The 119,837-nt window shown below is 50.5% G+C and overlaps 1 protein-coding gene across 1 annotated transcript; it reads right to left on the reverse strand.

Annotated features, from left to right (window-relative positions):
* Positions 1 to 9,858: 9,858 nt before the first annotated feature.
* LOC123355764 (antigen WC1.1-like) lies at positions 9,859 to 79,120 on the reverse strand. Its single transcript, XM_044998420.1, has 15 exons — positions 78,910 to 79,120; positions 44,213 to 44,516; positions 43,663 to 43,979; positions 38,126 to 38,443; positions 37,732 to 38,046; positions 28,328 to 28,642; positions 27,785 to 27,847; positions 27,384 to 27,698; positions 27,021 to 27,051; positions 26,502 to 26,644; positions 20,107 to 20,202; positions 18,361 to 18,444; positions 14,069 to 14,158; positions 12,623 to 12,760; positions 9,859 to 10,340 (listed from the first exon to the last, which is right to left on the reverse strand). The coding sequence occupies exons 1-15, from the start codon at positions 79,118 to 79,120 to the stop codon at positions 10,213 to 10,215; spliced, it is 2,868 nt and encodes a 955-aa protein (XP_044854355.1). The 3' UTR covers positions 9,859 to 10,212.
* Positions 79,121 to 119,837: the final 40,717 nt, after the last annotated feature.

Below are 119,837 nucleotides of genomic sequence, written 5' to 3' on the forward strand. Positions count from 1 at the left end.
GAGGAAAGTGATTAGGAACAGTCAGCCTGGAATCACAATGGGTAAGTCATGCCTGACTAACCTAATTGCCTATATGATGAAATAATTGGCTCTGTGGATGAGGGGAAAGCAGTGGACATGTTATTCCTTGACTTAAACAAAGCTTTTGAAACGGTCTCCCACAGTATTCTTGCCAGCAAGTTTAAGAACTATGGGCTGGATGAATGGACTATAAGGTGGATAGAAAGCTGGCTAGATCATCGGGCTCAAGGGGTAGTGATCATGGCTCCATGTCTAGTTGGCAGCTGGTATCAACGGGAGTGCCCCAAGGGTCGGTCTTGGGCCAGTTTTGTTCAGTATCTCCATTAATGATCTGGAGGATGGCGTGGATTGCACCCTCAGCAAGTTTGCAGATGCCACTAAACTGAGAGGAGTGGTAGATACACTGGAAGGTAGGGATAGGATACAGAGGGACCTAGACAAATTAGAGGATTGGTCCAAAAGAAATCTGATGATGTTCAACAAGGACAAGTGTAGAGTTCTTCACTTAGGAAGGAAGAATCCCATTCACTGTTACAGACTAGGGATCGAATGGCTGGGCAGCAGTTCTGCAGAAAAAGACCTAGGTGTTATGGTAGATGCGAAGCTGCATATGAGTCAACAGTGTGTCCTTGTTGCCAAGAAGGCTAATGACATTTTGGGCTGTATAAGTAGGAGCATTGCCAGCAGATCAAGGGATGTGATCATTCCCCTCGATTCAACATTGGTGAGGCCTCATCTGAAGTACTGTGTCCAGTTTTGGGCCCCACACTACAAGAAAGATGTGGAAAAATTGGAAAGAGTCCAGCGGAGGGCAACGAAAATGATTGGGGGGCTGGAGCACATGACTTATGAGGAGAGGCTGAGGGAACTGGGATTGTTTAGTCTGCAGAAGAGAAGAATGAGGGGGGATTTGATAGCTGCATTCAACTACCTGAAAGGGAGTTCCAAAGAGGATGGATCTAGACTTTTGTCAGTGGTACCTGAATGACAGAACAAGGAGTAATGGTCTCAAGTTGCAGTGGGGGAGGTTTAGGTTGGATATTAGGAAAAACTTTTTCACTGGGAGGGTGGTGAAGCACTTGAATGGGTTACCTAGGGAGGTGGTGGAATCTCCTTCCTTAGAGGTTTTTAAGGTCAGGCTTGACAAAGCCCTGGCTGGGATGATTTAGTTGGGGATTAGGTCCTGCTTTGAGCAGGGGGTTGGACTAGATGACCTCCTGAGGTCCCTTCCAACCCTTTATTATTCCTTTTCATATAATCATAGATCATTAGGGTTGGAAGGGAACCTCAAGAGATCATCTAGTCCAACCCCCTGCTCAAAGCAGGACCCATCCCCAAATGGCCCCCCTCAAGCATTGAGCTCACAAACCTAAGTTTAGCAGGCCAATGCTCAAACCACTGAGCTATCCCTCCCCCTCCTCTAGTTCTTTGGGTTGTTGTTCCATGGTTCTTCGGTGTGCAGCTTCTTGTCCAGCATTCTCTGTCTCAATTTCCAGTTGTTTTAATTCCATAAGTTTCACGTGTTCTTTCTCCCTCTTTTCTGCCTGCAATTTGCACAGCTGCAGCTTCTTACTAGTTTCACTTTCATTCATTTTCCTGCTTTTCTGTCCCTACTTCTTGTGCCCAAGATAAGGAAACAGAAAATAACAAACTGGTAACCTCTTTGACTGATTTCCAGCCACCTCACTTAAATCTCACTTAAAATCATCTCCAGTGTATCAAGTGCAAATCTTACTCAGTAGAAAGGATTTACCATCAGTACCATTAGCAACAAACTTTGCATCATGAGAATCAACAATACCAGCAAATCTTTTATTACAGGTGTAGTAGGAAGTGAGCCTAAGACATAAGCCCTTGTATCAGAGGCCTGGTTTGAGACCTGAGGCCTCGGCTAAAGTAGTAGTCAAAGCTTTACTCATAGAAAGGAAAGACAAGCTGTGAGCAAGAGTCAGGAGCTGCTCACAGAATCTGCCAAGAAAAAGGTCTGATATTGCAGAAATACAAATTTCTCAGAAGTGCCAGGCACAGAGTACTCACGCAAACACATCCCAATATCAAGCGGTAGCAGAACATCCTGATATCAAGGATAGTATAAAAACATTTTGCAAGGATAACAGGAACACACTGACTCCTCCTAAAAGATAAGGTCAGGATTGCAGTACGTAATAAAGATGTTTTAATCAAACCAACATGTACAAGGTGATGAGTAGCAACGAGCCACATCAGGCGGCAGTAACTAAGTATGCCAGAGGCAGTACATAACTGGTTTGTAATAGGGTATAGAAATGTATCTCACAGGGAGTATCTTTTTCTAGCTTAGGGAGGAATGGAAAGTCCCGCCATTCACTGATCTGGTCCATTGTTACAGGCATACATGTATTAGTGGTCCGGTAGAGTCTGTGGGATACTAGTACCGTGCTTGGTCAACAATAAACCTCGCTGGGTGCCTTCATCCCTTAACGGAACTTGTGATCCTGTGATCCGTTAAGGGGTCAGTCCTGTGGCCAGTTTTGTTCAACATCTTTATTAATGATCTGGATGGTGAGATGGATTGCACCCACAGCAAGTTCACAGATGACACTAAGCTGAGTGGAGAGGTAGCTATGCTGCAGGGTAGGGATAGGGTCCAGAGTGACCTAGACAAATTGGAGGATTAGGCCAAAAGAAATCTGATGATGTTCAACAAGGACAAGTGCAGAGTCCTGCACTAGGGATGGAAGAATCCCATGCACCGCTGCAAGCTGGGGACCGACTGGCTAAGCAGCACTTCTGCAGAAAAGGATCTGTGGATTACAGTGGATGAGAAGCTGTATATGAGTCAGCAGTGTGCCCTTGTTGCCAAGAAGGCTAACGGCATATTGGGCTGCATTAGTAGGGGCATTGCCAGCAGATCTGGGGAAGTGATTATTCCCTTCTAGTCGGCACTGGTGAGGCCACATCTCGAATACTGTGTCAAGTTTTGGGCCCCCCACTACAGAAAGGATGTGGACAATTTGGAGACAGTCCAGTGGAGGGCAATGAAAATGATCAGGGGCTTGGGACACACGACTTATGAGGAGAGGCTGAGAGAACTGGGCTTGTTTAGTCTGCAGAAGGGAAGAGTGAGGGGGGATTTGATAGCAGTCTTCAACTAGCTGAAGGGGGGTTCCAACGAGGGTGGAGCTCAGCTGTTTTCAGTGGTGGCAAATGACAGAACAAGGAGTAATGGTCTCAAGTTGCAGTGAGGGAGGTTTAGGTTGGATATTAAGAAACACTATTTCACTAGGAGGGTGGTGAAGCACTGAAATAGGCTACCTAGGGAGGTGGTGAAGTCTCCATCCTTAGAGGTTTTTAAGGCCTGGCTTGACAAAGCCCTGGCTGGGATGATTTTGTTGGTGTTAGTCCTGCTTTGAGTAGAGGTTTGGACTAGATGCCCTCCTGAGTTCTCTTGCAACCCTAATCTTCTATGAGTCTATGATCATTGGACAGTTTGCTCGAGGTCTGTCATGGCAGCTGTCTGCACAGGGGTGGGGCGGCACATGGAAAGGACAAACAGATGCAGCCAAACATAGATCAACCTCTAACCACACCAGTGACCCATGACCGTTGATCTGGTAAGTAAGTGAGCTGTCCTATGTAGGAATTGCAATCTAACAGAAAACCATGAGCTAGGGAACTCCCTTCATAGAATTGGAAGGGACCTCAGGAGGTCATCTAATCCAACCCCCTGCTCAAAGCAGGACCAAACCCAACTAAATCATCCCAGCCAGGGCTTATGCCAGTTCCCTAAATGGCCCCCTCAAGGATAGAGCTCACAACCCTGGGTTTAGCAGGCCAATGCTCAAACCACTGAGCTATCCCTCCCTTATTCCCTCAATGCAAATCCCCGCAGAGTTTGATGAAATTTGAACCCACTGAATTGCCAGCAAGCAGTGGCAGAGTATATGAATTTAAAAAAGAAAGTGGAGAAACATGGAGAGATGTGTCATTCTGGTGGGAGTGCTCCTCTTTTTGCCTGTGAGTGACGTGACCCCCTGGATAGACTGGCCAAACCCAGGAACATTTGCCAGGATTCCTTCAGCCTGAAAGAAGAGAGAAGCCTTCTTCCGCTCTCTCTATAAGGCTCCAATCCCAGGCCCTAGGCAGCGTCAGCAGCCTGGGTTCCCTGCCAAAGCACAAACACCCACAATGGGCCCACTTCCTCTCTCTCTGGTCATTTCCTTTGTCCCACAAATCTGTCTGGAGGACACAACCCTTAGAACAGGTGGGTACAGCCTCTCAGCCCCGGTCTACACTACAAGTTTAGGTCGAATTTAACAGTGTTAGATCAATTTAACCCTACATCCGTCCAAATGATGAAGCCATTTTTGTCAACATAAAGGGCTCTTAAAATCGATTTCTGTACTCCTCCCCGATGAGGGGATTAGCTCTGAAATCGACCTTGCTGGGTTGAATTTGGTGTAGTGTGGATGCAATTTGATGGTATTGACCTCTGGGAGTTTTGTGTTCCATTGTGACCGCTCTGCGCTCTCAACTCAGATGCACTGGTCAGGTAGACAGAAAAAGCCCCGGGAACTTTTGAATTTCATTTCCTGTTTGACCAGCATGGCAAGTTGATCAACACAGGTGACTATGCAGAGCTCATCAGCACAGGTGACCATGGATATTTAGGTTGGATATTAGGAAAAACTTTTTCACTCAGATAGTGGTGAAGCACTGGAATGGGTTACCTAGGGAGGTGGTGGAATCTCCTTCCTTAGAGATTTTTAAGGTCAGGCTTCACAAAGCCCCGGCTGGGATGATTTAGTTGGGAATTGGTCCTGCTTTGAGCAGGGAGTTGGACTAGATGACCTCCTGAGGTCCCTTCCAACCCTGATATTCTATGATTCTATGGAGTCCCAGAATCGCAAAAGAGCTCCAGCATGGACCAAATGGGAGGTACCAGATCTGATCGCTGTTTGGGGAGAGGAATCCGTGCTATCAGAACACCGTTCCAAAAGATGAAATGCCCAAATATTTGAAAAAATCTCCAAGGGCATGAAGGACAGAGGCTATAACAGGGACCCACAGCAGTGCCGTATGAAATTTAAGGAGCTCAGGCAAGTTTACCAAAGAACCAGAGAGGCAAACAGCTGCTCCAGGTCAGAGCCCCAGACATGCCGCTTCTATGATGAGCTGCATGCAATTCTAGGGGTGCCCCTATAAATATCCCACCCCTGTGTGTGGACTCCGTCAATGGATTCTCATGCCACAGGGATGCCGATTTTGGAGACGAGGAAGATGATGATAAAAAGGAGGCTGAAGATAGCACAGAGCAAGCAAATGGAGAAACCGTTTTCCCCGACAGCCAGGAACTCTTTATCAACTTGGAGCCAGTACCCTCCCAACCCACCCAAGGCAGGCTCATGGACCTTGAAGGCGGAGAAGGAACCTCTGGTGAGTGTACCTTTGTAAATATTGTACATGGTTTAAAAGCAAGCGTGTTTAATGATTAATTTGCCCTGAAGTCCTGGAATGCATTTGGGGCCAGAATAGTTCATAGAATCATAGAATCTCAGGGTTGGAAGGGACCTCAGGAGGTCATCTAGTCCTGCTCAAAGCAGGACCAAACCCAACTAAATCATCCCAGCCAGGGCTTTGTCAAGCCTGACCTTAAAATCCTCTAAGGAAGGAGATTCCACTACCTCCCTAGGTAACCCATTCCAGTTCTTCGCCACCCTACTAGTGAAAAAGTTTTTCCTAATGTCCAACCTAAACCTCCCCCTCTGCAACTTGAGACCATTACTCCTTGTTCTGTCATCTTCTACCACTGAGAACAGTCTAGATCCATCCTTTTTGGAACCCCCTTTTAGTTACTAGAAAAGTCTGTAAACATGTATGGGGATGGAACAGAAATCCTCTAGGGACATCTCAGTGAAGCTCTCCTGGATGTACTCCCAAAGCCTTTGCAAAAGGTTTCTTGGGAGGGCAGCCTTATTTCGTCCTCCATGGTAGGACACTTTACCATGCCAGGCCAGTAGAATGTAGTCTAGCATCACTGCACAACAAAGCATGGCAGCGTATGGTCCCAGTGTTTGCTGACATTCAAGCAATGTCCGTTCTTTATCTCTCTGTGTTATCCTCAGGAGAGTGATATCATTCTCTCCTGGTTGAAATAGGGGAATTTTATTAAGGAGACATTCACAGGTGTCCGTTCCTGCTGAGCTGTTTGCCTGCGGCCGAACAGAAATCATCCCTGCAGTTAGCCACACGGTGGAGGGAGGGGTGAAGCGATCATCCCAGATAATTGGGTGTGTGTGTGGGGGGGGGTTAGTTGGGTTTGTGCTGCACGTTAACCTGAAAACCACAGCTCCTCTTTTTAAATGGCCAACCCAATATGTGCTTGGTATGGGAAATTAGGGCACTGCTCTTTGAAACCATTCCCACATGTTATGAAGTTTAAAGAAGCCAAAAGACTGTGGGTTACTGTGTATGCCTGCAAGCCAAATTCTGTTGCCTCCCAGCAGTATGGCTGTGATCTCTCACACCAAATTGGCAGGCTCTAATATAAGAGGCAAAATGCAACCTTGTAAAGAAAGCAACATGCTAAGTAATCTTAACAGCTTAGTTCACCATGAAAGAGTCTACCCATTGTTCTCTAAAATGTTTCCTTTTAAATACTACTCTCCCTTTTTTTCCTCCCGCAGCTGCAAATGTTTCAATGTTCCCCCAACATCTCCATCCCAGAGGTTAGCGCAGATAAGGTGAAAAAACCACTCTCACAATGAAATGTTCTCTGAGCTCATGCAGTCATCCCACACTGAAAAAGCCCAGCAGAATGCATGGAGACAGACAATGTCAGAGTGCAGGAAAGCAGAAAATGAATGCAAGGACAGGAGGGACGCACGAGAGGACATGTGGAGGGAGCAAGAAGAGAGGTGGTGTCAGTGTGATGAGAGGAGGCAGGATGCAATGCTGAGGCTACTGGAGGATCAAACTGATATGCTCCGGCGTATGGTTGAGGTACAGGAAAGGCAGCAGGCACACAGACTGCCGCTGCAGCCCCTGTGTAACCAATCACCCTCCTCGCCATGTTCCATAGCCTCCTCACCCAGACACCCAAGATCGCAGTGTGGGGGCCTCCGCACCCAATCACTCCACCCCAGAGTACTGCCCAAGCAACAGAAAGCTGGCATTCAATAAGGTTGAAGTGCAGTGTGGCCTTGTCCTTCCCTCTTCCCCTCCTCCACCACCCCACCCAGTCCTTCTCTCCTCCCCACTCCTCCCGGGTTATCTTCCCATTTGTGTGACGAATTAATAAAGAATGCATGAATTTGAAACGACTTTATTGCCTCCGCAAGAGGTGATCAAAGGGGGGAGGGGAGGGCGGTTTGCTTACAGGGAAATAGAATGAATCAAGAGGGTGGGTTTTCATAAAGGAGAAACAAACAGAACTGTCACACCGTAACCTGGGCAGGCATGAAACTGGTTTTCAAAGCTTCTCTGATGCACAGCGCACCCTGCTGTGCTCTTCTAACTGCTCTGGTGTCTTGCTGCACATAATCAGTGGCCAGGCAATTTGTCTCAACCTTCCACCCTGCCATAAATGTCCCCGCCCTTGCTCTCACAGATATTGTGGAGCACACAGCAAGCAGTAATAATGATGAAAATATTGGTTTTGCTGAGGTCTAACTGAGTCAGTAAACTGCGCCAGCGTGCTTTTAAACATCCAAAGGCACATCCTACAACCTTTCTGCACTTGCTCAGCCTATAGTTGAACAGCTCCTGACTACTGTCCAGAGTGCCTGTATATGGCTTCATGAGCCATGGCATTAAGGAGTAGGCTGGGACCCCAAGGATAACTATAGGCATTTGAACATCCCCAATGGTTATTTTCTGGTCTGGAAAGTAAGTCCCTTGCTCCAGCCGTTCACACAGTCCGGAGTTCCTAAAGTTGCAAGGGTCATGTACCTTTCCCGGCCATTCCATGTTGATGTTGGTGAAACATCCCTTGTGATCCACCAGTGCTTGCAGCACTATTGAAAAGTACCCCTTTCGGTTTAGGTACTGGCAGCCTTGGTGCTCTGGTTCCAAGTTAGGGATATGTGTTCCGTCTATTGCCCCACCACAGTTAGGGAATCCCATTGCAGTAAAGCCATCCACTATGACCTGCACATTTTTCAGAGTCACTACCCTTGATATCAGCAGCTCTTTGATTGCTTGGCTACTTGGATGACAGCAGCCCCCACAGTAGATTTGCCCACTCCAAATTGATTCCTGACTGACTGGTAGCTGTCTGGCATTGCAAGCTTCAACAGGGCTATCACCACTCGTTTGTGAACTGTGAGGGCTGTTCTCATCTTGGTAGTCTTGCACTTCAGGGCAGGGGAAAGCAAGTCACAAAGTTCCATGAAAGTGCCCTTATGCATGTGAAAGTTTCACAGCCACTGAGAATCATCCCAGACCTGCAACACTATGTGGTCCCACCAGTCTGTGCTTGTTTCCCGGGCCCAGAATCAGTGTTCCACGGCATGAACCTGCCCCATTAGCGCCATGATGTCCAAATTGCCAGGGCCCGTGCTTTGAGAGAACTCTGCGTCCATGGCCTCATCACTCTCGTCACCGCGCTGCTGTCGCCTCCTCGCCTGCTTTTGAAGTTTCTGGTGCTGCACATACTGCAGGATAATGTGAGTGGTGTTTACAGTGCTCATAACTGCTGTAGTGATCTGAGCGGGCTCCATGCTTGCCGTGGTATGTCGTCTGCACGGGTAACCGAGGAAAAAAGGCAAGAAACGATTGTTTGCTGTTGTTTTATGGAGGAAGGGGGGCCTGACGACATGTACCCAAAACCAGCCACAACAATGTTTTTGCCCCATCAGGCACTGGGAGCTCAACAAAGAATTCCAATGAGCGGTGGAGACTGCGGGAATGTGGGATAGCTACCCAAAGTTGACACTAGCCCCGGTACTGTGGCCGCACTCTGCCAACTTAATGCTTTTAGTGGTGACACACACAATTAACTGTATAAAATCGATTTCTAAAAAATCGACTTCTATAAAGTCGACATACTCTTATCCCCCTTCAGTCTCCTAAGATCACTATGCCATATTAAAAAGACATTAGGAAGATTGTATTTTTCTCCTTTCAAAAGTAAATTTTTGTATTTCTGTCTCTTTATATGACTCCTGGCCCTGCTGAATGCAGATGATTGGAAGCGCCTTCTCTCACCATTTGTATTTCTAATCTATCCTTCTACAGATGAAGTGACCCAACTGAATGCAGGATTTGTGATAAAGGAAAGACAGACATTTCTGTAAAATAGCGATGTCCTCTGGATGCGTTCTGGTATTGATTTCACTGAGGGTTCATCAAGAGAACATTTCTGTCTTTTCCCACTGGTCAGTTCTCAGCTCAGCATCGATTTTAAACTACATTTGTAGATTGTCATGGAAATAAACATGTGAACATGATCAGTTTTACTGGAGTTTTACGTAACAACTCAGTGATTTGTTACTTGTTGTAGCTTTATTGGTTCAGTGGAAATCCAGATTCTTATTAACCGTCCTCTTGTCATTATTTTCTATAGAATTAATTTCTAGTCCTAGCAGAAATATTCATCCTCTGCATTTATTGCTAATCTTGAAATCTTTTCACAGTTTGTTTAATTTCAGGTATGAATTACTCAGGGATAATTTTTGCATTTATCTCCTTGGACTCAATAAAAGTTTCAAATCTGAATTCACTTCAGGAACAACAATGTTGCTCATCTCTGAATGTCTCTACTTGGTTTCTCACTTTTACCACATGCCTGATGTGTAAACCCACCCAGCTATACCCAAAGGTGGCCTTCCCTTGTCTCTTGGTTTGTTTAATCTCAGCCTCTCCTTGTGGTGAGCCCTGGAAACTGCACAAATCATCTGGCAAGAAAACCATCCACTAAGGGGAAGACTTTCAGAAAGTATTTAATATGAAAAAGTCACAAAGTCAAGCAGAAGAAATTATAGACATAAAAAAGCAGGAAACTTCCACCCCCTCCAAACAATGGGAAATTATACAAAGAAAGCTTATGAACCTTTTCCCACTCACTCTTGTATTTCCTGCAACTTCACACAAATCCTACAAAAACACCTGCTTTGTCTATCTACCAGGCAGAAACTTTCTCTGGGCATCATTTCTGAGAGAAAGAGTTGAAGCGTTTGCATCTTCACAGGGTTATTTTGTCCAGTCAAATTGTTATGATATTGAACCCCCAGAGTCACCATGTCCCACATCATCATAACTTGTGTCTCCAGGAGGCAGGGACGGGGTTTCCTTCTCCATACCAGAGACAACTTCACTCCTTAGCGAATGCCGACTCCAACCTGAAAACAGCAAGGGGGAGACGTACAGTCAGTGGATCCATTCTATGGTTATGTGTGGCTGCAGAGCAAGGTGGAGTGCACTTTACAGCAGTGGTTCTCAAACTTCTTTGATTGTGGCCCCTTTCCATGTATCCGTAGTAGCTGACACCTCCCCTCCCCGCCACACAAGTAAATGTACCAATTTAAAAAAAAAATCAACATGCAACTTTCACTAAATATGAAAAGCAGTAGGGCATAGAGTCAAAAGAGCCATTTAAGTATATAGCTCTCCAGCCACCCAGCTCAAAGGCAGCACTGCCGCCAGCAGCAGCGGAGACGTAACAGCAGCAACACCGGACCATGACATCCTTACTTCTGTGCGGCTGCCGGTGGCAGTGCTGCTGTCAAGGTGTCACCCCCACTCTGAATTTTACTGTACAGATGTGGGGACCTGCATGAGATAACCCCTAAGATCATTTACCAGCTTAGGTTAAAACCTGGTACTCCTCTGCCACCACCAAATGATTTAAACAATAAACAGGGAAAGGACCATTTGGAGTTTCTCTTCCCCCAAAATATCTCCATCCCAAGTTCCTAGACTGGAGAGATTTCTTCACCAATTCTCTGGTGAACACCAATCCAAAAACCCTTGGATCTTAAAACAAGGAAAAATTAATCAGGTTTTAAAAAGAAAACTTTTAATTAAAGAAAAAGGGTGAAAGGGATACCTCTGTGAGATTAGCATGCAAGGAAATGTCACAGACAACAAATTTAAAACACAGAGGATGTCCCTCTGGCAGGGGCGGCTCTAGACATTTCGCCGCCTCAAGCACGGCGGCATGCCGCGGGGGGCGCTCTGCCGGTCGCCGGGAAGGCTGCCTGCCTGCGGAGGGTCTGCTGGTCCCGCGGCTCTGGTGGACCTCCCGCAGGCATGCCTGCGGAGGGTCCGCTGGTCCCGCGACTCCACCGAAGCCACAGGACCAGCGGACCCTCCGCAGGCATGCCGCCGAAGGCAGCCTGCCTGCCGCCCTCCTGGCGACCGGCAGAGCGCCCCCCACGGCATGCCGCCCCAAGCACACGCTTGGTGTGCTGAGGCCTGGAGCCGCCCCTGCCCTCTGGGCAAAACCTTACTTACACAAATTTGATTCTCCCTCTTATGCAAAAAGAAGTCACAAAAGAAAAGAAAAGAAATCTAAGAGAATTCTTCTCTAATACTCACTACTTTTAAGAAATATTAGCTGGTGGAATCCTGGATCTTTCCACATCGGCACAAACTTACTGAACAGACAAAAGACTGATTTCCCTCCTCCCTCTTTTTTATATTTTATCTTTTTATTGGTCCTTTTGGTCAGGTGTCAGCTAGGTTATGTCAGCTTCTTAACCCTTTAGAGGTAAAAGAAGAGTTAACCCTTAACTGTCTGTTTATGACAGCTGCTTTCAAAACTGGGTACCCGGACAGAGCCAACGCTCTCTGCTCTGGTTTCTCATGTTGCCCCAGAAAATATTCTGTGCTGCCCAATCTGAGAACCTCTGTTCTACAGTACAGATGGGAATCGTTCCCCCTTCAGTCTTGGGTCTATGACAACTTCTAATCCGTCATCTCTATACATAGTCTGGAGAGTAAAACCTTTGGTTTCCAGACCAGGTAAAGATGCCAAGTTCCAGCTGTAGCTACTTGTCACTCCATGTACAAAACCCAAGCACTTACCAGCAAGGAGTGCTTGGTTAAGAACATCATAACTTTCACTCTGCCCAGCAATGAACATTAGCACGTTATTCTTATCAGTACTAATCAATGCACATTTCATCACCACTGAACCTCCTCTGGGGTGGCTGATGTTGTCTCTGCTCATGACACAATGGGGAAGAGAGGATTGGCCAAGGACAATGGGCAAAGCCAATTCCAGATTTTACAAGATGTGTAATGGGCTCTTTAACACCGGTGCAGCAGTAACAGGACATTGGTGTATAAGATTCTGCCCAAAAGATACATGCACAGTGAATGGGTGGGAATCGAGCACATCCAGGGTGTGGCAGCAACACAAGATTTGGAACCTAGAGGCAGAAGGATCCCAGGTACCTTGCTGGTTTGACCACGAAGTACCACCCAGCAGGGACCCTGTTGTTCCTCTCTCCATGGCAGGCACTGAAGCCTCTGCTTTGAGGGAATGGAGAGATGAGGGAAGGAGAGATTGCCTCACAGGCATTGGCTTGGCCAGGGCTATTCTCTTGCTGCGTACTCCACATTTCCAGCCCTCCCATTCTGCAGAAACAGTGTGAAGTGCAAAAAGATCTCCACGCACCTGTCTGTGAATCCCTGTCATTCGCTCCAGTGCCTTTCTCATTATTCTGCCCCAAATGAGGGTCACCTTCAGTGTCAGACACTTCTCTGGCATCATCATAGCCATCCCCTGGGACATCTCCAGGCAGGGCAGAGGCATCTGACGTGAAGATGTGAAGTAATTAAGAGAATATTCACAGCGAAGATAGAAATAAACTACAAGCTGCAGATGCGCCAGACTCATTGGTCCCTGGGGCTCTCTCAGCCCTTCCACTCTCAGGGATGTAAGACAAGCCCTGCTCTGGAACCCTGAGACTGAGGGGATTTACAGATCAGATTGATTTGATACATTTCAGTACCTGGTTGAGTGGATCCTAGAGCTCCTAGATGACGAGGGGAAGGGGGAGTTCTGGAAAGAGGTGACTGGAATCTAGTTCAGAGGGATCGTTCCACAAGGCATTTGGTTACAATAATTACAAATGTAAATGACTTGGAATTGTCCAGAGGTTGTCTCCGGCTTCCTAAACTTGACATTATTTTTAAAATGTCTTTTCAATGCGTTCTCCTGATAAAGTATAAGAGGGGTAGCCATGTTAGTCTGGATCTGTAAAAGCAGCCATGTTAGTCTGGATCTGTGGCACCTTATAGACTAACAGACGTATTGGAGCATGAGCCTTAGCGGGTGAATACCCACTTCGTGGGGTGCATGTTGTGGAAATTTCCAGGGGCATTTCCATACCTGCCCCTGGAAATTTCCACTACATGCATCCGACGAAGTGCCCCTGGAAATTTCCACTACATGCATCCGACGAAGTGGGTATTCACCCGCTAAGGCTCATGCTCCAATACGTCTGTTAGTCTATAAGGTGCCACAGGACTCTTTTTTGCTTTCTCCTGGTAAAGTTTACCCCATAAACTGCCATCAGTCTCCAATGTACTAACACCAATGGGAGCTGAGCCAGCTAATAAGGGTGGGACATGGGCCCTCGGGTGTAAAATCTCTATGTCCCGCCCACCCCCCTTTCACAGTGTGTCTGACACAGCTGTATATAAGCTGCCATAGTTGCATGCCAGGAAAGGCTGGCAGGGAACATTACTGCTATGTAAAGGTCTCTGCTTTGATGCATTATGTTTACAAATAGTGAGTAACCCTAGTGCTCATGGCAGTGTGGGTCACAGGTCAGTGACCTGAGCCAAGTACAGCATGGACAGCTCATGAGCAAACTGCTCCTTCAGTCTCTGCAATGGGCCTCTGTCATGGCCTAGGACATCACACGCTTCCCTACCCCTGGGCCTCCACAGAGCTCTTGTAATGCACCTGGTCAGTGCCCCCAGCGTTACGCCAATAGACAATACTGGTGGGTGAACTTTGTGGTATTCTTAACAAACCACTATTGTTCCTACTGGGAAATACAATTAGTTTTTCGTCAGGGTGATGTTACTTCCAGGAGTCGGAGTCACTACTCACCTCGGCCGTCTGGAGTCTGGGGGACGTCGTTCAAGGCAGGCTCCTCCACGTTATCATAATCCAACTGAGACCCCCTTGGGGAAGCTCCCTCTGGAACAGCAAACACCACACTCAGCCCCTGGCACCAGCAGTGTCTCTTCAGCGCAGGTGGTGCTTATAACTAGAGTTGTTTATCATGGCACATGAGAGGGAAGTCGCAGGGGGCCCATGGTGAGAGGGCACAAGTTAGAGAACTACAGTAAAACAGGAGTCCCAGAAATAACTAGGGGCCAGTCCTGTCCCTGCAGAATCCAACAGCAGCTCTTGTATGTGTTTCAGTGGGAGCAGGATCTGGGCTTGTGCTGAGATAACAGGTTGGGACACAGGCCTGGCAAGGCCAGAGATGGTCTCTGAATCCAGCTGATCTCCTGTCTCACTGGGGAGGAGAAACCTCCCCGCTGCAGGAATTAAAGCTCATGCTGGGAGGTCACTGTTCTGATCCTTTGTGAGCTCCTGCTCTCCACTAGCCTCTCAGGCAGCCCAGGGCTCAGCTTGGCAGCACTCCATCTTCTCAGCAGAACTGGCTCATCTGCTCAGTGTCTCCTCCCCCAGCCACAGGCTAAACTCCCAAAGGGCCCAAATTCATGGACTCCCTTGAGAGCATCTGGGGTAGAAAGGCTGCCCTGTTTACAGTTAGGCCAGGTCTACACTACGCGTTTAAACCAGTTTTAGGAGCGTTAAACCGATTCAATGCCACACCCGTCCACACTAAGAGGCCCTTTATATCGATATAAAGGGCTCTTTAAACCGGTTTCTGTACTCCTCCCCAACGAGAGGAGTAGCACTAATATCGGTATTGCCATATCGGATTAGGGTTAATGTGGCCGCAAATTGACGGTATTGGCCTCCGGGAGCTATCCCACAGTGCACCACTGACCGCTCTGGACAGCAATCAGAACTCGGATGCAGTGGCCAGGTAGACAGGAAAAGCCCCGCGAACTTTTGAATATCATTTCCTGTTTGCCCAGCGTGGAGCTCCGATCAGCACGGGTGGCGATGCAGTCCCAAATCCAAATCCAAAAAGAGCTCCAGCATGGACCGTAGGGATGTGATCGCTGTATGGGCAGGCAAATCTGTTCTATCAGAGCTCCGTTACAGAAGACAAAATTCCAAAGCATTTTTAAAAAATCTCCAGACAGAGGCCACAGCAGGGACTCAGCAAGCTGCTGCGTGACAAACGTAACGGAAAGCCGAAGAATCAAATGGACGCTCATGGAGAGAGGGAGGGGGGACTGAGGACTCAAGCTATCCCACAGTTCCTGCAGTCTCCGAAAAGCATTTGCATTCTTGGCTGAGCTCCAAATGGCTGTAGTGTCAAATACATTGTCCGTGGTGGTTCAGGGCACAGCTTGTCAATTTACCTCCCCCCCACCCACCCCCAGAAGGAAAAGGGAAAAAAATCCTCTCTTGACTCTTTTAAATGTCACCCTATGTTTACTGAATGCTGCTGATAGACGCGATGCTGCAGCAGTCAATGGCCGCATCCTTGCCCCCACTCATGGGTGGCTGATGGTACAATATGGCTGATATCCATCCTCATCATCAGCCTTATGGCAGATGGTGCAGTGCAAAAGGACTGGTATCTGTCATCATCAGCCCGAGAGTGCTCCTGGCTGGCCTCCGGTGAGGTCGGCCGGGGGCGCCTGGGTAAAAAACTCCTGATCATTCCTGGTAGATGGTGTAGTATGACTGGTAACCGTCTTCATCATAGCAACAGGGGGCTGAGCTCCATCAGCCCCCGCCCTTCATGTGTAAAGAAAAGATTCTGTTCTGCCTGGACTATCATAGCAGCGGGATGCTGGGCTCCTCTCCCCCACACTGCTTAATGTCCTGTCTGGACTATCATAGCAGCTGGAGGCTGCCTTCCCCTCATATCTCACTAACAAGTCACTGTTTCTTATTCCTGCATTCTTTATTACTTCATCACACAAATGGGGGGACACTGCAACAGTAGCCCAGGAAGGCTGGGGGAGGAGGAAATCAACAGGTGGGGTTGTTGCAGGGGCACCCCCTGTGAATGGCATACAGCTCATCATTTCTGTGGGATCTGACACGGAGCGGTTGTGCTCTCTGGTTCTCTGATACACTGGTTCTCTAGTACACTAGCCCCATATTCTAGGCAGGACTGATTCTATTTTTAGATACCGTAAAGGAGGAATTGACTCAAGGAATCATTCCCATTTTTGTTTTTTGTGCCCCCGGCCAATCTCAGCCAGGGGCACCTATGACAGCAGCAGATGGTGCAGCACAAAAGGACTGGTAACCGTCATTTCATTTACAATGGCATGGTAGATGGTAGATGGTATAGTACGGCTGATAACCATCTCTGCTATCATGCAAAAGCAAATGAATGCTGCTGTGTAGTGCTGCTGAATCGCCTCTGTCAGCGGCATCTAGTACACATACGGTGACAGTGACAAGAGGCAAAAAAGGCTCCATGGTTGCCATGATATGGCGTCTGCCAGGGCAATCCAGGCAAAAAGGGCGTGAAATGATTGTCTGCCGTTGCTTCCCCGGAGGAAGAAATGACTGACGACATTTAGCCAGAACCACCCGCGACAATGATTTTTGCCCCATCAGGCACTGTTGCCCCATCAGGCACTGGGATTTCAACCCAGAATTCCAAGGGGCGGGGGAGACTGCGGGAACTATGGGATAGCTACGGAATAGCTACCCACAGCGCAACGCTCCAGAAATCGACGCTAGCCACGGACCGTGGACGCACACCACCGATTTAATGTGCTTAGTGTGGCCGCGTGCACTCGATTTTATACAATCTGTTTTACAAAACCGGTTTATGTAAATTCGGAATAATCCTGTAGTGTAGACGTACCCTTAGAGATGGGCCCAAGCCAGGAAGTTCAGATCCAGGATTTTGCTTTAGACTGTTATAGTGACAGGTGCCAGCCCCAAAACTGAAATCCAGAGTTAGGGTCAGAATCTGCAAATTCCCTTCCCCTAAAATTCTGGTGGGTTCAGATCAGTGAGTTGGGCTGAGCCCATCTGTAATTATAATATAGGATAATATTCCCCCCACCTCTCAGAGATGAGAGAGGAGCCCTGCTGGGCACTGATGCCTTCCACCCAAAGACACTGACCCATCTCCGCCAGCTCTTCACCTGGGGAGGTCACTGGGAGCCACTCCCAGGGGTGTGTACTCAGGAGATGGGCACATGTTCCCATCCTGAGATTCTGGCAGAAATCCTGTTCAATGGGATTAGAATCATAGAATCATAGAATCTCAGGGTTGGAAGGGACCTCAGGAGGTCATCTAGTCCAACCCCCTGCTCAAAGCAGGACCAAACCCAACTAAATCATCCCAGCCAGGGCTTTGTCAAGCCTGACCTTAAAAACCTCTAAGGAAGGAGATTCCACCACCTCCCTAGGTAACCCATTCCAGTTCTTCACCACCCTACTAGTGAAAAAGTTTTTCCTAATATCCAGCCTAAACCTCCCCCTCTGCAACTTGAGACCATTACTCCTTGTTCTGTCATCTTCTACCACTGAGAACAGTCTAGATCCATCCACTTTGGAACCCCCTTTCAGGTAGTTGAAAGCAGCTATCAAATCCCCCCTCAATCTTCTCTTCTGCAGACTAGACAATCCCAGTTCCCTCAGCCTCTCCTCATAAATCATGTGCTCTAGCCCCCTAATCATTTTTGTTGCCCTCCGCTGGACTCTCTCCAATTTATCCACATCCTTCTTGTAGGGTGGGGCCCAAAACTGGACACAGTACTCCAAATGAGGCCTCACCAGTGCTGAGTAGAGGTGAATGATCACATCCCTCGATCTGCTGGAAATGCCCCTACTTATACAACCCAAAATGCCATTAGCCTTCTTGGCAACAAGGGCACACTGTTGACTCATATTCAGCTTTTCGTCCACCGTAACCCCTAGGTCCTTTTCTGCAGAACTGCTGCCCAGCCATTCGGTCCCTAGTCTGTAGCAGTGCATGGGATTCTTCCGTCCTAAGTGTAGGACTCTGCACTTGTCCTTGTTGAACCTCATCATATTTCTTTTGGCCCAATCCTCTAATTTGTCTAGGTCCCTCTGTATCCTATCCCTACCCTCCAGCCTATCAACCACTCCTCCCAGTTTAGTGTCATCTGCAAACTTGCTAAGGGTGCAGTCCTGACTGTGTAAAATGGGAACCATGTGATGGGAAATGGCTGCGATTGCAGAAAGTGTCATAGAAATTCTGTTCTCTGCCCAGATTTGGGTCTCTTGGCCTGAGTCTGCCCCTCCCCCATTACCTTGTTCTGATCCAGGATCATTTTCCCCCTCGCTGTCCCCGGTGTAATAATGCAGCTTCGCCACTGAGTCATCTGAATAGGAGACTGGAGAGACGAGAACCAGAAATTCATCAGTGAGAACAGCAGAACTGTGGGACTGGGAACACATTTGGGGCCTGGAGCGGGATTTCTGGTCTCAGTCTATTCCTTCTTCTGCAGGACATGGTGACTCACAGCAACTCTGAGCAGTGAGAGGCTGACACAGACTCCCCAAGAGAAATCTCCATGTCACTCTGGTAAATGTGACTGAGGGGATGCTACAATCTGACCTGAAATATTCTTGGGTGAGTGAAGGGCACGTCTCTGGCTGCTGGTCCAGGGAAGTTCCATAATGGTCCTGGCCTCCTCAGCCACATAGGGGACTCCTCCTTCTTCAGGGATATACCCACCTCCCCCATGAATCAGTCAATCAGCTCTCCATGGTGTTTCCCGATTAGGCCAAGATAGGCCCAGAGCAGAGTCTGTGATTCACTGTAACCATTTTGTCAGTGGTGTTGGGGGATGCCCTGAGCATGTTCCCAGAGCCCCACCACAGCACAGCCCTTGGGCAGGATGTTCCCATCAGACATTGAGACAAAAAAGCAGAATGGATAAAAGGGCCATGACTCAAACTCATGAGGCTCTCCTGGGCTGATCTCTCTGCTGAGGGGCAGGAGGGAGCCAACCCAGCTGACCAGTGGCTATGGTGGGAGGTGGGCACAGAACATCCCCTGCTCAAAAGCTCCAGAGAATTTTCAAATGATAGTTTAGCCTGGCCCCAGTTATTCGCTTTCTTGACCCCTCGTTACAGTCCAAAGCTGAAAGACGGACATAGTGACATTAACTGTTCCTAGAACAGGGACACTCAGTGTATGGTGGGAAGGAAGCCCATCTCCCTCAGTCTACATGAGTAACTGCTGCTCTCACCACAGACCCAGTTCCCACAGCTAGAGCTTGGAAAAAAACAAACAAACCCCAAACCCAAACAAAAACAAACAAACAAACAAAAAACAGATGGTTTGGTTCTCGGCTATTGGGGAAGGGGAAAGCAAAAAACCAACAACAAAACCCAACAACATTGTTTTGAGTTGAGCCAAAAATTACTTTTTTTTTCTTTTTTTTGGCAAATTGAAAAGTAAAATAAATAGTTTAATATTCAATGAAAAGATTTGGTGTTCTTTTGGGCATTAGTCAATTTTTGTTTGTTTGTTTTTATAGATAAAATTAAAGGAAATTTCTAATGGAAAAATACTATTAAATTGAAAAAAAAACAAAATGTTTTCTTTAGAAACTGTTGAAATGAAATGAATTGTTCTGCGCGTATTTGGAACAAATGGGTGAAATTAACAGGAATTTGTGAAATGTTTTGGTGTGTCTGAACCCGCATTTTTCATCAAACATTTTGTAATGAAGACTTGTGCCCAGCGCCAATGAGAAGCTCACAGGGCTGAAGCTGCAGTGATTTCACTCTGGGCCAGGACCTCATAGGGAAAGAGCATTAGATAGCTGCTCCCTGTTAAGAGTGACAGGTTTCAGAGTAGCAGCCGTGTTAGTCTGTATCAGCAAAAAGAACAGGAGTACTTGTGGCACCTTAGAGACTAACAAATTTATTTGGGCATCTGATGAAGTGGGTTTTAGCCCACAAAAGCTTATGCCCAAGTAAATTTGTTAGTCTCTAAGGAGCTACAAGTACTCCTGTTCTTTTTGTTAAGAGTGAGACACACAGACCTGAGCGACTGAACATCTCCTGCTTCTCTCTCATCAGGTTATAATCAATCTCCTCGTACACGGCGTCAGAGAAGGGATCCAAGGGTCTTCTGGAGCCTGAAAACAAAGGGCAGGGTTTGCACAGGGTCATTGAAACCAGAGATGGGAAACACTATGGGATCATCCAGCCCCTCCTCCTGGGCCCAGTGTGAGCCTGAAGCTACAGCACATTCCCAGTGCTGGAATTGAAATGAGCCAGGGGACAAGCTTTCTTTGCACAACAGCCCTTTGATGATGGTTCCCAGGGCTAGTTCGCTGTCCGGAAGCTTCCTCACATTCATCTTAAATGTTCCCTTTTTAATCTCATCCCATTATTCCTGGCTATTGACCTTTGGAGCAGCTTAAATAATTCTTCCCCCACACTGGTGTTTATCTGCAAAATGATTATAACACTTTTTTTCCCATTGAGTTAAAGGCCAGATGGGACCATTAGAACATCTAGTCTGATCTCCTGTATAACACGGGCCACTGCATTTCACCCACATACCCCTAGGTTTGAGCCCAAAGATGCATTTAGACTAAAGCATTTCAGTCCTCAGAAGAATAAGCTCTTGTGTGCCACAGGCAGAAGACAGGAATGACTAAGGTACCACCAATATCCCAGGCCCCAGCAATGGCAGGGAACTGATGAGATGAGAGATGCCTAGATAATACTGGCAGGTGATTCATGGTCCATGGTTCAGAGGAAAATGAAAATCCCCCAAGGTCCCTTTTTGCCAATCTGACCTGGGGGAAAATTCCTTCCTGACCCCAAATCTGCCAATTGGCGTGACCCTGAGCATGTGGAAAAGACAAACCAGCCAGATATCTTAGAAACAGGTTTCTCTATAGCACCTCAGAGGACTGGTCCAGCCCATCCAGTGTCACAGCTCCATTTGTAGCTGATGCCTGATGCTTCAGAGGAGGGCAAGAAACAAAACACAAATATGGGGACTTCCCAGAATTCCTTCCTGACCCCTGTGGGTGACCGGCTGAAGCCCTGAAGCATGAGATCCGACTATGGGCATTGTCTTACTGGAAAGTTGTGAATGTTACATGTATGTTGATGGCAATCCCATTCTCCATCTTCTTGCCAAGGAGCTGGTAGCTAATGTTTGTATCGTGTGCTATAAATGTAAAATCCCCTACTAGTGCTAGGTTTGAGTATAATACAGTATAATGCTCCTTTCCCGCATTTCTCCCTCCTAAGATTGTCTTTTCTACTGTATCACTCTCTTCAAAACTATTTACCAGAACTCAATTTTTATATACTTTTTTCCTGACAATATTTCCAATTTCTCTAGGTGCCTTTTCCATGATGTCTCTCCTTGTGATATTCGGAACCCCTCCATGGGATAGATTTAGGGTGACCAGATGTCCTGATTGTATAGGGACAGTCCCGATTTTGGGGTCTTTTTCTTATATAGGCTCCTATTACCACCCACCCCCTGTCCCGATTTTTCACATTTGCTGTCTGGTCACCCTAGATAGATTGTGCAACCCCAGGCAGGGGCGACTCTAGGCACCAGCAAAGCAAGCAGCTGCTTGGGGAAGACCATTTGCAGGGGCGGCAGCTGGCAGGGATCCAGCCTGGGAGCTGAGAACCAACAGAGGGCCCTGGGAACTGTAGTTCCTTGGTTAGCTCCCTGCCTATAGAGCCAGCCCCGGAGCAGGGAAAGAACTACATTTCCCAGCATTCCCTTGGCCACTATCAACAGGAAGGGAGGGGGAGGGAGTATGGTAGCTAAAACTTCATGATGCAGCTTGCTGTGAATGGAGAGCTCACTGCTAGAGCAGGGTGACCCTGTGAATGGGGAACAAGTGTGCCCAAGGAGTAGAAGGCTTTGGCCCAGATATCCCCTTCAGAAAACATCCCCAGACTGGATTAGGGATACTGGTGTGACCTCACCTTGCAGCCCCCAAAGAAGGAATTCGGTGGACTAAATGGACAATGCACCTCTCTATCTGAATCATAGAATCATAGAATATCAGGGTTGGAAGGGACCTCAGGAGGTCATCTAGTCCAACCCCCTGCTCAAAGCAGGACCAATTCCCAACTAAATCATCCCAGCCAGGGCTTTGTCAAGCCTGACCTTAAAAACCTCTAAGGAAGGAGATTCCACCACCTCCCTAGGTAACCCATTCCAGTGCTTCACCACCCTCTTAGTGAAAAAGTTTTTCCTAATATCCAACCTAAACCTCCCCCACTGCAACTTGAGACCATTACTCCTTGTTCTGTCATCTTCTACCACTGAGAACAGTCTAGATCCATCCACTTTGGAACCCCCTTTCAGGTAGTTGAAAGCAGCTATCAAATCCCCCCTCAATCTTCTCTTCTGCAGACTAGACAATCCCAGTTCCCTCAGCCTCTCCTCATAAATCATGTGCTCTAGCCCCCTAATCATTTTTGTTGCCCTCCGCTGGACTCTCTCCAATTTATCCACATCCTTCTTGTAGTGTGGGGCCCAAAACTGGACACAGTACTCCAGATGAGGCCTCACCAATGTCGAATAGAGGGGAATGATCACGTCCCTCGATCTGCTGGCAATGCCCCTACTTATACAGTCCAAAATGCCATTAGCCTTCTTGGCAACAAGGGCACACTGTTGACTCATATTCAGCTTTTTGTCCACCGTAACCCCTAGGTCTTTTTCTGCAGAACTGCTGCCCAGCCATTCGGTCCCTAGTCTGTAACAGTGAATGGGATTCTTCTGTCCTCAGTGCAGGACTCTGCACTTGTCCTTGTTGAACCTCATCAGGTTTTTTTTGGCCCAGTCCTCTAATTTGTCTACGTCCCTCTGTATCCTATCCCTACCCTCCAGCGTATCTACCACTCCTCCCAGTTTAGTGTCATCTGCAAACTTGCTGAGAGTGCAGTCCACACCACCCTCCAGATCATTAATGAAGATATTGAACAAAACTGGCCCCAGGACCAATCCTTGGGGCACTCTGCTTGATGGAGCCATTGATCACTACCCGTTGAGCCTGACGATCTAGCCAGCTTTCTATCCACCTTATAGTCCATTCATCCAGCCCATACTTCCTTAACTTGCTGGCAAGAATACTGTGGGAGACCGTATCAAAAGCTTTGCTAAAGTCAAGGAATAACACATCCACTGCTTTCCCCTCATCCACAGACCCAGTTATCTCCTCATAGAAAGCAATTAGGTTAGTCAGGCATGACTTTCCCTTGCTGAATCCATGCTGACTGTTCTGATCACTTTCCTCTCCTCTAAGTGCTTCAGAATTGATTCTCTGAGGACCTGCTTCATGATTTTTCCAGGGACTGAGGTGAGACTGACTGGCCTGTAATTCCCCAGATCCTCCTTCTTCCCTTTTTTAAAGATGGGCACTACAGTAGCCTTTTTCCAATCATCCAGGACCTCCCCGTTCACCATGAGTTTTCAAAGATAATGGTCAATGGCTCTGCAATCACATCCGCCAACTCTTTTAGCACCCTTGGATGCAGCACATCCCTCCCCATGGACTTGTTCTTGTCCAGTTTTCCTAAATAGTCCCGAAACACTTCTTTCTCCACAGAGGGCTGGTCACTTCCTCCCCATACTGTGCTGCCCAGTGCAGCAGTATGGAAGCTGATCTTGTTTGTGAAGACAGAGGCAAAAAAAGCACTGAGTACATTAGCTTTTTCCACATCCTCTGTCACTAGGTTGCCTCCCTCATTCAGTAAGGGGCCCACACTTTCCTTGACTTTCTTCTTGTTGCTAACATACCTGAAGAAACCCTTCTTGTTACTCTTAACATCTCTTGCTAGCTGCAACTCCAAGTGTGATTTGGCCTTCCTGATTTCACTCCTGCATGCCCGAGCAATATTTTTATACTCCTCCTTGGTCATTTGTCCAATCTTCCACTTCTTGTAAGCTTCTTTTTTGCATTTAAGATTAGCAAGGATTTCACTGTTAAGCCAAGCTGGTAGCCTGCCATATTCACTATTCTTTCTACACATCAGGATGTTTTTTTCCTGCAACCTCAATAAGGATTCTTTAAAATACATCCAGCTCTCCTGGACTCCTTTCCCCCTCATGTTATTTTTCCCAGGGGATCCTGCCCATCAGTTCCCTGAGGGAGTCAAAGTCTGCTTTTCTGAAGTCCAGGGTCCGTATTCTGCTGCTCTCCTTTCTTCCTTGTGTCAGGATCCTGAACTCGACCATCTCATGGTCACTGCCTCTCAGGTTCCCATCCACTTTTGCTTCCCCTACTAACTCTTCTCTGTTTGTGAGCAGGAGGTCAAGGAGAGCTCTGCCCCTAGTTGGTTCCTTCAGCACTTGCACCAGGAAATTGTCCCCTACACTTTCCTAAAACTTCCTGGATTGTCTGTGCACTGCTGTATTGCTTTCCCAGCAGATATCAGGGTGATTAAAATCTCCCATGAGAACCAGGGCCTGCGATCTAGTAACTTCTGCTAGTTGCCGGAAGAAAACCTCGTCCACCTCATCCCCTTCATCTGGTGGTCTATAGCAAGCCTAGCAAGGGAGATAGAAGCCCATTTTCAACAGCCTTTTTTTTTTAAGTTTTATTTGTTTAAAAGGAAGAGAGTGATATTACATTGGCAAATTCCCTATAAAAACAAAGAGTGGAACAAAAGAATAATAAAGGCACCTTGACTTTTCCTCATTTATGGAGGACAGTCTTATAATATGCATCCAGATATGTTCCAATCACACAAGCTGAAAATTGTTCCACTTTACTACAGTTCTGTAACCATATGGGAACCAATCCTGTCTGTGTTCTGTGCACATCCAAAATTCCTGCTGAATGACCTGCCCTGGGAGCAAGTTATCAGTGACCCAGGGCTGGGGTGGAAGGAGGGTGCAGATAGGGAAAGGGGGCGGAGAGCCCAAGGCAGGAGTGGCAGGGGGTGCAGGTGGAGGGGGCTGGGGAAGGAGGGGGTGTGTAGGTAGGGGGGCACTGCTGGGGTGGCAGGGGGGAGCCCAGAGCTGGGGCAGCACAGGGTGTGTGGTGGAGAGCCTAGGGCTGGGGTGGCAGGGGGCGGCAGGGAGTGTGGGTGGGGGAGAGAGCCCAGGGCTGGGGCTGAAGGGGGGGTGTGGGTCGGAGGGAGAGCCCAGAGCTGGGACGGCAGGGGGGGCGCGGGTGGGGGAGAGAGCCCAGGGCTGGGGCAGCAGGGGGTGCAGGTGCGGGGGAGAGCCCAGACCTGGGGCGGCACAGGGTGTGTGTGGGGGAGAGCTCAGGTCTGGGTTGGCAGGGGGTGTGGGTCGGGGGCGGGAGAACCCAGGGCTGGGATGGCAGGGGGGTGATGGTCGGGGGAGGCCCAGAGCTGGGGCGGCAGGGGTGTGCAGGTGCGGGGGAGAGCCCAGGGCTCGGGCAGCAGGGGCTGGGGGGCAATCCCAGGTCTGGGGTGGGGGGCAGCCAATTTTTTTTTTGCTTGAGGAGGCAAAAAACCTAGAGCCGGCCCTGACCCCAGGCGGTATCTTTGGGAATCACTGTATTAAATCTATGAATGGTTTATGTTCTACTGCATGTGGGAGGGTTACCACAGCTCCTCCAGGAAGAAAAAACTGTGTGTGTGAGAGTGGCGGGGGCGGGGGGAGGGTTGATTAAGGTGAACCAATGAGATTGTAACAACTCCAGAAAGGTAACAGCCTTTAGGGTGGTTTACACAGACTGGTTCAAACTGGGTTACCAGAGACCATGAGACAAAGAAAGATTTCTGATATGAAAGGCTGAGTTTAAACAGACTCAGGGCCTTCATTTTGATTCAGCAAATGGGCAGGACCTTCTGTCCACGGGGATCCCAACACTGAATAGTTGGAGGGACGTTGGTCTACCAGGCTTCCCATGAGGAAGACGGGTGAATTCTGGTGTGTTCAGCAGGTGTGGAGGAATTTTTATTGTTTTTAAAGTGTTCCTTGTGATAGTTTCTTCCTACTAACAAGGTGTAGTCTGCTGAGAGAGAGCTGGGTAGTGACTTGTAACTGCTGGCAATACACTGCTCATAGCCCTTGGGGAGAACGCACAGCATGGGGGCTGGCCTGTGGGCAGACTGGTTTGCTGGGGGTTTCACAGTGGAAGGCAGGGGGCTGTGGAGCATTAAAAACCCCAGGCCACAAGGAGGTGGGACAGGAGGTTCCCACTCAGAGACAGGTGATGGCTGAAGCCTGAGTAGGCACTTCTGGAGTTGATCACGGGAGGGTGGGGGGATATAGATGTAGCTTCTCTGAAACTGTAAAGGTCCCTAGCTAGTATCATCTGGGCTCTTCCAGTAACGAAATATTAAATGAGAGAGGAGTTAGGTGCCCTCGGCCACCCCACCCAGCCCGGTATCACCTCTCACCCTGACACCCCGCAGCCCCCCTGCTATTGCAGAGGCATTGCACACAGTGACACCAAACAGGACCCACCTCTGCGCTGTGCCCTGGCACTTCGCACCTGCGCCCCCAGGATGATTAAGACCAGGCAGAGCAGGGCCCCCAGGATAATGCAGATGACCACAGGCACCGTGACTCTCCCACTGTCAGTCTGAGGGCGACGCGGGGGAGCTGGACGGAAATGAACATACAAAAGGGAGAGATTATCCTGTGAGAGTCGAGGTGTGCGGGGAGGGACAGGGAGCTCCCCAGTCACTCATTGCACGGCCCAGGACAGCAGGGTAATGGACTGGGACAATCTATGTGCCATGGGGGCAGCTCACAGGCTGCTGTTTAAATCATGGGCCCCTGCTCTGTCAGCTGGAGCCAGCAGACAGGCATCCTCTGGATCAGCAGCGCCTGCAGCTCCCACCCAGGTGTCATTTGCCCTCAGATTTCACAGGCTATGGAAAGGAGCTCCTTCCCTCAGGCTGCAGCTTGCAGCTCATCCTCTGTGACCCAGCACCAGGGAAATTTAACCCTTGATGGGAAGAGGGGGATGCTTTAAGTGGGGTATTTGGAGAATCTGTCCTCTCTGTCAGACCTGCAAAGGGAAAGGGAGGAGAGTTGGAGCCTGGAACGAGGGGGAGGTGACGTGTTTATTCCTGGGGGGAACCTCACCACTGAGAGTCCCTGGTTGTCTCCAGCTGTCACCTCCACAAGCTCCATCAGAGCAGCACAGGGATGCAGGGGCTATGTGGGCTGATGCCTGAGCCAATCTGACCCCACAAAAGTCCCACCCCACAGCATCCATGATGCTCCTGCACACAGGAGATGGGAGGGCCTGGTCTGGGACCAAAGGGATGGGGGCGTGGACTGATCCATCCTCCTCCCTGAAAATTACAGCATGTAGCAGAAACATCTCCCGTCACTCACCTGAGCAATTCACAGCAGCATCTTCCTTATGACCACAGTTGCTCTCACCCCAGGGCTTGGCAGGACAGTCCCAGAGAGATGACTCTGTCCCTCGGCAATTCAATTTCTCCACCCAGATGGGACCAGTCCCCTCGCCAAATGCAGCCTCGACCAGGGCAGATAAAGCAGATCCACAGCCCAGTTGTTTACACACAACATTAGCATCCGCCATGTCCCAGGAATCATCACAGACTGTTCCCCAGGAGCCTCGGTACCAAACCTCCACTCTGCCCAAGCATCTGTTCTCTCCTCCCACGACACGTAACTTCTCCTGGTCTGGAATTGAAGAAACCTCACATGTTACTGGGACAGCTGGGAAAGTCCTTAGCGACCAAGAGTGAAACAGTGAGAAGCAGAGATACCTGTGCAGCTTGGAGAGTTCGGGCATTCGGCAAACAGGATCTGAGTTGGTTTTGCTTTTTTTCCTATGGAGAGAAAAAGCCGAGGTGAATGCACTGGGCTGTGCGTGTGATGTGGGAGTAGAATTTATCTGTATTTTAAACCCATAATTTCAGCACTGTATGAACTGAAATGTGAACTCTGGGTTATTTAATACCTAATTAATTTGCTCCAGGCCAACTTGCACCCAGAATTGTGGGGGATTCCAGTCTCGACCCAAACTGCACAGCCTGGGCCCATCTCTGATTGTTCATCCAAAAAGGATTAATAACCATAGAGCTGCCTAATGATGGTCTCTAGGGAGAGGCTTTTCTTTGCTCTCACACTACCTTAGCGCACTGTGTAACACCGGTCTCGTTTATAATTAATTGATTAACTTCCATGTTTGTTGTTAATCAGAGAAATGCTTATTCATATAAAAGTCTGTGAAAATATATTTGTATCTTGTGTTGAGAATTTAAATCTACCTACACTGAGGTGTGAACAACAGGTAGTTTCAGAATTACCAGCGCAAGAAATATGGGTCTCTTCTGCTCGGTTTTCACATGACTTTGGATTCCAGGGCTCTGATGGGCACTGCCAGAGGGAGCTATGCTGCTCACTGCATATAACCTGGTCCAGCCACGTGAGACCAGAACCTGCTCCATATTCAAAGTCGCTTGCAATCTGCCCTCCATTCCCACAGTTCAGCTGTTTGCAGACAATTGCTGCGGTGACTCTAGACATCTGATTGGAGCAAACACTGCCCCACGTCCCATTGTAGAAAACCTCCAGCCGTCCAGCACAGTCACTGTCGCTCACCAGCCTCAGATCTGTGAATTCTAGAAGGAAATGCACAAAAAGGGAATTAAAATCATCTGATTCTGAAATGAACTGGGGTGTGACGAGTGAAATCCCAGCGATTGCAAACAATCCTGTGCATCATTTTGCAGGAGCAACTGCTAGAGAACCACTCCAAGAATGAGAGATTCTTTTACACATCACAGGCCCCCTAGAAATACAGTGGGCATCTCTGGAAGGCCACCACTTACCAGCAGCTACATACAGATTGTAACAGATAAAGGCCAGGAAGGATCATGACATTGGCAGGCCAGATGCCAGCTCTTGCCCAGGCTGCAGGCATTAGCTGAGAACTGACAATCTCGTAGCTGGAGATCAGGCCAGGTCACCTGTATGTTAGCTTTGCTCAAAACAGGTATTAGTCTTGTAAGAATGTATTTAGTGTTTAGACTCTATGAAATGGTGGTTAGTTGCTGCAGGCATTAATCTCACTTGTAATGGCTGTGGTCCATGCTACAAGAAAATATGTAAGTTTTGCCTTATAAGTGTGAAAATGTTTGCTCTCAACTTGTGAGCTCAGGCACGGGAATCATCTTCCCCCCCTCCCCCATGCCCAAGGACTTTCAAAATCAGATGGGCTATCAATGATCATCACAATTTACAGGATTGGTTAATGGCCTTATCACACCCAAGGAGCAGCACATGCAGAAGGCCTCGTCCCCACTTTGAAGGCTGGAAGAAGGAAATAAAAATAGTAGATGTGATGATTGTTCATCTTTTTGGCTGTTTGAACTATGACAGGGCTAGAGACACTAAACTGAAGCCAGAGACCCCAAGGGGTTATCCCTGGGTCAGTGCTGAAGGACATTTGGAATTGACAGATCACTACAATTCTGTCCCTCCTAGGATGTAAATGGTAACTCATTTGTGTGTATATGTTTCTTTGCTTTAACCTGTAAAATAACCCTTTTATTTCTTTTTCCTAATCAATAAACCTGCATATAGCACTGGTCTACAATTTTTGAGAAGTCGTCTGCTTCAGAGATAAAATGTGGTATTTATTATGTATTTTGATGTGCTGAATTCAAATATGACAATTAAAACAACTGATTGGCTACTGTTTCTAAGATATTTAAGTTTTTACATTTTATGTCTATGTATATTGTGTAGATAGTAGAGTTTTAATCATAAATTGTAAACCTAGGTCTTTTCATGTTTTTATGCTTGCATTACATGATAATATTTCACCAGTCCTGTTTATGTAACACTTTAAAAATCAGCAAAAGGGTTATATAAATAAAATTTATTATGAAACAAAAGGCAAAAAACTATTATGTACATAGTTTAGTCCTATTCAGTGTCTACTCGGCGCTTCTTGGCTTGTCTCTTGTATTAATTAAATGGAGCATCTCTTGTCACTGTCCAGCAATAGTCTGCAAGCATTGATGGGCTCCATTTGCCCTGATAGCGTTTCTCCATTGTTGCAATGTCCTGGTGAAATCGATCGCCATGCTCATCGCTCACTGCTCCACAGTTCAGTGGAAAAAAATCTAGATGAGAGTGAAAAAAATGTATCTTTAGTGACATGTTGCAACCAAGGCTTTTGTATGCCTTGAGGAGGTTTTCCACCAACAACCTGTAGTTGTCTGCCTTGTTGTTTCCGAGAAAATTTATTGCTACTAACTGGAAGGCTTTCCATGCCGTCTTTTCCTTGCCACGCAGTGCATGGTCAAATGCATCATCTCAAAGAAGTTCACGAATCTGAGGACCAACAAAGACACCTTCCTTTATCTTAGCTTCACTTAACCTTGGAAATTTTCCACGGAGGTACTTGAAAGCTGCTTGTGTTTTGTCAATGGCCTTGACAAATTTCTTCATCAGACCCAGCTTGATGTGTAAGGGTGGTAACAAAATCTTCCTTGATTCAACAAGTGGTGGATGCTGAACACTTTTCCTCCGAGGCTCCAATGACTGTCAGAGTGGCCAATCTTTCTTGATGTAGTGGGAATCTCTTGCACGATTATCCCATTGACAGAGAAAACAGCAGTACTTTGTGTATCCAGTCTGCAGACCAAGCAAGAGAGCAACAACCTTCAAATCGCCACAAAGCTGCCACTGATGTTGGTCATAGTTTATGCACCTCAAAAGTTGTTTCATGTTGTCATACGTTTCCTTCATATGGACTGCATGACCAACTGGAATTGATGGCAAAACATTGCCATTATGCAGTAAAACAACTTTAAGACTCGTCTTCGATGAATCAATGAACAGTCTCCACTCATCTGGATCGTGAATGATGTTGAGGGCTGCCATCACACCATCGATGTTGTTGCAGGCTACAAGATCACCTTCCATGAAGAAGAATGGAACAAGATCCTTTTGATGGTCACAGAACATGGAAACCCTAACATCACTTGCCAGGAGATTCCACTGCTGTAGTCTGGAGCCCAACAGCTCTGCCTTACTCTTGGGTAGTTCCAAATCCCTGACACGGTCATTCAGTTCACCTTGTGTTATGAGATGTGGTTCAGAGGAGGAAGATGGGAGAAAATGTGGGTCCTGTGACATTGATGGTTCAGGACCAGAAGTTTCATCCTCTTCCTCTTCCTCGTCTGACTCAAGTGAGAATGATTCTGGTGCATCAGGACCCGGCAGTCCTTCTCCGTGGGGTACTGGGCGTATAGCTGATGGAATGTTTGGATAATGCAGAGTCCACTTTTTCTTCTTTGACACACCTTTCCCAACTGGAGGCACCATGCAGAAGTAACAATTGCTGGTATGATCTGTTGGCTCTCTCCAAATCATTGACACTGCAAAAGGCATAGATTTCCTTTTCCTGTTCAACCACTAGCGAAGATTTGTTGCACAAGTGTTGCAGCATATGTGTGGGGCCCACCTCTTGTCCTGATCTCCAATTTTGCAGCCAAAATAGAGATGATAGGCTTTCTTAACCATAGTGGTTATACTGCGCTTTTGTGATGCAAAAGTCACTTCACCACAAACATAGCAGAAGTTATCTGCACTGTTCACACAAGTACGAGGCATCTCTGCTCACTTTGGCTAAACAGAAATGTGTCCCTTTGCAAAATCAAACACTGACAAATAAGAGAGCACGACACTGTATGATTTCTAGAGCTGATATAGGGCAATTTGTTCAGCAGAGTGATGTAAGCTTCGTTATGATTGCATCATCCATGACTTCTAGGAATAACATGATGCAATTCATATCATGTATGACGCAATACCAGCTTCAGATTGCATCATTCATTGTTTTGCCTAAAAAGCAAGTACTGTCCAAACCCAGTCATAGATTTATTCATAGATCCAGTCAAAGATGTATTTTAGTCATTTGTGGTTTAAATTGAGAGCCCTTCCCTTTATAACTCACTTATCCTCCGCTATTCCCAAGTCAAGGGTCGTATATACTGACCCAATAGCATAACTTGAAAACAAGAGCCAATCAACAATTTTAAGCATCATTTTCATTCTCAGTGACCCAGAATTAGTAAAGTTTGACTACATTTATTTCAGAAGAATTTTGGCTGTAGAGCAGTGGTTTATTACAGGATTGGCTAGAGGCATTGTCTTTGGTGTAAGATCCAGGGCACCAATGATACTGCCAAGAATGACCTTGAGCGCATCACTGCAGACTACGTGGCTCTGGGAAGAAGGATAAAGGAGTTTGAGGCGCAAGTGGTGTTCTCATCTATCCTCCCTGTGGCAGGAAAAGGCCAGGGTAGAGACCGTCGAATCGTGGAAATCAACGAATGGCTACGCAGATGGTGTCAGAGAGATGGGTTTGGATTCTTTGACCATGGGATGGTCTTCCAAGAAGAAGGATTGCTAGGCAGAGACGGGCTCCACCTCACGAAGAGAGGGAAGAGCATCTTTGCAAGCAGGCTGGCTAACCTAGTGAGGAGGGCTTTAAACTAGGTTCACCGGGGGAAGGAGACCAAAGCCCTGAGGTAAGTGGGGAAGTGGGATATCGGGAGAAAGCACAAGTAGGTGAGTGCAAGAGGGGAGGGCTCCAGCCCCATACTGGGACACCAGGACAATCAGCGAGTTATCTTAAGTGCCTATACACAAATGCAAGAAGCATGGGGAACTAGCAGGGGGAACTAGAAGTCCTGGCACAGTCAAGGAATTATGATGTAATTGGAATAACTGAGACTTGGTGGGATAACTCACATGATCGGAGTACTGTCATGGATGGATATAAACTGTTCAGGAAGGACAGGCAGGGCAGAAAAGGTGGGGGAGTTGCGTTGTATGTAAGAGAGCAGTATGACTGCTCAGAGCTCCAGTATGAAACTGCAGAAAAACCTGAGAGTCTCTGGATTAAATTTAGAAGTATGAACAACAAGGGTGATGTCGTGGTGGGAGTCTGCTACAGACCACCGGACCAGGGGGATGAGGTGGATGAGGCTTTCTTCCAGCAACTAACAGAAGTTGCTAGATCACAGGCCCTGGGTCTCATGGGTGACTTTAATCACCCCGATATCTGCTGGGAGAGCAATACAGCAGTGCACAGGCAATCCAGGAAGTTTCTGGAAAGTGTAGGGGACAATTTCCTGGTGCAAGTGCTGGAGGAACCAACTAGGGGAAAAGCTCTTCTTGACCTGTTGCTCACAAACAGGGAAGAAATAGTAGAGGAAGCAATAGTGGATGGGAACCTGGAAGGCAGTGACCATGAGATGGTCGAGTTCAGGATCCTGACACAAGGAAGAAAGGAGAGCAGTAGAACAGAGACCCTGGACTTCAGAAAAGCAGACTTCGACTCCCCCAGGGAACTGATGGGCAAGGTCCCCTGGGAGAATAACATGATGGGGAAAGGAGTCGAGGGAAGCTGGCTGTATTTTAAAGAAACCTTATTGAAGTTGCAGGAACAAACCATCCCGATCTGTAGGAAGAAAAGTAAATATGGCAGTCGACCAGCTTGGCTCAACAGTGAAATCCTTGCTCGTCTTAAACACAAAAAAATAGCTTACAAGAAGTGGAAGATTGGACAAATAACCATGGAGGAGTATAAAAGTATTGCTCAGGCATGCAGGAGTGAAATTAGGAAGGCCAAATCATGCTTGGAGTTGCAGCTAGCCGGAGATGTTAGGAGTAACAAGAAGGGTTTCTTTAGGTATGTTAGCAACAAGAAGAAAGTCAAGGAAAGTGTGGGCCCCTTGCTGAATGAGGGAGGGAACCTAGTGACAGAGGATCTGGAGAAAACTAGTGTACTCAATGCTTTTTTTGCATCTGTCTTCACAGACAAGGTCAGCTCCCAGACAGCTGCACTCTGCAGCACGGTATGGGGAGGAGGTGACCAGCTCTCTGTGGGGAAAGAAGTAGTTCGGGACTATTTAGAAAAGCTGGATGAGCACAAGTCCATGGGGCCGGATGCGTTGCATCCGAGGGTGCTAAAGGAGTTGGCCGATGAGATTGCAGAGCCATTGGCCATTATCTTTGAAAAATCATGGCGATCGGGGAAGGTCCCAGATGACTGGAAAAAGGCTAATGTAGTGCCCATCTTTAAAAAAAGGAAGAAGGAAGATCCAGGGAATTACAGGCCAGTCAGTCTCACCTCAGTCCCTGGAAAAATCATGGAACAGGTCCTCAAGGAATCAATTCTGAACCACTTAAAGGAGGGGAAAGTGATCAGGAACAGTCAGCATGGATTCACCAAGGGCAAGTCATGCCTGACTAACCTAATTGCCTTCTATGATGAGATAACCGGCTCTGTGGATGAGGGGAAAGCAGTGGATGTGCTATTTCTGGACTTTAGCAAAGCTTTTGATACACTCTCCCACAGTATTCTTGCCAGCAAGTTAAAGAAGTATGGGCTGGATGAATGGACGGTAAGGTGGATAGAAAACTGGCTAGATGGTTGGGCTCAACGGGTAGTGATCAATGGTTCCATGTCTAGTTGGCAGCCGGTATCAAGTGGTGTGCCCCAAGGGTCGGTGCTGGGGCCGGTTTTATTCAATATCTTCATTAACAATCTGGAGGATGGTGTGGACTGCACCCTAAGCAAGTTTGCAGATGACACTAAACTGGGAGGAGTTGTTGATACGCTGGAGGGTAGGGATAGGATACAGAGGGACCTAGACAAATTAGAGGATTGGGCCAAAAGAAATATGATGAGGTTCAACAAGGACAAGTGCAGAGTCCTGCACTTAGGACGGAAGAATCCCATGCACTGCTACAGACTAGGGACCGAATGGCTGGGTAGCAGTTCTGCAGAAAAGGACCTAGGGGTTACGGTGGACAAAAAGCTGAATATGAGTCAACAGTGTGCCCTTGTTGCCAAGAAGGCTAATGGCATTTTGGGTTGTATAAGTAGGGGCATTTCCAGCAGATCAAGGGTTGTGATCATCCCCCTCTACTCAGCACTGGTGAGGCCTCATTTGGAGTGCTGTGTCCAGTTTTGGGCCCCACACTACAAGAAGGATGTGGATAAATTGGAGAGAGTCCAGCGGAGGGCAACAAAAATGATTAGGGGGCTGGAGCACATGACTTATGAGGAGAGGCTGAGGGAACTGGGATTGTTTAGTCTGCAGAAGAGAAAATGAGGGGGGATTTGATAGCTGCTTTCAACTACCTGAAAGGGGGTTCCAAAGAGGATGGATCTAGACTGTTCTCAGTGGTAGAAGATGACAGAACAAGGAGTAATGGTCTCAAGTTGCAGAGGGGGAGGTTTAGGTTGGCTATTAGGAAAAACTTTTTCACTAGTAGGGTGGTGAAGAACTGGAATGGGTTACCTAGGGAGGTAGTGGAATCTCCTTCCTTAGAGGTTTTTAAGGTCAGGCTTGACAAAGCCCTGGCTGGGATGATTTAGTTGGGTTTGGTCCTGCTTTGAGCAGGGGGTTGGACTAGATGACCTCCTGAGGTCCCTTCCAACCCTGAGATTCTATGATTCTATGATTCTAACTGATCTGGGGTAAGTGACTGGTTTCTTGGGACTGGAAGCAACCAGAACATGGTATGATTTTTTGTGTGAATGACCAATTATCACTAAGTACAGTTTGTCTGGGAAGATAGATACCCCGCTGTAACAGGACCCGATATAACACAGGTTCGCGTATAGCGTGGTAGTATCGGGGCTATGGCGACACTTTCAATGGTCCGGGTCTCCGGCTGCTGCGGGGAGCCCTGGGCCCTTTAAATCACCGCTGGAGCCGTGAAGCCACTACCCCGGGGCTGCGGCAGCAGGGCTCGCCGGTGATTTAAAGGGCACGGGCTCCCCGCAGTGGCCGGTGCCTGGAGATCTTTAAATCCCACCGGAGCCCTGCCGCCCCTACCCCGATATAACGGGGTTTCAGCTATAACGCAGGAGGGATTTTTGGCTCCCCACGACCGCGTTATAGCGAAGTAGAAGTGTATATTGATCCAGGACTACATTCCCTCTAAGCTGTGTGGCTACATGGCTGCAGAGCAGGATATTAAGGGCCACGTAGGCACACAGCCACAGGGGCCTGGATTGGAGAGGTGCCTCTTCCCCAGCCTCGAACCTGCTGCAGCCGGGAACTGGCGCCTCTCCCCTGTCCCCAGCCCTGGATCTGCCGCATCCGGGGAGAGGTTCCTCTCCCCTGATCGCGGATTTGCTGCAGCAGGGAAAGCGGTGCCTCTCTCCTGGCCACAGGCTGCTGCAGCAGGAGAAGGCTGGGGGGAGTTCTCTCTTCCCCCCACAGCCCCAGGGCAGCCTGCACCCCAAACCATGCCCCCACCTCATAGACCACAGCCCCAGCTAGAGCCCTCACCCACCACATACTCCATCTCTCTGCCCAGCCCCGAGCCCCCTCCTGCACCCTGAGCTCCTCATCTCTGGGCCCACCCCGGAGCCCTCAGCCCCCATGCTGTAACCCTCTGCCTCAGCTCTGAGCCCCCTCACGACCCCAAGACCCTCAGCCCTGGCACCACCCCAGAGCCCGCACCCCCACCCAGAACCCTCACCCCGCACACCGCCACCCTCTGCACTAGTCCTGAGCTGTCTCCCACTGTCTCAACCCCTTGGCCCTAATCCCACCTCACATCACCTCTATACTGGTGCACATAACAAAATTCATACCACACATGGATGTAAAAAATTAGAGGGAACATTGGTCCAGGAGTTCACATCTGTTACTGTCTTGCAGATATCTACTTTTAGAACACACCACCAGGTTGGGGTATTACCTTGTTTCTCATCATTCACCTGGAAGTGGCCACTCAGAGCTGTGAGCCACCCCAGACAGCGTGACAGGGATCATGAGATCAAATAATTTGACCTTCTGTAAAACAGCTGCATAGAGCCTAATAACTTGAGTATGACATAAGCAGAGCTTCCAGAAAGGCATCCAGTTTAGACAGGAAGACTTCAAGAGATGCAGAATGCTCCATTTCCCTGGTAGTTTGTTCCAATGGTTAATCACCCTCATTGTTAAAAACCTGGGCCTTATTTCAGAGGTGAATTTGTATGGTTTCAGCTTCCAGCCATCGACTCTTGTTCTGCCTTCCTCCATTAGATTAAAGAGCCCTTTAGTAAGTGGTATGTTCTCCTCGTGAAGGAACTTATGCCTGTAATCAAGTCACCTCTTGATCATTTTGATAAGCTAAACAGATTCAGCATCTTAAATCTCTCACTGTAAGGCTTTTATTCAAGCCATCAGATCACTTTTGTGGCTTTTCTCTGCTCCGTCTCCAATTTTTGTGGACATCAGACCTGGCCACAGTATTCTAGTATCTGTCTCACCAGTGCCATATACAACAGTAACATTTAGTCCCCACTCCTACTCATTACTCCCCTGTGTATACATCCAAGGTTCACATTAGCCCATTTTACCATACACAGCACTGGGCGCTCATGTTCAGTTATTTCTCCACTAGGACCCTACATCCTTTTCAGTCACTGCTTTCCATGATCCTGTCTCCTTCAGACACCTGAGATGCAGCAGTCTAACATTAGGGAAATCTTGCAATATCTCCAATATCTCGGGGTGGGAGCTGAGGACTTTCTAATGGTGACCCTGGTAGGTAGTTACACAAGGGAAAGGGAGGCAGAGATAGTCAGGGAAAGTGTCATTTTCAGCAACCTCCTTAAACATCTGCCCCCTCCATTAAATCCCCTGGTAACACGGCGCACCAGAGCATTCTCAGAACTGACCTGAGCAGAGAACTCCTGCATCCTCTTTGTGTCTGCAGTTGTGCTGGCCCCAGCCCCTGGAAGGACACGACCAGAGATCAGATTCATTCCCAGAGCAGTTCACATCATCCAGCCAGATCTGCCCAGATCCTTCCCCATAATGAGCAGAGACAGTTGCTTTGATGGCGTGTCCACATCCCAGTTGTTTGCAGACGACATTGGAGTCTGGCAGATCCCAGGAATCATCACAGACTGTCCCCCAGCTTCCATTGTAATAAATCTCCACTCTCCCGGCACAGCGACCTGCCCCATTCACCAGTCTGATCCGCCTGCTCCCTGCAGGGATAGATCCCAGCTGTTAACACGTATTTTCCCACTGAACAGAGAATGTCTGTGAGATTTAGAAATGAATCACCTGAGCAAACGACACCGACATCCGCAGCAATTCCTGCCTGGGCTGTCTCAGACGTGGAGTTGTCACAGAGAGTCAGACGAGTCTCATTTCCTGCACACTGGACCCTTCTCAGCCCCACGGGGCCTGTTCCTTGCTCAGACTTAGGGGGGTTATAAGCTTTCTCAGCGACTCCACACTGGAGCTGCCTGCACACCACGCTGGCATCGTTCATGTCCCACTGGTCATCCAGCACTCTGCCCCACGCACCACGGAGGGAAATCTCAACTCTCCCATCGCACCGGCTCTCTCCATTCAGCAGTCTGAGTGATTCAGAGCGACCTGGGCTCAGGAGAGATAGGAAACACACTGAAGAACACTCCCTGTTATACCCTAAAAATAATACAGAGTGTGCATGAAATTATGGACTGTTTCTCAATAAGAAGGTATAAACCAGTGATCAGAGTGTGTCACAGTGTTAAAGGAAACGACCTCTGTCAAAAGACACTTATTCTTTTCACTCTATAAATGGAAGGTGCTATAAGAACTGTAACACTCTGAGCTTGACAGAAGGGCTTGCTAGCAGCCCCTGTAAATGAGTGAGCGAGGGAATTCCTGCAGGTTACTGACTGGGAAAATAGTCTCTGTGTGTGGTGGTGGAATGGCTGCTGAGGTTTGTAGTCCCTTTATCCAGGCTTAAATGCCTGGAAGTCAGTGAATGGTGTCTGCACAAGCACTAAGCAGGTGGGTTGTGAATGATTTAGTCAAGTTTGCTTGGAGGGAGTTTGACCAATGGAAGAGCAGGGTTCATGGTGGTCAGGAACAGGTTATTGTTTGTAAATTCTCTTAGTTCTCTCTGATCTTTGCTCAGTAGGTGGCAATTTTCTTGGTTCACCTGTGTCCAGTGCAGGAGCTCCCAGTGTGTGATAGTTCCCGGCACTGGTGGTTCTGACTGGAGCTGTCCCCTGAAGTGTGGTGTCATCTCTGAGCCCAACGTGAGATTCCAGCTGATCAATTCACACCACACTAAGCAGGTTTTGTGGGGGGCAGGAATGGAGACATTCTCTATTGATGAATATTGTGACTTCCTTGGGATGTGAATCTCAGTCTTTGAGTGTGTCTCAGAATCAGTGAGTCCTACAGCGAGGTGGTAAGTTAGGAATTACTCAGGGCTGGTCTACACTAGGGGGGAGGGATCGATCTAAGATATGCAACTTCAGCTACGTGAATATAACACGGCTACCCCTCTGATACATGAATAGCGTAGCTGAAGTCGAAGTATCTTACATCGAGTTACCTACCGTCCTCATGGTGCGGGATTGACGTCTGTGGCTCCCCCTGTCGACTCCGCTACCGCTGTTCGCGTTGGTGGAGTTCCGGAGTCGACAGGAGCGCATTCGGGGATCAATATATCGCATCTAGATGAGATGCGATATATTGATCCCCGAGAAATCAATTGCTACCCGCCGATACGGCCAGTAGTGAAGACATACCCTCACTGAGTTCAGACACAGGTGCAGCCAGGAGAGACTGACAATGGTAAAAGACAACAGCAGAGTAAGTGCAGGGGACACCCACCATCTGTGTCAGGTACAGTATGTGCTAGTATGGCAACCTGATGGGTGCAGTGTGTGTGCACTGGACTCAAACAGCTCAAGGATCTTGGTAGCCAAATAACATTTCAAGGCTAAGAGTGAAATCCTGGCCCCACTGAAGGCAATGGTAAAACCTCCATTGACGTCAACAGAGCCAGCAGTTCATCCTAAGACTGGAGCAGGAGAATGCCTGCATGCAGCTAGTCTAGTGCAGGGGTGTAGCCACAGGTGGGCCATGACCCACCCAGATAGCGTCCAGACCCACTCAAATCAGGGCCGAAGCCCCCCGAACCCACAGGCTGGGATTCCCTTCCTTGGCTCGGTGTCCACCAGCCTGGCCATGTCTTTCTCCTGCCGGAGCCATGTGCTGCTTCCCTGGTCTCTGACCCCAGTGCTAGCTCCATGGGAGGTGTACATTGTGGGGGCAGGGGTGGTTGAAATCCAGGGCTAGTGCTGGGGCCAGAGACCAGGGCAGCAGCTCCTAGCATCAGCAAGAAAGGGACACGGCTGGGTTGACGCACATGAAGCCAGGGTCAGGAAGGGTGCATGGAGCTCGAGCCCCAGTGGGACCCCTCTTCTCCACAAGGGCACACCTAGGTGACCAGATGTCCCGATTTTATAAGTACAGTCCTGGGGCTTTTTCTTATATAGGCGTCTATTACCTCCCACAACCTGTTCAATTTTTCACATTTGCTATCTGGTTACCCTAGGCACGTCCCGCAGTGTGTGTGGCCTGGGCAGCCTCAGCTTTGGGTACCTGCTGAGCGGTAAGGGCCGGCTGGAAGGGGTGGAGGGAGGCAATCCCCTCCTACCTCCTGCCCCGTCCCCAGGACACCGGATCCCTCCTGCACCCTTCCCTCTGCCCCTCCCATCATTGCCCACCCCCTGAAAGCTGAGGCCCACCCAGGTTTCCTGTCCTAGCTGTGCCACTAGTGTAGTGTGAGGGTAGAGAGTAGATTTGGGGCTTTCTGAGAAGGCTCAAGGATATAACTGGGTACCACAGCCCCTCAGGAAGGCCAGATGGGATCACAGCAGATGGAGCTCGTATGGAAGGTACCAGGTGTTTTTCCTTACAAGAGATTCTCCATGCAGCAACTGTAGGGAGAAATCAGCATCCCCATGTGCTGGGGAGTTCCCTCCAAGAACCAGGGCATGGGCTGGGTAGGTAATTAGGAGAGGCAGGGCAGGACTGCAGGGAATTCAGTTAGGAATGCAGGTAGCAGCCTCTGTGAGAAGCAGGAGAACTACAAGGTGAATTGCCCCCAAGGTACAAAGGAGAGTAAAGAGGAGAGTAGACATCTGTTGTGAGTGCTGGGCAGGGCCTTATAGGCTTAGTCATGGTGTAAACCAGTGACTGTGGGCTCTGTGGGAGACAGTCCTGGAAGCTATGTTTCCATTAGGAAGAAGGTTGAAATCCCTATGGAGAAATCCCTATCTTCAAATCTGTACATGGATTTGAAGATGGGGCAGAGAAAGAGGTTGCAACTTCATTCAGCAGGAGGGATCACTTTGGTGAGGGGAGAAGCAGATGATCACAATGGACTCTTTGGGTCTTAAAACTCTGCGGATCTATAGACCCAGAAGACAGGCTCCATTTAGCCACAAGGGAACCAGATTGGCTGGCCACTAAAATTAAGTTTTCTAGTGAATTATTTTTCCCGCAGGGTCCTGGCCACTTTCAGTGCCCAGGATGGATAAATCGCGGTTGTGCAGCATCAGGCTGTTGCCTGTGCGACCTCTGCCTCATTCACTTTAGAAACTGGAAGGCCTATAGAGAATGACCAAGAAGCGCAGGAAGAATGAGGATGCTCTTGTTAAGAGCAGTGACCATCATTCAGTAGAGCTCAGTTCTGTTCCTGCCTCTGCCGCAGACTTCAAAGGTGATGCTGAGCAGGTCTCTTAAGCCAGTTTTTATGGGATGTGATTTGCAGAAGTACTGAGCACTCACAACTGCCGCTAGGGTCAAGACAAGATGTGGCTGCTCAGCTCTTTTGCAGCCAGGCAGTGTGGTCGAGGGGAATGAGCACAGAGCTGCAAGTAAAAACACTTAGTTTTATCCTGTCTCTGCTGCTGACTCACTGGGTGGCCTTGGGCAAGTCACTTTGCTTTTCTCTTTCTGTTTCACCATTTGTAATATGGAGCTAATAATGATACTTACTCACCTGCTTCCCTGGAGTTTGGTGAGGGTTTATTAAAGTGTAGAGAGTACTTTGAACACACAAAGCTCTGCAGAAATGGTGAGTACTCTGAAGAATGAAGCCCTGAGGGTCTCAGGTTGCTGCCCACTCACCCCAAGTTTAGAATTTTGGCTTTAATATTGTATGTAAAATTTTCAAAAGCAGCTAAATGATGTAGGAGCCTAAGGGCCATTTTCAGGAGTGACTTAGGCAGCAAGAGGGAGAAGTCTGCATGGTTCTTGGGCTCCTACGTTACTGGAGAAAATGGGATTTAAGTCTCTAAGTCACTTAGGCACTTTTGAAAATTTTATTCTTGGGCTTCTAAGTGCCTAAGTCACTTTTGAAATGGGCATCATAAGAATCTGTTATCTCCTGGGGTGTTCTGAAGAAAAATTCATTAATGTTTGGCATTCTCATATTACGGTGATAAGCACCATAGAAAAGCCCATGAAGAAGTTAATTCTGTATTCAGTGCAGTGTTTGTATGGTATATAGAGTGAATAAGGCCCTAGATCACACATTGAATGATGAGGATAAAAATAAATATTCAACAGCTCCCCCATTGCCTGAGCACTATCCTCCCAGTGCACTGAAGGAGGCAGGAGCAGGGTTTAGGTGAGAATAATAGGATGTGTGCATATAGTTAGACTCTATCATAATGCATATGCGCAAGGGAGGATGGGGGGCTGAATTAACATTTCATAGGTAACCTTAACTCTGGTATTTTCTAATTATTGTGCCTTTGGCTTTGACTAAATAAACTAAATAATGTGGTTTAATATTTTATTTTTTTAAATAAAATGTAAATATTAGAGTGGGTCAACAATCCAAAAAATTTTCTGTGAAGTATTTTGAATGCAGTATTTCAATTTTTACACAGATCTGAGATACTGGCATGTGGAAATGGAATGCAAATTTTTGTTTAACTAAAATGTTGATTCATTTCAACTTTTGGAAAATGAAACATTCATTTTCCTTTCCAGTTTTTGGATTTACAGGTTTGCCACTTCCTCCCTGCTTCTATTTTTTATCTTTTCTTTCACTGTAAAAAGTTAGAAAAAAGTAAAAAAGTAAGAACGCAGGGGGAAAAGTCTTTTGATTTTTTTCAGTTGGAAAGGTATGAAGAAAGTAAAAAAAAATATATATATATATATGCAAAAAAACCCACACAAGTGAGTGAAATCATTTCTTTCTCTGTGGTGTGCTACCAAAATTGCCTGTAGGAACTCATGTGAGAAGAGGGAAATGGTGATTTTCAGCAGTTTATAATTCAGACAAACCTGGAAGGAATCTCACTGCACTAGGAGAGGGTACCTCCCTGGCTCCAGCACTGACCCCTTTCCAAATTGCAAAGGCTGCAGCAATCAAGGAAGGTGCAAGAGCTTATCAAGAAGGTGCTGAGAATAATTTTATACTAGAAAATGTGAAGCATATTAGGAGTCACAACCAGCTCCCCCTCCAATTACTATTGGAGGAGCCTGGGGACAATGAGTTCGTGACATTTATGAAATCCGAAGGACAAAGTGCTGCCCCTGCTCCGCTGCCATGCATAAAGGATGGAGTTGTTGATGTTTTTAGTGGAGAATCCAGGGCTTTCCCAGCTCACAACTATTCTTTTGTGATAATATTATTTACTTACATTTTATCTTTAATACATTTACTATTATTATATGTGGTTTAGGATCTAGCTCCCCCTCCCCTTGCTGTGCCTTGAGGTTCCCCTGCTCTGGGGTCAGTGTCACACACTGAGGGGCAGGTGTCCTTAATCCAGCATCTCTCTTACACTTACCTGAGCAAATCACACTGGCATCATTGTTGTGAGAGCACTGAGAAGCTCCCAGGGCAGTAACAGGGCACTGGCTCAAATGGGTTTCAGTCCCTTTACAGTGATATGTGTCTGTCCAGACAGAGCCAGTTCCCTTCCCAAAATACCCTCCTCCTGGAGCCGATACAGCGAACCCACAGTCGAGCTGACGACAGAGAACGTTGGCGTCTGGTAAATCCCAGCGTGAGTCACAGAGGGTTCCCCAGGTACCAATAACCTGGATCTCCACCCTCCCTGAGCACGCTGTGCTGCCGTTCACCAGCCGGAACCCTGTGTGCCGAAGGGAGAAGGGGTTTAGAGAGGGAGCATTTAAGATATTTTATATTAAATATTAAAGAAAAGGAAAGTCAGGGGGGATTGAGTCCATTCCCACTATATTGGATTGTTCAGGTTTTACTAAAAGCTGATAGCAGCCCTATTATCCCAGCTCCCTACAGAGTTAGATCATTTATTGTTGCACCCTGCTCTAGAATACAGAACACTGGGATTTTAGAGACGTGCCAAATTCTTACGTGAGCATATGACATTTGCATGTGAGCATGTCGGACTCCCGTGTGATATCCTGGGACAGTACACGTGGTGTGACTCATTCCCTACACACTGGAATTCCTCAGTCCATATTGGTCCATGTCCTTTTCCGAAGTGAGCTCCTCCTGGGATAAATAGAGCTGTTCCACACTGTAGTCCATTACAGATAACACCGGCATCTTTGAGATCAAAGTGTGCATCACAGATTGTAGCCCAGGTGTCTCCATGTCTTACTTCCACACGTCCTGAGCAGGCACTGTCCCCTCCAGCCAGCTGGAGCTCAACGTGTCCTAGAAAGCCAATGAAGGATGAAAATTACAAAGGAGCCTTAGGGAGTTAGGTGTTCCACTGCCCTAGAACTTTGGCCAAAAGCCCGTCCTGGTGCACTGGGGCAGTGCATGCAGCAATTAGAAATTTAAAAAAAAAGTATAAAAAATGGAAAGAGGGGAATTCAATAGTAATCAATATACATTAGAAATTATGAAATCGATAAGGGAAGCTAAAGCTATCGGAAAAAAATCCATGTTTGGCTGGGCTATGAACAATAATGAGAATTTTTAAAAATATATTAGGAGCGAAAACAAACAAACAAATCCTAACAAAGGAGTAGGCCCATTACAAATGGAGATGGTAAAATAGTTTATAATGATGCAAATAAGGCAGAAGTGTTCAATAAATATTTCTGGTTTTGGATAGAAGCACGATGTGTATTCATACTATGTGAAGAGGGTGAACCACTCTGCAGTCCATTGGTAACTAAGGAGGATGTTAAACAGTATCTACTGGGGATAAACTTTTTTAAAAATCAGCAGGCCTGAATAGCTTATCAAATCTTGGAATAAATGGAAATGTAGGACTGGAACGAACCTCATGAAGTCAGCTAGTCCATCCCCCCACACCAGGGGCAGCTCCAGGCACCAGCGCAGCAAGCGCATGCCGGGGGCAGCAAGCCATGGGGGGGCGGGCTGCCAGTCGCTGTGAGGGCAGCAGTCAGTCCGCCTTTGGCAGCATGCCTGCGGGAGGTTCCGCCGGTATTTCGGCGTGAGACTGGTGGACACTGAAGGCACAGGACTGGTGGACCTCCTGCAGAAACGCCGCCGAATCCACGTGACCAAGCAAATGTGGCTGACTGCTGTGCTTGGGGCAGCAAAAAACATAGAGCCCCACACCATGACAGGTTTAAGTATAGCTAGTCCATCCCTGATAGATATTAGTCTAACTTGTTCTTAAAAGTCATCAATGATGGGGATTCCACTTAATTATCCTTATAGTTAGAAGGTTTTTCCTAATATCTGACCTGACTCTCCCTTTCTACAATCTAAGTGGATTACGTCTTGTCCTACCTACCCATCCTAGAGAGAGAACCCAAATAGGACACAGTGCTCCAGCTGAGATCTCACCAGTGATGAGTACAGCAGGACAATTGCCTCCTCTGTCTTACATATGACAATTCTGTTAATAAAATCCAGAATGACATTTCCTGTTTTCAAAACAGCATCACCCATTTCAGTCTCTGATCCATTTTCTGCAGTACTGCTGCCTAGTCAGTTATTCCTCGTTTTGGATTTTTTGCATTCTATTTTTCCTTCCTAAGTCTAGTACTTTGTACTTGTCTTTACTGAATTTTAATTTACTGATTTCAAACCAATTCTCCAATGTATCAAAGTCATTATGAATTCTAAAACTCTCATCCAAAGAGCTTGTGACCCCTCCCAGGTCTGTATCATCCACACATCTTATAAGTTTATTCTCTACTTCATCATCCAAATAATTAATGAAAATATTGAATAGTACCAGGTCCAGGAGAGTGATATTATTTATGTATCCATAGGAACACAGTGACAGGATAGCTTAATGGGTGAGCCCCAGCTGCTGCTGCCTACTGCAGTGACCGGAGCTTGGGAGCTGCGGCCACACTGGCACTGGCTGTTGCAGAGATGTTACTGCTCTGGTGCCTCCCAGGGCTGTTGCAGCCGCCTCCCTGCTGGGGCTGTTGCTGCTGAGGGGACACAAACAGGGCCGGCTCCAGACCCCAGCGCGCCAAGTAGGCGCGTAGGGCAGCATTTCGTGGCAGGGCGGCATTTGGCTCCCGCGGACCTTCCGCAGTCATGTCTGCGGGAGGTCCACCGGAGCCCCGGGAGGAGTGGACCTGCCGCAGCTATGACTGCGGAGGGTCCCCTCTTCCCGCGGCTCCGCTTGAGCTCCCGCAGGCATGACTGCGGCGGGTGCGCTGGTCCCGCGGCTCGGACGGAGCTCCCGCAGACATGCCTGCGGATGCTCCACCAGACCCACGGGACCGTCCGCAGCCACTTCTGCCCTGGCCGCGGGACCGGGGAAGGGCGGCCCAGTGCGCCGCCCTGCTTGGGGTGGCGTAATTTCTAGAGCCGCCCCTGGACACCACATGCTGGGGTCCCGCTGCCTCCTCCTATTCCTGTATCTCCTTTCCTTCCCCATCCCATCCCCCTGCCTGCTGCCCCGTGCCCCCTCCCATCCCCCTTCCTCTCGCTCCTGTCCCCTGCCCCATCCCCCTCTCCCAGTGTCCTCTTCCCCCCCGCAGGCACTCACCCTTCTACAGGAAATGGGCAGGCACTAGAACCCGGGAAGAAGTGTCCAGCTGCAGAGGAAGCAACCGGAGCAGCTACCCTCAGCCTCAGGAGAAGTGACTCCATCACGCTCCCTCTGCTCCCTGCACGGACCCTGCATGCCCCCCCATGCCTTGCCTCTGCCAATGCCCCCCTGCACCCTCCCAAACCATGCCCATCCTGTCTATCCTGTGCACTGAATGAGGCAGGGGTCTCATGGAGTCCCAGTTTCCCCCCTGTTCTCTGTGCTGTCCCACCCCTCTGGGATCCTCATCTATTCTGTTTCTCACTCTTACTCTTACCTTGGGTTGTCCTGTTTGCCCCCAGCCCCAGTTTCCCTCCCTGGATGTCTCATCCAGTCTCAGGGTTTCTCTCTACACACACTTAGCTTGTGGCAAACGGGTGTAAATTTACCTCACACTAGCCTGCTGCACACTGAGTGTCCGTGTGGAGCCTGCTGCTGTGCACTAACATTTCCCTAGTGCTTGGAAATGGGATAGATCAAAGCACACAAGGGAACTGTTAGGGCTTCTCTTCGCTACCACACTAAAACAGTGCCACTGTATCGACGCAGCGGTGCCGATTTAGCGCTTCTGGTGAAGACATATTATGTCGATGGGAGAGCGCTCTGCTGTCTGCATAATTAGTCCACCTCATCGAGAGGCAGAAGCTCTGCTGATGGGAGAGCGTTTCCCACTGACATAGTGTGATGCAGACACTGCTATAAGTCAATGTAAGTTACATTGCTCAAGGAAGGGGGGTTGTTTTCACACCACTGAGCGACATAACTTACATCATCTTAAGCAGTAGTGTAGACAAGGCCTCAGTGCGCAGCCAGACCATCCACATGGACACTTGGTGCCTGGCAGGACAGTGCAGGGGAGATTTACACCCCAGCTTCCCACATACTAAATGTTCATGTAGATCTGCTCTCAGTCTCCCCCACCCTACCCTGGCTGCTTATTCCAGACTCTTTGCCCAGTTACTATTAGACTCCCCCGACACCCTGGTTCCTGATCTGATCTGTTTTTCCTCACTCATCTCCAGTTCCTCCTGATTTGTTCCCAGGCCCAGACTCCTCACCCAGTCAGTTCCATTTTTCCCAGCTCCCAATCTCCTTGATCAGCAAGTCACAGTCTCTCCCCACCCGCTCTCTGTCCTAATCGCCCTGCCTAGCTAGTCCGAGTCTCTTTCCCCCTCCTCCTGGTCCCAGGCTCCTTGCCCAGTCAGTCCCCATCTCCCGCTTTCTCTCCCAGTCCCAGTTTCTCTCCATCCACCAGACTCCAGACTCAGAATATTCCCCCTGCATCCTTGTCCTCATCTACTTTCCCCTCTCACCCTGGTGTGCGTTCAGTTCAGGTGGCTTCATCCCTACACTGCCTCGGTCCAATAGGTGGAAAAGGTCTCCCTCATCTCAGTTTTAGTGCCTGGTGCCTCACTGGCCCATAGCAGCCAGGAGCATAATTTCAGCATAATTGTATTGGTTACACATCTTGCCACTGCTGCAACCCCTCTTCGGGGACCATCACCTTGTTTCAGTGAAGGGGCTTGTGTGCTGCAATGATCCTCAGAGCTATGCTGTCGGGAGCTTCATTTTTCTTCAGATTTGGTATAATGAGAAGATTCCGGAAGACTTGAGAAATGCCAACATTGTTACCATCTGTGACGGGTCTGACACCCCAGCACCCCCTTGTGGCAGGGGCGGGCTGGGGGCCTAGCGCCGCGCCACTCACTTGTCCTTCGGTCTGCCCCTGGCAGCCGGCATATTACGGCCTACCGGCCAGAGTCCATAAACGCCCCCCTTCGGGGCGGGGTAGCGCGGCCTAGCGGCCGGAGTCCATAAACGCCCCCCTTCGGGGCGGGGTAGCGCGGCCTAGCGGCCGGAGTCCATAAACGCCCCCCTTCGGGGCGGGGTAGCGCGGCCTAGCGGCCGGAGTCCACAAACGCCCCCCTTCGGGGCGGGGTAGCGCGGCCTAGCGGCCGGAGTCCACAAACGCCCCCCTTCGGGGCGGGGCAGCGCGGCCTAGCGGCCGGAGTCCACAAACGCCCCCCTTCGGGGCGGGGCAGCGCGGCCTAGCGGCCGGAGTCCACAAACGCCCCCCTTCGGGGCGGGGCAGCGCGGCCTAGCGGCCGGAGTCCACAAACGCCCCCCTTCGGGGCGGGGCAGCGCGGCCTAGCGGCCGGAGTCCACAAACGCCCCCCTTCGGGGCGGGGTAGCGCGGCCTAGCGGCCGGAGTCCACAAACGCCCCCCTCGGGGCGGGGTAGCGCGGCCTAGCGGCCGGAGTCCACAAACGCCCCCTTCGGGGCGGGGTAGCGCGGCCTAGCGGCCAGAGTCCATAACCGCCCCCTTCGAGGCGGGGTATTAAGGGGTGGGGTAGGGGGACTCGGGCCCGCCCTCTCCACCGAGCCCCGACCCAGGGCCCTGATTGTGGCAAGCTCTCCTTGCCACCCGCTCGGCGGGGATCCGCCCGCAACACGCCGAGCGGTACTGCAGCTTTAAGGCTGTCAGTCTCTACAATCCCCTGGGTCACTTCCTACCCTGTCTAGCCGGACGTCGGCGTTGTGGGAGCGGTTCCCCCGTAGGTCCCCTCCGGCCGGCGTCCCTCCCCGGGGTCTCCGGTACGGCCTCTGCTCGGCTGACGTCCCGGTCCAGGCTCACTGGCTCTCCTCCCGCAGGAGCTGACGGTCTGCGTCCTTCTCCCCCGGTGGTCAGCCCAGACTGAGCAGACCTGCAGGCTTTTATACCGGTCTGCCAGTTGGAGCATGCCCAGCAGAGCTTCCTGGGCGTGGCTTCCTCTGCTAGCAAAGAAGGGTTAACCCCTGCTGTACCAGTGCGGGGCTGTCCCGCCCCGTCACACACCCTCCCCCTTAAGACAGCCGTCGGGCCCGGCTGACCCTGGACTCCCGCCTCCCCCTCCTCCTCCCCGATGCGGGAGAAGAAGTCCGCGTTCCCATGAGCCTTGCCTGGCCGATGTGACACGCGGAAGGCGTAGGGTTGGAGGGACAGGTACCACCGCATGATCCAGTTATTCGTCTCCTTCATACTATTGATCCATCGGAGGGGCGCGTGGTCAGTCACTAAGGAGAAGGGGTTCCCTAATAGATAGTACCTTAGTGCTTCGACCGCCCACTTCACTGCCAAGGCCTCGCGTTCTATGGTGGAGTACCGGGTTTCGCGGGGGAACAGCTTGCGGCTAAGGTACAAGACCGGGTGTTCTTCTTCCCCTACCTCCTGTGACAGTATGGCCCCCAGTCCCACCTCCGAGGCATCCGTCTGTAGGATAAAGGGTTTTGAAAAATCTGGTTGAACTAGTACCGATTCCCGTGTTAATTGTTCGCTCAGGGCGCAAAAGGCCTTTTCGCAGCCTTCCGTCCAGCGTACTTTCTGGGGTTGTGAACTGCACGTCAACTCCGTCAGTGGGGCAGCGAGTGTGGCGAAGTTAGGCAGAAACCGCCGATAGTACCCGGCCAGCCCCAAGAACTGCCGGACTTGCCGCTTGGTTGTGGGCGTAGGGTACGTCCTTAATGCTTCCACCTTGTCTACGAGGGGACGGATCTTTCCCCTGCCAACCGTGTAGCCCAGGTAAGTCACCTCCTTCTGGCCCAGGTGACATTTCGCCGGGTTCGCGGTGAGGCCGGCTTCGCCTAATGCCCGTAGAACTGCGGTCAGGTGTTGCAGATGTTCCTCCCAAGTGCTACTGTAGATGACAATGTCATCGATGTACGCTGCGGCGTATTCATTGTGTGCGTTCAGCACCTGGTTCATGAGTCGCTGGAAGGTAGCCGCGGCCCCGTGCAATCCGAACGGCATCATAGTAAATTGGTAGAGTCCGAACGGCGTTGGAAATGCTGTCTTTTCTCGTGAGGCCGGTGTCAACGGGATCTGCCAATATCCCTTCGTCAAATCCAGGGTGGAGATGAACTCGGCTTTTCCTAGCCGCTCCAGCAGCTCGTCCACCCGGGGCATGGGATAGGCGTCAAAACGTGAAATTGCGTTTACCTTGCGGAAGTCGATGCAAAACCTGACTGTCCCGTCTGGCTTGGGGACCAACACTATGGGGCTCCGCCATTCACTCCGCGACTCTTCCACCACCCCTAAGGCTAGCATCAGCCCGAGCTCCTCCTTCACTGTCTCCCACATCTTCCTGGGGAGCAGGCGGTGTGTGTCCCGCACTTTGTGCCCTGGAACGGTAGCAATGTGGTGGTTTGCTAACGTGGTTCGTCCGGGTCGCGTCGACAAAACCACGGGGAACGCCGCCACCAGTCATTCTACCTGGTCCCGCTGGGGTGGGGTAAGCTCGTGGCCTATGTCCGCCGTCCCGGCTGTCTCGGGCTCTCCCACCAGCGGCCCCAACTCCGGTTCTGGCGGGTATGGGGCTATCAGCAGGCCCTCTCGGTCCCTCCAGGCCTTAAGGAGGTTCACGTGGTAGACCTGGGTATCCCTCCTTCGCCCGGACAACCGTACCTCATAGTCGACCGGCCCAATCCGCCTGACCACTTCAAAGGGGCCCTGCCACTTGGCCAGCAGCTTGGACTCTGAGGAAGGAAGCAGCAAGAGGACCCGATCCCCCGGCCCGAAAGTTCGCACCTTGGCCCCCTTGTTATACTGAGCCTCCTGAGTCTGCTGGGCTCTAACCAGATTTTCGCGGGCCAAGGTCCCCAGCTCCCGGAGGCGTTCCCGCAGATGGAGGATATACTGCACTGACCCTCGAACACGGGTCTCCTGCTCTTCCCAGGTTTCCCTTAGGAGATCGAGGATACCCCTAGGCTTCCTCCCGTAGAGGAGCTCGCCTGGGGTACCTCTCGCACCGCGAAGAGGAGTGCGGGGAGTAGTTTATCCCAGTGCCGTGGGTCGTCCTCTACAAACTTTCTCAGCATGGCCTTCAAAGTGCCGTTGAATCGCTCGACCAAGCCATCCGTCTGGGGGTGGTAGACGGAGGTCTTTAGTGCCTAGATGTTCAGCAGCCTGCACAGCTCTGCCATCAATCTAGAGGTCACATTCGTTCCTTGGTCCGTTAGTATTTCCCTCGGGATACCTACCCGAGCGAAGATCTGCAATAGTTCGTTAGCAATGACGGGTGCTGTGGTGGACCTCAGTGGCACCGCTTCGGGATAGCGTGTGGCATAATCGACCACCACCATGATGTACTTATGACCTGTGCCGCTCTTCTCCAGGGGTCCCACGAGATCCAGGCCTATCCGGTCAAAAGGCGTCCCCACCACCGGCAAGGGTACGAGGGGGGCCCTTGGTACACCTTTTGGACCGGCTCTCTGGCATTCTGGGCAGGAGGCGCAATAATCTTGTACCTCCGCATGGATGCCCGGCCAAAAGAACCTCTGGGCCACCCTTTGCAACGTCTTCTCCCTGCCTAGGTGTCCGGCCCATGGCACCGAATGTGCCAGACGGAGCAAGTCCCGTCGGAACCGCCGCGGGACCAACAGCTGGCGTAGCTCTTCCTTTGTCTGTGGTTCTGGTACCACCCGATAGAGTAAGTCCCGATGGATCTCAAATCGGGGCCCTTGTGGCTGGCGGTGGGGCGGGTCTTCCTCCCCTGGTGGGCTAGTCGCCTGTTCCCAAGCCCGGCTGAGAGTGGTATCCCCTCGTTGCTCCTCGAGGAAGTCGGTGTCCACCTCTAGCCAGCCCGGGTCCTCTGTTGTCGGCGCTTCGGTGGGGACTTGGCTCCGTACCCCTCTCCCAGAGTTCCCCGAGGGCCCCTCTAGGGGGTCCTCGGCCGTTGGCTGGCCTAAAAATCCCGGTCGTCTAGCCCGTTTCCCAGTTCTCCTCCCTGGCGGCGTAGCCCCTTCCCTCAAGAGGTTTGTGAAGCCCGGCCAGTCACGCCCTAAGACCACGGGGTAAGCCAACTTAGGAGCCACCCCCACTAGACACCGCGCCCGGTGTTGGGCCGCCTCTAGCTGTACCCAGACAGTGGGGTAAGGCTTCACATCCCCGTGGATGCACTGTAGCCGGATGGGGGCCCCGGCGGGGCCGGTGGGCTTAATCAGCCCCTCCCGAATAACCGTCTGGCTACACCCGGAGTCAACTAAGGCCCAGGCAGACGTCCCATCCACCTTCACCGGCAGAACAATTTTCCCCGGCTCCCAAGCCCGGGCCCGGTGACCCGCCGTCAACACCTGCCCATAATTGCAATCCATGTACGGGCACTCCCTCCTGAAGTGCCCTACCTGACCGCACTCGCAGCAGCGGTCCCGTCTCCCTTCCTCGATAGGGTTGTGGCGGGGGCTGCCCGGCCTTGTTGGTGCCTCCTCCGGTCATCGCGGGATATCTCCTCGGGGTGTCGCCCTAGGGCCCCGGGTTACTGGTATTCCGGGGGGCTGGACATGCCGCCGAGGGTCTCCCCCGTCCCCCTTACGTGGCCCCCGGGCCTGACCTGGGCTCCGTCCACCGGGCTCTCCCCCCTGGGGGTTGGTCTTCAATGCCCCATCTGCTGCCTGGTAGTCCTCCATCAGGGAAATCGCGTCCGCGAGGGTCTTGGGGCGGTGTCGCTGCACCCATTCCTTCCCTCCCGGAGGCAGGGCTTGCAGGAACTGCTCTAAGGCTACCATCTCGGCCACTTGACCGCCCGTCCGCCCTTCCGGCTCCAGCCACCTACAACAGAGGTCCCGGATTCGCTGGGCCACGGCCCGCGGCCTGGCCCCTGGCGTGTATCGTTCCCGGCGGAGTCGCTGGCGGTAGGTCTCCAGGCTGACGCCAACTTCGTCCAAGATGGCGGCCTTGACCTTCGTGTAGTCCAGTGCGTCTTGGGGGTCCAAGTTCCGGTACGCCGCTTGAGCTGGGCCCGTCAGGTAGGGGGCCAGTATCGTGGCCCAATGAGTGAGGGGCCACTGTACGGCGGTCGCGACTCGTTCAAAGGTCACGAGGAAGGCCTCGGGGTCATCCCCCGGCCCCATCTTAGCTAGGCGCACGGGTAATCCCCCGAGACCCTCACCGGGGTTGCCCCTGACGGCCCCTAGAGGCGTACTCGGTGCCGGGCCGATTAGTGCCGCCATCTGTTGAACCAGCCGCTCCTGGTTCGCCTGTTGCTGGGTTGTCAGCTCCCGGATCAGCTGCTGCTGCTGTTCCTGTCGCTGTGCGGCTTGTGCCTGCTGCTGGGCCGCCAGCTGCTGGAGCAGCTGAGTTTGCTGCTGCTGCTGTTGCGCCATCTGCTGCTGCTGATTCTCCAGCAGCCACTTCAAAAGTTTCTCGGGGTCCATATTGGGTCCTGTGGCCTTATCTCAGGCCCGTTCAGGTCCCTGGTCAGGTGCCAGTTGTGACGGGTCTGACACCCCAGCACCCCCTTGTGGCAGGGGCGGGCTGGGGGCCTAGCGCCGCGCCACTCACTTGTCCTTCGGTCTGCCCCTGGCAGCCGGCGTATTACGGCCTACCGGCCAGAGTCCATAAACGCCCCCTTCGGGGCGGGGTAGCGCGGCCTAGCGGCCGGAGTCCATAAACGCCCCCTTCGGGGCGGGGTAGCGCGGCCTAGCGGCCGGAGTCCACAAACGCCCCCCTCGGGGCGGGGTAGCGCGGCCTAGCGGCCGGAGTCCACAAACACCCCGTCGGGGTGGGGTAGCACGGCCTAGCGGCCAGAGTCCATAACCGCCCCCTTCGAGGCGGGGTATTAAGGGGTGGGGTAGGGGGACTCGGGCCCGCCCTCTCCACCGAGCCCCGACCCAGGGCCCTGATTGCGGCAAGCTCTCCTTGCCACCCGCTCGGCGGGGATCCGCCCACAACACGCCGAGCGGTACTGCAGCTTTAAGGCTGTCAGTCTCTACAATCCCCTGGGTCACTTCCTACCCTGTCTAGCCGGACGTCGGCGTTGTGGGAGCGGTTCCCCCGTAGGTCCCCTCCGGCCGGCGTCCCTCCCCGGGGTCTCCGGTACGGCCTCTGCTCGGCTGACGTCCCGGTCCAGGCTCACTGGCTCTCCTCCCGCAGGAGCTGACGGTCTGCGCCCTTCTCCCCCGGTGGTCAGCCCAGACTGAGCAGACCTGCAGGCTTTTATACCGGTCTGCCAGTTGGAGCATGCCCAGCAGAGCTTCCTGGGCGTGGATTCCTCTGCTAGCAAAGAAGGGTTAACCCCTGCTGTACCAGTGCGGGGCTGTCCCGCCCCGTCACACCATCTTTAAAAAAGGAGATAAGTTGGAGTGTGGAAACTATGGTGGCATTGGCTTGCTATCTACAGCAGGGGAAACTCTCGCCCGTATCCTCTTAAACCAATTACTTCCCCTTGCTGAGGGAATATTGCCAGACTCTCAGTGTGGTTTTAGACCATCTTGAGGGACAACCAACATGATCTTCGTTGCCCACCATATCCAGGAAAAGTCTCGGGAGCAAAATCAGGACCTGTACATGGCCTTCATCGATTTGACGAAGGTCTTTGACTCTGTCAGTCGCGAAGCCCTGTGGCAGGTGCTGCCCAGATTTGTCTGCCCTCCAAAATTTATTAACGGAGTTCACATTCAATACAGAAAGGATGGGCGGCTTATTAATCTTTGATGTTTCTGCTTTAAGTCTAAGGTCCTCAGGGCGTCCATTACTGACCTTCAGTACGCTGATGACTGTGTCATCATCACAAACACTGAGAATGACCTTCAGTCCACATTGGATTTTTTGCACAAGCTTATCGATGCCTATGACTCTCACTCAGTATCAAGAAAACTAAACTAAAGTGCTCCATCAGCCTGCTTCAGGCCTTGCACATGACCCACCAGAAATCACCATCAAGGGACAGACCTTGGAGAGAGTTGAGGACTTCTGTTACCTCAGTAGCCAACTTTCTCAAAATATAAAAATTCACAGTGAGATCCAGCACAGGATCCATTGTGCAAGTGCCTCCTTTGGGAAACTGCTCTGGCGCGTTTTCACAGACCGTGACCTACCGAAGGACACCAAGATCCAGGTCTATGAGACAATTGTTATTCCCTACACTCCTTTATAGATGCAAAATCTGAGTGACCTATGAACAGCAAGTCAAGAGTCTGGAGAGGTACCACCAATGATGCCTCCAGAAGTTCCTTTGCACCAAGTGGGAAGATCGCTGCACTAACACCAGCATCCTCATTGAAGCCAATGCCACCAACATTGAAGCAATGATCCACACCCACCAACTCCGCTGGCCTGGACATTGTGTGCAGATGCCAGACTCTCACCTCCCAAAACAAGCCCTCTACTCTTAGCTCACCCATGGTCAGAGATCCCGTGGTAGTCAGAGGAAATCCTACAAAGACACACTGAAAGTATATCTCAAGAAAACTCATGTGGACATCACAAGCTGGGAGGCGCAAGGAACCAACCGATCTCAGTGATGCCACATCCTCCACCAGGCAGTGGCCTGCTTTGAGGAGAAGTGCCTTGCCCTTGAAGTTGAAAAGAGAGAGAGAAGGAAGGAAAGAAAAAGAACTTTCTCCCAGCAGGCAGCTGACTTGTCAGGAAATGTCTGTACCTACTGCGGGCAGATCTATGGTTCCAGGATCGGACTCCTGAGTCGTCTCGGGACCCATATGTAAATCTGTGGTAGAGATCATCCTCGAATGGAGGGATTGCCGATGATGGCAATGCTGCTGCTGCAACCAATGAGGCTGGGGCCTACAGACAGAAGCCTCTTTCACTGTGCATCCCTGATTCATTCCCTGGGCACCATCCAGCCTGTGCACTGATTGAGTTGGAACCTTGGCAGAGGAGAAAGTTTTGGCAAAGTTTGGTATGAATCCAACCAGAAATGAGAAGTGAAAGCTGGACGAGAAGGGGTTGAGAGAGACAAGGTGGGTTAGGTAATATCTTTTATTGGACCAACTCCTGTTGGTGAAAGAGACAAGCTTCTGAGCTTGCACACAGCTCTTCTCTGTAAGATCAAAAGTTTGCCTCTCTCCAACAGAAATGGGTCCAATAAAAGATATTACCTCACCCACCCTGTCTCTCTCATATCCTGAGACTAACACGGCTACAACAACACTATATATAAGAAGGTGACTGTGACTTTTTGTAAAGTTTTCTAGTATTCTCTCAGGACAGCATCTCTCAAAAATCGCTTGGTGCAGAAACGTCACAGCTCCCGAATGTGTTTGTTCTCAGTGGTATCTAGTGCACAGGGCAGTTTGTAGACGGTTGACTGGTTATTTCTAGAATAATTCTGAATGGGTCCAATCCTGAGTCCTTTATTCTGTTTCTACTCAGTCTGTACAAAGCAAACTCACATGACAGTCAATAGCTGCCTGCCTGAGTAAGGAACCCTGGGTTTGGCCCTAGAAGCTGGCCCTGCACCTCTATCCAGGGAAGACGGGGATTAGTGACAAGCATGGACATAACTATAAGGGCCATGAAAAGACTCACCCTCCTCTCCAATCATGTGGAACTACCCTGCCAGCACAGCAGGGGTTAAAGGAGCCTTTGGGCCCAGCTAGCCCCACCCTGCTGTACCTGCAGCCAATGCCAGGCCCGGGGGTGAGAAAATGAGAGAGCCTGGCTCAGTTCAGGGCTGACTGGCAAAGAGGCAGGAGCTATCTGCCTCCCTACCTGAGGGGAAAGGTCACTAGACTGCCAGCTGAGGCAGCCACCAGGAAGTAAGCACCATCTCCCCAGCCAAGAGGGACTGTGGAGGAGACTAGGAGCCTCCGGCAACTGAGGTAACTGGGTCCCTAAAGCCCAGAGATATTGTGGGGTTCAGTCTCACCAAACTTACGGCTGCCCCACCTGAAGGAGCCTGGGACGAGAGGGCGCTATGGGGTACAAGCCACCCAGCGAACGGTACTAGAGGGGCCATGCCCCAATCAAATGGGACAGTGGTAAGAAGTAGCCCAGTGCAGGGGATTTAGTTCCCTGCTGGGAGGGTTCCTCTATTCCGGGCTAGTTGCAGGCAGGACCCTGGGCTGGGACCTGGTAGAGAGCAAGGGCCTGGGTTTCCCTACCCCACTGCCTAAAAGACTGAGGCAAATTGACCTTGAAAACAAGGGGCTGGAGGTCAGGGGAACCAATCACTAGGCAGCCCGGCCCTTCAAACGCCCTATTACAAACTCAAACTTCATTCCCACTGCAAACGTGCAGCTCCAGCTGAGATGCAGGCGCGGTTTTACAGAAAGGTGCACAGAAGGGACTTTTGCTCTGATACCCCTTGGTTCTTGTGCAGCTCCCTCCTCCTGGTGAGGTTCAGATGAGCGGGACTCCCTTCTGTGCACTTGCTAGGTGTGCAGCACAAGGCATTGCAGTTGTTATTACCAGGTTAGGGAATTTACAGTGGTGAAGGTCGATCTGTTTTCTGAGAGTTTCAAAGTCCTGACAATGAAGCTCATTTTTGTAAAGTTCCTGCCAAACCCATCTTTTTATTTTGTAAAAATACTAGAAAATTGCAGATAGAAGCACAGTCTGAATGAGTTCTCCCATGACAGCTAGCTGGGAATGGGAAACACTTCAGGAGCAAACTGTATTTACATGAACACACCTCCTCTGCCTAGATATCCAGCAGATAGAGCGGGATGTAAATTACTGGGATGTAAATTTACCCCACACTAGCCTGCTGCACACTGAGTGTCTGTGTGGACCCTGATGCTGCGCACTAACATTTCCCTAGTGCTGTGAAACGGGAGTAAATCAAAGCACACTAGGGAACTGTTAGTGCGAGGCAGCATGGTCCACATGAGCACATGGTGCCTGTCAGGACAGTGCCGGGTAGATTTACAGCCCAGCTTGCCCCAAACTTAATGTTCATGTAGATCTGCTCTCAGTCTCCCCCACCCCACCCTGAGTGCTTATTCCAGTCTCATTGCTCAGTTAGTTTTAGACTCTCCCCACACTCTGGCTCCTTATCTGGTCAGTCTCTCCTCACCCACCCACAGTTCCACCCCACTGGTTCCCAGTCCCAGACTCCTTCTCCAGTCAGTCCCAGTCTCCCCCAGCTCCCAGCCTCTCGCTCAGCAAGTCACAGTCTCTGTCCCCCAACTCTTGTTCTGTTCACCCTGCCTAGCCAGCAATAGTCTCTTCCCCCTCCCTCCTCCCAGACCCAGTCTCCTTGCCCAGCCAGTTCCCATCTCCCTCTTTCTCTCTCAGACCCAGTTTCTCGCTTCCCACCAGTATCCAGTCTCGGAATGTCCATCTGTCCCCTGGCCACCCCACAGGCTCCTGGTCCCAATCTACTCTCCTCCTCTCATCCCGGTTTGATTCTTGTCCCTTCTACATTCAATTCAGGTGGTTTCCCTTCTGCATTGCCTGGGCCCAATAGGGGAAGACAGTCTCCCTGGGACAGAGTGCCAGGGGTGAACAGATGAGCCTCCACTCAGATTGTGATGCTGGCAGACCAGGTGCCAGCCCATGCCAAAGCCCCAGGTCTCATTGAATGCTTACAAATGCACGGCCTGGCTAATTCACATGTGTATTAGTATTGGTCAATGTGATTATTAAATGTGTAAATGTATAAGAGTGTTTAATCTTCAAGAAAACTAACAGGATGTTATTTGCATTGTTCTCACTTATCTATATCTCATTATAATGCAATAGCAAACATTTACACCGTGTATAGCCGTGTAACTAAATAACCCATCAATCAAGAAAGAAGCCTTGTGGAATGCAAATGAAGAACTTTCACAGAAAAGTGCTAATTTCAAAGCAAGTGGTCATTGTGTGTGATGACTGGAGGCAAACACTCTAAATGCATTCCTCACTCTCTGTCAACCAAGGAAGAGTCCGTGTGGGTAATGACCATGTCAGTTTGTTTTCTGTGAGAAGAAGCTGTAAGTCTGGATTCAGGGAAAGATCCTTCATCTCTGGACTGTCTGAATTCTAACAGGGTGGAATAAGTGAACGAAAAGATGGAGCTCCACAGAGTTATTCAGCGTAGCCCTGAGAGACTTTGGGGAAACTGGCAGATGACAACATTTCTGCTACAATTTTGAATTATAGACTTTGGCCACTGGGAGCTGTGGGTGGCTGTGCAAATGTAAACAAACTCTCTGGCGGCCCGGCAACTGATTACTCTGACGGGCCATGTGCTGCCTGTTATAGTGATCCAGGCACAGGTGCTGGCTTCCAAATTGTCCCGGGGGTGCTCAACTCCCGCTCCGCCCCCAGTCCCGTCCCCACCCCACCCCTTCCCCAATGCCCCGTCTCTTTCTATCATTCCTCCGAGCGCACCCCATTCCTGCTCCTTCCTCTCAGTGCCTCCTGGACGCCACAGAACAGCTGATTGGGGTGATTGGGAGGCACAGGGAGGGAGAGGGAAGAGTTGATTGGCGGAGCCGCCAGCAGGCAGGAGGCGCTGGGTGGGGGGAGCATGGCTGCTGGTGGGTCCTGAGCACCCGCTAATTTTTTCCACAGAGTCGGTGCCTAGGAATCCAGAAGTTCACATTTGATACTGGCCTGGTGAAATCTAATTATAGAACACACCACCAGTTTGCAGTGTCTGCCCTGTTTTCTGACAGTCTGCCCTGAGGAGGCACTCACAGTCATGAGCCACTCCAGACAGCGTGACACGGATCTCTTAGACGTCAGTTGACTAACTGATTGGCAAATAATTCCCAAAGAAAGCTGATTGAAGTAATTAGCTAAGAAGGCTCACAGGCTGGGTGGATAAAGAGCCAAGTAGCCCATCAGCCTGAATCTGATAAAGACGCACAGGAAGGATGCCTCTGGTGGAGAAAACGAGAGGGGGACAGGGCTAGCTGAGCCCAGTCTCAGAAAGGCCTTAGGGGAGGGAAATCTTTCTTCCCCTGAGGTGAGGGCCAAAAACACAGAGGATACTGTGCACAGACTGTTGGTGGAGGGAACTCAACACAAATGGCACAGTGAATGCACAACTAGTGGAGTCTAGGCTGTTTCTGTTCTTACTAGAAAATTTACATCTGCAAGAGCCAGTCTGTTTCCTGCAGAATTTCAAAGTCCTGGCAACGAAGCTCATTTTTATAAAGTCCTTCCCATCATCTTTAGTTTGTAACAATGCTAGGAAATGGCATATCACCCCCCCCCTCACCTCCCCCATGTTAAGACGATGTTGAGATTTTGTATAGAAACACTCACAATCCAGAGAGGGTTAACGATTAAACACCTACCTTTAGCCCCCATTGCCAGGGGGAGCTGCTAAAACATTTGAAATTCTAAAGGAAAATATTCTACTCTCCCTTGTGCCATTTGCATAGGAATTTATTACTCCTAGTAACTGTCAAAAAGAGAAGAGTTACAAATAAAACTTGCAATGGGTCAATAATTGTAACGTTAATTATGGAGTCACAGGAAATTCCTCCATAATACGATATTTTTGTGCCGGGTAAGGCTGAGATTTGCTTTTGGCTGAGCCCTCTGTGCTACACCAGATCTACAGGGTATCAGAGAGCTGGGACGATCAACCCATTGCCTGTTCACCCTATGAGGTTGGGAACGGGGCTCCATAAACTCCCTGCCCCCCTGTGCATCACCCAAGCTACTCTGGCTGGGTGCCTGGGTCTGGATTTTAGTCTAAGGGTAAAAATTTCAGATGTGCCTCAGTGACTTAGGAGCCTACGTGTCATTTTCAAATGTGACTCAGGGCCAGATTTTAAAGGACATTCAGGCACCCAGGTGTGCAAACAGGCACCTACTTGGACTTCCCAAATCTCCTGGGAGTTCAGCACCAGGCACATTTGAAAATCCCACTGAGCATCTATCTGCATTTATAGACAACTAAATATCTTTTAAAACCTGCCCCTTGCGCACTTAGGAGCCAAAGTTTCATTGAAAGTCAAAGCAAATTGGGCACCGAACTCCCATCAGCCTCTTTGGCAACCCAGTGTAAATGTATATACAATTTTTTTTTAACAGAAGTTAATGGTTATAAACAACCAGACACATTATTTGCAAACAGGCAAATTCACTAATTCGATGATTTCTATGACCATGACTAAGTTTCCCAAATATTTTCCCCCAAAAGTGACAACTGGCAGCCCTTGTCCAAGGGCCCTGTGGGACTGACAGCGCCAGCATCACTACTGCCTTGACGAACGACTGCATCAACAAGAAACCTTCCACCCTGCAGAGCAGGCAAACTCCTAGCTGGATCAGAGATTCCTCCCACATAAGCCTTCACCCCGGCCATGGGTCCCACAGCTGGGCTGAAACCCTTCATGACACTGACCCACATTCAGAAAACAAACTGTAAAATGGTAACCATTCCAAGGGAAAGGAAAGGCCTGGCACTGGAGCATCTGCACACAAGAAAATGAAAACATTTTACAGTCACAGAGGAGGGTCCTCAGTGGCCAGCACCCTACAAACACTGAACCTTCTCCCCCGTCAGAAACAACCCCACACTAGTTACATTTTACAACCCCTTTGCCCCTTCTCACAACCCCTTCACCCGCACTCACAGGATTCCAGCTAACACTGTCCTTTCATCATCATTAAACACCTGGACTGCTTCCATCTCCCACCTCACTGCTGCAATCCCAAGGGCAAGAAGATAGCTGTGCTCCACCACTGACAGGCACCTCTTCCCTTTGATCAAATGAGAGGGAGGGGCTTAGACCCAGACATTCTCATATCACAGTCACAGCTCTGCAAAAGTGCTCCCACTCATGCCTCCACCATTCAGTACAGCTACACCTAACACAGGGACTGCAGCTGGAGCATATGCAAATAATTCCCAGCTAGTTCCGGCTCCAGGGGCTGAGTTAAGGCTGCCTTGGCATTTACCATAACTCTCTATTGCCTGCTTTTCAGGGGTTTGAGTTTGGCCCAACTCGATGTCCTAACAGGGCAAGAGATACCTCCGGGCAACATGAACTCTGTGTTAATGAAGTTTTTTGTCAGTGAATTTTAACTTAACTCCACAGTCTCTGACATGTGGAGCTGTCTGTGCACAGGCAGTAAGGAGAGTCTGGCCTTCATTGCAGTGAATGAACAATGGCCTCCTGTCTTGGGCGAGACTCATAGAGCACCAGTGACAATACATAGGTCACCAGTGTGAGAAATGTTTAACTCTAGCAGTGACTGCAGGGCAATGTGCACACAGAGGGCTCAGGTCTCCATAGCGCTGTGTGTAGGCAGTTGCACTCATGTAAAGATGGTGTAAAGTGATCCTTTCACATCACTACTAGTGAATTACACCAACTCACCACCTCTGAAGAGATTGTTGCCTGTGTGAAAAAGGTGTAACTGCAGCTAGACCAGTTGAGTTCAGGAGACAAGAGTCATGCTCCAAAAGAGAATGAGGCTGAACAAAGAAGGGAGTGGTTAGCAAAATCTATATTGTGCTTAGTCTCAAGTGCAAGCCTGGGTAATTGTAATTCATGTGGCTGGAGTATGTGCAAAGCACTGTGACGGGTTCAGTCACAGAGACCCCCTTGGGACTGTCACCTGCTGTGCTGAAATTACCTCTGAGCCCGTTTTCCCTGCTAGCTTGGGACTCCAGAACCCTGCCTTGTTAAGCCAGACACACTATTCTGCTGCAACACAGAATCAGAGTCCAGACCATGCCCCCAAACCTGCAGACTTTAAGTGAAAATGGCCCTGGAGGTTAACTGACTCCAGCACCCAGACACCCAGCTCCCAATGGGATCCAAACCCCAAATAAATCCATTTTGCTCTGTATAAAGCTTATACAGTGTAAATTGTCCGTCCTCTAGAACACGGATAGAGAGATATGCACAGCTGTTTGCTCCCCAGGTATTAATCACTTACTCTGGGTTTACTAATAAACAAAAGTGATGTTATTATGCATAAAAAGTAGTATTTACGTGGTTCCAAGTAAAACAGACAAAACAAAGTAAGTTACCAAGCAAAATAAAGCAAACACACGCAAGTCTAAGTCTAATACATTAAGAAACTGATTACAGGTAAAATCTCACCCTCAGAGATGTTCCAATATGCTTCTTTCACAGATTAGACTCCTTCCTAGTCTGGGCCCAATTCTTTCCCCTGGTACAGACCTTGTTAGTTCCAGCAGACATCTTAGGTGGAAAGCAGGGGCTTTCTCATGGCTGGACCGTAGGTGGTAAGCAGGGGTGTTTTCATGACTGGCCCCTTTGTCCTGTTCCATCCCCTTTTATAGATTTGTCACAAGGCAGGAATCCTTTGTCTCTCTGGGTCCCCACCCCTCCTTCTAGATGGAAAAGTACCAGATTTAAGATGGATTCCAGTATCATGTGTCACGGTCACATGTCTTGTGAGACCCCAGCCTCCATTCTTCCTGGGCTGGCTCACAGGAACACAGGAAGGCTTTCAGGTAAATAAACCATTTACAACCAATTGTCCTAGTCAATGGGAGCCATCAAGATTCTAAACCACCATTAATGACCCACAATTTGCATAATTACAATAAGACCTCAGAGTTATACAGTCGAACCCATTTAACTCGACCTCGGTTAACTTGCCAATCCTATTAACTCGAGGTTTTAGAAGTGGAACCGCCAAACTCCCTCTTTATCTTATGGGCTTCTCATCTGTTATGTCGATTTGCCCAACCCTAATATCTCGAGCCCGGCTCCCCGCGTCCCCAGCCACCCGCTCCCTGGCTCTCCAGCCGAGCGGTTCCCCAGCCGCCCGCTCCCCGCGTCCCCAGCCGCCCGCCCACCCCCGCATACCCGGTCCCTGCCCGTCCCCGCCCGCCCGGCCCCGCATACCCGGTCCCTGCCCGTCCCTGCCAGCCCGGCCCCGCATACCCGGTCCCTGCCCGTCCCCGCCAGCCCGTCCCCGCATACCTGTTCCCCGCTTTGCCTGCCGCCTGCCCGCCCGGCTCCCCGCTTTGCCGCCCGCCCCTCCGCCCGGCTTCGCTTCGCCGCCCGCCCGCCCGGCCCCGCACACCCGGTCCCTGCCCGTCCCCGCCAGCCCGTCCCCGCATACCTGGTCCCCGCTTTGCCAGCCGCCTGCCCGCCCGGCTCCCCGCTTTGCCGCCCGCCCCTCCGCCCGGCTTCGCTTCGCCGCCCGCCCGCCCGGCCCCGCACACCCGGTCCCTGCCCGTCCCCGCCAGCCCGCCCCGCATACCCGGTCCCTGCCCGTCCCCGCCAGCCCGTCCCCGCATACCTGGTTCCCGCTTTGCCTGCCGCCTGCCCGCCCGGCTCCCCGCTTTGCCGCCCGCCCCTCCGCCCGGCTTCGCTTCGCCGCCCGCCCGCCCGGCCCCGCACACCCGGTCCCTGCCCGTCCCCGCCAGCCCGTCCCCGCAGACCTGGTCCCCGCGTTGCCTGCCGCCTGCCCGCCCGGCTCCCCGCTTTGCCGCCCGCCCCTCCGCCCGGCTTCGCTTCGCCGCCCGCCCGCCCGGCCCCGCACACCCGGTCCCTGCCCGTCCCCGCCCGCCCGCCCCCGCAGCCCTGGTTCCCGCTTTGCCAGCCGCCGCCCCGCCCGGGTGACCGCAGTGCCGCCGGCCGCTCCGCCCTGCTTCGCTTCGCCGCCCGCCCGCCCGGCCCCGCATACCGGGTCCCTGCCCGTCCCCGCCAGCCCGCCCCGCATACCCGGTCCCTGCCCGTCCCCGCCAGCCCGTCCCCGCATACCTGGTTCCCGCTTTGCCTGCCGCCTGCCCGCCCGGCTCCCCGCGTTGCCGCCCCGCCCCTCCGCCCGGCTTCGCTTCGCCGCCCGCCCGCCCGGCCCCCCGCTCTGCCGCCCGCCCCTCCGCCCGGCTTCGCTTCGCCGCCCGCCCGCCCGGCCCCGCACACCCGGTCCCTGCCCGTGCCCGCCAGCCCGCCCCGCATACCCGGTCCCTGCCCGTCCCCGCCAGCCCGTCCCCGCATACCCGGTCCCTGCCCGTCCCCGCCAGCCCGCCCCGCATACCCGGTCCCTGCCCGTCCCCGCCTGCCCTCCCCGCATACCCGGTCCCTGCCCGTCCCCGCCAGCCCGCCCCGCATACCCGGTCCCTGCCCGTCCCCGCCAGCCCGTCCCCGCATACCTGGTTCCCGCTTTGCCTGCCGCCTGCCCGCCCGGCTCCCCGCTTTGCCGCCCGCCCCTCCGCCCGGCTTCGCTTCGCCGCCCGCCGCCCGCCCGGCCCCGCACACCCGGTCCCTGCCCGTCCCCGCCAGCCCGTCCCCGCATACCTGGTCCCCGCTTTGCCAGCCGCCTGCCCGCCCGGCTCCCCGCGTTGCCGCCCGCCCCACCGCCCGGCTTCGCTTCGCCGCCCGCCCGCCCGCCCGGCCCCGCACACCCGGTCCCTGCCCGTCCCCGCCAGCCCGTCCCCGCATACCTGGTCCCCGCTTTGCCAGCCGCCTGCCCGCCCGGCTCCCCGCTTTGCCGCCCGCCCCTCCGCCCGGCTTCGCTTCGCCGCCCGCCCGCCCGGCCCCGCACACCCGGTCCCTGCCCGTCCCCGCCAGCCCGCCCCGCATACCCGGTCCCTGCCCGTCCCCGCCAGCCCGTCCCCGCATACCTGGTTCCCGCTTTGCCTGCCGCCTGCCCGCCCGGCTCCCCGCTTTGCCGCCCGCCCCTCCGCCCGGCTTCGCTTCGCCGCCCGCCCGCCCGGCCCTGCATACCCGGTCCCTGCCCGTCCCCGCCAGCCCGGCCCCGCATACCCGGTCCCTGCCCGTCCCCGCCAGCCCGCCCCGCATACCCGGTCCCTGCCCGTCCCCGCCAGCCCGCCCCGCATACCCGGTCCCTGCCCGTCCCCGCCAGCCCGTCCCCACATACCTGGTCCCCGCTTTGCCTGCCGCCTGCCCGCCCGGCTCCGCTTCGCCGGTCCCCGCTTTGCCGCCCGCCCCTCCGCCCGGCCCCGCATACCTGGTCCCTGCCCGTCCCCGCCCGTCCCCGCATACCTGGTCCCCGCTTCGCCTGCCGCCCGCCCGCCCGGCCCGCTTACCCGGTCCCCGCTTCGCCTGCCGCCCGCCCCGCTTACCTGGTCCCGCTTCTTTGGCTGCCCGGCTCCGGGTCCCCGTCCACGGCCGCTGCCCGGCTTCCCTGTCCCGCTTCGCCGGATCCAGCCAGCCACGTGTAGGCAGCGTGTATAAGACGGTTATCTCGATTCACTGCGCATGTGCTGAGTTCACGTAGTACGTGATCACGGTCTGTATGGTCGTTAACTCCCATGCCAGTTCACTCATTCTTGTTGATCTTGTCTGAAGGATCTGTTTATTTTTTCCCTTCTAAAAATGTCTGGAGGTGTTAAGAGAAAACTGGACAATCAGTCAATAGAGAAAAAGTACACCCCTTCCCTTCTAGATGCAATGAACTTCCTGAGATCAGCCTGGAATGACGTGAAGAAGGAAACAATCTCAAACTGCTGGATGCACTGCGTCATTCAGGATATTTCCGATGATGAGTTTCAGGCACAGTGCCGTGCAGCTGCAGAAGAACTCGCGGAAGTGGCGGGAAAATCAAGCCTTACAGATGCTATCTTGGAAGAGGAGGCACAGGAGTTAGCCATCACTGTCCAGGAATTCCGAGATTACATAGAAATCGACAAAGACGTCGTTACTGATGGCGTGATCACCGATGAAGACATTGTATCAAGTGTGCAGTCAGCACAGGCAAGCACATCTGCATGCGGCAATGACAAAGAAGATGAAGAAGATGCGGACGAAGATTTGGAACCAATTCCCTCAGCTGCTGAGGTGGTAGAAATGCTACAGAAAATTCGACGGTATGGTTCTTTTGTAGGAGATGAAACTGTTTTAGACAGCATAAATAATATTGAAGCATTTGTTTTCAAGCAGACTGTTAAAGGCAAAAAGCAACAAAGCATTTTAGACTTTGTAAAGAAACCATAGTAACCGCGTGTACGATACTTTTCAGAGCTGTGTCAGAGTGAAATGACTCGCAAATTTAATTTTGACACTGGTTAGCTTTTTGTAAAAACGAACTACACCCCGCACGTTTTTTGTGATTTTGTGATTTTGTGAGTGATCTTTGTGTTTGCAATGTTGGAGAATATAATAAAGGTTTGTATCGAGAATCGACGGTGGTTTGTATTGTATACTGGTAAACAAAAAAACTGCGCTCCAAAAAAACTGAATGCAAAGACCTACGAGAAGGTCTCCAAAGCCATGATACAGACATGTAAACTTTTATTCTTAATATACTGGTAAATCTCTGCTGTTAGTTGGTGCACATATGCCTTTTGTTGTTAGCAAACATGTATGTACATTTTTATAGCATGCCGATCGCTTCATCAAACAAATCGCGGCAACGCTGTTGTGTAAAAAAACCTCTAAAAACATGTGCATGTACATTCTCATTTATTAACGCACATCATGTACATAAAGAAATTTCAAGCACATGTTAATGTATTGCCGCCATATTGGTTTTTGTTTATCTCGATCATCGGTTATCTCGACGCTTTTTGGCAAACCCCTAGGCCAGCGACATAACAGGGTTCAACTGTACTTCATATTTCTAATTTCAGATACAAGAGTGATACCTTTATACAAAAAGGATGACCACACTCAGTAGATTATATGCTTTGTAATGATACCTTACAAGAGACCTTTTGCATAAAGCATATTCCAGTTACCTCATATTCACATTCAAAGCATATTTTCATAAAGCATATGGAGTGCAACATCACAACATGCAAAGCTGGTATACATGGATCCTACTCGATAACCATATTTAACAAGGCCATGCTCTGTGCTGACCTCACCGCTGTTCTCCCCTGGGAAGACAAATCTGTTTTTATGCTCCCCTCCTGGTACTGCTTGCGTATATAGGATTGCTGCCTGGCGTATAGACTATGGGTAGGGTTCTTCCACAATCATAGTCCATTTTGGTCAGTTTCACTGTCATAGGATTTTAAAAATCATAAATTTCATGATTTCAGCTATTTAAATCTGAAATTTCACGGTGTTGTAATTGTTAGGGTCCTGACCCAGAAAGGAATTGTTGGGGGGTTGCAAGGTTATTGTGTGTGTGTGTGGCGGGGCGGGGGTTCAGTACTGCTACCCTTATTTCTGTGGTGCTGCTGCTGGTGGCGGCACTGCTTTCAGAGCTGGGCAGCTGGAGAGTGACGGCTGATGGCCAGGATCCCAACTCTGAAGGCAGAGTCACCACCAGCAGCAGCGCAGAAGTTAGGATGGTATGGTGTGGTATTGCCACCATTATTTCTGTGCTGCTTCCTGCAGAGCTGGGTCCTCAGTCAGCAACTGTCATTCTCCAGCCATCCAGCTCTGAAGGCAGCAGTGCAGAACTAAGGGTGACATGGTATGGTATGGCCACCCTCACTTCTGCGCTGCTGCTGGCGGGACACTGCCTTCAGAGCTGGGCGCCCGGCCAACAGCTGTCGCTCTCCAGCCGTCCAGCTCTGAAGGTCGTGCACAAGTAAGGGTGGCAATACTGCAACCCCCCCTGCAACTCCCTTTTGGGTCAGGACTCCCAATTTGAGACATGCCGGTCTCCCCTGTGAAATCTGTATAGTATAGAGTAAAAGTACACAAAATACCAGATGTCACCAGGGGAGACCAGATTTTATGGTCCGTGACACGTTTTTCATGGCTGTGAATTTGGTAGATTCCTAACTATGAGAATTGTGTTGTATTTGCCTTGGTGTCATATGGCTAATTGGCCAGGCAGCTTTTGTGTGGGTGCAGGATGTGAAAGCCATGGGGCAGACAGAAGAGATGGGAAAGAGGGAAAGTGGCAAAGCAGAAGAGCTGATCACTTTCAACCTTTCAACAACCAACCAGTGCTTGTTTGGAGGGGGAAGGGTCATTGTGCAGGCTAGTACATGTGAGCATTGCCCTAGGACAGACTCTGGGCAACTTTACAGCAGCTGTCTGGGCTGCAGAACTCGCAACTGCGGTGATGAAGTGGGAATTCTGTGCAATATTTTTACGAATGGTAGGCAGGGCAGTGACTTACCTGGCTAAGCATTGCTACCGAGTCAGTGCAATAAGGTTACAAAGCTCTATTGTGGCAGAGCTGAAGATGTGTCACTTAACTGTCTAGGGTGGGATGAATGAGACATCACAGAATTGGCTGGAGCCCACCAATATCAATGGAGGATCCTGAAAGACAATGGGAAGCTCAGGGATTGAACAACTGACAACTAACAATAGGACACTTCAGCAGGCAGAACATGTGAAGTCAGCAGGAGGAGGACAATGGACAGCGCAGTGACAGGAGTCTAGGATAAGAATTAGCCTTTGGAGAGACACAAGAGCTCACCTGGGACTGAGAGACAGAAAAAGTGGAAACCAAGATGGGTCCACAGCAGCATGGCTCATAGGAGCCCTGACTTAGCCAGAATGGAGGGAGGGATAGCTCAGTGGTTTGAGCATTGGCCTGCTAAATCCAGGGTTGTGCATTCAAATCCTGAGAAGGCCATTTAGGGATGTGGGGCAAAAATCTATCTGGGGATTGCTCTAGCTTTGAGCAGGGGGTTGGACTAAATGACCTCCTAACATCCCTTCCAACCCTAATATTCTATGACTATATCTTAATTTTTTGCTCCTTCTCTGTGCTAACCTAAAAACTTCCCAATGGTGTGTTCCAGCTGACCAATAAATCTTGCTGTGCTTTGAAAAGGCTGCCAGGTGTCACTGCGGACACTTGCTGAGGTGCATTGGTCCCTGATGAGTGTAAAAGTCTCTAAGCTGGAGTCTATCTCAGTTGGACCCAATGGGCAGAGCATATGGGGTGAAACAGGAGTGCTGGAGCCCAGAGGCTCTGTCTTGGAGGCATTGAGGCTATGTGACCTACACTTAAGGAAGAGTGGGACCTTTGTGGGGTCTGGCAAATTGAAGGGGTTCTTCTCCCTGATTGTTTAAAAGCTGGGACATAGCACAGATCCTGTAGATCAGGGATCTACAATGTATGGCTCGCGGACCGCCAGGGTGAGCCCCCTGGTAGGCCACACCAGTTTGTTTACCTGCTGCATCCGCAGGTTCAGCCAATCGTGGCTCCCACTGGCCGCGGTTTGCCACTGCAGGTCAATGGGGGCTGCAAGAAGCATGGTGGGATAAGAAATGTGCTGGCCACGGCTTTGTGCAGCCCCCATTGGCCTGCAGCAGCAAACCCCAGCCAGTGGGATCCACAATCAGCCAAACCTGCAGACACGGCAGGTAAACAAACTGGCCAGGGGGTTTACTCTGGTGGGCCATGTGCCAAATGTTGCCAATCCCTGCTGTAGATCTGTGACACCTGCCAAGGCCCAAGGTGCCAATGTGTGATAAAGACCCTAAATGAAGGACACACATTGATCATTCCCACATAAAAAAAAGTGCTGAGGAATCATTTCCTTTAGCATAAATGTCTCTGTAACCTCAAGGCAACGATTCTTTCTTTCTGAGATAAATAATTTTCAATACCTAACGTGAGGGGACACTCAAGTTATGTGGTTTATCGGTTGCTTTGGCACCACAATGAGTTACATCCCTGAAAGGAGGTGCACCGACGTGGGATGGATGGAGTGAGGGTTTCTCAGACAGGTAGGTTTCCACTTTGCATTTATTCAGCATTTGCCTTGGGAACTGCTTGTGCCTAGCTCCCAGGCAGTCAGTCAAGTTCCTTTGCACCCTCTGGATACTCCCCAAATAACAGCGACAGGCCCAGAAGTTCAGGGTTTACAATCCCAGAGTTGCTGCAGCAGAGACAAGAACAGGCCCAGCAGGGAATGGGGGTATGGCTACAAGATTACTGCTTTTGGCTCCTCCCATTACGCAAAGGAGCTCCTCTTACACTTGTGCATTTCAGATACAAAAAGTTTGGAAAACAAGGACAGTGCAGCTCAGTCAGTTGCAACAGAATCAGCCAAGACATTACGATTACAGGGCTCCCCTTACATGGGAATCTCAGAATCACGCCCAGAGAGGGAACCTTGGCCCCGGTAGATCCTTGGCTCATGGAGAAAATAGCTTATGTAATTAAAGACGGTATCTTAACGCATACGTACAAGTGGGCCAAATAAAGTTGCAAAGGCAACTTTAATTCTGCCATTTCCTTGTTTTTTACTGCTCAACTTTGCAAACTTAATGTGCCTTACAAGTAAAGCTTTGTGCACAATTTCCTAGGTTTTTAAAAAAGCAAATTGAAAAAACAGAAGTTCCAAGTTGCGGAATCATGTTGCCACCCTCTGGATGCCACCCGTCTTGGTTTTACCCAGACAGTCTGATTTTTGGACTCTGTGTCTGGGTGCCATTTAGGGTTGCCAGGTACCTGCTTTTCTACTGGAAAATCCAGCTGAAAAGGGACCTAAATGGCACCTGAACCAAAAGCCTGGTTTCCACAGGGCGGGGGTGGGGGGTGGGATACTGGGTCATTAATCTGTGCCAGCCCCTGCTCAGCCAGGGCAGCTTCGTACCTACAGGCAGGCTCCTTGAGAAGATCCAGCGAGTGACGAGGGGAGGGGAGGAGTGAGCGACAGGGGCAAGTCCTTGAGGGGAAGATGCAGAGAAGGGGCTGGGTCTCGATGAAAGAGATAGAGCAGAAGTGGGACCTTGGGGGAAGAGGTGGAGAAGGGCATAGCCCTGGGAGGAAGAACCAGGGCATGGAGTAGAGCCTCGAGAATCTGATTACCAGCCATTAGAAAGAGGGCAACCCTGTGACACCCACCTGTATCATCAGCACAGTTGGAACCTTTAGATCCACCACAGAAACCTCTGCCATTTGAGCTAATGGAGTAACTGACAGTAGTAGTAGGTTGTCATCCTCTTTGTGGACCAACACTAGCAAGGATCAGAAGATTTTGTTGGAGGGTTTGACAGATATTTGCTGACAGCAGGGGAATGTCAAAACTCAGGGATACTGGGATCCATTCCAGGCTCTGGAGGTGTGTGTGTTCTGGTAATGACAGACCCTTCTTCCCCTGTTCCCCGCAAGCCTAACCCCTTCTACCTCATCCCCTTCAAACTGTCCCTGTCCTGGTTCTGTTTCTTCCCCATCCCATGCCATGTGTTCCAGCCTGTAAAGGTGCAGGACTCACTCCTGCAGTGCCTCCTGCTGGTCATCTCAGGGAATTAGCTCTTTTGCAGCCTGGGCGCCCTCTGCAGGCCAGTGCCCCACTTGTAGCTGGCCCCCATGTTCCTCCCAGACCCCACTGCCTCTTTACCCAGGGGCTGCCCCCTGGAAGCACACCCACCAGTCTCTATGGGTTTCCCCTCTCTGTGGAACCCCCAACCATCTAATCCTCACCTTGCCTCAGTCTGGGCTACTGCCAGTCATCACCGAGCCCCCACTCACTGGGGCACACTGCAGTGTAAAGCCACTCATCACAGGCAAGGGGGTTCAGACTTGCTGCCTTCTCTGCCTCCCAGTACCTCCATGGGCCTTGGACCAGGCCCTTCAGCCTGGGGAGTTGCCAGCCTGGAGCTCCCCTGGCCTTCCCCCAGCCCTGCTTCACTCCTAGTACCCTTTCTACAGGCAGTCAGGCCCTGCTCTCTCCCAGCCTGGAGAGAAACTCTTCTTGGACCTCTGCCTCACAGCCTTTTTATAAGGGCCAGCTGGGCCCCCAATAAGCCAGCCCAGCTGTCGCTGCTTTCCAATCAGCCCAGCCTTTCCCCTGACACAGCCCTCTCCCAGGGCTGTTTTAAGCCCTTCAGGGCAGGAGCAGGGTAACCACCCTGCTACACAGTACCATTCTTCTTCTCTACCCAGTTCCAGTCTCCACTCCTCAAGCTTCTCTTCCCCAGTCCCAATCTCCTGGACAAGCCAATCCTGGATTTCACCTCTGGGTTCCCCAGCCAAGTCCCAGTTTCCCCCCTGTTCTCTGTGCTGTCCCTCCCTTCTGGGGTCCTCAGCTGATCTGTTTCTCACAATTATCCTTGCTTTGGGTTGTCCTGTCTGCCCCAAGCCCCAGTTTCCCTCCCTGGATGCCTCATCCAGTCTCAGGGTTTCTCTCTACACACACTTAATCTGTGACAAACTGGGGTGTAAATTTACCTCACACTAGCCTGCTGCACACTGAGTGTCCATGTGGATCCTGCTGCTGCGCACTAACATTTCCCTAATGCTTGGAAATGAGATAGATCAAAGCACACAAGGGAACTGTTAGGGCTTCTCTTTGCTACCACACTAAATCAGTGCCACTGTATCGATGCAGCGGCGCTAATTTAGTGCGTCTGGTGAAGACGCATTACGTCGATGGGAGAGCGCTCTCCTGTCACCATAATTACTTCACCTCATCGAGAGGCAGAAGTTCTGCTGGTGGGAGAGCATCTCCTGCTAACATAGCACAATCTAGACACTGCTTTAAGTCAAAGTAAGTTACATTGCTCGGGGTGGGGAGGGTGTTTTCACACCCTGAGTGATGTAACTTACATTAACTTAAGCAGTAGTGTAGACAAGGCCTCAGTGTGCAGCCACACCGTCCTCATGGACGCTCGGTGCCTGGCAGGACAGTGTGGGGGAGATTTACACCCCAGCTTGCCACAAACTAAATGTTCATGTAGATCTGCTCTCAGTCTCCCCCACCCCACCCTGGCTGCTTATTCCAGCCTCTTTGCCCAGTTAGCCTTAGACTCCCCCCACACCCTGGTTCCTGATCTGATCTGTTTTTCCTCACCCACCTCCAGTTCCTCCCCACTGGTTCCCAGTCCCACACTCCTCCCCAGTCAGTCCACGTCTCCCCAGCTCCCAATCTCATTGATCAGCAAGTCACAGTCTCTCCCACTGTTTTTCCTCACCCACTCCCTGTCCTAATCACCCTGCCTAGCCAGACCGAGCCTCTTTCCCCCTCCTCCCAGTCCCAGTCTCCTTGCCCAGCCAGTCCCCATCTCCTGCTTTTTCTCCCAGTCCCAGGTTCTTTCCGTCCACCAGCCTCCAGGCTCAGAATATTCCCCCTGCATCCTTATCTTCATCTACTTTCCTCTCTCACCACGGCCTGCATTCAATTCAGGTGGCTTCCTCCCCATACTGCCTGGGCCCAATAGGTGGGAACAGTTTCTCTCATCTCAGTTCTAGTGCCTGGTGCCACTCTGGCCCATAGCAGCCAGGAGCACAATTTCAGCAGAATTTTATTGGTTGCACATCTTGCCATTGCTGCAACACCTCTTTGGGGACCATCACGTTGCTGTCGTGAAGGAGCTTGTGTATGCCAATGATCCTCAGAACTGGGCTGCTGGGAGCTTCATTTCTCTTCAAATTTGGTATAATGAGAAGATTCCAGGAGACTTGAGAAATGCAAACATTGTTACCATCATTAAAATAGGGAGATAAGTTGGAGTGTGGAAATTATCATGTCATTGCCTTGCTATCTACAGCCGGGAAAGCAGCAAAGAGTCTTGTGGCACCTTATAGACTAACAGACGTTTTGGAGCATGAGCTTTCGTGGGTGAATACCCACTTTGTTTTCTCTTAAGCTGATTACTTCCCCTTGCTGAGGAAATATTGCTGGAATCTCAGTGCATTTTCAGACCATCCCGCAGGACAACCAACATGACCTTCATTGCCCACCAAATCCAGGAAAAATCTCAGGAGAAAAATCAGGACCTGTACATAGCCTTCATTTATTTGAAAAAGGCCTTCAACTCTGTCAATCGCGAAGCCCTGTGGAAGGTACTGGCCAGATTTGGCTGCCCTCCAAAATTTATTAACGGCCTAAGGCTTCTTCATGATGAGATGACTTCCACCATTCTCTGTAATGGCCTGGAGATGGATTCTTTAGTCATCAAAACTGGGGTTAAGCAAGGATGTGTTATTGCCACAACCCTGTTCTCCAGGTATTTAGCAGTCATTTTTGTCCTTGTTAAAGACCGCATCCTCACTGGAGTTGCCATTCAATACAGAATGGATGGGCGGCTTATTAATCTTTGACATTTCCGCTCAAAGTCTAACCTCCTTAGAACGTCCATTGCTGACCTTCAGTACGCTGATGACTGTGCCATCTTCGCGCACACTGAGAATGACCTTCAGTCCACACTGGATTATTTTCCACAAGCTTACTGAAGCCTATGACTCTCACTCAATATCAAGAAAACTAATGTGCTCCATCAGCCTGCTTCAGGCCATGCACAGGAACCACCACAGATCACCATCAAGGGACAGACTTTGGAGAGAGTTGAGGACTTCTGTTACCTCGGTAGCCAACTTTCTCAAAATGCAAAAATTGACAGTGAGATGCAGGAACCATAACCCAAGTGCTTCCTTTGGGAAATTGCTCTGGTGCATTTTCACAGACTGTGACCTATGGCAGGACACCAAGATCCAGGTATATGAGAAATTGTTATTCCTACACTCCTTTATAGCTGCTAAATCTATCAACAGCACCTTAAGAGTCTGGAGCGGTACCACCAAAGATGCCTCTGGAAGATCCTTTGCATCAAGTGGGAAGATCGCTGCACTAACACCAGCATCCTCATTGAAGCTAATGTCACCCGCACTGAAGCAATGATCCTCACTCACCTACTCCGCTGGACTGGACATTATGTGTGGATGCCAGACTCTTACCTCCCAAAACAAGCCCTGTACTCTCAGTTCACCCATGGTCAGAGATCCCGTGGTAGTCAGAGGAAATCCTACGAAGACACACTGAAAGTGTATCTCAAGAAAACTCATGTGGACATCACAATCTGGGAGGAGCAACCAACCAACCAACCTCAATGACGCTTCATTCTTCATCAGGCAGTGGTCTGCTTTGAGGAGAAACGCCTCACACTTGAAGTTGAAAAGAGAGAGAGAAGGAAGGAAAGAAAAAGAACCTTGGTAGAGGAGAATGTTTTGGCGAAGTCTGGTATTAATCCAACCAGAAATAAGAAGTGAAAGCTGGACGAGAAGGGGTTAAGAGAGACAAGGTGGCTGAGGTAATATCTTTTATTGGACCAACTCCTGTTGGTGAGAGAGACAAGCTTCTTAGCTTACACAGATGTCGTCTCTGTAAGATCAAAAGTTTGTGTCTCTCCAGCAGAAATGAGTCCAATAAAAGATATTACCTCACCCACCCTGTCTCTGTCATATCCTGGAACTAACATGGCTACAACAACACTGCATATAAGAAGACGACTGTCACTTTTTGTAAAGTTTTCTAGTATTCTGTCAGGACAGCATCTCTCAAAAATCACTGGTGCAGAAACATCACAGCTCCCGTATGTTTATGTTCTCAGTGATATCTAGTGCACAGGGCAGTTTGTAGGCAGCTGACTGGTTATTTCTAGAATAATTCTGAATGGGCCCAATCCTGAGTCCTTTATTCTGTTTCTACTCAGTCTGTACAAAGCAAACTCACATTACAGGCAATAGCTGCCTGCCTGAGTAAGGAACCCTAGGAGCTGGCCCTGCACTTCTATCCAGGGAAGACGGGGATTAATGACAAGGATGGACATAACTATAAGGGCCATGGAAAGACTCATCCTCCTCTCCAGGCTTCAGCACAGGCACGTGGAACAACCCTGCCAGCACGGCAGGGGTTAAAGGGAGCCTTTGGGCCCAGCTAGCCCCACCCCACTATATCTGCAGCCAATGCCAGGCCTGGGGGGAGAAAAGGAGAGAGCCTGGCTCAGCTGAGGGCTGACTGGTGAAGAGGCAGGAGCGATCCACTTCCCTACCTGAGGGGAAGGGTCACTAGCCTGCCAGCCGAGGAGGCCACCAGGGAGTAAGTGCTGTCTCCCCAGCCAAGGGGAACTGTGGAGGAAACCTAGGAGCCTCCTGCAACTGAGGTAACTGGGTCCCTGAAGCTCAGAGACATTGTGGGGTTCAGTATCATCAAACTTGCAGCTGCTCCACCTGAAGGAGCCAGAGACTGCAGCATGAGGCCACCCAAGATATACGAGAGTGCACTATGGGACACAAGCCACCAGCGAATGGGACTAAAGGGGCCAGGCCCCAAACAAAAGGGACAGTGGTAGGAAGTTGTCCAGGGCAGGGGATTTAGATCCCTGCTGGGAGGCCTCCCCTATTTAGGGGTAGATGCAGGCAGGACCCTGGGCTGGGACCCGGTAGAAAGGGAGGGCCTGGGTTTCCCTAACCCACTGCCTAAAATACTGAGGCAACTTAACCTGGAAAACTAGGGACTGGAGGTCAGACGCATCAACCAGTAGGTTGCCCGCCCCTTCAAGCGCCCTGTTACAAATCCAAACTTTATTCCCACTGCAAATGTGCAGCTCCAGCTGAGATGCAGGCGCAGCATTACAGAAAGGTGCACAGAAGGGACTTTTGCTCTGATACCCTTTGGTTCTTGTGCAGCTCCCTCCTCCTGGTGAGGTTCAGAGGAGAGGGACTCCCTGTTGTGCACTTGCTAGGTGTGCAGCACAAGGCATTGCAGTTTACCAGGTTGGGGAATTTACATTGGTGAAGGTCAGTCTGTTTTCTGAAGAGTTTAAAAGTCCTGGCAATAATTTTTTTGTAAAGTTCCCGCTCACCCCAGCTTTTTTATGTTTAAAAAATACTAAGAAATTGCATACAACCTCTTCCACCCCCCTCGTGAAGAGCATATCAATTTTGAAACACTCAAAATCCAGGAAAGGGTTGAAATTAAACACTGCCCTGAGCTTTGATTGCTGGGAGAGCGGCTAAAACTTTTGGAACTATGGAAAAATATTCTCTCTACCTTGTGCTATATTCAGAGGAAGATATTATTCCTACCAAATGTTAAGAAGAGAGAAGTTGTAAATAAAACTTATAATGGGTCTGTAGCTGTAATGTTAACTACTGAGTCACAACAAATGTATCCATAATATGATATTTCTGGGCTGTGTAGGGTAGAGGTATATTTTTGGCTGAGCTCTCTATGCTATGCCAGATCCACAGGGTATCAGAGGTTTTGAAATTTTCTATTACTGGTTGGTCCAAAATGTGGGAAGTAACAGAGCAGACGGGGGAGTGCTCTCAGCTAAATCTAATTCTGGCAAATGTGGGAGAATCTGCCCATTCCTCGGTCACCCTGTGAGGATGGCAAAGGAACTACACAAATGCCCCACCCTCTGTACCTCTGTGGTTGGGTGTCTGGGTCTGGATTTTGGCATGAGTGTAACATTTTCAAAAGTGCCTCAGCGACTTAGGATTCTAAGTGACATTTTCCTTTTTCATTTTCTCTCATATCTGCATTTTTAGACCCATTCAGAGGAAAAGGGAAAACGTGGCACTGAAACAACTGGAAATGAGATAATGAAAACACTTCACAGTCACACAGGGGGCTCCTCAGTGGCCAGAGACATGAACAGTAATAATTACAGCTTAGGAATAACAATAATTACTGGAGTTTTTCTGTTTTTTGTTCATTTCTCGTTAGGGTCGCAGGAACATGGTGCAATCTGGGTTCAAGCCCTTTTGTCTCAGGGGATTTGCCTTTCATTACTGAGCTGGCTGATTCTTACCTGAACAGGTCACTCCAGCATCCTCTGTGTGATCGCAGGAATACACTTCCCGTCTCCTGTCCCCACAGTGCAAGAGAGCAGACTCAGTACCACGACAGGCAACGTTAACCAGCCAAATTTGTCCAGATCCTGCTCCAAAATGGGCATTACGATGGGCATTGATAGCAGCTCCACATCCCAACTGCTTACAGACAACCCCAGCATCTTTCATGTCCCAGCCATCATCACACACCGTCCCCCACTGATCCTGGTGTTTAACCTCCACTCTCCCGGCACAGGGGCTGCCTCCATTCGTCAGCCTCAGCTCCTCAGCACCTTCAAAGAGAGACACAGAGCAGGGTCAGAGCAAGCAGGGAGCCCCCTCCCCAGCATTATCACAGGAGAATCTGCGCCTGGCAGCAGGGGATCCGCACCCAGAGCCAGGAGAATGGGACATGCCCAGAGCTGTCTCATGGCTCCACTTGATTACATATCAGGGCCTCACGCCCAGGGCTATCAGTGCTGCAGCTCTTGCCATTTTATCCCCACTCTGGTGATTTGGGGTATTTTTACCTGTCTCAAGAGAACACGATGAAAAGCCCCAAATCACAGAGTTTCTCTTATTCCAAATGGCGCCATCTCCTGTCACTGTCACTGGGGCTGAAGCCAGCGAGATGCCGCCATCTCCTTACAGTCTGTCAGCATGTGGGAGTGAAGCCGTCCTGAGTAAAACTGGCAGCCATCTACTACTAAAGCCCACAGAGAACACTGCTGTCTCTGGGTGGCTGAGGGGGCTGGAGAGGACCCAGGGACCATGACGGGCATCAGAGACTCTATGAAAGGAGGATGGGGAGAGTGAGGGGAGCAGGGTACTGGGGGAACAGGAGGCAGGTTCAAGGCTTACAAGGGAATGGGGTAAAGATGATGAGTTGGCCAGAGGGATGGGTGGGGAGGGGGTTCTGGAGCAATGGGAGGAAAGAGGGTGGGGAAGGGAGAAAGAGTCTGTAGCAAGGGGCAGGAGAGACAGAGAGGAGGAGGGTCTGGAAAGGGGGGTAGGAAGGGGCAGGAGTGAGGAGGTGGGTCTGGAGTGGGGGTAGGAAGGAGGTCTGAAAGTGGTGGCAGGAGGGAGAAGTGGAGAGAGGAGGGTGTCTGCAGTGGGGGTTAACAGGGAAGCAGATGAGAAGGTCAGAAGGGAGGGGAGGGGACAGGGATCTGAAATTGAGGCAGGATGGAGGAGTGGAGATGGAGCACAGGGCAGTCTGGAGGGAGAGCAGGAAGCATGCGGCTGGAAGGGGTTATTGAGCAGGGGTAGGAGGTAGGGGAGGTGATAGGGGTTTAAAGAAAGGAGTCTGCGTGGAGAGAGGAGGGGGTCTGGAGTGGGGGAGAGGAGTGAGAAGTGAGGAGGGGGTGAGGAATCGGGCAGGAGAGAGAGAGAGAGAGGGAAAGGGGGCAGAAAGAGGCATGAGGAGAAGAGGGGGGTCTAAAAAGGGGGGAAGGAGGAACTGGGGTGGGGAAGGGTGATCATGTATAGGATGAGGAGGGAGGGGGTATGAAGCAGGGCAGCAAGAGGGTGAGGAGGGGAGGGGTGTGGAGCAGAGGATGGGATGGAGGGGAGGTAGCCTGGAGCAGGGGTACATGAGAGAGTATTGGGGAGGATGGAGGAGTTGGGATGGAGTGGAGTTTCTGGTGCCGGTGGACTGGAGGTAGGGGAGGGGTTCTAGAGCAGGGGGACAGGAGGGAGTATTGGGGAGGGGAATGGTGTCTGGAGTAGGCAGGGGATGGGGACAGGAGTGGGAGGGGGAAGGAGCAAAGAAGAGATGCAGAGGGGCGGGAGGGGGCTTCCCAATCCCAGGCAGAAAAGTTGCAGGGGTGGGGTGGGGATGGGATGGGATGGGGTGGGGGAAATTCAGAGAAGTGTTGCTGTTTGCAAATGGCTAAATCAACCCTGTCATGTTACAGTGACATTTTAGCTGATGTATATGGTTGATGTCAGTGTGAAGGTCTCCAATATCTGTAACTCACCCCTGATCAGTAACAGAAGTTCTGTGTGCGAGTGTGAACCTCGTAATTTTTGTTCTGTGGAGCTTGGCATTACAGCTTGTGCTTCCCACAGGAACTTCCTGTCCCCACCTGCCCCACATATTTCCCTCCTCCCTTGGGCTCTTCCCCCTCCTCTTCTCCCCTTTCTACCTGGCCTCTCTGCCCTACATACACAGGCTGCTCCTTCTCCAGATGAGCAACAGACTCTGCCCCCACTCCCTGCCGTTGGCTTTTCTCCCTGTAGCTCTGAGATCCACCCCCTGCCCCCAGTTGTCTCTAGAGTTTTATATATCTCTGGGGGTTGTGGAGAGGCAAAGCTGCTGCTGGGAGAGAGGCAGTTAACAGGGAATGTGAGGAGGGGCCACTGCCTGCCACACAGACCTGGGAGATTGGCTGGGAGAACTGGCCCCCAGGACAGGGTGTGAAGAGCCAGGACTGTCCCTGAGGCTGGGAACAAGTACGGGCATCATTACAATGCCCATGAGTTACGGCTACATACAGAGTTCCACTGTGACCCCTGGAACAGGCTGGTTGCAGCAGTGGATGGCTGAGCTGGGGACACCACGTTTATGGAGCCTTCATGGAGCTCAGAGAACAGTGCAGTTCACACCAGTACATGGTCCGACCATGCTGTTCCTTTAATGCCAAGCAAATATAAAACGCCACTTTGCTGCAATCTACAGAGACATTTATTTAGATACAACTCACTTCAGTGCAGTCCCACAGCCAACCAATGGGTCTGCACTAAGAAAAAAGGGGCTTTTTTTCAGTGGGGTTAACTCAGTGATGGTCACTTGTGGCAGGACCCAAGGCTGTAACACTGCTCTAGCTGAGTGCTCACACAGTTCTGTTTCCCTGCACACAGTAGAAACTAACAACAGCCGGCAGTTTCAATGCTTAGAAATCCCCCAGCCTGCCCCTCCAGCAAGCTTCAACTGGCTTTGTTTCTTTTCTGCTTCCAAGATCCCAGTCTCAACTCCTTCTACTGGCTTCTCCCTCCAACAGACACAGTCTGACACCAGTATCCTGGCCCCTGCGTTGGCAACAAGGGAAACCCCTGGCTTAGCTCTACCCTGCCCATGTGCCCAGTGCCTTTGGCAGTAGCCCCCACTGTCTGCAGCTGTTTTCAGAACATAAAGGATCTTGATTGCTCCATCTCTTGAGCCTAAAAGAGAGTTCTCGCCCTGCCACTGACTTTCATGAGGTCTGTGATTGTCTCCCCAATAGCAGCTATCAGCACCTTTCAGGATAAAAATCACATTTGCATGCTGTCTCTATCATATACTGGCTCCACTTCTGTGGCCCAGCTTGTGATAATGACCCCACCCAGCACTCTGAACATTGGAGAAGTTCAGATCTGGGTCTGGGAGTGGAACCTTCGGCTGTGATCCATCACTGATATTTTCTCACTTGTTTGCCTGGACCCCACATCATTTTACACATTTGTTTTCCTGCACAATGTAAAGAGGTCAATAATTGTGAAACACGATCTTCTGGCAAAGACTGACCTGGCCTCTGCTCAGGGCTCAGGGAAGAGAATTGGAGCACTGTGGGAAAGGGAAAAGTAGCTACATGGGGTGATATCCCCTATATTGTAAACTCCCCCACGTCACTGTGTCTGTGTTATGTGAAGCAAACTCAAATTTCCATTAGGAAATAAAAAATATCAAAGGGATGATGCACATTTTTCCTCATCAATCCAACAAAAATACATTGAGCTGAGCATGTGCTTGGCATCACTATATGACACTATCCCACAAGTAACTGGAGAGTATTTTATGCTCCCCTACATCACTGGGTCTGCATCATGTGAAGCAGTCAAATTTCCCATAGAATATAAAAAATATTCAGGGGATAAAAAGCATTTTCTCATAAATCCAACAAAAATACACTGAGCTGAACATGTGCTTGGCATCACTATATGACACCATCCCACAATTGTGCAATAATTTATCCCTCATGTGGTAATAATTGTCCATCCCCTGCAATGTCAGTCTGATCATCAGAAGTCACCATCGAATTCCCTGCTTTTCAGTCATGTACAGCTGTGTTATGGACTCTAATCACAGCACATTATATTTGAACTTCTTGGGAATCTGAAATATAAACTCCAAGTAACCTGCTAGATGGTTTGGTTGGTTCAGGATTTTCTGAGTACCAGCCCCCTAATCACTGCACTGAGCTGTCTGTGAAATATGCATTAGGGCAGGTTTTTCTGTAAGACAATAATTTAGACTGACATTTCTGATTATCAACTTCATGGTCAATTTTTCAGGCTAGCACAGTAGCACATCAGGTTCCTATGAACCAGCTACTGCTGTGGAGTTCACGGCCCTACAAGTCATATGGATCATTATCATGCTGATAACACCAGCCCAAGAGGTTCCAATCACTGTATTATTTGAATCATATCTGGGTCCCACATTCAGTTTTAATCCTATTGCTAATCAGTTTTGAAGTCTTTGGGCCAGTTTCACTTCCAAAAATGCACTAGCACATGTTGATGTACCCCTTGATCTGCCTCTCTCCCCCCACCCCCCACCATTGCTGTTAAATCTGCCTTGAGCTGGGACACCGGATGGCAAAGATCCTGCAGCCCCCTCTGTGCTGGAGGAATGAGAGCAACCCTGAAACTGGGCAGGGGCAGCCTTGAGGGAATGAAACCAATGTGACCGTGAGAGGCACTGAACATAGAATCATAGAATATCAGGGTTGGAAGGGACCTCAGGAGGTCATCTAGTCCAACCCCCTGCTCAAAGCAGGACCAAACCCAACTAAATCATCCCAGCCAGGGCTTTGTCAAGCTTGACCTTAAAAACCTCTAAGGAAGGAGATTAGGAGTTTTTCCTAATATCCAACCTAAGGTCGGGCTTCTCCAGTCTCCACCAGAAACCTTGGGGGAGGGAGGAAGGGCTCATGCAGGATAAATCTTCCTGCTGGCAGAGCTTCTGGTACCCTCATGGGCACATGGCACTACACACTGCATCCCAACACATGGACACACCCCTTCTGTGAGAGGAATCAGCTCTGGGTTTATTTGGATGAATCCTGCTCATCTCACACATGCAAAACTTCTACTGGCTTCAGTGAATGAATGGGGGAGTGAGGAGCCAAGACTTGGCCCTTGGAGCTGTTGGATTCAGGACCAAAGAGAGATTTCTGTTGGATCCCAAATTATTGATGTATTTATTGGGATTTAAAACACTAAAGTGATGCCCAGCCAAGACTGTTGGCACCCAGACGACATTGATAACACACTCAAATCCCTGCAGCATGAAGTGACCCTTTCAACAGGAACTCAGCCAGCCAGATACCTACATCCATTTCCTTCCCATCCATTTCTCGTTATGTGACAGACAGCCTGGGTCCTTCCCACTGCCAAACAAGTTTCTTTTGCAGTGTGCCCAGAAGATCAACAAATTTGGACTATTTTGGCCCAAACCAGACAACAAGTTTCAGAGTCCCGGGGGCCTCACAGAGAACACCCTGCCAGCCACCCCTCTCCTTTATAAAAAGGGTGAACCAGATCAAGTGCCCCTGCTGACCACAGCTGTGGCAGTATGGCACGGGGAGAGAGGAGATCCCTCAGGGAGGCGGGTCCCAGGCCATTTAGGTCTTTATAAATCATCACCAACACCTTAACCTCAACCCAGAGCTGGGCAACCAGTGCAGACCCTGCAGCACAGCTGTAACATGCTGCCAGCAAGATGCGCTGCTCAGTGAGTCGCTGCCATTTGCACCAGCTTCGTTCCCTGAATGGTTCTAAGGTGCAGCCCCACATTAGGGTCATTTGACTACTCCAATCTCAAGGTTAGAAAAGCCTCCGTAACAGTGGCAAGGTCCAATCCTGAAAGGAAAAGTCACAATCTCCAAGCCAGATGTGGATTATAAAAAGCTGACTGTAAAAGTTACCACCCTAGTTCCAGTTAACCCAGCTCCCCTAGTGAAACACAGAGGAGACTTACCTGCTATGTCCTGAATTGTGAGGAGAAGAAGCCACAGCACCAGAGTGGAGAGATGTCCCTTCATTGCCAGCCTGACTTGCTGTCTCACTGCACTGGCTGCACCTAAACACCTGCCAGGGCTCCTCTGTGTCTGACAAGTGACAACAAAGCAGTGGAAGGGAAATATATAGATTCTGAGGCTGGCATCAGCTGTGGGAAGGAACCAATAGAAAACCCACCTGCCTTTTTAGTTATTATCAGTGGTTTTATCTGTGACTTTATGCAGCTTAAACATCCAATAAAACTCAAAAGCAACAAACATCACCATATATGAGTGATGAGCCCCCTCCTGACGTCAGGTTTACCACAGCCTCAGATCATTGAGTAACCCCCAATCTCCGGAGCTGGAAGGAAACGTTCTGTACAAACTGTATCTGTGCTGTTTCTTGCCCCGATAGAGTCTATATCATATTAAACATGAATTGGGAGACATTAGAGGCTGGTTATTTTATAAACTAGGAATGAAATCCCTTCTGCCAAAGGTGATCATTACAAGACCACTTCCCAGTATAGGACATGCTCAACTGTAGACAAGGACAAATAACTAGAACCAGGTTGTGTCACTCAGATCAGCTTTATAGAAGAATTGCTCAGCAGCATCTGAAATATTGACAGTTCTTCTACTAATAGACCTTGGGGCAGGGGTAAAAGTGGGCCAGTACAACGTACTCTTAAAAAACGGCTGCTGATACCAGCCTGTATGCAGCTGACGTTAAAGCGCTAGCAGCACTTTAACATCATTGCCCCTTTCCCCCCACCCCCGCAGGCAGCCAACATGGGGGAGGGGGGCAAAAGGGGCAGCTGCCCTGGGGCTGGCGATTTAAAATTTAAAATTATATCACCACCGGAGCTCCGGGTGGTTCAGGCCAGGCAGAGCAGATGGACTGGCTGGGGGAGGCTAATCCCCAGCCCCGCCTCTTCTGCCGGGCCCCTGTGCTGGTAAGTGCTTAATGTTAATTTCATCCTGGCCTTCCGGTTTCCTGCCTAGACTATGATTCTTAGTGGTAGAGGCAGAGCTTAGGGCTTCCTGAGTAGGCCACAACCCACTCTTGCAGTAGCAGGATGCCCTGCACACACCGTGCCCATTAGTGCTGTCAGCAGGAGGAGGGCTCCTCGGAAACAAGTTTACTTGATTCATGGGACACAAACAATTCAAGGAACAGACACAAGGCACGGGGCATATAGCACAGAACAATGACTGGCTGGCACCACACCTACCTCCTGCTCTTCCTCAAGAGAACTGTTGCAAATACTTGGATTAAGGGGAATGTCTTTAACTCTTTACCTTTGCATTTTCTCCCATGCTGCTGTTTCTGTACGGAGAAAACTCCCTGAGAAAAATTGTGCAACCGACACCTGATCCTCCTTTGAATCCCTCCTTGAGACTCTGCTCTGTTGTGATTCCGGAAAAACACTTGACAGTGAGTGACTAGGTTGGCAGGAGAGGAGGTATGGTTGTGCCTCTTTCCCTTCCTTCCCTCTCCTTATTTTAACCAAATTCCCCAACCCCTCAATCCTGCCATTCCCCCTCACTCTCCCCTCCCACTACTTAAACAAACAGTAATGACAAAACAGGCAATTGTACCAAAATACTGTAAGGGCTCTGCTGTCAATCAAACTTTAGCTCCGCCTCTTGACCCCTGCCCGCCTATCATGGGAAGTCCCACCCCAGAAGTATTATTTCTGGGGTCAAGCCAAGCATATGACTGGAAGCAAGATGTGTCATGTGACCCCTCTAAGAACTCCTCCCACAACCCTCTACCAATCAGGATGGGTTTCAGCCCCTTAGGATCACCCTGAGAGGTGATTTGACCAATTCGGGGGGAGTTCCAGGGGGTTGTTTTTGAAATAAAATGGGTGTATCTCAACCATAGTAAGCACCCTACAAATACCCAGAGCTTTTAAATATTTGATTCTCTTTAGAGCAAATGCTTGTTCTAAAGTATGGTGGAGGTTTGTGAACCCTTGAAATATTTCAGTTTTGGGTTAGACCCTTGTTTAATTTTGTAAATATATTATTTTAATGACTTTGAGTTGCTAGAAAGAGTGACACATAGCATTCCACAAACTCCTGGGGTCATATTTAATCTGTCCAATAGAGTTCTACCAACTTCTAGGTTATATTTAAACTGTCCAATAGCGTCTGCGAATTCCTGAGGTTTTATTTCATTTGATATTAATCAGAGCTCACTATCCTCACTCACCCACCTCCCTTACTGTGGGTGTACACCCATCACATTTAATTACTGATCACTAATATGATTAACCCTGATGGCAACAAGGGTGGGCAATCTCAGTCACCCTGGCTATTTAGTGGGCGTGTGGTTAAAACCCATTCAGTTCAACACGGTGGGTCTGTTGAACTCAAACACATGTCTGAACCATCCCTGGGTGTTTTTTTTTTAATTGTAAACACATTTTTAGGGTCCACCCACCAAGATTCTATAAGATACATTTCAGCTTTTTGCTGTAAATGGGTCTCTTTTACACAAAGACACAAGAGCTAGGTTCGCACAAACTTTTTTTTTTTAATTTAAAAGACATAGAGCTCCTTGAAAACAAACCAAGATGCTCCATTAAAATGATTAGTTCACTTAAGGGCCACAGAGACCTTCTAACAGAAACACAGATCGTCACAAAGCCCTTTTGAATAGGTTTTTTTGTTTATTATTATTTACAGCCACCAAATTTTATATGGCATGTTTGTCCCCGCACTATTCTCTAACTTAATCCTTTTAGATTTCTTACAAATCGTCTTTTTCTTAAGCAGGGTTCCGTAACTTTTTGTGCAGACCAGATGGTCAATATAACGCTGTAAGCAGCATCTTCCGGTTTGGGTGTTTTCTTTAAAACTGGTCAGGGGCTCCACTGAATTATACAGCATTTATCAAGGTCGCCCCTTGAGCTAAATGTTCTTGAGTTAAGCACAGACATTGCATAGCATCACCTCTGGCAATAACAGTGTTTAATAAGCTTTCCAAACACAGCTCAGCACACAGGCCCCAGAGCTTGTAGTTTATATCCATTAAGTCCAAGTCACACAGTCATGGTGCCACTGGCCTGGCGCATCTATGACACAGCCCTCACAATCTTTGAAAAGCTTTTCCCTAGGACAGTGTTTAGCGACAGCATAAACAGCGATGTGTACAATAGTCCGCATGACTTTTTTACACTCACGATGTGGCACTCGCTCAGTTAGTTCCATGCCAAGTTTCCTCCTAAACTCCTCACAGCCATCATCCTTGGAGTCCTCTTCAACAATTTGTATCAGTGTTGAGCAAAAACAAGGCGGGTCCAGTTCATCTTCACTACTTGATGCAACGCTGTCCAGGGCCTCCGAGTCCTCTAGAAAGGCACCGTTGAGCTGTCGAGAGATTTTCAGAAAAGAAAAAAGTGTAAATTCCCACTGCCTGAGTTTAGATTTACACAACTGTGGTTCCTAACCCCATCACACACACACACACATCTTCTAAATCGTTACTTCTAAATCGTTCATTTACCTGAGCGATGTCTTTTCTGTTCACCTTGTCCGTCGGTGACTCCCCCGCTCTGCGTTTTCCTTCCTTCTCTAGGGGTGAGGCCGATGAGAGACCAGCACACTCATTGGGGTTTCAGGATCAGGTTCCGATGTATCCATCAATGACTGGGCCAAAGGGCTCCCCTCAGCCGCTCTGTCCTCCTCCTTGGAACTGTGGATCCAATCCCTGGCTCTGCACTGCTCCCTCTCCAGGCTCTTCCTGAGGTCCTCCCTAAACCAGGTCCTTAGAAAATGGATCCTAGACATTCACTAACCCAGAGATTCCCAAACTTTTGCTGTCATGCTCCACCATCCTTCAGAGACCCATTCCCCCCCACACACCTCCCTCCCTCCAAGAAGAAACAGCAACTTCATGGATGGATCCCACATTGGCCAGGACACCTTAATGCTCCCAGCCCACGAACACTCCCTGCCTGGGCCATGCCCCGGGTGGGCAGCCCGAGTAGGACAAAAACAGCCCGTCTGCTCCCCTCCTGTGGCATTACCCATGGAACTCCCTCCCCCAAATCACCCACAGTCCACAGACTTCTCCAGACCCAGTGTGACCCCAGCACACACACCCAGCAGCCTGTGCAGGCAGGGAGGAACCACCTCCCAAGGGATGCACATGCACCAGCCCCCACAGAAGCAAGCAAATTGGAATGGGCCCCCCAACCTCACACAGGAAGCAGCCACATCTCACTGCTCCTTGCCACTCCCTCCTCATCGCTCCTCCAGCCCAGCAGCAGTGTTAGGGGCTGAGGTGTAGGTGGTCTGGCCTAGTGGTCACTGCTAGCCTGAGGTCCACATATCAGGGACTTCCTGGGGTTCCCTCCAGGGATAAATAAGGCACTTGGCCAACAAGAGGACCTCAGAGTACTGTCATTCTGGGTCTCTTGGGCGGTACTTCCTGCAGCACCTACTGTCCACAGTGCTCCCTGGCTGTGGCTCCACAGAGCCTCCCAGTGGCACTGAGGGAACATCAGCTGTCCCAGGCTCTGCAGAACCAGGTTCTAGTTAACAGAGTCTTACATCACTACCCTCTTCAGGGCACCTTTCCTCTGGGTGAGAGCTGGGTCCGGTATATCTGGGTGGTCTTGATGAAACCTTTTTACTAGGTCAGGAGCATGGACATTGGCAGTGGGTTCCTAGGAGCATTTTTCAGCACTGTAGCCACCCCCTCTGCAGTTTAGAGTTGAGGAAAGAAAGGACTATGTATTCCTCATGCCCTTGGACCTAGACATGGAGGGGCGGCCGTTGAGACTCACTGGCAACGGGGCCTCTGTGGAAATCTTCAGGAGGGTTTCATGGAAAACGGGATGTAAGTTAAGTGACTGAGGGACCTGCAATTCGAAGGTGATGGGGTTGATTTGCTGACAAATCTGGAAGGGTTCAAGGAACTGAGGGTCTAGCTTGCAGTTTGGCTTGTTCATATGGAGATGTTTTGCTGCAAGCCAGACCTTTCCACCCACCCTGAGAGCTGGGCCCTCCTGGTGTCAACAATCTGCGTACGGCTTGTAGACCCTTTTCATGACTTGGAGATGGTCCTTAAGCTCCTCCTGGTTATGGTGAATTTGTTGATTCCAGTCGGCAGTTGCTGGGTTTGGGGAGGTTGCTGTCAAGTCCAGGTGGAAGCTAGGGTGGAACCTGTCATTTGAAAAGAATTGACTGTGCCCTTGGAGGTGTGTTCAGCTTGTTGTATGATTACTAAGCTTAATGAAGGAGGCAGAGCCAGTTATCTTGATAGTAGTTAACAAAACACCATAGCTTTTGCTCTAATACTTGGTTCACTGGCTCTGTCTGCCCATGTGTCTGAGGATGGTACATGGAGGAGTTAAAAGCGTGAACTTCCTTTAGCCTGAGAGCTTCATGCCAAAAGTGTGAGACAAACTGTGGGGCTCAGTCCAATGTGATATGCTCTGGAAGTCCATCAAGACAGATCACATGAACTATTAGGAGTCGAACTGTTGTTTCAGCAGAGGACAGGCTGCTACAGGGGATGAAGTAGATCAACTGACCAAAATGGCGCACAATAATCAAGACCACTGTGTGGTTATGAGAGTCAGGGAGTTCCACGGTGATGTCCAAGGTGATGGAGGTCCAGGGTCTAGGTCAGTGATCTTCAACCTTTTTACGCATAAAAACACTTTTTGAATTTAAGTGCAACCCAGGAGCTACCCCTTCCCCTCCCCGAGGCCTTGCCCCTTTCCTGAAGCCCCAATCCGCTCACTCCACCCCACCCACTCTCTCCGTCACTCACTTTCCTTCATGCTAACTCACTTTCACCAGACTGGGGCAGGGGGTTGAGGTTCGGGAGGGGGTACCGTCTCTGGGCTGGGGACGAGGCATTTGGAGTGTGGGAGAGGGCTTCGGGCTGATCCTGGGGCAGGGAGCTGGAGTTCAGAAAGGTGTGAGGGGTGCAAGCTCTGGAAGGGAGTTTGGGTTCAGGAGCCTGGAACCAGAAGGTTTGGGCTAGGTGCATTCAGGAAGAGCCTTTGGCAGTATTCAGAGAGGAAGCTGATCCTCTTTTCCCACCAGAAGATGCCAGGCTTATGCTGCTCCAGTCAGGTGATGCCGAGTATTAGGGGGAAGTGTGGAGAATGGATCACATTGAACTATAGCACTTCCCAATGGCCCAGAATTATGGTCTCCAGCAGTGTTGTTCCTGCATCACTGACCCTGAAGACAGGAGGGGCCCATCTGTTCTTTCTACTAGAAATGAGGAAGGTTTTAAACATAGGGGAATTTGTAGCGCTTGAGCAACTTTAGCATCTGTGAAGTTATCAGTAGCCTCAAAATTGATCAGAGCCCACTGGGAGGCAAGCGGCTTGGCCCCGTCCATGGTATGTAACTATTCGTACTTGGAAGTGGGGGGAGGACTTTCATGTCCTGGATCGAGTTTCTCTTGAGGGCTGTGGGATTGTTCCAGAGCATAGTGACCTGGTGCTACCCAGACCAGACCCTGCCATGCTGCCTAGTCTCACTTATTTCTTGATTCCTTGTGGGCTGAGGTCTGCAACAGGCAAGAGGAGAGGGCACGTCCGGGTGCTGCATAGCTTATTGTGTCATTAACGGTCCTTTTCTGCTAGTGTCAAGAGTCAGTGGCCCAGATCAACCTGAATCATGGCTGGGCTGGGTAACATGTGGGCAAAGCAGTGGCAAGGTGCCCCTCTTCTCCTCCTTTCATTCACGCATAGGCGTCGACACCGTGGGGGCTCTGGAACTAGAGCATCCATGGGCAAAAAAGAGTGGATGCTCAGCACTCACCAGCGGCCCCACTGTTCAGCTCCTCTCCCTCGCCTCAGAGTGTCTCTCACCCGCCGGTGATCAGCTGTTCAGCATTGTGCAGGAGGTGCTGAGGGAGATGGGGTGGAGTGGGGTCAGGAAGAGGCAGGGCGGGGGTGAGGCCTTCGGAATGGGGTGGAGTGGGGGCGGATCCTGGGGTGGACCATGGGTCAAGCACCCCCCAAGGAAAACAGAAAGTTGGTGTTCTGCATTCACGCAGCCTGTTGTAGATGCGGAGAGAGAGTCAATGAATGCATCCAAGAGGGTTGTGATCTCAGTGTGGACTAGCTCATCCTTTACTTCCTTACTAAGTCCACAATTAAATGATGCAGTTGGGCTGCCTCATTCTACGCATCATGAGCTGTGAGTTGCTCAAACTTGTCAGCATGTGAGGCAGCTGCTCCTTGCCCTTGCTGGACCCTCCATAGTACAGCTTCCTCTGAACAACCATGATGAGAGTTGTCAAAAATTGCAGAAAAAGGCTTGCAGGAAGGCGTTCCAGTCTGTTAGCACCGAACTCACAGACCCATAGACTTTAAGGGAAGAAGGAACCGTCATGATCATCTAGTCTGACCTACTGCACATTGCAGGCATCAGAACCTCACCCCCCCACCCCACACACACCTGTAATGGACCCATAACCTCTGGCTGAGTTACTGAAGTCCTCCAATGATGATTTAAAGACTTCAAGTTACAGAGAATCCACCATTTACATTGCTTTAAACCAGCAAGTGACCCGTGCCCCATGCCGCAGAGGAAGGCTGTCCTGCTCCAGAAGTGGAGAGGCCCAATCCAGCATTTCTCCAGCAAGCAAACTGGTCACTCACTGCACCCTGGCATGGATGGTGGGATACATTCCAGGGTGGAGCAGGAATAGGATGTGGCATTGGTTCAGGAACCCCCTGGACCTCTTGTGGGTCCCATCAAAATGTTCAGGCAATGGTTCTGCAGTGCCCTGTTCATAGGGCAGCCTCCCAACCTGAGCCTGGAGCACAGAATTCTCTTCCTGGCACCTTGGTAGCTGCTCACAGAGTGACTGATTTTCTGCTATTAGCTGCACCACCTGGGGCCGCAGCAGATGGTTCTTGGTTTGGAGTTGTGTGACCCACTCCTGTAGATTCTGTACCACCTGGGGAGCAGTGGGTGATGGAGACCCACCTCTTCCATATCGCTATTAAAGAGCTCCCACAGAGTGGGGTGTAAGTAGGTCTGGGCAAACTATAAGGGAACGGGGCATAGGCGCTCTGGCCTAGCGGTCACCATTGGGCTGGGGTCCACACATCAGGGACGGTAGTTGGTGAGCAGGGGTCAGAGGAATTGCTAGAACCAGGTTCAATAAGCAAGAGTCGGGGTCAAAGTCAGGACAGGCTCGGAGACTGGAGATCAGAGGTAGTACCAGGCTAGAATTAGGAGACAAGAGGCAAGAGTCATGATCAGAATCAGACCAGGGTCAGAGACCAGAGATCAGAAAGTGAGGTGAGGTTTGGAGTTGCAGCAGGCCCAATATCTGTGCGGTTGCCCAGACAACTTCCTGGGGTTCATTCCAGGGTTAAATAGGGTGCTTGGCCAATCAGAGGGCCTCAGGCTACTGTCTCTCAGAGTCCCTTGGGCGGGAGCTGGAGCAGGACACCCAGACAGTGAGAGGCGCTCTCACCAACCAGTCAGGTCCTGGAAGCTGCCTGTTAATCCTGCTGTAGCCCACCCCCCAGGGGGTGGGATCCACAGTTTGAAAACCAATATGCTCTAGCCCATCCATCCTGCCAGCTGTTGGGGTCGGCATTTCCTATTCTGCTTGGCTGTGCTGGACTAAACTGTGCAGAACCTAGAGCAGGCCATGTGGAAAATGAAGGATTGAATGCCAATCTAGAGTCTCCAAACCATCATGTAGCTTCTGGTGCATAAAGTGTGAGTGGGAAGTGAGTGAGTAGAAGGGCACAAAAATACAGGCACAGGGAATTGTGGGACTGGCATTGGAGGACTATCTCAACATGATGTCAGGGTGGGTGGGTAAGGTCAAGGGTTAAGTAAAACTATGCCCCACGCTCCCATCCACACCATCACAGATTCATTGTGCCCCATGACACATGTTTAAGAGCTTTGAGTGTGGATGGAGGGGGAGGGGAGATGAGAATAACACACAGCAAGCCTGCAGTATGGAGATAGACATAGTTTTAGGCCTTGCAATGCTGAATGTGGCAATGCCTAAATACCTCTATCAACCTGACCTAAGGGCCAGTCATTCTCCCTTTTTGGTTTACAACTGTTCACTTACTGTTCTGAACCAGGTTTATTGATAGGGCATCAATCTAACTATTTACTTAATCTAAGTTGCTTCACCAAGCTGGGTATGCAATAGATCATTAGTTATCAAACCAAAACTATGGTGAGTTTTGGCTTTCGTATCATTTTCTCCCCTATACAGGTACATAAACATGTCATAGGTATTCTCAGCCCAAGGAATGTTTGTAAACTGTTTACATTGACTACTAGCTGTTTTCTATCAGTGGTGTGTGATTGGTGCCAAAATGTTGTGTCTGCTCCTCAACTGGATGAGTGAAACTTCTAGAAGAAGAAGACCACAGGCTGTACTGTGATTAATAAGGACCCAATAATGCATTTCTGGGACAAATTCATGAAACTTCTGAGATTGGAAAGTAATTGGAAGAGTCCCACGCAATCATCTGAATAGGGGGCCTGACCTCATGAACAGCAGCAAACAGAGTTGTAGCTGTTTGTCTGAGATTATTTGTAAATCTTTTTCCTTATTCAGCCAGTTCTACTATGAAGCCTCCACTTTGAAGAAATTAAGGTCGTATGAGGTCACCAGGTCTAGTGAATGAAATTTAATCAAGGAATTGCTGAAACTGTGAATTCACTACAAGAGCTGACCATTGATAGCCACACCCAACTGTATGGGGGGGATCATAGAATCATAGAATATCAAGGTTGGAAGGGACCTCAGGAGGTCATCTAGTCCAACCCCCTGCTCAAAGCAGGACCAATCCCCAATTACATCATCCTAGCCAGGGCTTTGTCAAGCCTGACCTTAAAAACCTTTAAGGAAGGGGATTCCCCCCCACCCCACCCCACCCCCAGGTAACCCATTCTAGTGCTTCACCACTCTCCTAGTGAAAAAGTTTTTTCCTAATATCCAACCTAAACCTCCCCCACTGCAACTTGAGACCATTAATCCTTGTTCTCTTATCTGCTACCACTGAGAACAGTTTAGATGCATCCTCTTTGGAACCCCCTTTCAGGTAGTTGAAAGCAGCTATCAAATCCCCCCTCATTCTTCTCTTCTGCAGACTAAACAATCCCAGTTCGCTCAGCCTCTCCTCATAAGTCATGTGCTCCAGCTCCCTAATCATTTTTGTTGCCCTCTGCTGGACTCTTTTCAATTTTTCCTTATCCTTCTTGTAGTGTGGGGCCCAAAACTGGACACAGTACTCCAGATTAGGCCTCACCAATGTCGAATAGAGGGGAATGATCACGTCCCTCGATCTGCTGGCAATGCCCCTACTTATACAGCCCAAAATACCATTAGCCTGCTTGGCAACAAGGGCACACTGTTGACTCATATCCAGCTTCTTGTGCACTGTAACCCCTAGGTCCTTTTTTGCAGAACTGCTGCCCAGCCATTCAGTCCCTAGTCTGTAGCAATGCATGGGATTCTTCCATCCTAAGTGCAGGACTCTGCACTTGTCCTTGTTGAACCTCATCAGATTTCTTTTGGCCCAACCCTCTAATTTGTCTAGGTCCCTCTATATCCTATCCCTATCCTCCAGCATATCTACCACTCCTCCCAGTTTAGTGTCATCTGCAAACTCGCTGAGGGTGCAGTCCACACCATCCTCCCGATCATTAAGATGGCTGTCATTTTGTGTGTTCATAGCAACCCCTGCACTGCAGACTATGGTCAACGTTGCCTCAGCATTTCCCTATGTGAAAGGGTCCCTTTTCAGCTCCTTACAGCTTTTTATCTGTCAGGCTGAATTCTTCTACATCTGGTCTCTACTTAAGATGATTTAAATTTGTTTTTAGTGAAAACAGATGAACCATTTGTGAGCACAGAAAGAAATAATACACTTGTACCATTATTAAAAAAAAATACAAACCAATTAACCAACAAACAAAAAACAACCCCCAAACCACCTTATCTTGAACACCAATAGCCTTTCTTGGGTTTGGTGCAGATATTAGATGTTTAGCATATGTTGGTTGCAGATGTGCTCTTAGATGGCACAGAGAAAATCTGTCTGGATTTGGCGTAGTTCTGAGAATTTATGAAATAAATGTGACACATACTGCAACTCCAGATATTCCAGTATCTTTGGGGGCTATATTGTATTTGATATTTAAAGTATGAAAATCTGCAAAAGCCATTGCACTGAATGCTTGTCATTGCACTGAATGGTGAGATAGGCCAGAGAGCCTGAACTGTAGAATATGCATAGCCCTATAAAATGAGGCATTATATTTATTATGATTTATACTAGTGTAGTGTTTAGAAGGCCAGGGTCACCCGGGGTGGGGGTGGGGGCAAGTGGGGCAATTTGCCCCAGGACCTGGATCCTGCAGGTGCCCCCACAAGAATATAGTATTCTATAGGATTGCAACTTTTTTTATGGAAGGGTCCCCCAAAATTGCTTTGCCCCAGGCTCCCTGAATCCTCTGGGTGGCCCTACAGAAGGCCCCTAATATGAGCTGGGTGAAACGTTATCATGGGTTGAGTTAAAATCCCAGGGAGGTTGAGAAGTATGAAGTCACCTTTCAGTTAACATAACAGTAAGCATAACCCCCCATCTAAGACAAAGTGTATTACTAGCCCCTTTCCCATCTTGTGAATAAAAGTCCTCATTCAGATGTGTGCATCAGTGCTATAACTAGGGTGCTGGGAGCGCTGCTGCACCCCCTGGCTTGAAGTGGTTTGCATCATATACCGGGTTTAAAGTTTGGTTGTATGGCTCTCAGCTCCCCCTCCCCCCATACAAATTGTTCCAGCACCCCTGTATGTGTGGCACCAGCTTGATGGCAAAGTGTAAACACATCAGGATGCAGAGCCAGGTATCAGTGGGCCAACCTGCGGTTTGTGTCTCTCATTGCATGTGGCCATTTTAAAGGGGTGTGATCTAAGATGAGATCAGAATACATAGTACAAGTAGTACAAGTAAATAGTATCTAAGGGCCTTGACAGCCCACTTTATCTCGAGGCATTCTCTCTCAATGACTGTGTATGTTTGTTCTTGGGGCAGCAACTTCTTTCTCAAGTGCAAAATGGGGTTGTCTCTGTTCAATTCCAGTGAAAGTGCAGCTCCCAGGCCCCATTCCAATGCACCCATTTGTAAGATGAACTCTTTACCAAAGTCTAGGCTGTAAAGTACCAGGGCACTGCAGAGAATTTGCTTTATTTCACCATATGCAGCTGCACAAACAGAGGTTCAGGGCATCTGTTGTGTATTTGGTTGTCATGGTTTTTGTTCCTATGGCAACTGAGTTAGATTAATAGGGCATAGCCTGGCCAGCTTCAGCCAGTTGGGTGAGTTCTGTGTCTGTAAATAAAATGGTAGTTTTGTTAGCTGTCTGCTCTCTGGCCTCAAGTGATTTCTTCCTAAACTGGTTGCCCCCAAGGATATAACAAGTGGCGATGATGGATGGGATTCCGGTGCTGCTCCAGTAACAGAAGGAAGTAGAAGTCAAGGTAAAGAACAAACAAACAAACAAACCTGCTTGTTTGCACTGACTGTGAAAGTGAAACTAAAAATCATGGCTACTCTGACCAGGCCACTAGAACCTTTTGATGAGAATATAGAGCAGTGGCATGTGTATACTGAGCGTTTTGAGCTTTTCGGTATTGCAAATGACATTACAGAAGCGAAGAAGGTGCCAATATTCTTAAGTGTTGTAGGGGCTAAAACCTACTCCCTGCTACGCAGCTTATTACGCCCTGTTAAGCCTGAGACTAAACCTTACAGTGACATTGTGGAAATCCTGGGGTCCCATTTTTCCCCAAAACCACTGGTAATTGCTGAAAGATATAGGTTCCACAAAAGAGACCAAAAAGAAGATGAAACAGTTGTACAATTTGTAGCAATTTTAAAAAAATCTAGCAGAACACTGTGAATTTAAAGAGATGTTAAATGATGCCCTGTGTGACAGGTTAGTGTGTGGCCTCTACAGTGAAGCTATACAGAAGTGCCTACTGACAGAGGTTCAGCTTACATTATAGAAGGCTGGTGATACTGCTGTCTCCATGGAACTGGCTACAAGGGAGGCGCAATACATCGGTGCATCCCCTAGGGTGCAAAAAGTGTCACAAGAACCGACCCACAAAACTGTGCAGAGTCAAGAATGTTACCGCTGTGATAAGCCGGGTCACCAGGCATCAGAATGATGGTGTAAGGACCTGGTGTGTCGACACCGTGGCAAAAAGGGACACATTGAGTGTGCCTGTAAACAAAAGAAAAAGAAGCCTGTGGTCTGGCCGACAAAAAGAGGAACCCTGCATACCCTAGAGCAGACCCAGGATGATCAAGGTGACACCTCATTGCAAGAGGAAGTGCCACTGCATGTTTTGTCTTTGGCAGTGGGCTAACATGAATACTGGGTAACCCCATTGTTGGATGGCAAACCTATACGCATGGAACTGGACACCGGTGAAGCCGTCTTGCTGGTCTCTGAGACTGTGTATAAAGAAAAGCTACAGCATCTTCCGCTTAAGGCAACAAAAACTGTTCTGAAGATGTATATGGGAGAAGCTGTGCCCGTGTTGGGCACTATTGATGTTAAGGTGGAGCTCAATGGACAGGCTGCTAAATTGCCACTGTTTGTGGTGAGAGGTAACTACCCAGCCTTAATGGGTAGGTCTTGGCTTGGGAAGATTCAACTGAACTGGGCAGAAGTGCACCGGATGACTAAAGAAGAAACCAGTCTAACCGCTATTCTAAGGAAACATGCTGCTGTTTTTGGAGATGATTTGGGATGTATGAAGGTGTAAGGGTCCGTGTATGGGTCTCCTTGTCAGGTGAGGGGTCGCTCTTTGCCTTCGGGGTGCCTGGGAACCAGGCCGCCCCACTACAGGAGGCTGAGTAGCAGTTCAGTCTGGAAGTCCACGCCCTAGATCAGGGCGGGGCAACAGGCAGTAGTCCTGGGCTCAGACCCTCAGGCAGGGCTGAGCAAACACACAGCAGTTCAGGGGCTCAGGCCCTCAGGCAGGGGCTGAGCAAATGAACAGTTCAAGTGTGTAAGGCCCACGCCCGAGCTCAGGGCGGGGCAGCAATAGGTACAGGGCTCAGACCCTCAGGCAGGGCTGAGCAGCAGTTTAAATTTGTAGAGCCCAAGCCCTAGCTCAGGGCGGGGCAGCAACACAGGTACAGGGCTCAGACCCTCAGGCAGGGCTGAGCAGCAGTTTAAGTCTGTAAAGCCCAAACCCTGGCTCAGGGCGGGGCAGCAACAGGTACAGGGCTCAGACCCTCAGGCAGGGCTGAGCAGCCCACAGGTAAGTCCAGGCTTCTAAGCCTGAGCATTGGGGATGAGGGGGAGACTGCCACCCATGAGGGGGGTGGCAGGGGGGACGAAGGCCCACCCACTCCACTGCGTCCCGGCCTGGGGCCCTAGCAGCGGCGTGGATCCGCTGCAGTCAGTGGGGATCCTGGCCGCAACACACTGACATAGGCTCAGTGTCGGCTACAGCCAGACTGGGGTTGGCTATCCCCGGGCCACTTCCAATCTCCCCCGCCATTGATATCTGTGTTGTCGTGGCTTCGGCAGGGGGGTCCACCAGCATCGGCTCCTCAGGATACGGGTGCACGGGAGGGCTTGACTCCTCCTCGGGGTACCGGGCTCGGGGCAGGCTCGGCCAGTCCTCCTCAGGGTACTGGGCTCGGGGCAGGCTCGGCCGGTCCTCCTCAGGGTACCGGGCTCGGGGCAGGCTCGGTCCAACAGGAGCTCGGGCACCAGCGTCTGTCCTCTCCAGCAGCCGGGCCCCAACTGAGCGCTTTGCCCGGGCCTTTATACTTCCTGTCCCGCCCCTTGACTTCCGGGGGGTGGGGACAGGCGGCGGTGGCTCCGTCCACTGAGGCGGCTGTTCTGGCTCGTCCCTCTCAGCTGCGGCTGGGAACCAGGCCGCCTCACTACACCCCCCCCCATGCAAGTCTGGCACCCGTGCAGCGGGGCCGGACCCGTCCATGCCTCCCAGCCGGGAAAGAAAGTCCGCATTCGCGTGGTCCTTCCCACCTCTTTGGAGGACCGTAAATGCGCAAGGCTGTAGCGCTAGGTACCACCTCTGCAGCCTCATGTTGTGGTCTTTCATTTGGGCCAACCATTGGAGTGCGGCATGGTCTGTCACCAGTGTGAACGGGGCTCCCAGGAGATAATACCGGAGGGCGTCGCACACCCTTTTTATAGCGAGGGCCTCTTTCTCCACCACTGCGTAGTTCTTCTCCCTGGGGAATAGTTTCCGGCTGATATAGATGACCGGGTGTTCTTCCCCATCGACCTCTTGGGAGAGGACCACGCCGAGTCCCGCCTCCAAGGTGTCGGTCTGGAGGATAAAGGCCCGATCAAAATCAGGGCTGCGGAGGACGGGTTCGCAGCAGAGGCTGTCCTTGAGGATCTGGAATGCCGCGTCGCACTTCTGGGTCCACCGTATCTGTCGGGGACTGTCCTTGGCCAGCAATCCGGTCAAGGGTGCTGCGATGGTCACGAACCGGGGGATGAAACGTCGATAGTAGCCAGCCAGCCCCAGGAACTGGCGTACCTAGCGCTTGGTAGTTGGCGGGGGGCAGGTGGCAATAGCCTGAACCTTCCCTATGAGGGGTTTTACCAGTCCATTGCCGACGGTATATCCCAGGTAGTTTGTTTCTTGCCACCCGATTCGACATTTCTTTGGGTTGGCTGTCAGCCCGGCAGCCCGCAGAGACCTCAGGACTGCGGCCACCCGGTTGAGGTGATCCTCCCATTGACGGCTATAAATGAGGACGTCATCCAGGTATGTGGCGGCGTAGTCCTGATGGGGCTGGAGAAGACGGTCCATCAGCCATTGAAATGTGGCCGGGGCCCCATGGAGGCCGAAGGGCATCCTGGTGAATTGGTACAGGCCCGTGGGGGTGGCAAAAGCGGTCTTCTCCCGGGAGGCTGGTTCGAGGGGGATCTGCCAATACCCCTTGCTCAGATCCAGAGTAGTGATGTATCGGGCTTCTCCCAACCGGCCGAGCAACTCATCTACTTGCGGCATCGGGTACACATCGAACTTTGAGATGGTGTTGACGTGCCTGAAATCAATGCAGAACCATCTGCTGCCATCTGGCTTGGGAACTAGGACAATTGGACTGCGCCATTCACTCTGGGCTTGTTCAATGACCCCTAAGTCCAACATGGCTCGTACCTCTTCCTCGACGATCGGCCGCATGTGGTAGGGCAAAGGCCTGGCTGCACCTCGGATCACCATGCCTGGTTCTGTCTGGATGGTGTGCTGGACAAGAGTGGTGCACCCCGGATGGGTTGTGAAGGTGTGGGGGAATGCCAACAAGAGAGACTGGGTTTGTTTAAGTTGCTCTGTCGTCAGGGTCGGTCCGAGCTGGGGGCCTTCGGAGTCCACTGGTTCTGCCACCTGGGGGCCCAGCTCAGGGTCCGGCGGGTAGGGGGTAATCAACAGCCCCTCTCGCTCTTGCCATGGTTTCAGAAGGTTTACGTGGTAGTGTTGCTTCTTTTTTCGCCGGTCGGGCTGGTAGATTTCATACGTGACAGGCCCGGCCCGTCGGATCACCTCGTATGGCCCTTGCCACTGGGCCAGAATCTTTGATTCACTAGACGGGAGGAGGAGTAGGACCCGGTCCCCGGGTTGGAATTCGCGAGTCTGCACCCCGTGATTGTAGGTTTGTGCCTGAGACTCCTGGGCGTCTTTCAGATTCTCGCGGGCGAGGGCCCCCGCCTGGGCCAGGCGCTCCTGAAGCTGCAGCACGTATTTCAAGAGGCCTTGGGCAGGGGATGGGGCTTGCTCCCATGTCTCTAGCATCAGGTCCAGGAGGCCTCGGGGCCGTCAGCCGTATAGTAACTCGAATGGGGAGAACTTCGTGGAAGACTGCGGGACCTCCCGGATCGCCAGGAGCAGTGGGGGTAGTAACTGGTCCCAGCGTCGGAGGTCGTCCGGGGGAAACTTCCGTAACATGCTCTTAAGGGTTCAATTAAAGCGTTCGACCAGCCCGTCGGTCTGCGGATGGTAAACGGACGTATGCAGCTGCTTAATCCCTAGGACTTCACATACTTGCCGTAATAGCCGAGCGGTGAAGTTGGTACCCTGATCCGTCAGGATTTCTCGGGGCAAACCGATGCGGGCAAAGATTTTCACGAGCTCGTTGGCGATGCTACGGGCCGTGATATTCCGGAGGGGTACCGCCTCGGGGAACCGGGTAGCATAGTCCAGCAGGACCAGTATATACTGGAAGCCAGCCGCACTCTTGGGGAGCGGGCCCACCAAGTCCATGGCCACCCGCTCGACGGGGGTTTCAATCAATGGCATGGGAATCAACGGCGCCTTTGGGGTCTGGGCTGGTGCAGCCAACTGGCAGTCGGGGCAGGACCGGCAGTAAGTCCGTATCTCCTGATGCACGCCAGGCCAAAACAAGCGCGTCAAAATCCGGGACAACGTTTTCTCCTGGCCGAGGTGTCCAGCCGCCGGGACGTCATGGGCTAGCTTCATGACGGCTCATCGGTGACACTGGGGAACGAGAAGCTGGGTCTGAAACTCCCCTGTCCGGGGGTCCTTCTCCACCCGGTACAGGCGTTCCTGCCGTAACTCGAAGTGGGGCCATTGGGTGGCCTGGCGAGAGTCTATGATGGTGCCGTTGACGACGGCCACCTGTTCATACAGCCGCTTGAGGCTGGGGTCGGCCCGCTGGTCGCGGCAAAAGTCCGTCTGAAGTGGGGGGCCCTCTAGGGTCCCTGAAGGGGAGTCCTCTGACTTGTTCGGCTGCTCGGGGGGGGGAGTTCGGACATTTCCTCCTCGCCCTCTATGGCCTCCGGCAGCTCTGCTTCCCAGGCCGGCGTGATCCTCGGGCATTCCCCAGCGTGGCAGTGGAGGACATCCGAAAACTCGGGCCAGTCGCGGCCCAGGATCACTGGGTACGCCAGGTGCAGGGCGAGGCCCACTACCATCAGTCGGGTGACCCCTTCTATTGTTAGCTGGGCCTGAGCACTGGGGTACGGCCGAGTATCCCCGTGGATGCATTGCACCCGGATCGTTCCCAGGTGGGGGTTGGCCCGGGGCCCCAAGCTCTGGCGGACCAGCGTCTGACCGCAGCCGGAATCGATGAAAGCCACCGTTGGGGACCCCTCCAGGACCACGGGCACCGTGATTCTGGCGGCCTGGGGATGCCGGGCGCGGCCTTCCCCGTAGTAAACTTGGCCGAAGTGGCACTCCATCATCGGGCAGTCCCGGGGTAGGTGTCCATACTCCCCGCAGGAGAAGCAGGGTCCCAGCTCAGTTCGGCCTGGCTGGGGACGTCTTCCTGCGGCTTCCCTGGGAGAGTCCCGGGGGGTCCCCCGCTTTAGGGGAGGTGCGGTGGGCGCGGGTCGCACCGGGGACCCCGTGGGTCAGCCTCGGGCCCCCGGGGGGACTCTCGGGAGTCCGTCCGGGCCAGGGGGGCCCTCCTCTCGGGATTGGGGTGACCCACCCCGGGGGTGGCGACTCGCGGGGTCAGGGCCACGGCCGCCTCTGCCGCCAGGAAGTTCTCCATTAAGGAGACGGCAGTCGCCAGCGTCGAGGGCCGATGGTGGAGGACCCAGGCTCTTCCCCGTGGCGGGAGTATACGGAGGAATTGTTCCAACACTATTTGCTCCGTGAGTTCCTCTGGCGTTCGGGTCTCAGGTTGTAGCCACCGCTTACATGTCTCCCTGAGCTCCTGGGCCACCATCCGGGGCCGGCCCCCCGTGGGGTAGGTCAAGCCCCTAAACCGCTGGCGGAAGGTTTCCGGGCTCACGTCCAGGGCGTCCAGAATTGCCGCTTTTACTTGGTGGTAATCTTGGGGCAGCCTCAGTAGACAGGCCCCGGTAGACCATCTGGGCGGTCCCTGTCAGGTACGGGGCCAAGAGGGACGCCCACTGGTGCGGAGCCCACCCTGCGATGACGGCGACTCGCTTGAATGTTACCAGGAAGGCCTCTGGGTCGTCACTGGGGCTCATCTTGGTCAGCCGGATGGGTGGGGTCGGCCACGGTGCCCCCTCGGAGCTCCTCGGCTGGGGCTCCGCGGGCCGGGGCAGTGCCGCGGCCAGCTGGTGGAGGCATTCCCTCTGGAAGTCCCGATGTCGTGTGGCCAGGTCTTGCATCAGCTGGTGCTGCTGGGCTCCCAGCTGTTCAACCAGCTGCTGCTGTTGCTGTTGTTGGGCGGCCTGCTGCTCTTGCTGTTGCTGGAGCTGGGCCGCCTGCTGTCGCTCCTGGCTTTCAGTCAGGAAGGCGAAGAGCTGAGACAGATCCATGTCTCGGGGTGGGATTCGCTCCCCCCCAGGTCCCCTCTCAGAGGGGTCAAGGGCCAGTGCCCACATAGCTGGGAAAGAGTCCCTGGTCAGGTACCACGTGTAAGGGTCCATGTACACGTCCCCTTGTCAGGTGAGGGGTCGCTCTTCGCCTTCGGGGTGCCTGGGAACCAGGCCGCCCCACTACAGGAGGCTGAGTAGCAGTTCAGTCTGGAAGTCCACGCCCTAGATCAGGGCGGGGCAACAGGCAGTAGTCCTGGGCTCAGACCCTCAGGCAGGGCTGAGCAAACACACAGCAGTTCAGGGGCTCAGGCCCTCAGGCAGGGGCTGAGCAAATGAACGGTTCAAGTCTGTAAGGCCCACGCCCGAGCTCAGGGCGGGGCAGCAACACAGGCACAGGGCTCAGACCCTCAGGCAGGGCTGAGCAGCAGTTTAAGTTTGTAAAGCCCAAGCCCTGGCTCAGGGCGGGGCAGCAACAGGTACAGGGCTCAGACCCTCAGGCAGGGCTGAGCAGCCCACAGGTAAATCCAGGCTTCTAAGCCTGAGCGTTGGGGGTGAGGGGGAGACTGCCACCCGTGAGAGGGGTGGCAGGGGGGACGCAGGCCCACCCACTCCACTGCGTCCCGGCCCGGGGCCCTAGCAGCGGCGTGGATCTGCTGCAGTCAGTGGGGATCCTGGCCGCAACACACTGACAGGCTCAGTGTCGGCTACAGCCAGACTGGGGTTGGCTATCCCCGGGCCACTTTCAATCTCCCCCTCCACTGGTACGTGTGTTGTCGTGGCTTCGGCAGGGGGGTCCACCAGCATCAGCTCCTCAGGATACGGGTGCACGGGAGGGCTCGACTCCTCCTCGGGGTACCAGAGTCAGGGCAGGCTCGGCGAGTCCTCCTCAGGGTGCCGGGCTCGGGGCAGGCTCGGCCAGTCCTCCTCAGGGTGCCGGGCTCGGGGCAGGCTCGGCCAGTCCTCCTCAGGGTGCCGGGCTCGGGGAAGGCTCGGCCAGTCCTCCTCAGGGTGCCGGGCTCGGGGCAGGCTCAGTTCAGCAGGAGCTCAGGCACCAGCGTCTGTCCTCTCCAGCGGCCGGGCCCCAACTGAGCGCTGGGCCCGGGCCTTTATACTTCCTGTCCTGCCCCTTGACTTCCGGGGGCGGGGACAGGCGGCGGTGGCTCTGCCCACTGAGGCGGCTGTTCTGGCTCGTCCCTCTCAGCTGCGGCTGGGAGCCAGGCCGCCTCACTACAGAAGGGAATCACTGTGACATTGAACATTAAACCTGACAGTCCACCAAAATATCTGAAAGCCCGAACTGTGCCATATGCCATCAGACCAAAAGTTGAAGCAGACCTGGAGCGCCTGGTCACCAATGGAGTCCTAATACCAGTTACCCATAGTTCATGGGCCACTCCTATCATTCCAATAGTGAAGAAAGATGGCTCTCTCCGGATTTGCGGTGATTTTAATGTCACTGTCAACCCAGTGTTGTGTGCAGAGCAATACCCGCTTCCCCGCATTGATGACCTCTTCACAGGCCTGGGTGGGGGGACAAAAGTTCAGTAAGATTGATCTGAGTCAAGCATATTTACAGATGCATGTCGATGAAAAGTCCCAAGAGCTGTTGACTATTGTGACTCATAAGGGGATTTATCGATACTTTCGCCTACCCTTCGGAATAACGTCTGCACCTGCTCTGTTCCAGAGGGCTATGGACCAGATCTTGTGTGGCTTGTCAGGAGTTCAGTGCTATCTGGATGATATCCTGGTCACTGGAAGGAATGAAGAGGATCACTTAAAGAATTTAGAGGCTACCCTACAAAGACTGGAAGAGTATGGCCTACGAGTTTGCAAAGACAAGTGTGAATTATTCAAGCCCTCTGTTGAATATTTGGGACACATCATTGATTCTGCAGGTCTTCATAAGGCCCCTGCAAAAGTTAAAGCTATTGTGAAGGCTCCCCCACCTCGAAATGTAAGCCAGCTGAGCTCGTTTCTAGGACTACTGAACTATTATGGAAAGTTCATCTCACAGTTAGCCACACTGCTAAAACCACTTCATGAGCTCCTTCGGCAGAACAAGGCCTGGAAGTGGACTGAAGCCTGTGATGTTGCATTTAACAAAGCTAAGGATGCATTGCTAAATTCTGAAGTTCTAACGCACTTTGATCCATCCTTACCCCTGCAATTGGTCTGTGATGCCTCCCCTTATGGAGTGGGAGCAGTCGTGTCACACATTATGCCTTTGGGAGAAGAGAGACCTATTGCTTTTGCTTCACGCACTCTAAGCAAAGCAGAAACTAACTACGCCCAAATCGAACGTGAGGCATTAGGAATTGTTTTTGGAATTCGGAAGTTTCATCAGTACCTGTTTGGGCGAAAGTTTACTCTTCTCACAGACCATCGACCTCTGACGTCAATTTTTGGACCCTACACAGGCATTCCCCCATTAGCTGCTAGTCGTATGCAACGTTGGGCATTGTTACTTTCAGCACACACATATGAAATCAAATATCGGAAATCCACTCTGCACGGCAATGCAGATGGCCTCTCAAGGTTGCCTTTGCTGGTCAAACATCAAGATAGTGCCCAAAAGGAAATCTTCTACTTTGAACAGGTAGAGAATACACCCATCACTACTACTCAGATAAAGAAGACAACTCACGTTGACCCAGTATTATCCCAAGTTATGGACCTGGTGATGCATGGAAAATCTTGACAAACCTCTCCGGTCTCACCTGACCTTGTTACCTACATGTCCAGGAGGACGGAGTTATCAGTCCAATCTGGTTGTTTGTTGTGGGGGATACGTGTCATTATTCCACCACCATTGAGATCACAGATGTTAGAACAGCTCCATTGAGGTCACTGTGGAATAGTGCACATGAAGGAAATTGCACGAAGCTATTTTTGGTGGCCTGGCTTGGACAGTGCTATTGAAGAGAAGGCAAAAGCTTGTATGTCATGTCAGGGTGTGAGGAATGCACCCCAGTGGGCACCCCTACACCCAGGGGACTGGCCTGAAAACCTGTGGCAACGTATTCACGTTGACATCGCTGGCCCCCTTGAAGGAAGCATGTTCTTGGTGGCAGTAGATGCCCATTCTAAATGGCCAGAAGTCTCTATAATGCAGTCCACTACTGCAGAGAGTACTATACAAAAACTACGAGGACTCTTTAGTCGTTTCAGTCTGCCAGAACAACTTGTGAGCGACAATGGACCGCAGTTCGTTTCTCAGGAATTTCAAAATTTTATGAAGGCAAACGGGATACACCACATCACGTCAGCACCATATCATCCATCCACCAACGGATTAGCTGAAAGATTTGTGCAGACAATGAAACACACTTTGACATCAGCAAGGGGACAACACTCCATTCAAAAGCGTCTGGATACCTTCTTACTTTCCTACAGAAACACACCTCATGCTACGACCCAGGCATCCCCGGCCTTTCTAATGATGGGACGACAGCTGCGCACTTGCTTTGATCTGCTGAAACCTTCTGAACCCCGACAAATTGTGCAACATCAGCAGCAATATCAAGTCATCAGACGGGCACCCAGAGCAAAAGACCGAACCTTTTCGCCCGGGACAGCCAGTTTTGGCTCGGAATTATACTTCCAGAGCTAAATGGGTCCCTGCCACAATCATCACTCAAACAGGACCCGTTTCCTACACAGTCCGGACAGCAGAGAATCTTATCTGGCGGAGACATGTAGATCAGCTGTTGCCAGGTCATGCCAGTCCTCAGGACACATCTGCAGTTGAGGGGTCTGACTTCACCTCCTCTGGTGAGACACCGAATCACGAATCACCTGTTCCTGACTGTTCTCCTCCATTACTGACGGCGGCTGAGATACCCCTTTGCCCAGCACGAGCTGATACCACCTCCTCATCTGTTCATGCTGCCGGCCATGAGCCCATGGTACTATTGGGTGCAACAACACCAGAAGTTTGCGGTAATCCACCTAGAGAGAGAAGGCCTCCTCATAGGCTGGATCTTTAGCTAGGGCGAACCCACGGTTATGGGGCAAAATAATCCCCAGGGGTTAGCCGGGAATGGAGGCAGTCTACCCTCCTTCTCTAGTCTAGTGTGTGTTTTATTTAGGGGATGTTCTTATTGGGGGGGAGGAATATTTTGTGTATTTGGTTGTCATGTTTTTTGTTCCTATGGCAACTGAGTTAGATTATTAGGGGATAGTCCAGCCTGTTTCGGCCGGTTGGGTGAGCTCTGTGTCTGTAAATAAAATGGCAGTTTTGTTAGCTGTCTGCTCTCTGGCCTCAAGTGATTTCTTCCTAAGCCGGCTGCCCCCAAGGATATAACACTCATAGAAGGCAATTAGGTTAGTCAGGCATGACTTGCCCTTGGTGTATCCATTCTGACTGTTCCTGATCACTTTCCTCTCCTCTAAGTGCTTCAGAACCGATTCCTTGAGGAATTGCTCCATGATTTTTCCAGGGACTGAGGTGAGACTGACTGGCATGTAGTTCCCCGGATCCTCCTTCTTCCCTTTTTTAAAAGATGGGCACTAAGGTAGTCTTTTTCCAGTCATCTGGGACCTCCCCCATTTCCCATGAGTTTTCAAAGATAATGGCCAATGGCTCTGCAATCACATCTGCCAACTCCTTTAGCACCCTTGGATGTAGCACGTCCGGCCCCATGGACTTGTGCTCATCCAGTTTTTCTAAAGAGTCCTGAACCACTTCTTTTTCCACAGAGGGCTGGTCACCTTCTCCCCATACTGTGCTGCCCAGTGCAGCAGTCTGGGAGCTGACCATGTTTGTGTAGACAGAGGCAAAAAAATCATTGAGTACATTAGCTTTTTCCACGTCCTCTGTCACTACGTTGTCTCCCTCATTCAGTAAGGGGGCCAGACTTTCCTTGACTTTCTTCTTGTTGCTAACATACCCGAAGAGACCCTTCTTGTTACTCTTAACATCTCTTGCTAGCTGCAACTCCAAGTGTGATTTGGCCTTCCTGATTTCACTCCTGCATACCCGAGCAATATTTTTATACTCCTCCCTGGTCATTTGTCCAATCTTCCACTTCTTGTAAGCTTCTTTTTTGCATTTAAGATCAGCAAGGATTTCACTGTTAAGCCAAGCTGGTCGCCTGCCATATTTACTATTCTTCCTACACATTGGGATGTTTTTTTCCTGCAACCTCAATAAGGATTCTTTAAAATACATCCAGTTCTCCTGGACTCCTTTCCCCCTCATGTTATTTTCCCAGGGGATCCTGCCCATCAGTTCCCTGAAGGAGTCAAAGTCTGCTTTTCTGAAGTCCAGGGTCTGTATTCTGCTGCTCTCCTTTCTTCCTTGTGTCAGGATCCTGAACTCGACCATCTCATGGTCACTGCCTCCCAGGTTCCCATCCACTTTTGCTTCCCCTACTAACTCTTCTCTGTTTGTGAGCAGCAGGTCAAGAAGAGCTCTGCCCCTAGTTGGTTCCTCCAGCACTTGGACCAGGAAATTGTCCCCTACACTTTCCAAAAATTTCCTGGATTGTCTGTGCACCGCTGTATTGCTCTCCCAGCTGATATCAGGGTGATTAAAGTCTCCTATGAGAACCAGGGCCTGCGATCTAGTAACTTCTGCCAGTTGCCAGAAGAACACCTCAGCCACCTCATCCCCGTGGTCTGGTGGTCTGTAGCAGACTCCCACCACAACATCACCCTTGTTGCTCACACTTCTAAACTTAATCCAGAGACTCTCAGGTTTTTCTGCAGTTTCATACTGGAGCTCTGAGCAGTCATACTGCTCTCTTACATACAATGCAACTCACCCACATTTTCTGCCCTGCCTGTCCTTCCTGAACAGTTTATGTCCAACCATGACAGTATTCCAGTCATGTGAGTTATCCCACCAAGTCTCTGTTATTCCAATCACATCATAGTTCCTTGACTGTGCCAGGACTTCCAATTCTCCCTGCTTGTTTCCCATGCTTCTTGTATTTGTGTACAGGCACTTAAGATAACTCGCTGATTGTCCCACTTTCTCGGTCTAAGACAGGAGTCCTCCCTTCTTGCACTCTCCTACTTGTGCTTCCTCCAAGCACTTACCTCAGGGCTTTGGTCTCCTACCCCCAGTGAACCTGGTTTAAAGCCCTCCTCCCTAGGTTAGCCAGCCTGCTTGCGAAGATGCTCTTCCCTCTCTTAGTTAGGTGGAGGCCGTCTCGGCCTAGCACTCCTCCTTCTTGGAACACCATCCCATGGTCAAAGAATCCAAAGCCTTCTCTCCAACACCACCTGCGTAGCCATTTGTTGACTTCCACAATTTGACGATCCCTATCCAGGCCTTTTGCCTGCACAGGGAGGATGGATGAGAACCAGGGGCGGCTCTAGGAATCCGGCCGCCCCAAGCAGGGTGGCACGCCGCAGGGGGCGCGCTGCCGGTCGCCGGTCCCATGGCTCCGGTGGAGCTACCGCAGGCATGACTGCGGAAGGTCCGCTGGAGCCGCCTGCCGCCCTGCCGGCAAAATGCCGCCCCAAGCGCACGCTTGGCACGCTGGGGTCTGGAGCCGGCCCTGATGAGAACACCACTTGTGCCTCAAACTCCTTTATCCTTCTTCCCAGAGCCACGTAGTCTGCAGTGATTTGCTCAAGGTCATTCTTGGCAGTATCATTGGTGCCCACGTGGAGAAGCAGGAAGGGGTAGCAATCCAAGGGCTTGATGAGTCTCAGCAGTCTCTCCATCACATCGTGAATCCTAGCTCCTGGCAAGCAGCAGACCTCTCGGTTTTCTCAGTCAGGGCGGTAGATAGATGACTCAGTCCCCCTGAGGAGAGAGTCCCCAACCACCACCACCCTCCTCCTTCTCTTGGGAGCGGTGGTTGGGGAACCCTCATCCCTAGGACAGTGCATCTCGTGCCTTCCAATCAGTGGAATCTCCTTCTGCTCCCTTCTCTCAGATGTACCATTTAGTCCACTTTCCGCATTAGTACCTGTGGAAAGAACATGAAAATGGTTGCTCATCTGTATCTCCATTGCTGGTACATGGACACTCCTCTTTCTTCTTCTGGAAGTCACATGCTGCCAAATTTCTTCACCGTCCCTCTCTCTCCTCTGCACAGCCTGCTCTGATTCTTCAGAACATTGTGCCCGTAGAAGCATATCCTGAAGTCTGTCCAGGAAATCTTCATTTTCTCTTATGCAACGCAGGGTTGATACTTGTTGCTCCAGATCTCGAACCTTCTCTTCTAATATGGAGACCAGCTTGCACTATGTACAGACAAAGTCGCTGCTGTCCTGTGGAAGAAAGAAAAACATGGCACAACCTGAACGCTCACCTTCCATAATTTCTTCCTTCTAAGAGCTTCCTCAGCTGTTGAAGCAACTCACAGAAGCCTGCAAGATGAAAGCCAAATGAATATTAATAGTCAGGGCAAAAAAAATTAATTCAGTGTTATGACTCTCATTGTAATATGGTGGTCCTAAGTTACTTGGGATAAAGTCTGCCCTGAGGTATGTGCATACTGAAATGCACATGGTATGTATCTGAGGGCCAAAGTTGGCACTCATATTTTCTGTGTGCATATGGAGTTCTCCAGACAATGGACTGCAAGACTTCCCACAAGATCTTACCTATCACTTTTCTTTGCTGAAGCCTAAAGGGAAAAAAGGTTCAGGAGAATTGTCAGTTTTTAAAGGAGACGTTATTAAAGGCACAAGAGCAAATGATCCCAATGCATAGGAAAGATAGAAGTAAGGTAAGAGACAACCTTGGCTTAACCAGGAGAACTTCAAAGACCTGAAACTCAAAGTCATACAAAAGTGGAAACTAGTTCAAATTAGAGGATGAATAGTTAAATAAAAAAAGAAAAATATACCAGAAGCATGAAGGGTCAAAATTAGAAAGACCAAGGCAAAAAACAAGATGAATCTAGCTAGGGACATAATGTGTAATAAGAAAACATTTTACAAATATATGCAAAACAAGAGGAAGACCAAGGACAGGAGAAGCCCATTACTCTGTAAGGAGGTAAAGACAATAGCTGAATACACAGCAATATCTGAAGTGCTAATTGCCTTTTTGTAGATATTTTCACCAAGAAGTTAGCATGACTAAGATAGTGAACATCTGTGTAAATGGGGTAGGATCTTAGGCTAAAATAAGGAAAAAACAAGTTAAGAATTACTTGGATAAGTTAGATGTCTTCAGGCTGGCAGGGCCTGATGAAATAAATCCTAGAATATTGTGACAAACCGAGACTGGTTGGGTACAGGAATCTAGAGAGGGAAAACATACTGGACACTGGATGAATAGTTTTCTGTTCCCTGAGTGACCAGGGCAAGGGCTGTCCCAGTGCAGTCAGGAAGGTACTAGAAGCAATTAGGTCAGGCAGACTCCATAAGACACCTGGAACCAATTAAGAACAGATTAGAAGCAATCAAGGGAAACAGGCTAATCAGGTCACCTGAAGCCTGTTTAGAACAGGCTGGGAATAGTTTAAAAGGAAATCCCTTCAGAGAGATTGGCTGGTAGGAACTGAGAGTAAGTAGGTGTGTAGTGGAAAGTCTGGGAGAAAGAAGGTGCACAGTAAAAGATCCAGAGGACAAGCATGGTCAGGGTGCTGCTAGGGTTTGTTTGAGGAAGTAGCCCAGGGAAAGGCTGTAGCTCTGGTGGTATAGGAAAACTACCTGTTGCCAGTGCCATTGGGGTCCCTGGGCTGGAACCTGGAGAAGAGGATGGGCCTGGGTTCTCCTCAACCCTCCCCACCCCTCTACAAAAATGATTCCCTGAGTAGGAAGAGAGGGACTAAAAAGGGTTCTTACACCAAACCCATTGACTAGCCAATGGTGAAAGTGAGTCAGTAAGCTATAACCCTTGTCTCTGGGAGGGGAGAGAGGCTACATTGAGGGTTACAGCAAACCTCTGAGGCAATCCCTAACCATCTAGAAGCACAGGACCTCCTGAGTCAAAGCTGGAGCTCTGCCACAATAATGAACTGGCTGAAGATATCGCTGACCTATTAGCATTATCTTTGAGAACTAGTGGAGGATGGGAGACATCTCAGAGCCTGGAAAAGGGCAAATATAGTACCTGTCTATAAAAAGGGAAACAAGACAACTCCGGCAATTATAGACCAGTCAGCTTAATACTGGTAGCCAGAAAAATAATGAAGCAAATAATCAATCAATCAATTTGTAAGCATCTAGAACAGTGGTTCCCAAACTGGGGATTGTGAACCCCTGGGGGTTCACAAAATGTTACAGGGGGTTCATGGGGAAAAAATTCCCTAATGGTGGACAGAGCTGTCCCTAGGGACCCCAGGGATGCTGGGCCAGCAGCCAGAGCCCCTGGACTTCAAAGAGCTAAGGAGATCAAAGCAAACACATCTATCACACTGAGTGGACTTAAACTTCAAGACTCCCTATAAGAAATGGAAAGGGAGGAGGATATTTTAGCAGTTTTAAAATTAAATAGGCAGCTAGCATTGTTTTTAAAATTATTTTGAAGAACAAGTTTAAGCTTTGTTCTAACATGAGTTGTTTTCCTGGACTGCTCAAGACCTGAATGCTTGTTTAGGAGGAACTCTTTGAGTTGGCTTCTTAAATACTTTCATGCTGTTTCACATCTGCCACTCCTTGATGAAACACAGCAGCCTTGTCTTATAACAGGTTTATTCAAAGTGCTACATGCTACGGAAGTGAGATCTTGAAAGAGTGTTGCTGTTTTCATAATGTAATAACTTATTGTAATGATAAATAATAATTAATAAACAGAGTGTAATAAGCATGTCATAAAACAAATTTTATATTTCCAAGATCACTGCTTTTATAATTTATACTTATGTAAAGGAGAAAATCCCTGGAAATATACATTTTAGGAGGGGTTCGTGAGACTTGACATTTTAGTGAAAGGGGTTCACAAGTTGTTAAAGTTTGGGAACCACTGATCTAGAAGAAAGTAAGATAAGTAACAATCAACATGAATTTGTCAAGACAAAGGATGTCAAACCAACTTAATATTCTTCTTTGACAAGGTAATAACCCTCATGGATGGGGGGCACACAGTAGATGATTTTAGTAAAACTTGGGGGCAATAGAGCACGGCATGGGGAGGTCAGTCCCAGGAGTGAGGTGTCGGCTGGGGCAATGGGCATGGCATGGTGGGGGTGGCTCTGACCCGCCCAGTCCAGTGCAAGGGCACTGTTCACAAACCGGCAATTGCCAGATGCAAACTGGGCCACCCAGCCCTGTGCTGCCAGAGTGTCCCTTCCCCTTGGGGGTGGGCCTGGCCTGTGCCCCCTTGCCCAGCACCACCCCACTCCCTAGTCCCAGCATCCCCTGGACCTGCTATGCCCAGTGCCTCCCACAACCTCCCAAAAAATGCACAGTGCCCTGCACACCAGCACCTTGCCCAGTGTCTCCCAACCCCCACCACAACTTTCCATCCCCTCCCACCCACAGCTCCCCACTACTGCCCAGAACCCCCACTCCTTAGCACCCCAACTCACACATCTCCCCCACCCATGTGACCCACCACTGCCCAGTACCTTTCCTCACAGCCCCACCACCACAACTACACAGTGCCACCCCCCGCCAACCCCATTGCACTCACCAGGCCTGCTGGGAGGCGACCGTATTGACTGGGCTGAGCTGGCAGTGTGGTCAAGGCTGGTTCCAGTCCCAGGATGGGGAATTGCGTTGGCCCCTCGGGAGCAGCACACTCAGCCAGGCAAGGGCCTGCCTGTTGTGTATTTGGTTGTCATGGGTTTTGTTACTATGGCAACTGAGTTAGACTATTAAGGGATAGCTCAGCCGGTTTCAACCGGCTGAGTGAGCTCTCTGTCTCTGTAAATAAAATGGAGGTTTTGGTTAGCTGTCTGCTCTCTGGCCTCAAGTGATTGCTTCCTACACCGGCTGCCCCAAGGATACAACACTGGCGACGAGGATGGGATCCTGGTGCTGCTCCAGTAACAGAAGGAAGTAGAAGTCAAGGTAAAGACCAAACAAAGAAAAAAAGCTGCTTGTTGCACTGACTGTGAAAGTGAAACTAAAAATCATGGCTACTCTGACCAGGCCCCTGGAGCCTTTTGATGAGAATACAGAGCAGTGGCATGTGTATACTGAGCGTTTTGAGCTTTTTGGTATTGCAAATGACATTACAGAAGCGAAGAAGGTGCCAATATTCTTAACTGTTGTAGGGGCTAAAACCTACTCTCTGCTACGCAGCTTACTACACCCTGTTAAGCCTGAGACTAAATCTTACAGTGACATTGTGGAAATCCTGGGGTCTCATTTCTCCCCAAAACCACTGGTAATTGCTGAAAGATATAGGTTCCACAAAAGAGACCAAAAGGAAGATGAAACAGTTGTACAATTTGTAGCCATTTTAAAAAATCTAGCAGAACACTGTGAATTTAAAGAGATGTTAAATGATGCCCTGCGTGACAGGTTAGTGTGTGGCCTCTGCAGTGAAGCTATACGGAAGCGCCTACTGACAGAGGCTCAGCTTACATTACAGAAGGCTGTTGATATTGCTGTCTCCATGGAACTGGCTACAAGGGAGGCACAATACATCGGTGCATCCCCTAGGGTGCAAAAAGTGTCACAAGAACTGACCCACAAAACGGTGCAGAGTCAAAAATGTTACCGCTGTGGTAAGCTGGATCACCAGGCATCAGAATGCTGGTGTAAGGACCTGGTGTGTCGACACTGTGGCAAAAAGGGACACATTGAGTATGCCTGTAAACAAAAGAAAAAGAGGCCTGTGGTCTGGCCGCAAAAAGAGGAACCTTGCATACCCTAGAGCAGACCCAGGATGATCAAGGTGACACCTCCTCACAAGAGGAAGTGCCACTGCATGTTTTGTCTTTGGCAGCGGGCTCACATGAATACTGGGTAACCCCCTTATTGGAGGGCAAACCTATACGCATGGAACTAGACACCGGTGCAGCTGTCTCGCTGGTTCCGGAGACTGTGTATAAGGAAAAGCTACAGCATCTTCCGCTTAAGGCAACAAAAACTGTTCTGAAGATGTATACAGGTGAAGCTGTGCCCATGTTGGGCACTATTGATGTTAAGGTGGAGCTCAATGGACAGGCGGCTAAATTGCCACTGTTTGTGGTGAGAGGTGACTACCCAGCCTTAATGGGTAGGTCTTGGCTTGGGAAGATTCAGCTGAACTGGGCAGAAGTGCACCGGATGACTAAAGAAGAAACCAGTCTAACCCCTATACTAAGGAAACATGCTGCTGTTTTTGGAGATGATTTGGGAAGTATGAAGGGAATCACTGTGACATTGAACATTAAACCTGGCAGTCACCAAAATATCTGAAAGCCCGAACTGTGCCATATACCATCAGGCCAAAAGTTGAAGCAGACCTGGAGCGCCTGGTCACCAATGGAGTTCTAATACCAGTTACCCATAGCTCATGGGCCACTCCTATCGTTCCAATAGTGAAGAAAGATGGCTCTCTCCGGATTTGCGGTGATTTTAAAGTCACTGTCAACCCAGTGTTGTGTGCAGAGCAATACCCGCTTCCCCGCATCGATGACCTCTTCGCAGGCCTGGCTGGGGGACAAAAGTTCAGTAAGATTGATCTGAGTCAAGCATATTTACAGATGCACGTCGATGAAAAGTCCCAAGAGCTGTTGACTATTGTGACTCATAAGGGGCTTTATCGATACTGTCGCCTACCCTTCGGAATCACATCGGCTCCCGCCCTGTTCCAGAGGGCTATGGACCAGATCTTGTGTGGCTTGTCAGGAGTTCAGTGCTATCTGGATGATATCCTGGTCACTGGAAGAAATGAAGAGAATCACTTAAAGAATTTAGAGGCTACCCTACAAAGACTGGAAGAGTATGGCCTACGAGTTCGCAAAGACAAGTGTGAATTCTTCAAGCCCTCTGTTGAATATTTGGGACACATCATCGATTCTGCAGGTCTTCATAAGGCCCCTGCAAAAGTTAAAGCTATTGTGGAGGCTCCCCCACCTCGAAATGTAAGCCACCTACGCTCATTTCTAGGACTACTGAACTATTATGGAAAGTTCATCTCACAGTTAGCCACACTGCTAAAACCACTTCATGAGCTCCTTGGGCAGAACAAGGCCTGGAAGTGGACTGAAGCCTGTGATGTTGCATTTAACAAAGCTAAGGATGCATTGTTAAATTCTGAAGTTCTAACGCACTTTGATCCATCCTTACCCCTGCAATTGGCCTGCGATGCTTCCCCTTATGGAGTGGGAGCGGTCGTGTCACACATTATGCCTTCGGGAGAAGAAAGACCTATTGCTTTTGCTTCACGCACTCTAAGCAAAGCAGAAACTAACTACGCCCAAATCTAACGTGAGGCATTAGGAATTGTTTTTGGAATTAGGAAGTTTCATCAGTACCTGTTTGGGCGAAAGTTTACTCTTCTTACAGACCATCGACCTCTGACATCAATTTTTGGACCCTACACAGGCATTCCCCCATTAGCTGCTAGTCGTATGCAACGTTGGGCATTGATACTTTCTGCACACACATATGAAATCAAATATCGGAAATCCACTCTGCACGGCAATGCAGATGGCCTCTCAAGGTTGCCTTTACCGGTCAAACATCAAGATAGTGCCCAAAAGGAAATCTTCTACTTTGAACAGGTAGAGAATACACCCATCACTGCTGCTCAGATAAAGAAGGCAACCCGCGTTGACCCAGTATTATCCCAAGTTATGGACCTGGTGATGCATGGAAAATCTCGACAAACCTCTCCGGTCTCACCCGACCTTGTTCCCTACATGTCCAGGCGGACGGAGTTATCGGTCCAATCTGGTTGTTTGTTGTGGGGGAGGCGTGTCATTATTCCACCACCCCTGAGATCACAGATGTTAGAACAGCTACATTCCAGTCACTGTGGAATAGTGCGCATGAAGGAAATTGCATGAAGCTATTTTTGGTGGCCTAGATTGGACAGTGCTATTGAAGAGAAGGCAAAAGCTTGTATGTCATGTCAGGGTGTAAGAAATGCACCCCAGTGGGCACCCCTACACCCATGGGACTGGCCTGAAAACCCGGGGCAACGTATTCACGTTGACTTTGCTGGCCCCCTTGAAGGAAGCATGTTCTTGGTGGCAGTAGATGCCCATTCTAAATGGCCAGAAGTCTCTATAATGCAGTCCACTACTGCAGAGAGTACTATCCAAAAACTACGAGGACTCTTTAGTCGTTTTGGTCTGCCAGAACAACTTGTGAGCGACAACGGACAGCAGTTCGTCTCTCAGGAGTTTCAAAATTTTATGAAGGCAAATGGGATACACCACATCACGTCAGCACCATGTCATCCATCCACCAACGGATTAGCTGAAAGATTTGTGCAGACAATGAAAAACGCTTTGACATCAGCAAGGGGACAACACTCCATTCAAAAGCGTCTGGATACCTTCTTACTTTCCTATAGAAACACACCTCATGCTACGACCCAGGCTTCCCCGGCCTTTCTAATGATGGGACGACAGCTGCGCACTTGCTTTGATCTGCTGAAGCCTTCTGAACCCAGACAAACTGTGCAACATCAGCAGCAATATCAAGTCATCAGACGGGCACCCAGAGCAAAAGACCGAACCTTTATCCCAGGGCAGCCAGTTTTGGCTCAGAATTATACTTCCAGAGCTAAATGGGTCCCGGCCACAGTCATCACTCAAACAGGACCTGTTTCCTATACAGTCCGGACTGCAGAGAATCTTACCTGGCGGCGACATGTAGATCAGCTGTTGCCAGGTCATGCCAGTCTTCAGGACCCATCTGCAGTTGAGGGGTCTGACTTCACCCCTCTTGGTGAGACACCGAATCATGAGTCTCCTGTTCCTGACTGTTCTCCTCCATTACTGCCGGCAGCTGAGATGCCCCTTTGCCCAGCACGAGCTGATACCACCTCCTCACCTATTCGTGCTGCGGACCCTGAGCCCCTAGTACTTTCGGGTGCAACAACACCAGAAGTTCGCCGTAATCCACCTAGAGACAGAAGGCCTCCTCATAGGCTGGATCTTTAGTTAGGGCGAACGCACGGTTATGGGGCAAGATAATCCCCAGGGTTTAGCCGGGAATGGAGGCAGTCTACCCTCCTTCTCTAGTTTAGTGTGTGTTTTATTTAGGGGATGTTCTTATTAGGGGGGGAGGAATATGTTGTGTATTTGGTTGTCATGGGTTTTGTTACTATGGCATCTGAGTTAGACTATTAAGGGATAGCTCAGCCGGTTTCAACCAGCTGAGTGAGCTCTCTGTCTCTGTAAATAAAATGGAGGTTTTGGTTAGCTGTCTGCTCTCTGGCCTCAAGTGATTGCTTCCTACACCGGCTGCCCCAAGGATACAACACTGCCCCTGCCCTGGCCTGGCTCCCTCAGAACCCTCTTGCTTGGAGGAGCCCAGCCAAGCCCCCTCACTGCCCCCTCATCCCAAACTGGCCAGAGCCAGAGCCGCACTGAGGTCTGGCCAGGGGACAGAGAGAAGGTGGGTGGGGCAAGGGGTCAGAGAGGAGTGGGGAGGAGGGGCTGGGAGCAGAGAGGAGCCAGCAGGCTGGCAGGGCCTCAGGGCAAAGTGCAAACAGAGCAGATTGGGCTGGGGGCCCTTTTGAGCATGGTCTGGGCCTCACGGCACTGCTGTAAACTCGGTATTGCTGTGGCAGCCAGCCCTTATTACTGAAGGAGGCACACCTGACAGGG

This window comes from Mauremys mutica, chromosome 1, assembly GCF_020497125.1.
Source record: "Mauremys mutica isolate MM-2020 ecotype Southern chromosome 1, ASM2049712v1, whole genome shotgun sequence".
Classification (NCBI taxonomy): domain Eukaryota; kingdom Metazoa; phylum Chordata; order Testudines; family Geoemydidae; genus Mauremys; species Mauremys mutica.

What these genes read in the sequence shown, in the direction of transcription:
- LOC123355764 (XM_044998420.1), bottom strand. Translation starts at nt 79,120, where the DNA reads ATGAAAGATGCTGGGGTTGTCTGTAAGCAGTTGGGATGTGGAGCTGCT. An exon ending in GACCCATATTTCTTGCGCTG is followed by an intron (nt 27,848 to 28,327) that starts GTAATTCTGAAA and finishes TTCTCTCCATAG; the next exon opens with GAAAAAAAGCAAAACCAACT. An exon ending in GGAGATGTTCAGTCGCTCAG is followed by an intron (nt 18,445 to 20,106) that starts GTCTGTGTGTCT and finishes TCGTCTCTCCAG; the next exon opens with TCTCCTATTCAGATGACTCA.